The sequence below is a fragment of the Triturus cristatus genome, chromosome 8 (assembly GCF_964204655.1).
Source record: "Triturus cristatus chromosome 8, aTriCri1.1, whole genome shotgun sequence".
In the NCBI taxonomy this organism is placed as follows: Eukaryota; Metazoa; Chordata; class Amphibia; order Caudata; family Salamandridae; genus Triturus; species Triturus cristatus.
The window spans coordinates 774,893,237-775,037,415 of NC_140591.1; the positions used below are offsets into that span (position 1 = coordinate 774,893,237).

The window sequence follows — 144,179 nt, forward strand, 5'->3', positions numbered from 1 at the left end:
CCACCTCCCACTCTTTTTCCTTAAGTTTTTCATAAATGCCAGTAGGCATCAACACCTTTAATATTGTCATAATGTCGGGATAGGTATACTCTCCCATGAGTAACATGTCTTTAATTTCTCGGTGAAAACCCGCTGGATCTTTGTCATGACTGGGTACCACTTTCTTCATTTGTAACAATTCTATTTTTGATATGGGCGTATATACAAATACGCGCCTAAACTCGTTGTCCTCGCCTTTTATTGGGTGCACTTCTCGTAAAGGATTCTGTCTATCCATGTGATACGTAGTTCTTTCCTTGACAGGCAATGAAACATGCTCTGAGCATACAAAAAGAATATACTGCTTTCTTGATTCTAGAATTTCTTTAATTAATTTAGTACCTGGACCTCTCCATTTATTCATAAGCAATTCAGTCAGTATATCAGGTAAGGGACCAGGGTCCGAATGCTGACTCCGATATAGTATAATGAGTTGTTGAATCATATAGATCCCAGCTAACCTCTGTTCATCTGGGGTGAGATTCAAAAATGTGCGTACTACTGTATCATCACTATATTTTCCGGGACTGTCCACCCAATGGACAGCTGCCCTTGCTAAATCTTGTTCATCCATAGAATCGAGAAAATGATAACCCCTTCGTTCTCGGAGTAGCTTGTCGGCGGTTTGGAACGAATGCTCGTTAGACCTTATATTAATTATAGGTATTTGGAAATTCCTGTTATTATCTGGACATATCGGACGTATTAAGTCAGTATGACATCTAGTCTGATTCCTATTACAAGGTCTTCCTCTACCTACATAGGCTATGGTGTCCGACTGTCCTGCGGGCAGTCCTGACCCTTCTTCCTCGCTTTGTTCGAACTCGTCTGCCTCTAACCTCTCTTCGTGTAGGCGTTCTGTTTCTTTACGGATCTTTCGGCACATGGCTATTATACAATTTTGCTTATCGTGTCTCCCTTCTGATATATTCTGGCTCCATCTTGTAAGAATTTTCATTGCTTCCGGGTCTACCCCCGGTCGGTCTACATTTCTGATCACACAGTTTATGAGGAAACGTAACAGTTCCCCCTGTATCTCTACTTTCTGGTATTCCATGGCTCTGTAAATACATTCTGGATCTCGCCCTGTTTGGACAAAATGGTATATATTATCTAGATGCGCAGTCATTCCTGGTAACTTCGCTAAATACACTGCGGCTCGTCTGATACGCAATGATGCCAGGATCATTTCGTCATCTATACCGGGCACCGGGTCATATCTACAATCTACAAGAAGTTCTTTAAGTGCACGGGCACTTACGAATTTGGGTGTACGTGAATGCGCTGACTCTTGAAAAGTAAGTTTATTTATTCTAGGTGGCGTAGAAAAGATATTGGTAGCACCTCCCGTGGCCCCATCTGGGGTGTCGGGTGTGAAAGGATTCGTCGAACGTGACACAGCAACTATAGGTGTGGACATAGCTATAGAAGTACCTGTAGGAACAGATGCAGAAACAGATGTGCTTGCCTGAACTTGTGACTCGATTTGTTGCTGTAGGGATACGGGTGCAGGGTCTTGGCGTTGGGCCTCCCTGGTATGCGGTCTATGTGGGGCGGAATTAGCATACTCAGGAGCTGCGTCATCTAAATATGAGGAAAGAAAAACATCTTCTGCGGTTCTAGGATGCCCCTTAGGATGTACCTTGATTGGGAATAATGGGGGTGGCAAGTCTTTCGGTATCTCTGGAGTAGCCTTAGGTAATCCTTCGGCCAGAAGGGGATACATACCATTCATAAGGGCGTTTCTTTGCCTATCTACTTGTTCTGATTTCACTCGGATACCTTCCTCAATTAATAGATTTTCTCGATCTTTGTTTGAACTTTCTCTATTCTTTTCTTCCTGTCTACGTGCTTTTTCTGTGCGTCTATGAGATTCTTTACGCCATAACTCAACGGCGTCTTTCTGTGACTGTCTGACCTTCCTTTTCCATAACTCTTCCTCGACTTTCATGATGCACTCTGCATCCCAGGTTCCCGCTGTGGGCCACCTCTGACTTTCTGGTAATCCCTTGGTGTAGTCTACCCATAAATCAAGAAATAATATAGCGTCTAAGCCATGTTTGTGATACATAAAGTGCCCTGGAGTATCCCTAGGAGGAATAGGGACGGCTTCTTCGAGTACCCCTTTTCTAGTAGTGATCTGTCTTAATTTCGAAAAGAGCGGCATATTGACAACTGATCTGATACTTAATCTTGAACACACTAAATACAAAAGCACAATAATGAACAACCATTCATACCACAATATGCAGGACGTTTAACACATTAAACATTAAAACATTAAACCTTTAACTGAAACAACAATGATGATCGTCTGCATAACTAATCACCATGCTTAATTCTTGACTATAACTAGATACTTCGGAATACTTGATATACTGCTAAACAGTACAGATACACTGCTAAAACAGTGCAGACCGGATTTGTGTACCCAAACCCGTCTTGACCGGCACAACCTATGTGCACGTCAGAAATGCCTCCCCAGTAATGGTACTCACCGGGTAGCTTCGGAAACGGAAGGCCTCGGTAACTTGAACTTGAACCGGACTGGACTCGACTCGTCTCGTCGGAAACTGGGCTTGACTTCGAACTGGTGGGTCTCTGTATACCCCGGATCTTGCTCTCTCAGCTAGGCTCTGGTCGGGATACTTCGCACTTCTCACCGCCTCGTCTGGGTGTTGATCGCAGTCTCAGTCGCCCCCGCTTGACCGGAGGGAGATACAGGAAATCCTGCTGGTACGCGTAATTGTCCGTCCAGCTGTGGCAGGAGACCGGGCCTGCAACGCACCGCCGGCGCGTGAGATGAGAAAGTGTCCCTGTTCGGGCGCCATCATGTGGTAAATAATTTTTCCTTTACCGGGACTGAATTTGATACAGAAACATTATAAAATAGCTCAGTAAAATGAGAGGCTGAATCCGTGGTATTAGAGGTTCGGAATGGGCTTTATTCCAATAATCGATTATAATCGGATGCTTCAAGTTCCATCACCACGGGGGTTCAGGAAGTGAAGTACATACTTTATTGACAAGAAGTAACTTTTATAGTACATACATTATAATGAAGTGAATACAGTAGGCGTAACAATTGATAAGGAAAATGACGTGTTGTCTGCGTAACCGAAAATGGGTGGAACAAGGAGTAAAAAGGAACATAATTGGTTGTGATGTCACCTATAGGTGGATCTATAAGATAATACTTGGCATAGATGCGCGCGCAGCAGCATGACGTGTAATTGACGTGTAACTAGGGGGTGACGGGGACTTGACATTTAGCTCTACATGTGGAGACGAAAAGTCTGGGGGGTCAAGTCAACCTAATCCCAAATCATATCTAACATCCTATGTTTAAAGAACTATGTTATCCAGGAAAGAAGGATTCTCGGACAGAATCTATTCTATACTGACTGTGCGTGCGTGTACAAGCGTCTAAGTGTCTACACTGAATGCGAGGGGGTAGGAATATTCCATGGTAACCGGGCTATGAATTACTTGCATGAGGACAGAGAAGTCGGGCCTTTTGCTCGGTAACTGGAAGAATGTTTACTTAAACTACTAGGCAGGAATGCATCGGCTGAGGGGGAAGCAGATAATTCGAAGGTGAAATACAGTTCTTGGCAGAGAATAGGCTGATGTCAGGCTTCGTGAGCCGCGCAGAGAATGAGACAAAGTTTATGGTCACAGATGCAGGCTTAGACTGGAGCTTTCAGAGGCAGAAGGCAAGAGGAGTTTTTGATGACAGAATCAGGGCCTACTTGCCTGGACTGTAAAATGGCATAAGTGAACCATATAAAGCCGGTGGCCTTTCGTACTTAGGAATGGACTATCCGGCCTATTCATGGCGGATCTGACAGAGGACATGTTGACGTTGGACGCACATGTATTTGCGTCTTCATAACTGGAACTGGAGGGAACATACATGTACTTGTGACATGCACATAGAACCGTTGGGGTCCAAGATAGGGGACATAACTGACCAGAAAAATCCATATTTCCACATAATGTTAAACCCACACTAATCCCACTGTATATTAGTATGTTCCTAGCTTATAGCAACATTTAAAGTGATAATACTCACCACTTCGCCATACTAGGAGCACAAACCATCACCAAAGCAACATAAATAATGCAAATTTCTATACCACCACATTCTACAGTTAATATGCATACCACATTAAATTAATAGAATTATTAGACATGCAATTTGCATTTTATTCCCACGTATATCTTGTGTTTATTAAGGTGCAACGGTTGGTTAATCATAACACTCCAAACAATTAATACGGGTTAGTGATTAAAATGATTATGTAATTAGTATTTTCATGCAAAATAGAGAAGGTATACAAATTTTCTTTTTACCTGGTCCACCACCATCTCATTAACGATAGTTTCCGCCCTACCGACATATGCTACACTAATCTAAATTGCACAATCTGCGAGGTCAAAACTACAAAAGAAACACACATAAGTATGCTTCCTGGCCAGGCAGGAACTGAACAACGCCCAAGTCCCCGGAATAATTATTCACACCCCTACGCTGGCCTGGAGTACGCAAGCCCAGCCCACTTTGAGTACGTATAAATAGGATAACCATGACGCCACACGTCCCTCTTCTTCCACACTACCTCAAATGATTTGCCGCATCCACCTTGCATATCACAATGCGCAATAAAAAGAAATGGATCCATGAGGTGTACTCCATCCTGGCAATCAACACGGGCTCTAAATTGTGAGCCCTTCTGCCCGTCGTCTACGAAAGGGATCCATGAGGTGTACACTCTCCTGCAATCAACACTCCATCTGAATTGAGATCACTGCTGCCCGTAGCGTTTGCTCACACAGCAATGACAGCAGGTAAGCAGAGCGGCCTGGGTGCACAGGGCCTCCAATTGAACGCGCTGCGGCGAGAGGGGTGGGGTGCTTCAACCTAGCTGTGCAGGTCTGAACAAACGATATTGCCATGTGTTATGATGTGATCTTTGACCTCATTCAGTCACATCTCTGTCTCATTTTAAAGACCTGCTCGACTGTACTGTAGGCCTGAGCCAGCGGGCAGTGCTGCCCTACAGACACCTCTTCAGCGCGGTGCTGCGGGAGAGATGGGATGCATCAGCCAGACTGCGCACGTGCGAATAAACTATATTGCCATGCGTTATGATGTGATCTTTGACCTCATTCAGTCACAACTCTGTCTCATTTTAAAGACCTGCTATACCATAAGTTAGGCCTGAACCTACGGGGAGCGCTGCCCTACAGACACCTGTTGAGGGCGGTTCTGCAGGAGGGGTGGGGTGCATCACCCTGAGTGCGCACGTGCGAAAAAGCGATGCTGCCGTGCGTAATGATGTGATCTCTGACCTCATTCAGTCACATCGGTCTAATTTTAAGGACCTGCTGGACCGTACTGTAGGCCTGAGCCAGCGGGCAGCGCTGCCCTACAGACAAGCGGTGTTGGCTTTTAGGACACTGTAGTGAGCTGCACACAGGCTCCGGCCACTGCATTATTCGCGCAAATTATGCTTCCAGCATGCGCTCTGTTCCTTTGTATGTGAACGTTGACATAACATATTATTATTTAACCTTGTGTATTCTCGTGCACTCCAACTCCTCTTTGAACCACGATTACCACTAACAGTTGGTAGATCGTACTTCAAAAACAAAGGATGCACTCAACTCCTATTTTCTATCAAGTTTGAAATAAACCTTCATTTACCTCCAGACGTTTCCACCATTAAATTATTCCTCCCTTTTCAGACATTCCATTGATTGCCACAAGAAGGGCGGAGCGGGAGCTGACCCCGCAATGATGCCCTGGCATTCTGACACCTTCCATCATGGTATCAAGACACTGTCCCCGACCGGAGACCTGGGGCCAGATGTAGGTAAATGTGAAATACCGATTCCTTAATACCGAATTTTACCGATTCGGTATTAAGAAATCGGTATTTGCTATGTAGGTAAAGATTCAGTAAAAAATACCGAATCCTTAAAATTCCTTATTACCGAATCGGTAATTGAGATCCGGTAATAAGGAATACCTACCCATTCATTTCTATGGGCTTGGAGGCCCATAGGAATGAATGTGAAGACATTCACTATTAGCGATTCGGTATTAAGAAATCGGTATTTCCTATGTAGGTAAAAATTCGGTAAAAAATACCGAATCCTTAAAATTCCTTATTACCGAATCGGTAATTGAGATCCGGTAATAAGGAATACCTACCCATTCATTTCTATGGGCTTGGAGGCCCATAGGAATGAATGTGAAGACATTCACTATTAGCGATTCGGTATTACCGAATCGTTAATAGCGGGAGGGTTTCAAGGGTGCCAGGTTGTCAAAAGGACACCCTGTTGCACCCCTGAAATGTGCATGTGTGCACATGTGGCGCACATACATGCCCTAAGGGCATGGATGTGTGCCACATGGCACATTAAAACAAGCATTGGCATAGCCAATAGGTCTCGCTTTTGGGACCTTCTAAGTATTTAGTTATGCAGCTCAATATCATTGGTGCAACGACATCAACTGTTGCGTGGCTAAACACTTATAAGGTCCCAAAGGCGAGACCTATTGGCTATGCCGATGCTTGGTGTGGTTGTGTGTGGTTGTGTTTGTATGGTTGTGTGTGTGTGTGGTTGTGTGTGTGTGGTTGTGTGTGTGTGGTTGTGGTTGTGTGTGTGGTTGTGTGTGTGTGTGGTTGTGTGTGTGGGTGCGGTTGTGGGTGCGGTTGTGGGTGCGGGTATGGGTGCGGGGGTGTGTGTGGATGTGTGGTTGTGTGTGGTTGTGTGTGTGTGGCTGTGTGTGTGTGGTTGTGTGTGTGGTTGTGTGTTTGTGGTTGTATGTGTGTGTGGTTGTGTGTGGTTGTGGTTGTGTGTGTGGATGTGTGTGGTTGTGGTTGTGTGTGTGGATGTGTGTGTGTGGTTGTGTGTGTGTGGTTATGTGTGTGTGGTTGTGTGTGTGGTTGTGTGTGTGTGGTTGTGTGTGTGGTTGTGTGTGGCTGTGTGGTTGTGGTTGTGTGTGGTGTGTGTGGTTGTGTGTGTGGTTGTGTGGGTGTTTGTGTGTGGTTGTGGTTGTGTGTGTGGTTGTGTGAGTGGTTGTGTGGGTGGTTGTATGTGTGTGTGTGTAGTTTTGTGTGTGTGTGTGTGGTTGTTGTATGTGTGTGTGTGGTTGTGTGTGTGTGGTTGTGTGTGTGTTTGGGTGTGTGGTTGGGTGTGCGTGGTTGTGGTTGTGTGTGTGGTTGTGTGTGTGGTTGTGTGTGGTTATGGTTGTGTGTGTGGTTGTGTTTGTGTGTGGTTGTGTGTGAGTGTGTGGTTGTGTGTGTGGTTGTGTGTGTGTGGTTGTGTGTGTGAGTGTGTGATTGTGTGGTTGTGTGTGGTTGTGTGTGTGGTTGTGTGTGGTTGTGTGTGTGTGGTTGTGTGTGTGGTTGTGGTTGTGTGTGTGACAGTAATACTAAAAGCATCTCAAAATAAAGGAACACAAACATTGAGTTTGTGGAAAGAGAAAGCACGTTGTAAGTCAAACGGGCGCAGCAAAGCATTAACACAACAACAAAATAAACAACATCACTTAGCGAAGACTGAGTGCTGATAATGGATACACACAGCCCATCATCTTAAGAGTTCGATTGCAGCCAATGTGCACTCAAACCTGCCCCCTCCTTGTGAGTTGCACCCCATATTTCATGAGTTGTAACTGCTGCACCCACCATAGCGCTTTGAGATCTAAAGCACTTCATAGGTCTAAACGATTAACCAGTCGCCAACATGCTGTGCTTTTAAAGAGAATGTGCCAAAAGTTTCCAGCTTCCTCATCATGTCCTCATGAAAGCGCCAACGAAAGGACTCCCTGAATGGTGCAACGGACATGAAGCAGCCACTGCGATCAGAAATAAACACTGTGAACATTGTCCAGTTGCAGAGTAACATTTCCTTAATGTTCTTTAAGTCACAAACAGTAATACTAAAAGCATCTCAAAATGAAGGAACACAAACATCGACTTTGTGGAAAGAGAAAGCACATTGTAAGTCAAACGGGTGCAGCAAAGCATTAACACAACATGTTCTTTGATGTTTGATGTTCTTTGAACGAGAACATCAAAGGGGCGCCGCGAAAGTGATCGCGGGCGAAAGTGAAAGTGATCGCGGGCGCTTGATGAGCATGACGAGGTTTTCCAGCCTCTGCTCGTAAGCGCGTGCCCGCGCACATGCACTGTAGCTCTAGGCTGGCCATGGTAGCATTTTTTGAGCCCTCACAAAAAGTCTCGCCAGATCAGCGCATGCGCTGGGTCAGGCGAGATCTAAAAAGTCAAAATATGTAGGGGGCGTGATAAAGAGCGTGTAACCGAAAGAGGGAATGCTTTTCGTGCGCTGTTTGATCACGTGGTAATGCGTGCTCTTTAAACCCAGCGCGGGAAACTACAGCGCTTTACTGATTGAGACCCGAGGCGTACGTGCATTGGAATATAGCACAGGGGATGCGGGTTTGCTTCTACAGCTGCGGGACGCCAGGCGAGAACACAGGTCCTGCTACTAGCAACAGTATACTTTTCGAGTAATGCCACTCCATATTACACACGTCCAAAAAAGCGCCAACTTAAGTTTGCCCCTCCATAACCAAAGATTGACGTGGGATAAAAGAAAAGTATCATAACTAGGAATGGATAATCTGGCAATTGCAATAAAAAAATATACACAAAAAACTCCTCGCATAAGTCATTGGCTGTACACTGGGCGTTCAGAATTAAGCAGACATATGGATGTTTTAAGTTCGAACTGTGTTAAACGCAATTTCTTCGTACATAATGTACGGCAGACATGGTACCTGTGCAGTAACTACAGTGGCACACTAGTGCTTAGTGCAGTGTACATTGCCACTTGATTCATGCTGAGATTAATACGAGCGCAGTGCATTGAAGTAATTTCTTATCGGGGATATTAAAGCGAGTGCTGCAAACGAGAATCGACCCCTAAACCACGGAACTGGGTGTGCTGGCTCGGTTTTTGGAGGGCTGTAAAGTGCCATGATCATACACATTGCAAAAACATATAAAAAAGCAGCCCCAAAAACAGTTGTGTCGTGAGTAGAAATCCCCCGGATGCCGGAGGTTAGCAATGGCTGCAGAATGTTCTAGGATTTGTGCACCCTAAAAGTAGATAATCTAAAATGGGTAGAAACGTAATCCAATTGAAAGTTGCGGGAGTTGCAGATCGCTTAAATATTGCAATTCAATATGGTTCCTTTCAGTAGAGAAACTGGTGCCTACTCACCTTGAAGGGGTCCATGTTGCGTCTTATGTTGGTCTCAGAGCTGCTGCAGTTTCAAGCTTCCTCCAACTGCGACCACAGAGGACTGAAACAAGATAAAATACAGCGCGCCAAACCTTCCTCAGAGGGCGGAGCACTTTTCTCGCGTTAAAATCAGAGTAGCCCTCCCGCTCCACGAGGATGCCAGGATCAGCAGCCACGCCTCTACGGCCATTCACAACATTCCAGTATGTTGTAGCTTCCCACTGTAGGCAGAGTTGAGCCGTGGCTGGCTGACAAACAGACACAGTCCAACCCCGTCCCAGCCCGCCATCTGTGGAAAGCAATCTCTGTGTATCGAAGGCGTGTCTGACTGCTGGCGGGAAACTCTAACTATTACAAAGTGTAATCTAGAAGAGTGAAGCAGCTCTAAACCGGAGGCGTGCCTGACTGTTGGCAGGAAGCTCTATTGTAAAGAGTTACCTAGAGATTGAAGGAGGCGATGGATAAACTGCTCCAAAAGCCCGCATGGGGACACATACTTTGGCGTTCGAAAGTCCCCAAGTACTGTACCGGCGTTTTATACCTTCCCCTGCCCTCGACAAATATGAAGTTTTTAAACTTTATTTTTGTGAGCGTAGCTGTTGTCAAGTTTGCTTGTGGTTGATGTTTAAGGGGTCAGTGTCCCATCTGTAAAATTATGTTTCCGTGTGACACTATATTGCGTAAATTCCAAGCACTGGCACAGCCAACAAAACAAGCGCTCACCATGATGTTTTGCTCGGCTTTTTCTGCTGTCCCACTTGGACGGCCTCGCCTGCTAAAAGGTTTCTTGTCTTTATGAGGCCATGTGTTTGGCCCCATAAAGATAAGAAACCTTTTGCGATGCAAGGAAGGCAGACGAGCCCGTCCAAATGGGACGGCTCAGAAAGCCGAGCAAATACGTCACCAACAGCTCTTTTCCAATGGCTGGCCACCGTTTACCATAAACGGTGACGCCAGCCAATGGAAAAGAGGGGCAGGGCTTAAAGCCCCTTATAGAAAATACCCCATATCATTAAATCTCGCCAGCGAGACTGCGCATGTGCGCAGCCTACGCTAGTGAGCCCTAAAAAGCAAAAAAGTGCTTTTTGTAAGCAAATCGCTACTTACCACCAACTTGGAGTTGGTGGTAAATAGCGATTCCTTAAGGCTGAGGTGCACTTTTTCAGTGCTTCCTACATTGCATTTAAGGAATCGGTATTACCGATTCCTTAAATGCAAGAGCAATAAGGAATCGGCATTTACCGATTCCTTATTTACTGATTCCTTACCTACATCGCACATGGTTAAATACCAGTCGGTAACGCTGAAATTTACCGAATTTCGCCATTACCGATCGGTATTTAGCCACCTACATCTGGCCCTTGGTCTATCATACAAACATACCCCGGACTAGGAGCTTGTACCAACATGTCGTGGGACACACCAGTGGTGGCGGGTGAGCAGTGAAGCCTCGGTGTGCAAGACCTACAATTGAGCACAGTGCGGGGGCAGGGGTTGGGGTGCAGCACCCTGGGTGCACAGGTGCATGCAAGCGATTTTCCCGTAGCTAATAATGTAGGACTATATTATCAAACAGCGGCGATAACATTATCACCACTTTAGCGACAGGAAACTGCCACTAAAGCGACGATAAGGGGTTGATAATATGCCCTTGTAAATTCCCATAGAAGCCCAGGTTCACACCAGAACCTGGGCTTCTATGGGAATTCACAAGGGCATATTATCAACCCCTTATCGCCGCTTTAGCGGCAGTTTCCTGCCGCTAAAGCGGCGATAATGTTATCGCCCTTCCTTCATAATATGGCCCATAATCTCTGGCCTCATGTATTTAATTTTATGGACTTGCTGAACCACACTCTTTCTCGCAGACCCCAGCGTCAAATGGGTGGCGGAGGGTAAATACTAAGGGCTCCCTCTCTTCTTTTGACTCTCCCTCCCCTTCTCCCTTCCACATACTCCCCCTCCCTTCCATTCTCACTATGGTCCTTTCATTCGGACTACCTTTATTTCCCTCTTCCACATAGCACACATACTTATGTTTCATTTTTGTCTTGCAGGTTTCCTACGCTGCTTCTACTGGAGTCCAACCCACGTTTTTTTATTATACTGTTCTATTAAAGTTACATTTCTATTAATTTCTGTTTTAATAAAGGTTACTTATTTTTTCAAATAAATAACTGAGTGTATAGGTCTTCTTTTTCTGATGACACTTGTCTATTGTTTATTGTGAAAAATCATCTGTTTATAGGAGGTTTTAAGGACAACATTATTTAATATTAGAGTGCACCTACCAAACATAATCTAACTGACTATTAGACAAATGAATTCTGGGGAATTGTACAACTGCAAGAGTTCTATGAGTGTATCACTTTATAACACCATAAGTACTGCCCGTGTGATTACAGAACAAATAAGGCACTGCCTAGGACCACCGAGGCTTTAGGGACTGCCGAGGCCCACCCTGCATATTTAAATAAAGACTCGGAGTGTGGCGATCCCCAGACTTCAGTTGGCATCGAACCCCCCGAACAATTAGTAAACAATACCCGGAAAGGTGGCGCTCCCCTAGGCTGCAAAAACGTCCCTGTGCCCTTCTGCGCCTAATTTACATGTGACATTAAGATACCCAGTCCTACAGAGACCCCGCAATATAATAATTGGATTGGCCACTGAACATTACCCACCCACCAGGGGCCTCATTTAAAAGAATGGGTGAGACCCTGCTTTTTTTTGTTCTTTTCTCTCCATTTTCACTATCCGCATCCCCTCTATTACAGCGATACAAGGTTTTCCTCCTCTCGCTTCAAGTAGTTGAACAAGCATTTGCTATCACAGGGTGGAAGCCAAGCACCACCCTCTAATAGCAAACACAAATGTCCAGCGAATGCACACCCCGGGACATTGTATGAGCTGCGCCTGAGAGGTTGCCCTCCCTACTACCATGATGCAGTTGTTAGTATAAACGCATACTAACACTACTTACACACGTGTAGTACAGCGACCAGAATGTAGTGAAGAAGCAGAGGAAGCGCAAAATCAAAAAATATAAATCCTACCAGAAGTCGGATGACATAGTTCAATGAGCCGACGACCCAGGCATGAGTAGAAACAGCTACACGAACAAAACGGGTCTTCAGCACAGCGCAAGCAATTTTGAAATATTGCTGAGTGGTGCCTTCTTTTTGCCTTCTCCCACTCGTCGCCAAATTTATGTAGTGAAGAGGCAGACAGCAGTGAATCCAATAAGTAGATTTATTACAAGAAAAAAAGACACCTGAAACAACCACCAACAGGAGCAGACAGCAAAGCAACCGTCTAATCCAGCACCGTGTACAAACTCCGCAAGGTTCCCCTCATGACAGCCCTACATTCTAACATTACATACTGAGGGCCATATTATCAAGGAACGGTGTTAAAATTATCGCCGCTTTAGCTGCAGGAAACTGCCGCTAAAACGGCTATAATGGGCTTGATAATATGCCGTAGAGAATTCCAATAGAAGCCCATGTTCTCGTGTTAACATGGGCTTCTATTGGAATTCTCTACGGCATATTATCAACCCCATTATCGCCGTTTTAGCGGCAGTTTCCTGCCGTTAAAGCGGCAATAATTTTAACGCTGTTCCTTGATAATATGCCCCTTAGATTCTAGTAGGATTACATACTAACATTCTACTATGACTTACAATGGAATACTACACAGAGTACATGACTTTACAGAAATGAGCTCATAGTTTCATCCACGAGTCTTGACACCAGTAGGGGTAAGACTTTCGCTTCCCACTCCCTATATTGTATAAACGTAAACTAACACTTCTTCCACAAGTATGCTACAGCACCCAGAGCACATCACTTTACAGCAATGAACTCACAATTTAGGCTCACGGTTTAATCCCCGAGTCTTCTCACCAGTAGGGATGAGTAGTTCGCTTCCCACTCCCTATAAACTATAAACGCATACTAACACTACTTACACACTTATACTACAGCGGCTAGTATCCTACACTGCCCAGAGCCCATCACTTTACAGAAATCAGCTCGGTTTCATCCCCAAGTCTTCACACCGGTAGACGTAACTACTTTGCTTCCCGCTTCCGGTATACTATCAACACACAGTAGCGGTCAGTAGTTTGCTTCCCACTCCCTGTATGGTATAAACGCCTACTAACACTACTTGCACATGTATGCTAAAAACACCAGACCACATCACTTTACAACAATGACCTCACGGTTTAGACTCTCGGTTTCTTAACCGAGTGTAGCACCATATCATATCACCACCATGCCACTCTGAGCAACACCGCACTTTCAGACCATTAACAGTGATAACTACCTACTGGCGACCGCCAGTAGATAATCAAGAACAAATTACAATAGTTCCTTGATTCTTTTAGCTTTCAAAAATTCTCTCTATTACTGTCTTTCTACTTTTCCATATAAATAGTTTTTTTAATATTCAAGTACACATCGAAGTCAGAAATGCAACATATTCTATCAACACACTTTCTAGAACATTCTACAACACGTGGAGGTTAAAGGTTCATCAATTTTTTTTAAACCTAACAATATTTTTTTGCAACATTTTCTCGAACATATAACGGCACGTGCAGGTTAAAATTTCATGATTGTTTTAAGTTCGAACAGTGCCTTCCAAATGCAGGTAGTAGGTGTGGTTGAGTTGGACAAATTTTATCCTATAATATGTACTATAATATGTACATGCAAACTGCATTTTCTTAACCAATCACAAACATACTTTTCCACAAAACAAATGTGCACCCTACTTTTAAAAAACAATGCTTTTCATCTCCCAATCAGGTACCGTTTTGTATGCGAAAATAAACTAGTTCCCCATCTTTAAACATATCTCTTATTCTACGAAGGAACTGCATGAGCTACAGACATCTTTCCATACCTTCCAGACATACCTTCAAAATGCTAGTGTGGATCGTAGGACATAGCTATGTTTTCTGCTGCAAGAGGTATGCAGAACAGAGACGTATTGACTTAAACCTAGGTTTACAAAATGTGGACATTAAATGGTTTGGATAGTAAAAGATCTAAAAGAAAAAGAAAAAAGACTATGCTGTAATCTTTGTTAAAGTGTTTCTCTACTATGTTTATTATGTACAAACATCAGGTGTTCCATTACTTATATGGCAGAAGCAATGGCGCCTATTGTGTGTGATCAAGGTAGCAGGAACTGCCGAAACGCGGTACAGCTGAATTAAAATGATGCGAGTACCTTTCCTCGTGGTGTCGATGTATAGTTTATGAAGGGAAGACTGGAGTTGTTTGAGATATAGATATATATAGGCTTGTTTCCATTTGTAGAAATTAATTTTTCACCTTTATATGCCACCAAGAAGAGCCTTTTGTCACTTAATACTTGAAAAAATGCTTGCCATTGAATAATTGAATTCCAGAAATTCCTCCAACACGAACACTCACTGTGGTTTTGATCATATCATTGACTTCATCAGGAAAAATGGTGCTATTTATCACATAATTGTCAAATACTTGAGTTCACACACCAAACACTGTGCCCATATGCTGTGTTAAGACACTACTCACAATCTCCTTTCAAGGTTCTGGGAAAACAAAACTCTGTACTAGGCTGCAAAGGCTCTGCTACCGATGCGCGTAAAATAAACACTGACTGGAGACTCTTCTGACAGGATTATCCTGACGAACATGAGTGCTGAGGAGACGCTACTGCATCAATCAATCAATCAATCAATCAATCAATCAGGGAATTGTAAGTGCGCTACTCACCCGTGAGGGTCTAAAAGCGCTGAGGGGGGGTCCGCAGATCTATTTAGCCGAAGAGCCAGGTCTTGAGGGTCTTCCTGAAGGTGTTCAGGGAGGGGGACGCGTCCTATGTCTGCCGGTAGCTCGTTCCAGGTCTTGGCAGCAATGTGAGAGAAGGATCTTCCACCTGCTCTGGCTCTGTGGATGCGTGGGGTTTTGGCTAGTGCGAGGTTGGAAGATCGGAGGTTTCTTTTGGGTACGTGGAAGTTGAGTCTGTCGTTGAGGTATTTGGGTCCGTTGTTGTGTAGGCATTTGTAGGCGTGAGTGAGGATTTTGAAAGTGACTCTTTTCTCCATGGGGAGCCAGTGGAGACTTCGTAGGTGTTGGCTAATGTGTTTGTGTCAGGGGATGCTGAGGACGAGTCTGGTGGCGGTGTTCTGTACTGTCTGGAGTTTGTGATGCAGCGTGAAATACAAAATCCCTCTCTTCATCATAGACCATAGATCTCACAGACACACTTAGTCACTACATTCGGTGGTGGGGCCCATAACACCGACATTCATTCTCTATCGGTCTGCTTTCTAAAGAGGTGATTGTTCAAACAGCTGTAATGAAAGGAAATACCCCTTTAACCCTAATGAGCAATATATCCTCTTAACCTTCTATCACTCATTTTGCCCTAGATTCTACCTTCGGTATTCCTCTCATAAATTGGCCGTGGATCAGCTATTTGCTGGTTTAGTCGTTTCTCTAATTTTCTAATCACTTTACGTTAATACAATTCTGGAAATAAACAACCCAATGCATTTCTGTAATAAATCAAATTACATTTTATCTAAATAATGCAAATGAATTCAATGATTAGTCAAGCAGCTCGCCATCATATTTACCTATTCTGGCTAATTGTCGTCCTCTAAGTCAAATTCAGTCGTTCTGTCACTCTATGCCCATTGGAAAACAATTATTTAGTTCATCAGGAAATTGGACATCTGATCAGTCCGTCAAAGATTCAGGGAAACAGCTGTCCTGCAGTGTCACCGTCCTCTCCGTCAGCATAACGTCAGGAAATTGGAAAACGACCACACAACCTCTCTATTCTATGGGTTTTTATAGTGATTTCAATGACAAAATGTAACAAGAATGAGTTTTAAACTGTTCTGATTGGCTAGTCAGGGGTCGTCCTACAAAGTTCTCATAAGGTTTAGTTCATGGTGTCATCACACTTGCTGGTTCCGGTTATTAAAGAAAGTCTTTTGTCTGTAGTGTTGGCACTTTTCCCAGTGCGACCTTGATGGGTACAGCTTGTCTGGGGTCAGGGCGAGGCCATTGTTGCTCATCTTAGCGCAGGCGCACTTCACCCAGAGTCTCGTGGAGTGTTGTCAAAAGCGTCGATTAAGTAGGCGGCCATCTTTTAGAAGGCCCGAATGGACAACTTAAGCAAAGAAACACAAAAACGTAATTAATATATGAAAATGACTAATAAAATGTTATTCCCTCGCTAATACCCATATGTGTGTGTTTTTATCTAGCAAAAAGCAACACTCAATGCGGGTTATACTCACTTTATAAAGCACAAATCACAATTACATCATGAAAGCAACACATATCATGCAATATTCTAATAATCTATCATTAACATGCGTACACAATTTAGTTTACGTATTAATTAGGCCATGCAAATGCAATTCCCACGTGTATATATATTAATAAGGTTGGTAAATGTCCACAGCAAACCAATTAGTACAATTACCATTACTTAATTATTCTGATTAATGTAAACATGCAAAAATGGAGAGGGAATACAAATTTTCTAAAATAAACCCGCTCCAGCAATCCCCCCTTTGGTGATTTTATCACCACATCAACACAAAAAATGTTATTACTTTTTTACGGAAAATTTTGAAATGTGTTCTTGCTCTTATTCATAATTCAGTTTCTTCAAATTCTTCTCTTTTTGCCTTTTTATACATATTCTCTTTCCACTCTTCTAATGTTATCTCTTCTAAATCTCTATCTGGATCCTTTTCTCTTCTTTTTAGTTTTTCTCTTTTTATTTTATTCTTTGTTTTCTTATTTCTACAACACATACAACCTAATCTTAATACTAATAATATGAAGATCACACATGTTAATGGAAACAGTATTTTACCTACAAATGTACTACCTATTTTAACTAAGAAATTCTTAATAGCAGCTATTTTCTTCCCAATTCTTTCCCAAACACCTTCAACCTCCAGTTGTGCAATTTCGTCATGCAATGCAGTAATATTTTTTATGTAAATTTTCAGATCTTTGCTTTCATCAGGAATATAAGTACAACAATGTTGAACTTTCAGCATTCCACAGACTCCACCCTCTTAGACTCCACCCTCTTTTGCTAAAGGTATATCAAGGGCAAGTCGGTTTTGCATCACCATAGCACGCATGGCAACCATTTCGGTATTAACCAATAAGAATCCTCCAGCGGTGCTTGTTGACAAGCGATCCACTACTGTTGATAATTTTCTAATTTTGTTTGCATTCAGAGATATTCCCACTGCTGGTATCAATGCTCCAAAGATATCACCCACAATTTATGTCCAAGATTCTCTCTTACTACGCATTAAATGATTACTTAAGCTATTACACCATCTTCTCCTCTATCCATGTGAAAGATTTTTGGAAATACCAGGCCTACGTAACATGTGCCATACCAATGGTCTTGCAAACGATAATATGCCCTGTTCCCACAGATAAAATATAGTCCAGGGAAAACTGGATCTCTTCCACCTTTAAATCCCCATCCACCCATGATTCAGTATGTATCATGGCACTCACTATTACCTAAGAAATAATTATCATATGCAGTTTGATTCCTTCTAATACACAATTTCCCTTTCTGGGGCCAATCTAAAGCCAAAGTTGGATTAGTTTCACCCTTCAAATGCTTTTCCATTTCTACATCCCCGACTGTTTTCCCTTCCCTTCAGATGCCTTTCTTTGCATTTTCAGTCTCCTTTCTTCGACCATGTCTAAGAATGTCTTTTCTTCTTTCTTCAAACTACAAGTGAAATTGTTCTTGAAGATATATTCTAATGTTAGTTCCTTAGTCTCTAAGAATATTCACCCAATACCTTAGCAGGTTTCACCTTGTTTAGTCTGTTAATAGCAGGTACTTGCGCAAAAATGTTATCTGCATCTGAAAAATAATATTCTAATTTACCTGTCTGATAAAATAAACTAGCTATTACACTACATGTTATTCCATACGTTGCTGGAAGGTGATGATAAGTCACTCCCTCTGACACAGATGCAGGTAACTGCATGCATACGTAGCAGTCCCTTACGTCCATAGTCTTTACATATTCATACAACAATTTCAAAAAGACGTTATTAGAAAAATCATTAATAGACCTATCTTTATGTAAATAATTATTATCTATTCTAGTTGGAACTACCTTTTGAATCTTCCCTATGTTAGTAATGTTTCATTGTGTCCTTCTAGTGTGTCTATAGTAACCTTAAAAGAAATAAGTAGAGCAAGTATGCTCCATAGAAGCATTAATAATCCTGTACAACAACAACACATTTTACACCATCTTTTCATAAAAAATGTACATCTACCTTTACTACTATCTATGTTAGCCATCTTTATTAAAACGGACTGTGTCTTTTGACTTAGCCTCTTTTACTTCACAACTAGTTTCTAACCCAAGGCTTCTAAGCACCTACGTGGTTCTACCAGTTTCTACTTTTTACTTAATTTATTGTTTTCCACATCAACAGCTTCTTTGTTCTATTCAGTTTGGCAATTCATCATCTTTTGCCTCCTTCTCGTAATCTGGAAAAAGAATTTCCTGAACTTCCGCTTCTTCTTCTCCAATGTCGGACAAAAGAACTCTCAGGATTTCTGAATCTTCCTCTTCCTTAACCACTTTCAGTACAGTCTCCTCTGGATTTCCTTGACTATCTGCCTCTTCTCCCTGTTCAGGCAGAGCCACATACGTCCATTCTGGTGACCCATACTTCTGGTGAGGTTTCCTTGTTCTTTTTTCTTCTTTATTCTGAATCGTTTCTTCTTCTTTCGATTTTTCTTGGCTAGTCACTTCTTTCACCTCTTCTGCCCTTGGTGAATTTACTCGTGTCAGCCGATATCTCAATTTCTTTATTTTGTTTGGCCATACATCATCCTTCGCAACTCTTTTCAGTTTACCTCCTTTATTATTCTTTTCTTCTGTCCAAGCTCTCTTCCTTAGAACTCGACCTTCGGGTATTTCATTTTCACTTTCTTCAGACTCGGTCTCAACTTGCTTTTTCTTTTCAACAACTTCCTTTTCCACCGCTTGTTTTGTTTTCCCTACTTCTGTCCCTCCTCGGGTCTCCGACACGCAATCTTCCTGCTGACTACTTGTCCCTTCACCTAACTTGGTGTTGCAATTCCCTACACCTCCTCGGGGGTCTTCCGCAGAAATCTGTCCCTCTCTCTCTGTACCTGTCCCTTGTTCACTTAAATCGGTTATTTCAGGTGGAATCTCTCTCAGCCTTTCATCTGAAACTTCTTTCTCCCGAATTTCTTTAACTGCCTCTGCATTATCTTTTCCTTTCTTCTTTCTGTGTTCTTTTCTAGGACTTCGTGTTCCTTGTTCGTTTTCAGAATCTGAACTGGTATCAGAAATCTGCAATCTTCTTCTCAGAGAGATACTTCTGGGGACTAAAATTTGATTTGGTTCTGTTTCCCCCCTTTCAGAGTTTTCTTGTGTTTTTGGCTCTTCGTTATCTGATTCAGTACTTGACTCTGATTCGTCATAATACTCCTTTTCTGTGCTGTCCACTGGATTTGGTATCCTCAAAGTATGACTGGCATGGATCCAGTTTTTCAGTCCAGCACACTTCACAGCTGTTGTCGTGGTCAGAATGACTTGTCTTGGTTTTCCCCACCTTGGAACCAAACAGTTTCTTCTTCTGTGGACTTTTATCCTTACCCAGTCCCCTGGGCTTAGATCATGGGCTGGCTTCTTTTCAAGGGTGGTGGCATCCGCTCCAACCTGATGAAACACAGAATGAACTGCGTCAGCCAGGCCTTTACAGTATTCCAACACCATGTCATCAGTTATAGTCATCAGCTTGTTGACTGGAATGAACACATGCCTCATAGCGCGTCCCATGATTATTTCATGAGGACTTAACCCTGTAGTTCTGTCTGGTATCGCTCTGATTGTCATGAGTACCAGAGGCAAGACATCAGGCCATTTCATACCTGTGGCTAAACACATTTTCCCAATCCTATTTTTGATCGTACCATTCATCAGTTCAACCACACCAGAAGCCTCTGGTCGATAGGCACAATGTAGTTTCTGTTGTACATTCAATGCTTAACTAATCAAGTTTACGATCTCATTATGGAAATGTCCTCCTCTGTCTGATTCAAGGGTCACTGGGAACCCAAACCTGGGGATGAATTCTCTCAAAATTAGCTTTGCCACTGTTATCCCATCATTTCTTCTAGTTGGAAACGCTTCCACCCATCTAGAGAACAGGCAGACTATGACCAAAACATACCTCAATCTGTTACAGGGAGGCATCTCAATGAAATCCACCTGCATTCTAGTGAAAGGCCCTCCTTCTCGGCCTATGGTTCCTGGACTCACTACTGTCTTTCTCCCAGGATTGTATTGCTGACATATTAGACATCTCTGACATAGACTTTCTGCTACAAGTCTAAACTTGGGGTTGTACCAGGTCTGCTTAAAGGACCTGATCATGGCGTCTCTCCCTATGTGTCCCTGGCCATGATACATCCGTGCCATGGTAGACATCATGCTATCAGGCATAACTGGTCTTCCATCTCGATAGACCCACACATGGTCCTTTTCTCTTGGTGCACATCCTGCTTTTACCCACTGTTTAATTTCCTCATCTCCTGACTCTTCCTGCAATTGTCTCACCTCTTCCCAAGTTCCCACAATGTTAGTAAACATTACGGAGCAAGAAAACATTTCCCTTTCCTTTGCCCGATTGACAGAATTCTGATTGCGTGCGCAATATTGTGCCATGTCATTGGCGTATCGGTTTCCGGTAGTGATGTAATCACCACCTTGACTATGAGCAGCACATTTCACCACAGCCAATTGTCTATGCAGCTGTATCGCCTCAAGCAATTTTCCAACCACTTCAGCATTCTTAATAGGAGTTCCACTTGAGGTCAGGAAACCTCTTTGTAGCCATAATTGGCCAAAATCATGGATAACTCCGAAGCCGTACTGGCTGTCAGTTATCACAGTCACTCTCACACTTTTCCCAATTTTGCATGCTGTAGTTAAAGCAACAAGTTCAGCTACTTGGGCTGATCTTACTCCTTTCAGGTAGGATGCTTCCATTACTGCTGCAACCGTGCATACTGCATATGCTGCACTTAGCACTCCTTCATCTGTTCTCAAACATGACCCATCGACGAACAACACAAAATCACTTTCTGGCAAAAGTACATCTTTTATATCTGGTCGTGGTTTTGTGCAATACTCAAGCACGACCGAACAATCATGATCTGCTTCGTCTCTCACTTCCACATTCTCAGCATCAGGTAACAATTATGCAGGATTCACATTCAAACACCTCAGAAGGCTCATATTTGTTGCACCTAATATGACCTTTTCATACTTAGTCAGCCGTCTATGCGTCATATACTGAGTACGACTCCTTTTTAAAAGGATCGCCACATCATGAGGTACAAACACTTTCAATGGATATCCCATCACAATTCCTTCACTCTGCTCCAAGCTTCGAGATGTTGCAGCCACTGCCTTCAAACACCCAGGTAAAGCTGCACTGCCTTCAAACACCCAGGTAAAGCTGCAGCCACTGGGTCAAGCATTGATGAAAAGTATGCAATTGGTCTCCTCAATCTTCCATGTTTCTGTATCAACACAGAAAGTGCACATCCATTTCTCTCACTGCAATACAACTCAAACTCGTTCTCGTAATCAGGCATACCCAATGCTGGTGCTTCGCACAAACCATCTTTCAATCGTTTGAATGCTGCCAATTCTTCCTTGTTCAATTCAAGGGGATCTTTTACATCACTTCTGGTCAGACGTACCAAAGGTTTTGCAATCAGGGAAAAATTACTAATCCACTGACGGCAATACCCCACCATTCCCAGAAACATTCTCACCTCTCTTTGAGTCATGGGAGTTCTCATTCCTTTTATGATTCTGATTCTGTCTATCGTTATTTTCCTCAGTCCTTTCTCAATTTTGTGTCCCAAATACTGTACTTCCTTCTTACAATACTGCAATTTTGCTGGTGACACCTTCAGTCCTCCATCTGCCAAATGATTCAGCAATGCTATAGTGTCTACTTCACAAGCTTCACGTGTTTTCGACGCCACCAAAAGGTCGCCGATATACTGCACTAGTACTGAGCTTTCGGGCATTTGTAGACTTTCCAATGACTTCTTCAACAATTGATTAAATATTGAGGGCCTTTCTGTATACCCCTGTGGGATTCGGCACCATGCCAAAATTCCATCTTCCAAAACGTAATGCAAAAATTTGCTGACTGTCACGATGTAATGGGATAGAAAAGAAAGCATGGCATAGATCAATCACTGTATACCATTCCACATCATGGGGAATCTGGCATAAAATCACTGATGGATTTGGCACTATGGGACAACATGACACAATGATTTTGTTTACCTTTCTCAAATCCTGTACTATCCTAAATTTCCCATTAGGCTTTTTCAGTCCCATTATTGGTGAATTACATGGACTACTCATTATTTCTCTCAGAATTCCTTGCTTAATCATTTTCTCAATTATTGGAGTTACTCCTTCAATTATCTCAGGTGTCAGTTTATATTGAGGGACATTTGGATATATTACTCCTTCTTTTACAGTTATTTTTACTGGATCTATATTTCTCATTAGTCCTACATCTTCTCCGGTAAAATCCCACACTTCTGCTTTCACAGACTGCTTCAATTCTTTAGGCAATTCATCAGGGTTGAATATTGCATAGGTTCCAGTAAATTCACTCTCTCGATTAGCTATTGTCATTTTATAGAGTACATCCTCATCTGGTGTTTCAAATGCTATTCCATCTGGAGTACAGAATATAGTGCAATTCATCTTGCACAATAGATCACTACCTAACAAATTCACAGGACTGGAGTCGCACACAACAAAGCGGTGCATCTCTGAAAATTTCCCTATACTAACTTTTACTGGTTCTGTCAGATATGTCTTTATCTGTCTGTTGGATTCACCAACTACCTGGATCGTTTCGTCCGAGAGAGGAAGATTCTTAACATCAGCTGATCTAACAGTTGATCGAGTAGCGCCAGTATCCACTAGGAAAGTAATATTTTCATCATTAACCTTCCCATCTACAAATGGTCCTGTCTGGTCTACTTCTAGAGTTGCGCCAAGTACGCACTCTTCTTCCTCCCTTCGGCACCGTCAATAGCTTCCTTCTGAATCACTCTCATCGCGTTGCAGCCAATACTGCGAAACAGCGCGAGCGCGTGACAGCTTTTTCACCTGTTCTTCATTGTAGAATCCCGATTCATTACTATACTTCTGAGAATTTCTGCTCTGCGGGAAAGGCGGTTTTGGCACCTGATTCTGTGGGGTAACAACCTGCTGCTGTTGCTGCAGTTGACCACTCACCTCATTCTGCACCTGTGGATTCAATGACGGATTTTCATTATTAGTATTTGGAGGAAATTTACACTCGGATTTCCAATGCCCTAACCTACTGCAATTATGGCATGGGAACTTCTTTTTAGCTTCTTCTATATTACCTTTCTCTTTTCCTGGGCCGAATCTCGGCTTAGTTCCTGGGTTATTTGCTTGTTCAACTAACTGAGCTTCCTGCCTTTCAGTTACCTTCACCTGTGCCCACATAGCCTTTTCCTTAAATTTTCGCTGTTTTGCCTCAATTTCATCGCTGAAATATTTAGCATGTCTCAAAACTTCATCTATTTTCTTATTTTGCCAATGAACCGTATGTTGTTTTATCATATCACCAATGTCTGGACGTAAACCATATACAAATCTATATACGAAATGACTCAAATCCTTATCACTCAGGTTCTCATCTCCACTGAACTGTTTAAAAGCCAGAATTAACCTCTCATAGTATGCATGTACTGACTACTTACTTTCTTGATGTGTTCGGTCAATTTTTACCCAGTCTGTTTTTTTAGGAGGTACCTAATTTTTAAAAAATGCCATATCCTGTTCGTATTTCTTTATTACCTCTGGGTCGGGAGCTCCTGTCTTAGGATCCCTAGGATATTCCTGAGTTGGCCAGTTGATCATAAGCTTGCACTCTGTCCACAAATCTGCTGGTACAATTATGTCAAAGAGACTATTTAAATCTATCCATAGTACTTTTGACAGTTTTACAAATCTGTCTACCTGTCGGTACCACTCGACAGGCTTTTCGCGCAGTCGAGGGAAATCATTTGTAAAGGACAAAATGTCTTGTCTTGTCCATGGGACGTGTACATATCCTCCCCCTGGAATCTCCCTCATTGGGTATTCAGTTACTACCTTTTCTTTCTCTCTAACAGGGAATGCTGATACTGTCTTCTCTGAGGCATCGTCACATTTTCTATACCACCTACTTCTCCATTTATCCACATCTCCCCATTTTCTCATTAAAATGATTATGTCCTTAATCTGTCCTATCCGTCCTGTGGTGTTCAAATTTTCAATATCCTTTTCAGTGAAATCAATTCGATAAGGCTTTTGCAAAGCTTTTACCTTTTCGATATCAATTCCCATTTCATTCGCAACTTCTCCTAATCTTTCATGTAGGTTTTTCGCTCTCCATGTCACACTTTTGCACAGAAACAATAATTCTTCATCCTGATATGCCTTTAATTTTTCAGTAGGGATAGTTCCTACTATCAATTCTTCTAATACCATTCGTAATTTGGCCACATCTATTGACTGGGATTCTTTGTCTTTTTTCTGTAACCCTCTTAGCCATTCACTTAATTCTTCTACAGAGGGTCCTACTGGGTTTTCTATGCTACCTTGTTCTGGATTTCTCTGTGGTTCTAACAATGTTTCTACTGTCATTCTACTCTTTTCAGCATAATTCTGATTTATGAATGGATTATTTGAAACACTCGGTTCAAACATACTTATTGTCGGTCCCCATGGATTCTCATTTTGACTCCTTTCTGGACTCTCAACCAAATTATGGCTCCTGTAAGGTACTGTCAAGCAATGTTCGCTATCCTTTTGCTTCTCAAATATGGGCATCACTGGACCTATGGTTACTGGAACTGTTACAGCTTCTAGATTTTTGGTCAATTCTCTTATTTTCTCTGTTAATTCTAGAGTAGTTTTGGCCAATTCCGCAGAATTGTCACTATTTGCTCTATTTTCTGTGTGGTTTTCTATCTCTCTTAAGGCGTTACTTTTCCCTAACTCTGGTGACATAGTCTCGGTCTTGATAATTCGTAATGTTTCTCTCATTGGAGCACTCGGTGTCAACATTTCTGGTTCTGGTCGATACGGTGGTGGGTTTTTATAAAACATATCATTAAAAACATCATCTTCTGATTCATTTGCTTCATACCCACTCGACTCCACGTTATGCCTTTTCTCTACACACTTTCTTCCTTCATTCTCTCCTACCGTTCTTACGGGAAACACACCCTCAGTCATACTCGCATTCCGCCATCTTTTCATTCGATCATCATGTGTCTCATGTCCATATGATCTGCCAAATAGGTACCTATATCCTCTACCATTTCTTTGTCTTTCTCGTTCATGCATTTCGTCTTCCCACTCTGTCAATGCCTCAAATTGTGTTGGTCTAGGTCTTGGTTCTAGATACATCATTTTCTCCCTCAAATTTCTTAAAACAGCCAAATTAAAGGAACCATGTTCTGGAAATGCCAAGACTCCATCGTCCTTGGTATATTTTACCCAATTGTCTAACCAAATACAGGTATGATATCCATATTTTGCAATCATTAAAGATGCGGGGTTTTTCGGTGGAGGAAGTAACTGTCCTTCCCTAGTTTTGCCCTGTTTGTCCTTCTTGAACCACTTCTTGATTCTACCAAACCACGTCTTTTTCTCCTTGTCTGGTGGCTGGTAATACATTTTCTCGTATTCCGTGTATCGCTAGTCTCTCTTTACAACTGTACCGCTATTCTGTCCACTCGCAGCGCGACTCACACTAACGCACCAATCAGGAGCATCTACGTCACTGTTACAGTCCTCAAATCTTAGCGTGACTTTACACTAACGCACCAATAGGGAGCGTCTACGTCACCCTGTTTCTCTCCAATCCTAGCACGGCTTTACATTAACGCACCATTCCAGAGCGTTTTACGTTTCTGACCGACTATCCAATCCCAGCGCGGTCGTCCTGACGTCAGCAGCCACTGCGGCAGCACCTGCTCCTGTCTACTGACCCCTCCTTCACAAAAATCCGCTCAGTAAGTTTTGTTTCAATTTCTACACTTCTATTAGTAACAACATAAAAACATCTCCATTGTCCGCTTCGCTAACCAAAGAACAGCAATAGACCTTTCCCACGAGAATTCTGTCTTTCTCTAGAACAGCGCTTACCTCTGCCCTACTACGGAATCATTACTTCCGTTGATAAAGTAGCACATCCCTCTACCTTACCCTTCTATCAAGCATCAACTAACCGCTTCTCTAGAATTAGAAATAAAACTAGAGTTTCGCAATTAACCGGAATGTCTTTACATACACACACTGTCATACAGAAAAATGTAGAACATTTACACAGACTTCTGTCTTTCTCGAGAGAAGCGCTTACCTCTGCCCTACTACAGAATTATAACTCTCGCTAACAAAACAGCGCTTCCCTCTATTTTGTCCTTCTAACTATCTCAGAGAACACCTGCTACCTTTTCAGTGATAAGCGTTATCGGAATGCCATTTGGACTCCCGGTACCTAAGACCAAAATTTCACAGGTAACCCTTTGCTATCATTCACTCTTCACTCATACAAAAAATATCTCTAATGGCAACACACGACGATGCTACCGAATCAAACCCAGACAATGCGCCGTGCAACTTCAATCGCTACACGTTCCCCTGTGTACCTACAGGCTACAACAAATCCGTCTTTCCCGAGAGCAGCGCTTACCTCTGCTCTACTACGGAACTGTTACAAACTTCCGACTTCCTACATCCCAGAAATCGTGCAAACGACACAAAACTCAACACGATTCAACATAGAGTGTTAGTACATAAACCAATACCAATCAATAATCAATAAGCAATGTACAAGCAATAATCACTAAACCAAAACAATAGCTAACCATCATACTGCTACCAGAAGAACTGATGCAGCGTGGAATACAAAATCCCTCTCTTCATCACAGACCATAGATCTCACAGACACACTTAGTCACTACATTCGCTGGTGGGGCCCATAACACCAACATTCATTCTCTATCGGTCTGCTTTCTAAAGAGGTGATTGTTCCAACCGCTGTAATGAAAGGAAATACCCCTTTAACCCTAATGAGCAATATATCCTCTTAACCTTCTATCACTCATTTTGCCCTAGATTCTACCTTCGGTATTCCTCTCATAAATTGGCCGTGGATCAGTTAGTTGCTGGTTTAGTCGTTTCTCTAATTTTCTAATCACTTTACATTAATACAATTCTGGAAATAAACAACCCAACGCATTTCTGTAATAAATCAAATTAAATTTTATCTAAATAATGCAAATGAAATCAATGATTAGTCAAGCAGCTCGCCATCATATTTACCTATTCTGGCTAATTGTCGTCCTCTAAATCAAATTCAGTCGTTCTGTCACTCTATGCCCATTGGAAAACAATTATTTAGTTCATCAGGAAATTGGGCATCTGATCAGTCCGCCGTCAAAGAATCAGGGAAACAGCTGTCCTGCAGTGTCACCGTCCTCTCCGTCAGCATAACGTCAGGAAATTGGAAAACGACCACACAACCTCTCTATTCTATGAGTTTTTATAGTGATTTCAATGTAACAAGAATGAGTTTTAAACTGTTCTGATTGGCTAGTCAGGGGTCGTCCTACAAAGTTCTCATAAGGTTTAGTCCACCATGTCATCACACTTGCTGGTTCCGGTTTTTAAAGAAAGTCTTTTGTCTGTAGGGTTGGCACTTTTTCCAGTGCGACCTTGATGGGTACAGCTTGCCTGGGGTCAGGACGAGGCCATTGTTGCTCATCTTAGCGCAGGCACACTTCACCCAGAGTCTCGTGGAGTGTTGTCAAAAGCGTCGATTAAGTAGGCGGCCATCTTTAAGAAGGCCTGAATGGACAACTTAAGCAAAGAAACACAAAAACGTAATTAATATATGAAAATGACTAATAAAATGTTATTCCCTCGCTAATACCCATATGTGTGTGTTTTTATCTAGCAAAAAGCAACACTCAATGCGGGTTATACTCACTTTATAAAGCACAAATCACAATTACATCACGAAAGCAACACATATCATGCAATTTTCTAATTATCTATCATTAATATGCGTACACAATTTAGTTTACGTATGAATTAGGCCATGCAAATGCAATTCCCACGTGTATATATATTAATAAGGTTGGTAAATTTCCACAGCAAACCAATTAGTACAATTACTGTTAGTCAATTATTCTGATTAATGTAAACATGCAAAATGGAGTGGGTATACAAATTTTCTAAAATAAACCCACTCCAGCATTTGCGGAGTAGAGACTTGTTGATGCTGGTGTAGAGTGCGTTTCTATAGTCCAGTCTGCTGGTGATGAATGCGTGGGTGACTGTTTTGCACTAGAAGGTCTTGCGGAGGATGCAGAGGGTGTTGAAGTAGCTGGAGATGACGGCGTTGACCTGTCGGTTCATGGTGAGTGATGAGTCGAGTACAATGCCGAGGTTCTTGGCATGGTCTGAGGGGGTAGGTGGGCTTCCAAGGGCGGTCGGCCACCAGGTGCTGTCCCTTGCAGAAGGGGTGGTACAGAGGACGAGGACTTCTGTCTTCTCTGCGTTGAGCTTTAGGCAGCTGTTGGTCATCCAGACTGCGATGTCTTGCATTCCTTTCTGGAAGTTGAGTTTGGCAGTGGTGAGGTCTTTGGTGAGTGAGAGGATGAGCTGGGTGTCGTCGGCGTAGGATACGATGTTGAGGCTGTGTTGTTGGACGATGTCTGCGAGGCGGTCATGTAGATGCGAGGAGGGTGGTGGTGTCATAGCGATCGGTAGTGGGAGGTCCAGGGTTCCTGGTGCTGGCCGCGGTCAGGTCGCGGACGGGTGCAGACGAGCTTTCCTTTGGTGCTCCTTTGGTGCGCCCGCTGCACGACCACGCAGTGGCCGCCATTAAATAGGGGAGGTGGGAGGGAGGAGAGGCTGAGAGGCGGGAGCGGGGGAATTCCGGGGGGAGGGGCCGCAGGGGCAGCAGCGGCGAAAGGCGAAAGTAACAGGCAGGCACGAGAAAATAAAAACACTGGTGGAATTAGAGCAAGACACAGATGGGCACAATAACAGTGGCACAACAGGGAAAAATTAAGAAAGAAAAGCAAACAAAAAAACTTCAGGGAATTCAGTTGAAGCGTGCCTCATTCAGCTCACACGCTCACCAAGACATAAATCTGTTCCAACTACTAGACCGCGCAGACACCTTCTAGTTAACAATGGTGCCCTTCTTGGAATTCTCGAGATGCTGTCCTTGAAAACTCTGTAGAAGTGTGGAAAACAGCAGCTTACTGCAGGTACATAGTCTTCTCCACAAAGCGTATTGACGTGTAAAGAGGTTTTTGGCCTTTTTCAGTTTTCTTTTAGAAGCTATAACATTACAATGCATTGTATTCCTGAAAGGGGCCTGTATCCTTTTCGTGGGTAACATGCCTGGGTGTATGTGGCACTTGGACTTTGTTTATTCCTCCCAGAGAGCCACACAATAGAGGGATTAGGTTGCCTGGAAAGACTATGAAGTGGCAGGATGGGGGGGGGGGTTTCGGAGCTGGGCACAGCCCCACTTGTAACTGAATAGGCTGTGCTCTGCCTCCACACAAAGGACATGTCACCCCTGCATTGTTCATGCATTCAGATTGGGGCCAGGGTAGGGGAGTCAGGAAAATTCAAGTACTTCAAAGGGAATTCTCTAGAAACTTGTCCTCAGTCAAAGAATGCACCTGGTACAAAAATAGGACCTTCAGACCCTCTCTTCAGTTGACTTTCTAGATCAGCAGAAAGACTCTCAGAGGACTGCCTGCTGCTAAATACTCCACAGGACTGGTTTGCTAAGCCTGGAAGGATTGCTTTGCTGCGTGGAGCCTCCAAGGGCTAATTGGCTGGCCTCCTGATCACATCCACAGGGGCAGAAAAGGCTTAAACCATGTTGAACCCTCACCTAGACCCAGCCTGTGTGAGTCCTAACCCCCCCCCGTCCCCAAGTGGTTCTGCTCCAGTATTGGACCCTTCGTGGGGATGCCAAACATTTTTGGCTAAACACTGCTCTGAGACCCGAGAGAGGGCCGGGGCCAACCTGCTCATCTATCTGCCTAAGGTGCATCACCGGTCAGCTGGTGTTAAAACTTCTGTGGCACGTCCACCAAGGAGCCAAATGAATGCTGCCATATGATCTGGTGGTTTCCAGTGGTTAAAGTGATTTCTGGGAGAATGTGCCTGAAGAAATACATACGTGTTTACCACTCTTTGGCAGAGTGGTGGTCTGCAAAATGCAGAAGCGAGGGTTAATTTTGGCAATGAGAGCGCACTACATTTCCAATGAATACTAGCGGTTTTGTAAGCGCTCGGACCCGCGTTGTAATGCTGATTGTACCGGAAGAGATAAAGCGGGGTCAACCCGCATAGCGGTGCAGATTATTCATTTTGATGAAACCTGCATTACTCTGGAGAATCATCCCAGGATCATGGTGGTTCCAGTTTGTTAAGGGTGTTAGTTGACATCTATTTGATCAATGACGCTTTGTTTTACTCTGGAAGCTGGAGTTCTGTGAACAAAGTGAGTACGAACTTCCATTTATTTAGAAAGCGGTAATTCTTACAGCTGAGACGCCCGTTACACGTCTCAGGAGATCCGATTCATTTGTTCCTTGATGTGGGCGGTGTGTGATAACAAGTTTAGAGGGTTGATATTCCTCATATTTGTTATGGAAATGATACACAGAAGACTGCCGAATTGGTGCAAATTTGTTTAGTTTATTTATTTTCTTTTTTTCTGTATAACTTTGGAAATACTGGGATTTAGCATTACGTTGGTGACTAACCAATCATCCTCCATGTTCTAATATCTGGAACTATCTATTTTTTTTAAACAGGTTTTTATTGGTTTTTCAAGGTGACATCATAGGAGAAACAGCCCAGAGGGAACTACAGATGGTCAAGCGGTGCAATTAAAGATATCTGGAACTATCTATGCAACTTTACCTGGATATTCTATACGTTCATTGAGTTGTTTGCTATTTACGCTATGATGAACAATATTTTACTTATGACAGTATTTTTTGGCCATTCTTAACAGGGGCTCCTAGAGTTCCAGTTGTTGGATTCTTTCACCTGTGATGTGAGGCTGATTGTTGGTATGGGTAGGTTGCTTGTAGACCACAAATATCTCATCAGGAATATTCCCTGATTGCGTTAAGTGATCTCTTTGGTCCGGGTTTTTCTTTATAGACACATATATGAAGTAAACAAAAACTGGGAAAAATCTAGCATACATGATGTAATTAGAATCATGCATCACTTATATTATTTTGGAAGTTATCTTTTGGTTTTCAGGTACTTATGGTTATCAATATACAGAAAGAAATATCTGAATGAAAAAATTGAAGAGTAGTAATGATGATCTTACATTGTCTAGTTCTTTTACAGATCTCCTTCCCTGCTATTCCCTCCCTTACCTTCCCTTACTTGACCACCTCAATGTTTCTGTACTATAATGTTAATTAGATATTGAGGGTGTCGAGAGGTGGACCACTCTGAGCTACAAACCGATCCTGAGAGGCCTTTTTCTTTACTGATGACAGACGGACTTCACGGCAGCTACGTTCTTTTCTGCAGCAGCAAATCCTGTTCAGCGGTCCATCAGCAAAGGGATATCCGGTCTCCTGGAACTCGCATCATCTGCAGCATCCAACTTCATCCCATTGGAGATTTTTGACTTCCAAAAAAGAGACTAAGTCTGAACTTAGACATTTTCACTGCAATTTGGCCAGCAGCTCCCCGTTGATGACGCTCCCTCTTTGAACACCGCCTGCAGCCTTACCCCGCTGAACTTTGAACAATTTTCTTCAAAATTTCTTCCAAGTCCGAAGGTAAGCACTGACCGGGGCCAAGGCACTCTTTGTATGCGACCTGTGCTCTATTGTGGACTAGATGTCTGCAATTGGCACTTTGAGCTTTTAGGTGCTCGTTTTTACCAAAAACTTAAAAAAGTTAATAACTCCAGTTCTACTGACTGGATTTATGTCATTTTGGTTTCAAATAATTTATTAAAATTCACTCTGTTTTTCTAAATTGGTGTGTGATTTTTCTTGTGTTGTGTTTACACTTTATTACTGTCTGTGGGCTGCATAAACACTTTATACATTGCCCTTAAGGTCAGCCTGACTGCTTTGTGCCAAGTTACCAGAGGGTTAAGCACAGTTTTATCTAGTGACTTTTTACAGTTCACCCTGACAGGGATTGTGGCTGTTGTTTGATCAAGGGCCACCCCTCATTCAACCAATAATCCAATTTCTCACAGTGAGTATTCCTTTTTGATCCCTTTTAATGGTTCTAACTCAAGAATTGATATTTTCACTAAATCTAATAGTGGTAGCAAAATATTAGGTTCAGAAATTGGGGTAATTTTTATTTCAGATCACACTTCTATAATTACTGATTTATATTTGAATATTTTGGGGTATGAAATAACATATGAAGGTTTAATACTGCACTCCTAATTCATTTGATGTTTGTATTATACGTTTAAAACCACACTAACTCCAGGGGAGTCCTGGGGGAGGGAACTAGAGGCACAGGGCGCTAAGAGCAGGCCAGCCTCCAACCTAAAATGTTCAACACAAACAGGGCCGCTCCCAGTACAGTGACTCTCTAAGACTAAGTTGTGAGTGTGGACATCTCACGAAAAGTGAAATACTGGCCTCAGACACCACCAGGTGTCATGCTTCATCATCAACAGTCCTCGCCCTCCAGAAACTCAGTTTGGTGGAGGGTGGGCATTCACCTGACGACAGAGATGCACTTGTAAACTAAGTGGGGGCCCGTGAAAAGTGAGTGAAGTTTAAAAACCATTATAGTTACCCAATTAATTTTTAATGTGGCAGGTAGCTATATGGTATTAAAAAGAGAGTGGACGGTGAATGGGGGAATTTATTGTTCCCTCGCCGTTTTGAGTGTGGTCAACATGTTTCTGCCGTTTGGCCCAAATGGGCCCGTGGCATTCATCAGGACCTAAAACAAGGGGGCTCCGTTCTTACCAACTTTGTGGTGAGAAGATACCACTTGGTGAGATGACCTGTGTCAGGCTCCACCGCAGAGAGGAGCGCTCTCGGTAAGCCCCAGGAACAAGCCCTACATGTCCCATGGGAGGAAAAATGGAGGGGAGACCCATGTAGTCAGACTTACCTCAAGGTGCATCTCCTGTGATTGCAACTAGATGTTTCCTTCTATCCTCCAGGGGAGGATATATTCCCCCATTTACCATCCACTCTCTTTTTAATACCATATAGCTACCTGCCACATTAAAAATTACCTTAGATCCTAGCCACTATTGATCATATTACAATGGCAGATATGGGTCGTGACATTCTCACCACGCCTAGTATTCTAGAGAATGCCCCTAGTTTGAGCTCCACATCTGGAGACGACTGGGAAAATCTTCTTGTGCTAAAACGCTCCCACTCACGTACATAAATACACGGAGCAATTATGACTGAATATTTGAGAGCAAACTGTGCACCAACTGGCTTAATTGTAACAAACGCACCACGCTTGTTTTTAGAAGATAAAACATTTCTAAAAGACTGGTCCCTCATCGCCTGGCGATGTACTAGGGACTGGTTAATTTTAATCATCACCAAAGCTAAACGGATTGCTGATACCATCTTGGTCGAAATACAGACTTTGGAAGCTCACATAAAATCAGTATTGGTGACTTCAGTTTACAAGAAACAGGCTGATGAAACCAATAAAAGCAATAAGGAGTTTAAAGACTCAGGGCCCGATTCACAGAACTAACTTAAGACAAAATCCTAAACTTACTACTTTTGGTATTCACAGAAGGCATTTAGTAGTATTAGTAAAGTTAGGATTTTGTCTTAAGTTTGACTTAAGACACACTTAAGACAGACTTAAGACAGACTTAAGACAGTCTTAAGACAGACTTAAGACAGACTTAAGAAAAAACTTAGGACAGACTTAAGACAGACTTAAGACAGTCTTAAGAGAAAATCCTAACTTTACTACTACTAAATGCCTTCTGTGAATACCAAAAGTAGTACGTTTAGGATTTTGTCTTAAGTTAGTTCTGTGAATCAGGCCCCTAGTTCTCGCCACTAAAATCACTAAATTTAAAAAAGACCTTGAGAAATTCTCTTTCGAAGGAGTGTATCCATACACTAGTGACACATATGTACCTCCCCAGTTCAATCAAAGAGGTAGAAGGTATGGCTCAAACTATTCCACTTCTGCAAGTGAGGAAGGTTCTACTGATTCCGATTCCTCTCTAAACGATGGAAGAGGTTGGAAAGAACCGAATAGAAGAGGAAGAGGACAAAGGAGAGGTGGCCAATTTGGCCAGGGCCCGATGCAATGGTGGCCTCCGGCACCCTTTGGATACTCGCAACATCCTTTCCAACCACAGATGTTTCCGTTTCAGCCCTATAACAACATGGTTCCCAACCAGCCTTTTTTAGGGTATGGTCCAGGACGAACACGGGGCCGAAGAAGAAATCAACAAACCACAGTGCGTTGGAATACACCGCTGGCGTCCACAACTACATGCAGCATGACCAAACCCCCAGTACAACCGGGGAGAAGCCACGAGCCCAATTTATTGTCAACCTAAGTGCACGAATACTTACAGAAATTGAAACATCGGTCCTGGAAAAGGGTCTCGGTTTCGTGCCAACTTGCAAAGATGATGCCTTTCAAATCAGACAAGAGTTAGCTGGCTTCTTTCGTAAAATCCGCCTGAATGCCTTCTTTAAACACCAACCTATCAGCGATTCTGGAGAAGAGATGAAGAACACGGGTCTGAGACCTCGCTCTACTTTTAATCCTCCTGCGCATTTGATTCCTGCACAAGTTGTAACTTTTGAAAAGGCGGGTTTACATGATGTGAACGGACTGTTCGAACAGAACACTCAACAGTACCAAAATCTTTCCAATTCTGAAAAATCAGCATAAGGGGGGGGGCGCTACAGTTATTATGGACACCACGACATATAGAACAGAGTGTCTTCGCCAACTTGGAGACAGGAGATCGTACAGACCACTTAAGATGGACCCCACCAAACGTCTCTCTGGTGAGATCAGAAGATGGTAGACGAGGCCAAAGAAAATAGCTGGATCACGGACCATGAAGCATCCTATCTGAAGACGCTGTTTCCCATTACGCCGTACTTCTATGTATTACATAAAATACACAAAGAGAAGCAACCACCACCTGGAAGGCCCATAATTTCCAGCATAGGATCAATACTTGATCCTTTGTCGACTTTTACTGATTACTTTCTACTGCCTTTGGTATTGAGTATGCCCACTTTTCGGCAAGATACAAAGAACTTGCTACGCCTTTTGGCTGAGACTCTGTTTGATAGAGACCAGGATTATCTGGTCTCTTTTGACGTAGTCTTTGTATACGTGCATACCCCAGGATGAGACTCTTACTACTATACAGCTTCTGCTTGAATCTCACCCTGTTGACAGTATCACACCTATACAATTTATTATTTCATGTGCCCGAAAAGCCATGAAGGAGAATTTTTTCAAGTTCGAGGATGATCTATACTTGCAAACATCGGGCACTTCTATGGGCAGCTTCTATGTCCATCAGTTTGAGCAGACTGTGGTTTTACAAGAACATAATCCCTTCAACAGAGACATTCGTGTCTGGAAACGTTAACATTGATGATATTTTTGTAATATGGAGAGGTTCCTCCGAAACCATTGAGTCTTTTCATTTATGGCTTAATGAGAGAAATGACTTCCTACGATTCACTTTTGAATTTTCCAAGGATAGTTTATCCTTCCTTGATGTTCGAATCTTTCCTAAAGGTGGTGCCTAAGCACTGAACTACATAAAAAGCCAATGGCGTGTAATTCATTGCTCTCATATCAAAGTTATCACCCTAAAGCTCTCCGTGAGAATTTCCCCTTCGGACAATTTCTCAGGATTAGGAGAAACTGTTCCTTTATTGAGAAATACAAAGAGCATGCCAGCACTCTTACTAACAATCTGAAAGAAAAGAAGTATCCGGGGACCACGATACGGAAATCACGAAAAAGAGCGGCTAATAACAATAGAGAGGCATTAATTGAAATCCATCAACCGAAAGAGACAAATTCAAGGTTGACATTCATGAACACATTTTGTAGCTATTCTAACCAAATAAAAAAGAGTATCACCAACTCAGGAAAATACTGAATATTGGTAAAGAAACACTGCCTGTTCCCATGTTTTCCTTTAAGAGGAGGTCTAATATTAAAGATCAATTAGTACATACCCGTCCAAGAAAGAGAAAAATTAATGGACAAGAAGCCCTGTGGGGTTTACCCCCCGTGAAGGGGCATTTTCCTTGTGGTACGTGTACCGTCTGTCCACAAACTGAGAAAACAACAGAAATTGATATTGGCACAGATAGACCTTAGTCATTAACTAAACACACTAATTGCAACAGTGAAAGATTGATCTACCTGATCTGGTGCCCATGTGGTCTCCTCTACGTGGGGATGATGACTCGCAAGATCAGGATAAGAATATCAGAGCATAAGAGCACTATTCGATGTAAGAAGAGGTCAACAAAGTTAACAAACCACTTCCTTGATATGAATCACTCTACAGATGACCTCCGCTGGACGGTCTTGGAACAACCATGGATTCCGGCACATATTACTGATGTTTCTAAATTCCTCTTCCAGTGAGAACTTCGTTGGGTGTTTAGAATAAAGAGTGACACCGCAGGTTTAAATGACGATATCCCCTGGCTGGCTCTATATTAACACTCAGCGCTTACAGAGTACATTTCTAGAGACACTAGTTTGCCCCATTTCTTACAACCGGGACATAGTTCTGTCCTGTAAACATTTTTGAGATAACAGGTTGTGTGTTCTCTTTTGTAAAATATTCACACAAAACTACACCTGTTTTCAATCCCCCTTTTTTTGAAAAATTCAGTTTTTTTGAAAAATTTAGCTTTTCCCGTGTTTTAAATAATATTTGGCGATCCTCAATATTGATCTCTGAATATTTCCTGGGTGCTTCATCCGTTGTACATTTGAGCATCACTGTTTTGTGACTAGTGTGTTTTTTCCACTTAGTTATTTCACAACACTGTGTGGACATCATGCCAATTAGTAATATCTACAATTTAATACATTCAAAAACCTCTTGTGTATCCTGGTTCCACAGCACTACTATCTTAGTGTATTAAGTTATCTCAATTTTATACATTAAAAAACACACTTATGAATAGAATGAACATTTTTCCTTGCGCACATGCGCGAAACGTAATTGACGTAGACTGGTCACTCTGTGTAGTTTTCGGAAATCTACGCATGCGCACTATTGACTTCCTGACGGCAGTGCCCAGGCATAGCGGTCGGACACCTATGGGTCCTTCAATTCCGAGCATTGTCTGATTAACGCCATCATTATTTAAAGGCGGTCCTCCCGCCGGTCGGTACCTCCAGTAGTAGCTCTGTACCGTGACGGGGTACCGACGGAGAGGTGAGTGGGGACTGTAATTAACGAATTCCTTCTTGGCTTATGAAATGGGAGGTATTTCTAAAGTGTTTCTCTAATAAGCAGCTTCTCTAACATAATCGTTGCTTGTACAATCGCTCTGACATCCGCGGTCTGCAATTGTTTGACGGCCTACGTCAATCGATATTAACACACATTGACGGGTGTCTATGATAGTGGTATACTTTAACTTCAGTGACTCATGAGTAAATTTCCACCAAGCAGGTATGCTGCCCTTTTAGGCCCTTGTTTATTATTCACTCATGGCTCTTACCTCTATAGGATGGCCGCATTAGAGTATTTCAAGATTTAAGAAATAGATGGTATGTGGTTAAGTAGTGTTCTCACTACTGGCTAACATTGATATGTATTTACTTGAATAGAGATGAACATCTATTATGGTCAACTGCGAGCCATCATTTATTTGGAGTTAACAGTCAGCTAAATAGACATAAGACATGTCTCATAAGGTATGAACCTTCCTACACGATCTGTCCTGTATGGTTTGCTCTGCACACACACAGTAGAACTGAGATCAGTGCCCACATGTATAGATGTAAAATGTGACAACTGATTCTGTTCATTACAGAGCGGGCCCCCTTCCCTGAGCTGTCGCCAAGTAGAGGTGAGGATACTTATCCTAATTTTATGGGTAAGTGTATTTTCTCTGATATAATATACGAGATGTTGCTATTTAAGGTGATAAGCTTTACCTCATAGCACTATATGCACAACATGATAAATGAAGGATTGGTGTTTGACATATTGTATGTTGTCTCTTTTTCTCTCACCTTACAGATATTCTCAGTAATACCTGACATCCATCTATAGGATTACTGGTGTTGTATAATCTTTTCATTATTTTATCACTTGTTTCGGCAGCAGCAATTGTTGATTCATCTTGGTCCTGAAGAAAGCCCAGATACATTTTTTGATCATTAGAAGGCTGAAACATGTCGACCTATACTCATTGAGTAGTACTACTCTTTGCACTGCTTTTTAATCCTGCCAGTGAGAGCAAGTTAATAAAGATTCCTTTTTGCAATCCCTAGGCAGTTTTATCTCACCACTGTTTAGATTCACTTTCACCCCTTTTTTTGCGCTGCACTCTCACCACACCTATCATTCACATATGGGATTTTAGCATCCTAGCTAGTTAGTGACTATCTTAACAAAACACTCCTGAGCTCCTCCCTCACAGTGAGGGAGTTGTAGCCCTCAGTAGGACTAGGCTTCCTACTTGGAGGAGAAACCCATATGATGAAGCATGCCACCTATGGTGGGTAAGGGTTTTCGTCCTTAAAGGGATCATTCCCCACATTTAGAGGAGAGATTTTGAGAGACTCCAGTCCTTCCATTACTTACGTACATTGTCAGATGCAAAAATACTTTTTGTGTGCAAACATAGACCCGAGGTTGTTTTGGTGTTACTATTTATGATCAGGGGATATTCTCCTCGCTGGTCTTTAAACCTATTCCCTTGGACCCTCCCCCATCCAGTTTGTGTTGTAGGGTTTATGGTAGCCCAATGGAGCCATTATGTAGCTGCGACCAGATCCAAAATAAATCAACTGTGTAAAAAGTAGAAGATGCATACTGCTTCACATGATCCAGGTTTAGCAAGGAACACCACCCCTAAACTGACGTGACTAGTGCTGCAAAACAATTGCTGGTAGTGAGCCCACTTCCCAGTCCCAAGACACATGATTAGTTTAGCTAAGATTAGATTAGCAGCAATTGTTTTACTGGTAAGGTAGGCAATAGGTACAATGCACACACCAAGACAGCACAGATAATGAATGATTTTTGAGTACTCAGATTATTGGAGAGTGCACATATGGGACATTGTGTGACTAGTACTGCAGCATTGATGTTCTTCTACAGGCTTGAACAGCAATGACCATCAATTTAGACAGCCCTAAACCATCTCAAGTTACCATTATAACCTTCCATCTCAATCTCCAGACCTGTAGGTGGAGGTGACTAGAGGATTCGAGCACCAGAGTTGGAACTCTCAGAGGTGACTGGGATATCAGGAAAAGCTACACTTGACCCTCTATCAGAACTGAAAGAAGAAGAAGCCAGTGTTAGCGGGGTCAAAATAATTTAGATTACTCACATCCCCTCGGCTGTAATTCTCACTCTCAATTTATGAATGAGGCGGAAAAAAAGAAGTTGTTTAACATCGTGAAGGTTGGATCCTCTGGAGCAAAAGTAATAAAGAGCCACATGCTTTAGATGCATGACCTTGAGCCCACCCATTCCAAATTCAGCAAATACCGCAGACTGGAGAGAAGCCAGTCAAGATCTCCCAATGGAGGGACGTGGCCAACAGCTGAGGACGATGGCCGTACTGTAACGCGGCTCCGGCTTTGATCACCATAATCCCCTAAATATCCATACAGTAATCTGCTCTCAGCAAGCATGTCTCTACTGGAGTCGCCACGACGTAAAATGATCGTGCGGCCGGGCCCGGCCAGCACAGAAATGGAAAGACCGCGCCCTGGCGAGTCCCAAGAAGCAAAGAAGTCAGCAGTTCAGTGGCTCAGGTGAACTCGCTGCGGAGGTTTGACAAGGAAACCTGAAGTAAGAGGCTGATTGCATGTGGCATTTATGTGGTGGAGTCGTCTATCTCACGACGAGAGGAGCAGCAGGAGCAAGGAGGCACGGTGTTGCAGTTTGGAATCAGAGCTGTTCTGAGCTACTGACTTTGTTGGTGCAGCGCGCACGGGGTCAGATATATACTGGCAGAAGTGCGAGGGGTCATGGTCGTTGATCCCCAGGCCCCGCGGCGGAGTATAATCTTACCGCATCACACTGGAGCAGGATCCCACAATAATCGCACATTCATACAGTGCACGCAGGAAGTTACAGGCGATAGAGGCCGTTTGAGCCACTCTGAAGTGCCACCTGCTGCTATCTGACGGAGCCCCACCATGCTGAGAACCTTCTCCGCCTATGTTAACATACAGTGCAACATATGGCTACTCGGCCCTAAAAAATACTGATCTTCTGCAGTGCCCTTCTCAGCTGAATACCGGGGGAAGACCAGAGACGGTCCCGGCTGTGACAACCACAATATCAGCTGGAGCTACATACCGTCAGTGCGGGGGGAGTAGTGCTCCAGTGGGGTAAGCCAAAAGGCCGACAGTGTGAGTGGAACCGGGCAGGCAGTAGGGAGGCCCCCGAGACACCTGCCTTTTCCACCCCCCCATGTATCACAGCCCTAAACTCTGTGGAATCTACCATGTCCAGTAATAAGGGTCGAGGGTTGCACCAGACTAAATTAGACAGGATACCTTGGCTTAAGTCTTAAGAGAGACCCGATGGGCTGGTAGCCAAAAGACCAGGGTCCTGCGATATGCCAGTAGCGCGCACAGACCCTACGCTACAAGACATCCTAGCTGCAGTCACAGCGGTGCGCACTTCATTGGAATCACAAATAGACTCCGTTTCCATAGACATTGGCCTTATCCGGGCAGACTTCCACAAAATGAATGATCGTGTTACCGAAGTGGAGGAAGCAACTCAGGGCCTAGTCATCACTTCCAGAGGCTTAGAGAAACAGGTCCGGGACTTACAAAATACTACTCAGACACTTGCTAATCAACTTGATGACTATGAAGGAAGGGCCAGGAGGAACAATATGAGAATCATAGGAGTTCCCGAAAGGGCGGAGGGCCAGGCCATGGACCTATTTGTAGAGGAACTAATCACACAACAGTTGCAGCCCAAGACCCTCTCAAACGTTTCCTCGATTGAACATGCACATCGAGTGCCGGGAGGCAAGCCTAAGCATGGACAATTCCCCAGGCCCATACTGGCTCGAGTGTTTAATTTTTGCGATAGGGACCCAATACTGCAGACTGCACGATGTGCTCCTCCGATCAAAACTGACAACAGCACTGTCATGTTTTTCACAGATTTTACATTGAAAGTCCAAAAACAAAGCAAAAGTTTCCTGGAAGTTAAAAAGGTCCTGAGGGAAAGAGAGTTGTCATATGCAATGATGTTCTTGGCGAAACTCAGAGTGGCAGCGGAAGGTAAAACATGGTTTTTCACTGAACCAGAGGCAGTCTGGGAATGGCTGGATGGATGGCGACAGGTCGGAGGCACGAGTTACCCGGATAGGTGTCGAAGACGGACGGTGAAAGATCTTAATGGAACAGCATCTGAACAAGAAGGCGATACCACAGATGCGGAACGAACAGAGACTGGCCGTGCTGGCCCAGCCTGACGTGGTGAGGGCAGAGACAAAATTGAGACAACCGGGCTGAGGCACAGCTGTTAACAATATGCCCTTTGCGACTCCTCGCATGGTAATCCTGTGCACGAGTGCACAGGGACGTCCTTAATGTGTACTGATGAAGAGTCGGAAAGTCGATACGTTGGAACTGATCTGGCTGAGTATATGAACTAATTATTCCATAACCTGAGACTGTGTGCAAGATATTTGATTGAGCTAAGGAGGAGGGGATCTAGATTTGTTGGTCTGTTCTCCTCCACAATTGAGATGGGTGGGCGACGGGCGCTCTGCAATGTTTGGTGGCGGGTAGTTCGAAGTCCGTCAAGCAGGGAGGCAGGGAGGGTGGATGGTTTGGGCAGGTTACGGTGAGTTTGATAGTGTTTAAATGCATCATAATGATCATTATGTTATCACAAAATACAATTGTTGCGGAATCCCACCAGCTATATCTGGTGCTCATAGGCCCACAAACAAGGTATCCACTTTGTACACACAGGAGACATTTCCACATCTTTGGCGCCTCGGAAACATTATGGCAGGCGAGAACTCTTTATCACCAAAATGACAGCAGCTGACGCCCCTAACGATATGAGTTCTGGCACGACACTAACCCTGCTCTCATGGAATGTAAACGGGTTAGGAGATAGGATCAAGAGGGGAGTGGTATTTTAATATTTCAAACGTCAGGCAATATATATTCTACTGCAAGAAACCCATTTGGTGGGGAATACCTGCAAGGCATTAGGTAGATGGGGATACAAACTCGTAGTCCAATTAGGATTTACAACTGGCTCCAGAGGGGTGGGGATACTAATAAAGAAAAATCTCCCATTGATTGCAACTCAGACATATACAGATAGCTACGGGAATTTTGCTGTGGTGTCGGGGACCTGGGAGGGTAGGAGTATGAATGTACTCTTGGTGTATATACCCCCTGCTTTACATAACATAGCCCTACCGGACCTAAGTAGGATGATCCTTGCCCTACCAGAAGGTGAAATAGTGATGGGTGCAGACCTCAATCTGACGTTCTGTGACCAGACAGATAGATACCCTCCAAGAGGTACATCGAGGGCACACAGTACATTGGCCGAATTTGCGGCAACTATGGATTGGACTGATATATGGCGAACAGCGCACCCACTGTCACGACAATACACATATTACTCGGCCACTTACAAAAGCCACCGTATCGACCACATATTAACTCTGGCACATAGTGCACATCACTTTATAGAGGTGCAGCACCTTGTGAGGGGCATTTCTGATAATGCTCCAATAAAGACACTATATGGCATAAATACTGCCTCTAAACGTAGGACACTCACCATCAGTCCAATGGGCCTTCAGGTGCCCCACATAAAAGATACGTTGATTAAAGACACAGATCACTACTTCGCTGAGAATGTGTGACGGTCCAATCGTCACAGATTCTTTGGGAGGCCTATAAAGCAGTAATCAAGGGCCACGACTTATCACTCACTATAGGCCATAGGAAATAGAAAGACCGACAATTATTTGAACTGGAACAGAATATCCTAGAACGAGAACAAGCTTTGAGGGACAAACGAGATGAGTTCGAAAATCATAAGTTGGAACTCAAACGAAAAGAGTATAAAGATTTAGCAACCGAAACAGCTAAAGACAAACATTGCGCCAAAATATACAAAATATACAAGCATAGAGACAGAGCTAGTAAACTATTAGCATGGCTAGATAAGAGAGAAAGGGCAGACCAATGGATCAGAGCTATGCATGGACAAAATGTATACCTCGACAGCGAATAGCTGACGCGTTTGCAGATTATTACAGACACTTTTACAAACTGATTGCAACCGCCACTCTCGAGGAAGAGCAAGAGATAATAACCCACATAAGAATCCCCACACTGACACCATCCTTGACATAAAGTCAGGGAAAGTGGGGGGACCCAATGGTCTCCCAATTGAACTCCTCAAGGCAACGGGTTCCAAGGTGGCACCGCACCTTCTCGAAATGTACCTCGAGAATAAATCGATCGGCATATTACCCAGGGACCAGAGACTGGCGTTTATTGTTGAAATACACAAGGCTGGGAAACCAGCGGAGGAATTTACCTCATATAGGCCAATATCCTTGTTAAATGTCGAAGGTAAAATTCTCGCAAAAGTGCTAGCCAGTAGATTGCTCCCTATAATTACAAAGTTGGTCCACCCAGATCAATTGGGGTTCATGTCCGGCCGTAACATTGCCATGAACCTAGGCCAGCTAAATGGAGTGCTCGCTTGGAAACACACTGTTGGAGAGAATGCAACCATACTTTCCTTAGATGCACGTATGGCATTCGACACGGTAGAATAGCCTTATATGTTTGCGGTCCTTGAACGTATGGGCATGGGGAGGTTGTGTCTTGATTGGATCAAACTCTTATACACCAAACCACTTGCTCAGGTGGTGGTGAATGGCCATGTGTCCACCACATTTTCCCTTGGAACAAGGCATGGCTGCCCACTATCCCTTCTTATATTTGCTCTCGTCCTTGAGCCCCTTGCATGTTGGATATGGAGAGATCCAGTGATAAGGTGTATGAAGTGGGCAAATGAGTGGGAGGACAGAATCTCCCTTTACGCGGACGATATTTTACTTTATGTTGCCTCCCCTCGTGCCTCCATCAGTAGAATCCTCCAAATCTGTTCTAATCACGGCAAATATTCGGGCTACATCATAAACTGGTCTAAGTCAGTTGTATACGTACTTCATGGGCCAGCACCAGCCTTTCCAGCCAATTGGGAAGCTATAGTCATTAAGGGTGGGTTTCGATACCTAGGGGTCTACGCAACAGCTGATCCATCGCTTTTCTATGAGCGGAACCTTCTGGGCCATCTGACCCGACTGAACAGTGATGTCCACCATTGGCGAACGCTGCCTGTATAGCTATTGGGGCGTGCTGCACTCTACAAAATCATGCCTGTTCCCCGGCTCCTATACGCATTGCAGAATACTCCATAAGGCGTTCCTGACGCATATTTCAAATCCATCGACGGGAAACTCTGGAATTTGCTTTGGGATGGGAAGCCCCCACGCATCGGGGGCCTAAACTGGTTAGTGGGTGGGATGATGGGGGTATTGTCCTGCCGGATGTCCGAAGTTATTATTGGGCTGCACACCTGTCTGTCGTCAATAGATGGGTATATGGTTCACAGCAAGATCCTGCATATCAGATGGATAGATGGCTGATGGGTCAGGGAGGGTATAGAGATGCACTGTACACAAAAGAGCGTGGACAACAGCTCACCGGTCCCACTGCTCTCACAGTGGCCATATGGCATACTACCACTACAAAACTTGGTTGGGGCAGCAAATTGACGCAAATGACACCCCTATAGCATGCTGCTATACTGGGCAACTTGAGTAAGTACAAAGGATTTGATAAATGGGACATCATCGGAATTTCGCAAGTCAGCGACTTAATAAAGAAAGGTAAAATACAGACATTTTCAGAATTGCAAAAAGAATACACTCTATCTATCGGCAAAACCTTTCGATATTTACAAACACGCCATGCGTTATTGGAGGCAATTAAAGGAATTGATGAGATCCCAGAAGCTACCCCACTGAAGGACAGACTATTAGCAGACCCAATGCTGTGTGGGGCAATTTCACTCACGTACCGGAAATTAATTAATAACCTACCTGATCAGTTGATACATCTACGCGCACGCTGGCAGACTGACGTGGGTGACTTAGAGGAAGAATACTGGCAAGATGCGCTGTCCTACCCGCGCGAGGTGGCCATACCGTCGCGACTACGACTTGGTCAATTAAAAGTTCCACACCAAACATATATCACATGCACGACATTAGTCAGGATGGGCCGTGGTGGTTCAGAGGACTGTAGAAGAAAATTTGGGGAGGTGGGTACGTTCTACAACACAATCTGGGAATGTCCCTTGATACGGATTTTCTGGGAAGCAGTCAATCGAGTAGTGTGTGAGGTGTGTGGGTTCACCTTAACACGATCTCCAAAGATCTGCCTTCTTAATATCTGGGACGCCAACGACTTTAACCGTATGAACCAACTAATGGTTTTGCACTAGCGAAACGTAATATCGCCTGTAAATGGGGCATTCCAGACGTACCAACAATTGTGGAATGGGACCGGGATGTCGATTGGTGTATGCTGGCGGAACAAGCAGTCTACAAGAACAGGGGTTTCCCCAAAAAGTGGGATATGATATGGGGAAATGGAATGTGTATTGAGGCAACATCTGCACTTCCCCATCAGTACAAAGACATGGACCGACTGGGTTACATATATGATGCAATTCTGGTGGGGGGAGGGGAAAGGGGGAGGGATCGTTGTTTGGCTGTCCAGTATGGATTGAAATCTCCTGGATCTGATGTGATGCACATGGTTGTCTTGTTATGTCATAAATATGTTTTAAAATAAAAAAGATTTAAAAAAAAAAAGATCTGCCCAATGACAGACAGAGAATGTCAGGTCCAACTAAGCCCACCCCTGTCAGGTGATTGGGGCCTTTGCTGTGACAATGTACTTCTGGACCATAACTGCATCACCAGTTCCTCCTGGATGAATTCATAATAAATTCAGTATGACCATGGCCACTCACTTATATTTCAAGGACAATGTATGGTTTCTTGTGAACCACTGTCTCTGACAAATTTGGTGCCCAACAGTTGGTTCTCAGCCCCCACTAATGGACATTGCCAGGGGTCCTTGCAGAGGGAGCTTGTCCTGCACTTGTTGCCAACTCCTATTGAAGCAGGTTGACTAATATTACCTGTATCTTGACAGGGCACTGGTCCAGGAGGTAGACTAAGCTTCAGTCTGTGCAGGACCAGGTTCCAAAGAACATCTGACCTTGCAACTCAAGGCCTTTTCCACCTCTCTGCAACAGCTCTGCCTCTACCCATCTGCTGTTTGGAAAAAGTGTGAACTAGGCAGTCATGCAGGATCATACAAATGAAATTACCCCTTTAATAAAGAAGCTCCATTAATAAAGTCATAATCATTGGGAACACCAAAGAGATGATTCTAAAGACCCTGTATGTAGACTGAGGGCACATAGAATTTGACATGGCAATGGATAACCAACCCAGGACAGTGACAGCAGTACAATACATGTAAAGTAATTGGCTGGTTGATATGTTGTGCATGGACTTCCTGTCATTTTCAACTGAAATAAAAGAAGTAGAAAGTATCTTTTTTTGTTTAAATCGTTTTTATTAACTTTTTCTTTTGTTTCTTTTTTGCACATTGGTCAATAAAACATACAGTCAGAATAGCACTCATGTCACAGATGAGAAAGGAACAGTGTACAGCTGAGTTGATAGCTACATGACAATGAAACATTCAGTGCGCAGCAATTACATCAAAGCTTGCGGCAATATCTCAGGAAAGACAGATCGGTGTTGACAAGTCGCTGCATCGAGTAATGTGCGAGTAATGTAGGAACAGTGCAGTTCAAACGTAACCGGGGACATAGGGCACAACAAAATGAGGGCAACGAAAGCGAACGAAGGATAGGATAGAGTCGCGCAAGACCTGCCTCCACAGTTAAATTTGCTGGAGGACCTCAAATTCCCCTAAGGCTCAGCGGCAGCGGGATGTCACGACAGAAGGGTAATGGCAGTCTGGGTATTGGTGTCAGGCCTGAGTCTCATCGGTGGGGGGGGGGGGCACCCTGAGTGGTAGCCCTCTGTGAAGCAGGCAGGGATCCCGTGTCTGTGTCTGCCCCCGAAAGCTTAGAGACCATTGCATCCCACTGAGGCGCCAGGGGGAACATACGAATGCCAAGCAGATCTTCTCTGCGCAGCACCGCACCCTCCGCCCTCGCCCAATTGGAGAAGGAGCGGTGCAAAGCAAGAGGGTGAGGTGGTAGGGGGATTTCCAGCGCTTGGTGAGCAGGCGCTTGGCTGTTATTAGGCCTAGGTCAAGAAACCGTGTGGCAGCTCTATATTTCTTGTTCCTGCTAAAGAGGTGCAGTATCTGAGCTTCCTATGTTGGGGGATTGGCGCGGGCTGTGCAGCTTACGAGAGTGGTTGTCACGGTGTGCCAGCAGTCAGTCAGGACCGAGCATCCCCAAAGCATATGTATCAAGTCGGCATCTAATTGTCGGCAGTGGGGGCAATCTGCATCTATGCGGAAGAAGTACCTGTTTTTTGGGCTGGGGTAAGGTAGGCTTGGTGCAGTATGAAAAATTGTATCTGTCGGAATCGTTGATTCCGTGGGATGCGGGTCGGACCGCTATGGGCAGCTAGCCATTCCCTCCCAGTGAAGCCAAAGACGAGTGAGATCTGCTTCCGTATGTTGTCGAAGTGAGGATGCGAACCAGCGCGTAAGGTGTTTCCCCCTCCCCATCACGTGAAGGTACTGTAAGGTATGATGTATGGGAGGCTCCTGGGCGAGTGCACCCCATTTGGACGCTAATGAGGCTATGAGTGCTCTGTGTAATAATAACTGCCCTGGAGGTATATTTTCTCCTATTATGAGGTCCTGGAATGGAATAAGAGCGCCTTCTTGAAAGAGGTCCTCCACGTCCTGTACCCCCTCTGAGGTCCAGTGATGTAACTCTGCTGCCGTCTTGTAGGTGTCCCCCCGTGGAGTTCCCAAAAGAATGATGGGAGGTGCGTATGGAATGGTGGGTCTAGTGAGGAAAAGGCACCTGCGAAAGCATTTGTGTGCTATAGTGAGGAGGAAAATATCCGGAGGCCTAAATGAGGAGCACGGGTGGAAAATTTGAAGCAAGGTTTTTAGTAGTAGCGGGGGTCATAGAGAGGCTGTGTCTGGTAGACAACGGGAGGACATCCACCTGGCGACCCACTGCAGCTGGGAGGCCAGTTAGTAATGCTCAAAATTGGGCACCGTGAGTCCGCCCAGCTCGGCAGGTAAATAAAGCTTGCCCATGGACACTCTATGGCGTGAAGTCACCCATATGAAATCTCATACTACCCTTTCCCACTGCTTAAAGAAGTGGGGGAGATAATGAGTGGTAGTGTGGCAAAATAATAAAGGAGGCGGGGAAGGACCACCATTTTAACCAGCGCGACCCTACCAGAGATTGCCAACGGGAGATTCTCCCAGAAGCTCATCTGAAATCGGAGCGCCGTAGTAGCTCAGACCACATTCACGTCAAAGAGGTCGGCTTTGGTGCGATAAACCTGAACACCCAAGTAACGAAAAGGGTCGGTGCACCAGACCACCGGTGTTCCCCCGAGCGTGAAGCCTGGATCCGGTGTATCCCCTAGGAACGGGGAGAGTATGGACTTTGTCGGGTTGACTCTCAACCCGGAGGCTCGCGCAAAGTGGCTAAGGGCTCGATCAAGGAAGGGGGGAATATCATGAAGATCCCTGGCGTATATTAACAAGTTATCCGCGTAGAGCGAAATGGTGTGAATGCCATCGCCTAGTTCTTTTCCCATGTCAACATGCGTGCGGATAAGAGCCGCCAGCGGCTCCACCGCTAACACAAACAGTAGCGGGGATAGTGGGCATCCCTGCCGGGTCCCATGCCGCACTCGAATCGGATCGGAAATATATGCGCCTGTCCGAACCCAAACCGACGGTTCACAGTATAGCAATCGGACCAAGCTGAGGAAATAGGGGCCGACTCCAAAACGAACCAGGGCAGCAAATAGAAAGTTCCAGGCCAGCGAGTCGAAAGCCTTCTCAAGATCTAATACCATACAACCGGAACGCGGCCAGGTGGTTGAGGCATATTCCGCCACTCGAAAGTAGTGGCGCAGGTTCAGGGCCGTGTTACGCTGTAGAACAAAGCCATTCTGATCAGAGTGTACCAGATCAGGGACTAATGGAGCCAGTCTATTGGCGAGGATCTTTGCCAGGATCTTATAATCTGAATTTAATATGGCAATCGGTCGGTATGAACCAGGTGATGTGGGGTTCTTACCAGGTTTCAATAAAGACACCACATTAGCGGTACGCATGGTGGGAGGCAAGGTCCCTTCCGAGATTGCCTCCAGAAACATCGAGTGCAGCTGTGGTACCAGATGTTCCGCGTAGGCCTTAAAGAATTCCGTCGGAAGACTGTCCGGCCCTGGAGTTTTACCTGAGGACAAGGCCCGCAAGGCATCCCGGACTTCGTCTTCCACTATAGGGGAGTTCAGCTCCAGGGACTGATCCACCATTAGAGTGGGTAACTCCACTGTGTCCAAGAAGGATCCCACGTCTTGGGCATTACCTGTTAGTAGAGTGTCATACAGACGGGTGTAGTGCTCAGTCATCAGTGCGTGAATGTCTCCCTGAGTGCTGCGCTCCCGACCAAGGTCGTCTAGTAAGAAATGTATGGGGCGCTGGGGGTGTTCTTGCCTAATCAAATAGGCCAGTAGTCTCCCGGCTTTGTCCGAGGCGAGTGGGAGCGGATCGAGTGTGCTAAATAGTTATAGCAGCGCAGGCGGTCCAGAAGTACCGCGCACTCGGCGTGGGCAGCATCAAGTTGCCGCTGCCTTGTCGGGCTGGTGACAACTTGTGACTCGAGTAGGAGCAATCGTTTTTCAATGCGGGTCAACGAGGTGTCTAGTTGTCAGCGAATACTCCTAGTTCGCCCCAGACAATGGCCCCTAACCATCACCTTAAAGGCCTCCCATTCAGTGAGGACCAAGCCTGCGGAGCCGGCATTAACCGAGAAGTAGTTAGTTATTGCTGCCTCCAGTGAGCCTCGGAAGAGGGAGTCCTCTAGGGCTTCAGTCTGCAGACGCCAAGTCGGGACCGGCGGGGGTGGCGCCTCCCAGGCCAGGCGCATCAACAAGGGTTTATTATCGAAGTGCGTCCGACCAAGATAATTTGTCACTTGTATCAAGGGGAGGAGGGCTGCGGATACGAGTATTCAATCTAGGCGTACGTGTAGCTTATGGACTGGGGAATAGAAAGAGTATACCCTGGAACGAGGATGACGTTCTCACCAAACATCTGAAAGGGCCCAGTGTCCTAGCCATGTGTTTTAAAGGTGAGCGTTGGAGGAAGCTATGGTACTAGTGAGGGGAGGAAAGCAACGGTCAAGGGAAACATCAAGCACTGCATTAAAATCCCCACCCAGGAGCCATGGGATGTCCCTCCATCGGGGGGGTGGAGGGGGGCCACCACGCAGCCGCTAGAATGAAACAAACAATCCCTGGAGTAATGCGATAGTCCAACATGTATGTAAAGTTAACATCAGATAATGTCATCTGCGGTTTGTGGGGTGACACCAAAGAGCAGGGGGAAATCTGCATCCAGTGACCATTCCGGCGTGGTTTATGGGGCTCCGGACCCAGGCGGAGAGGCAACAGAGTTCGGCGGGGACGGAGATCTGGAGGGCTGGAGGGCTGCCGTCGCCCGCAAGGCCCCCTGACGTTCCAATCTGATTTGATCAGGACTGGAATGGTCACAGCATGTCTCACACTCCTGGCCTTTCCCCCTCTGTGCCTGTCCCCGCGGGGGCTCTCACGAGGTCGAGACATTTCAGACGATTTGGGCGCCGTCGCCAACCCCTGCTCCTCGAGCCATTCCCATGCCTCAGCGGGGGAGTCAAAGTATTTCATAGCACCCTCTCTGATGACTCGCAGGTGGGTCGGGAAGAGCAAGGAACAGCGGAGATCCAGATCCCGGAGCTGTTGTTTTACCGCCTCCTCTACACCTGAGCCGTGTAATCAGGAAAGAGAGAAATGGATACGTTTTGCACCTTAGGGCCTGGATGTGTAACGCCCTGAACGTCTCAGGATCGTTTAACAGACACGACAATGAGGACGCAACCACTTGTGAAGGGTTAGTTCTTTTAATGAAGGCAAATAAAATACAAAGAACAAACAAAAGTTATAGTCACTGGAATCCTCCAGGCTAAGTACGTTACCAGCCCACAGCACGGATGGTCCTAACCGTCCTCTGCATATACGCCGATCCCGGCGTATGCCAACAGAGGGCAGAAATGAAATGGCCGACAATGCCAATCGGTAGGCTGTGAGGGGCACGAAGAGTGTTGGGGAGAATCGAGGAGTCAGGGAAACACCCAGCCGGGGTCTCTACCTGAAGGGAGCAGCCGCTCAACCTCTTCCTCAGACTGCACCGGGACGCGGAGTCACCTCCTGGTGATGCGTCACCGATACCCCAATCACAAGCAAGAAGACTGAACCGAGAGCAGCCGCTCGATCGATCCTGTGGACTTCCGAGTCTGTAACGCGGCAAACACCTCCTGGTGTGCGTTACAGCTGGCAGTCCCTGTGTCTCTGGTCGGGCTGGGAGTTACGACTCCAACCAGCAAAAGCGCCACTGCGCTTGGACTCAGCCGAGTCAAAAAGCGAAGCTCAATGGTTGACCGGTAGAGCTTCCGGGTCCTTCACAGGTGACGATGGGGCAAGACACGGCCCAGGGAGTAACGACTCGACCTACCTCCGTTCTTGCCTTACTGGAGCACCACTCCGGAACACTGCTCTTCACGAAGCAGGTACGTCGGTGTAAACACAATATCCGACAGCCTTGTACCTCCCGGTTCCTCCCTTTATAGGGCGTGTTTTCCTTGAGTTATGTAACAGCTCTCCTGTTTACATAAGGGCGTGTTTCCCTTGAGTTATGTAACAGCTCTCCTGTTTACATAAGGGCGTGTTTCCCTTGAGTTATGTAACAGCTCTCCTGTTTACATAAGGGCGTGTTTCCCTTGTATGACAGGAATTCTTGACAGTACATCCTCCCTCTCAGCGGCTCCCCACGGGTCCAGCGCTGGCAGGAAAACGCCGATGGAACAAGGAGACCAAGCGCGGAGCATGAACCCCTTCAGCCGGTTCCCATGAATGCTCCTCCGGGCCATAGCCTTTCCACGCAACCAGGTACCACAGCTTCCCCCTGCGCCATTTGGACGCCCGTATGCCCGACACTTCATACTCCACCTCCGACTCCACGCATACCGGCCTAGGTGTCCCAGACGGCTTGGAGGGTGCTGGTTTGAGCAATGATACATGAAAGACAGGGTGTATCCGCAATGACTGGGGCAAGCACACCTTCACGTTCACGGGACCCATACACTTGGTAATTCGATAGGGGCCCATGTACTTGGGATGGAACACACTGTTCTTTCGAAACCTCATGTTTCTTGTGGATATCCAGACGTAGTCTCCAGTGCGGTACAGTGTCCCGGGCCTTCTCTTCCTATCTGCCGCAGCCTTGTATCTTCTCTTGGCCTCTATTAGGACAGCCCTTGAGCGCATCAACGTGTCTTTTATGTGTGCCACCCTGTCCGCTGTGGCGGGAATCCTGTCCTCTCTGAACGGATGTAGAAATGGCAAGAACCTGGGATGTTGGCCATAGTTGCTATAGAACGGAGATGACTGTGTGGAGCTGTGAGTGGCGTTGTTATAGGCTATCTCTGCAACCCATAGCAAGTCGACCCATTCTTCCCTGCCCTGGTCCACAAAACATCGCAGATACTGTTTGAGCGTTTGGTTCAGGCGCTCGGTTTGGCCGTCCATTTGAGGGTGGTAGCTGGTGGACAGGGCGGTCTTAACATGCAGCGCAGTGCACCAAGTCTTCCAGAATTGCGCAGTAAACTGCGACCCCCGGTCCGACACGATCACCCCAGGTAATCCATGCAGTCGTACCACATTCTTTAGGAGTAGTGACGCCAATTCCCCGGCCGTAGGGACTCTCTTGCAGGGGATGAAGTGCCCCATTTTCGTCAAGTAATCCACCACCACCAGTATTGCCGTCATCCCCTGGTCTACCGGTAGGCCCACCACGAAGTCCAGTGATATGCTATCCCATGGTCTATCCGGGGTCGGAAGTGGATGTAAGAGCCCTTGGGTTCGGCCATGGTCGGCCTTCATGGTAGCACACGTAGGACACTCCTGTCCCCACCTCCTGACATCCACTCTCATGGTTGGCCACCAGAAATGCCGTCCCATGCTAGCCACCGTTTTTTCAAAGCCCAAATGACCTGCGCATGGAGAGTCATGGCACCAGATGAATGCTTGTTTCCTTAGCCTAGGCGTGGGTATCAATAGGCACCTGCCCTTCAGGGGTATCCCGTCCTTCAGCTGCCATTCTCTGTGACTGAGGAGCCACCTCCGCCATGCGAATGACCTGATCCCTCTCTTTATTCCCCTCAGGAAAGTATCCGGTTGGATAACCCCCAGTACCATCCTCGGGGAAATGATGGAACGCTCGGTTGCAGGCAATGGTTCCTTAACTGCAGATTGACGGGACAGGGCGTCCGCCTTCTGGTTTTCCGTCCCCGGCCGATATGTGATGCGGAAGTTGAACCCCGCAAAGAAGATCATCCACCGCAGCTGCCTGGGAGAAAGGTGTCTAGTGGCCGTCATGAACTGTAGGTTCCGATGGTCCGTGTACACCGATACCACATGTCTTGCCCCCATCAACCAATGCCTCCATTCGGTGAAGGCGTCCTTGATTGCGAGAAGCTCCTTCTCCGCAATATGGTAGTTGCGTTCGGCGTCGTTGAGTTTGCGGGACATGTACGCAACGGGATGAAGCACCCCTGTGTCGTGGTTGCGTTGGGACAAGATAGCCCCCAGCGCCACATCCGACGCGTCCGCTTCCACCACGTAGGGGAGATCCGGATCGGGGTGAGCCAACACCGGCGCCTTACCAAAGGCGCTTTTCAGGGCCTCAAAGGCTTTGTTCGCTTCAGGGGACCAGACAAACTCCTTGGACTTCCTCAGTAGCTGTGTGATTGGGGCCACCACTCCTGAAAATCCATCTATAAACCGCCTGTAAAAGTTGGCGAAGCCAATGAAACTTTGGACGTCCTTCACGCTTTGGGGCACCGGCCATTCTTTCACCGCCTTGATCTTTCGTTCTGCCATCTCCTGTCCCTCTGGACTCAGCATCACTCCGAGGAATTCCACGGATGTGACGTGGAAGTCACACTTGCTGAGTTTACAAAACAGCATGTTTTCCCTCAGCTTTTGGAGCACAGCTTTGACGTGGTGTACGTGCTCCTCCACACTGGACGAATAGATGAGGATGTCGTCGATATATACGACCACGTAGATATCCAACTCCTCTCTGAATACCTCATTCAAAAAGTACTGAAAGGCTGCCGGGGCGTTGCACAGACCGAACGGCATGACGAGGTACTCAAAAAGGCCGAACCTGGTCTTAAAGGCGGTCTTCCACTCGTCTCCGTCCCTCATGCGCACCAGATGGTATGCCCCTTTCAAATCCAACTTGGTGTAGATACGAGCTTTCTTGACCTGTTCCAGAAGTACACTGATGAGAGGCAAGGGGTACCGATTTTTTATGGTTATCGCATTCATTGCCCTAAAGTCCACACAGGCTCTCAGCTCCCCATTAGCCTTCGGGATGAAGAAGAGTGGCGAGGCGGCCGGAGACTTGGACGGGCGGATGAATCCTAGCTTGAGGAGTGTATCCAGGTACCCCCGGAGATGCACGTTTTCAGGCTCCGTCAGGGCATACAGCCTGCCGCTGGGAACGCTGGCCCCTGGCACCAGGTCGATCTGGCAGTCAAACTGTCTATGTGGTGGTAGCACTTCCGCCTTCACCTCATCAAATACATCCTCAAAACTGTGATAAGTCTGGGGGAGAGCCACATCTTTTTCTGCCGCTGTAGCCACCGTCTGACTCCCACTCTCATCTGCGTCAAGGGATTCCGTTCTTATTCCACAATGCAGGATGCAATACGGTGACGTCATTTCGATGCGATGTGTTGGCCAATCCACAAAGGGGTTGTGTTTCTGTAGCCACGGCAATCCCAATATGACGCCATATTGGGGCGCTCGGATGATGTTAAAATCGATTTGTTCCAAATGGTTCCTCCCATATCTCATCGGAAGGACCCCTGTGTGCTGTCCGATGGGCCCCGTCACCAATCGCCTTCCGTCTACCGCATAGACGTCTTCGGGTACTGCTTTGGGAAGAAGCACTAGCCCTAGCCTGCATGCCTCGTTGTGGTCCATAAACATGCCAGTGGCCCCTGAATCCACCATGGCCACAACGGGTATCCACTGGTCATACACTCCCACGTGCACCGTGATAAACAGGTGTCGTTGTCCCTTAGTGACCGAGTTGGAAAGTGAAGGGATGGATGAGTGACTCCGAGATGCCCCTTCTCTGGTCTTGGAGTCCTCTAGTTTTCCGCCGGTATGTCCACCACGGCTGTTACCGACCGGTTGGCCCGATAACGTGACGTCTTCGGTTTGGCAGGGCATTCACGTACGTAGTGGCCTTTTTTGCCACAATATAGGCACAATCCTTGTTTACGGCGTGACTCTTTCTCCGTGGCTGTGAGGCTCGCTCGTATTGCGCTGATGTCCATGGGTTCTCCCTTGGATGCGGTGGAAGTTTCAGGACTTCCCACCGTCACATAGGATGGAAGGGATTTTCCTTTTCTCCCATGATCCCCCTTTCTTTCACTTAGCCTATGTTCCAGCCGTAATACCAGGTTGATAAGGCCCTCACATGTCTTGGGTTGAGGGTCAATATGAGCCACGGCGTCCTTGAGCTCATCGCACAGCCCTTGATGGAAGAGCGCCGTCTGTTTAGCAACAGGCCACTTGGTTTCCGCAACCAGCCTTCGGAACGCGTTGAGATACTGCACCAGGTCGTTGGATCCCTGTCTCAACTCAAGCATTTCACGGTCCGCCGTGTACGAGTCAGCCCTTCTGTCGAATACCTTCAGGAATTCCTCGCGAAAAGCACCCCAATCACATAAGAGGGGGTCGTCCCTGCTCACCAGAGGTACGGCCCATTGTGCCGCGTTTCCAGCCAAATAGGATATAAGGAAAGCCACACGAGCCTGACTCGTGGGGAACGCCTTTGGTTTGCACGATAAATGTAGCGCCACTTGTGTGAGGAATACCTGCACTGTGTTAGGATCCCCACTGTACCTCTCTGGTGTTGCCAAGGGGATGGCTACCGACATTTCCACTACTACCGCAGGGGTCTGGTTCGTAAGGGAGGTGCTGGGCGTGAGCGGGTCCAATTGGATAGCATCCAGTCTGGCTTTTACATCGGCTGTTTCTTGCCTAGAGGCAGCCACTTCAACTTGAATGGCCGCTAAAGCAGCCAGCACATCATCAAGTGTTGCCATGTCTGTTATCGACCGGGAGACAGTTAGTGTTATTAAGGTCGGATATTTTGTAACGCCCTGAACGTCTCAGGATCGTTTAACAGACACGACAATGAGGACGCAACCACTTGTGAAGGGTTAGTTCTTTTAATGAAGGCAAATAAAATACAAAGAACAAACAAAAGTTATAGTCACTGGAATCCTCCAGGCTAAGTACGTTACCAGCCCACAGCACGGATGGTCCTAACCGTCCTCTGCATATACGCCGATCCCGGCGTATGCCAACAGAGGGCAGAAATGAAATGGCCGACAATGCCAATCGGTAGGCTGTGAGGGGCACGAAGAGTGTTGGGGAGAATCGAGGAGTCAGGGAAACACCCAGCCGGGGTCTCTACCTGAAGGGAGCAGCCGCTCAACCTCTTCCTCAGACTGCACCGGGACGCGGAGTCACCTCCTGGTGATGCGTCACCGATACCCCAATCACAAGCAAGAAGACTGAACCGAGAGCAGCCGCTCGATCGATCCTGTGGACTTCCGAGTCTGTAACGCGGCAAACACCTCCTGGTGTGCGTTACAGCTGGCAGTCCCTGTGTCTCTGGTCGGGCTGGGAGTTACGACTCCAACCAGCAAAAGCGCCACTGCGCTTGGACTCAGCCGAGTCAAAAAGCGAAGCTCAATGGTTGACCGGTAGAGCTTCCGGGTCCTTCACAGGTGACGATGGGGCAAGACACGGCCCAGGGAGTAACGACTCGACCTACCTCCGTTCTTGCCTTACTGGAGCACCACTCCGGAACACTGCTCTTCACGAAGCAGGTACGTCGGTGTAAACACAATATCCGACAGCCTTGTACCTCCCGGTTCCTCCCTTTATAGGGCGTGTTTTCCTTGAGTTATGTAACAGCTCTCCTGTTTACATAAGGGCGTGTTTCCCTTGAGTTATGTAACAGCTCTCCTGTTTACATAAGGGCGTGTTTCCCTTGAGTTATGTAACAGCTCTCCTGTTTACATAAGGGCGTGTTTCCCTTGAGTTATGTAACAGCTCTCCTGTTTACATAAGGGCGTGTTTCCCTTGTATGACAGGAATTCTTGACAGGATGCTTGCCCAGCTCCCGCAGAATAGCAACTATGTCTCTGAAGTTCATGACTCTGAACAGGAAGGGGCGAGGGCGCACCCCAGGAGGAGGCCTGCGGGCAGGTATTCGGTGGGCTCGCTCCACCACGAACTGCGGGGAGAGCGATCCGGGGGGCATGAGCTCCTTCATCCAGGTCTCCGGGTCCCGCCCCTCTGCTCCTTCAGGAAGATTGACTACGCGCACGTTATTCCGGCATGATCAACCCTCCGCGCCGTCTACCTTGTCCTCCAGGGTGCAAACCCGATCCAACAGATCTTGAAGTGCGGAGGAGCAATTCTGGGATCTGGGCTGAAGGTCTGCCAGTGCGGTCTCCGCATCACGCACTCGGTCTGAGAGTTTGTGTTGGTCGGCCCAGAGAAGTGTAAAGTCTGAGGAAATAGTTTCCATACAGCCCTCCAAGGATGTGCGGGTCAGGTCCAGGGCGCTGCCGATGCGCTCCACCGCCGCCAGCACAGAATCTAGTTTGGTGGCATGGTCAGACGGGCTCATCTCTGCCGTTACCCCGGAGGTCGTGAGCGATGCCCCAGACCGGCCCCCAGGGGATGCATCGCGAGAGGGGTTGTTGCGCAAACGGCCCATGACGATCTGCTGAGCGCTCCTCATAGGCAGCAAGGTTGGGTTGGCAAGTGTCCGTGATTCCTCCCACACAGAGGCCTCGTCCGCGACAAGGAGCGGACCCTACACAGCGCAGCTGCACCTTAAAAAAACAATGCGCACCCTTGTGCGATCAGAGGGCCCAGGCCTCCTCCAGACGATTAGTCTCCCCTTCACAGCGTTCTCTGCCGAGGAGCCCGCAAGTCAGTCCAAGGTAGAGTGGGCGCGTCCGCTGGGTGATGTCCCGGTCAATAGACAGGATAGCGGGAGAAGCGTGATGGCCCCCAGCCCGCTCCCCATCCGAGAGATGGGGTCCCACCTCCCGGCATCCCACCGTTAGTTGCTGCTACCAACACTCCGTCAGCCGTCGCGCCAGAAGGCTAGGCTCCGAAGAAAGCCACTGCTGGTATAGTAGACAACGATCACAGCAGTTGGAGGGGTGACACTGTGTGCCAATTGTAGGTTCAGGGACGGCAGGGTAAAAACCCGACCACTTCTCCAGAGCCACGGCGCGCGCGGCCACTCAGTCCCAGCCCCGTGCAGACGAGGGTCCCTGGGCCTGACCGACCCCGGTGGACCCCCACCCCACAAGGGCTCTGCAACTCCAGGAACCTTGTAGGGGCCGCAGCACGTGCCCAGGTAGTGGGGTCTCCTCCCAGCAAATGGTCTCCGCAGGAGCCCTAGGCCCGACCAGCCCCCGTGGCCCTCACCGGTTACCCGGCTCGCTGGAGCAGCCACTTTGCTATCAGGCAGGGGGCCCCCCTAGGCCCGACCGACCTCCATGGTCCCCCACTGCCACCAGCAGGCACCCCCAATGTTCCCTGCAGGTCCACCTCAATGGCGCATGCTACACCCAGCAGCTCCAGCGCGGTCCGCGCCAACCGACACGCCATAAGGCCAGGTCCCGTCACAAGAAGTGCAGTCACTCAGTTCCAGCGACATGCAGGTGAGGGCCCCTAGGCCCGACCGACCCTCGTGGACCCCCACCTCACACAGGCGCCGCAATGCCAAGAGACCTGCAGGGGCCGCAGCACGCACCCTGGCAGTGGGATGTCCCCCCGCTAGGAGCCTCCACAGGAGCCCTAGGCCCGGCCGGCCCTCGTGACTCGCCCCAGCTGTCTGGCCCGCAGCAGCAGTCGCGTTGTGAGCAGGTAGGGGGCTCACTAGGCCCGACGGACCCCCGTGGTCCCCCACCGCGGCCGCCACCAGCAGGCACCCCAAGCACCCCTTGCAGGCCTACCTTTGTGGTGCAGACCGCACTCCAGCGCTGCACCGACAGTCTCCGCCGCCTCAGTCCGCCTCGCCGGGTCCGGGCCTCTCCAGTGAGCCGCCCTCCAGTCCCCGCTGCCACCGGACCGCAGAGAGCACGAGGCGCCCCCCGCAGTCCGCGGCACTACTAGAGCAGGGGCTAGCGGCGTCGGGCAGCATCAGGATTACCGCGGCAGCAGAGTCGCCCCGTACAGGCAGCAGCGCGGCCACATTACCAGGCCCAGAGTTCGTCAGCGCGGCAGGCCGCAATGCTCAAGATCGCCGCGGAGTGGGTTTAGGGCTCAGGCAGTTCTTCCCCGGCAGCACTGGTTCGGCTCGCCATGGCAGACGTGCACTGGGGCCAAGTCGAGCCCTTCAGGAGTCAGATGCCCAGGATAACCAGGGGATGCGGTACGGAGCGTTAGAAAGGCGCGTCCGCCATATTTGGCCAAGAAGTAGAAAGTATCTTTGTAACAAATTACCATTTACCCATGTGTGCACAGTTTACCCTGTGTAGATCAAAGTGCATCTGCAGTGTTTCAGGCCCTCCAGGAGAAATTATTAGTTAATTACTGGTGATCAACCAGGCTGCACTCTGGCTAGGGTGGAAACTTTGAGAGTACACTGATCACATTCACATTGGATCTAATTTTGAGTTGCTCTGGTCTCCTAGGCTTATCTCATTCTGTGGAAAATTTGTAGATGGATCATTTTATCTGAATGATACAGACACACTGGCCACCGTGTAGGCCGATAAGGAGCTAACGATGAGCCAGCATGTTGCCACCTTTGTGCATCCCTACAGCTGTCAGAAAAACAGTACAATGTAGTTTACTCCTGATGCACTGTGCACATTTATTTGGCAAACTCAATTAGTGGCTGCACTCAAGCAGATGGACCTTTCGATCTGATTCAGGCTTTCATAACAGTCAATACAATTACATAATGTGAAGCACATTCGACCCCACAAAGATAACAGACAGAATTAGATTTGTAAATCATGAATGTTTTATCAAAAGATTAGCTAAGTTACAGCTTCAAATCAGAAAATGTATTGGAAGTCAATAGCCAATATATGAATGTTTTAGTTAATATAACACAAAGCAATTCGAAATCATAAATGTAAAGACAAACTATTACAAACTTGTCTCAAAATAAACCAAAACAGACCATATCCTGTGAAGTGAAATCCCTGTTTAGCAAAGGTAGAGAAATGTTATAATGTTTGGGGAGAAGTCAAGCAGAAGAGGGAATGTCTCTGAAAAGAAACATATATAAATCAAATAAACTTAATTTAGCAAGAGGGGAAGGCATATGTCCTTAAGTCAAACAAACTCCTTCGGGCATAAGACAAATATCTGCTCTAAAGGAAAAGCACAGCTGAAAGACTTTATTCAATTAAAAAAAATCCACACATAATCTCAAAGAACAACACATTCTTCTCTGCATGAAAAATAAGAAAAATAAGTATTACACATTTTAAATGTTGCTTCAGTTTGTTGACAAAAAATAAGTCTCCATATTTTACAAGCAAGGAAATCAATTAACTTGTGCCCTTTTAAAAATGTATGCCTAAATTAGCTAGAATCAGTTTAGATGTGAAAATTGTGCAATACAATACACTTGCATGTGACATGCTTTTGTTAATATATATGTGCACAAAACCATTATTAATGAAATATATCTTTCACCTCTTATGGCAGGTTCTAGAGGAGCATCAGACTACCAGTGTGTATCAGTATTGGTGTCACTGATGACAATAGTGGACCTGAGGCATAGACTCCTAAGAGAAACAAATCAAGGTATGACCACTGAGTCATGTAACAAAACTCCAGTCAGGAAGCTGAATTCTTCTCTACAGCTTCAGACATAAGGAAATAGCAAATGATGGGATCACTTGGATTCGGATTCCCCCTACCCGCCACACACACTAGTACAATATTTATGAGACTTCCTGGTTTACAAACACTGTAGGGAGATTGGACACAGGAATATCAAACTTCTTCAGAGAAATGTCCTCTTGTTACTGGACAAGTGACTCAGTTCTTCAAGCCAAAATTCCAGGAAGAGACCAGATGATAGTTTCTGAGATCGATGTGCTCCGGCCCACAGAAGACCACATAATCTGAGTTAGACTCCATCTTTAAACAACAGGCATCTGAGTGAGACTCAGCAATGGAAGTTTGGCAAGTGTTCCATGGTGACTTATAAGCAACACCAGCAATTCCAGCTCTGGCTCTATGGAGGCAATCTGTACACTATGCTATGCTATGGGATTTGTAGAGCACATGGCGACCCACAAGCAACCCAGTGCTAATTGGAAGAGTATGCACAGCAAAACAGAGATGGGCAAGATCAAGCATATGAAAGGTCAAGGCTGAAAGAGCCATGTTTCAATATCTTTGCGAAAGTACACTAGCTAAACTGATATTACCTCATCTGCTGACGCATGAGATACAGTCAGGCATGTGATCCCCCAAATCATGTTTTGTCCCTGAGATGCCCAAACTTTGTAGTCTAAAAGCAGAAGTGTACACCTTCGAGGAATTGAGAAAGAGTGCCTAAGTCCCACATTAGCATGGTGCATAAAAGTGGACTGTACTTAAGGTGAAATAAGGCACCAACTGGCCTTACGCACTGGAGGGGGAGATGCTTTTGTCGCAAAGTAGATGGCCATCCACCTAGAAGTGTCAGACTGTTGTTTCTAGGCCGTTCTCTTTGTTCAGCTATGTGTCCAGTCTTGTACAGTATTGTCACACAGTCATTCTTCAGAGGTGATGAAGAATTTTGACAGGAAAGAGTAATGATCTCTGATGTCAGAGGTTCTTAGGGTCTGCCACAGCCAGATCCATCTTCCGTCACCTTGCTCACAATTCTCATGGCTCCTACCAGAACTTGGGAACTCCCTATATCTAGTATCTATTTTGCCTCCTAACACTGGGAAGGCCAGTGTGATGAGGACAGGGGCAGAGGCCTCCCACTAGATCTCACGCTTAGCTGTAGCCCAGGCAGTTTGGAAATCAGTCCACACATGGGAGTTTGGCCATTGCTTCAGGAGAGTTCTGGTTGCCATCAGTGCAGCATAGACTCAGTGGTTACCACAGTATCCCCAAGGCAGGCAGGATGGCTTATTTCTTGAGAGCCTGATTTGGGAGAGGTGTACGACTAGGTCAATTTTATTCCTCACCCAGGAAAAAATAGTGATCGATCAATACTGATTGTTACATCATGCCAGGTGGTCACCTTAAATTATGACCGGAACACTTCACCCAGGGAGAGGAAGCTCCCTGCAGTGGCTACCAACTTTACGGGAAGGGAAAGGCAGTCACTCAGACTAGATGATACAAAGAGCCTTGCAGCCAGAGGTCCTATCCCAATTTCTGTTCATTGAAGCAGAGGGGATAGTGTGCTACTGAGTCACTCTCCTCTATGCCTGGTGTCCTGCCTAATGCTGCAGATACAGAACCCTGAGTTGTGCAAAGGTCAAACTAGACCTTCCATCATGTGCTGTTAGATGACTGCACCACTGCAGCAAAGAAAATGAACGCCTACTAATTTCAGACATCCAGCATGCGTGGCTGTACATGCTTCCCAGCCCCTGATGCATATGATCCTAGAGTTTAAGAGACCTCCAATTTCTTTCTGCTCACCAAAATAATCTAGAGGGAACCCCTTATGCTCTCAACCATGGGAGCTAAGGCCATCTATTATAGGGGAATTTGCAGCACCAAGAGACTACTTAACTGATGGCTTCAGTGTGAACAATATTTAGAGGGTTTCTAAATAAACAGATTATTTTGCTGCATTACCCTTGCTCTTGGATTCCCACCTACTGCTGGAATCTGACGTTAAGGCCTCCATTTCAAACTTGTGATTGCCAGCTTGCCTTTTCCTCCCTCTCACACCCCCAATCCACTCCTCCATCAATAACTAGGGTGGGTCTCGGCCACTTTGCCGACTTTACCTTTCGGACTTAAGTAAACTCAATCAATCAGTACATTTGTAAAGCGCACTACTCACACATGAGGGTCTCAAGGCGCTGGGGGGGAGGGGTGCTGATACTGTTCGAATAGCCAGGTCTTAAGAAGCCTCCTGAAGGTTAGTAGGTCCTGGGTCTGCCGTAGGAGGATGGGGAGGGTGTTCCAGGTCTTGGCGGTGAGGTGGGAGAACGATCTGCTGCCGGTGGTCGCTCTTCGGATGCAGGGGACGGTGGCGAGGGTGAGGTTGGTGGAGCGGAGCTGTCGGTTCGGGTGTAGAAGGTGAGTCGCCTGTTGAGGTATGCCGGTCCGGTGTTGTGGAGTGCCTTGTGTGCATGGGTGAGGAGCTTGAAGGTGATCCTCTTGTTGACTGGAAGCCAGTGCAGGTCTCTCAGGTGTGGTGTGATGTGGCTGTGATGCGGGATGTCGAGGATCAGGCGAGCAGAGGTATTCTGTATGCGTTGTAGTCGTTTCAGGAGTTTGGCCGAGGCTCCTGCGTAGAGGGTGTTTCTGTAGTCTAGCCTGCTGCTGACGAGGACCTGGGTGACCATTCTTCTTGTTTCGGTGGGGATACAGCTGTCGATCTTGCGGACCATGTGGAGGGTGTTGAAGCAGGAAGACGAGACGGCGTTGACTTGCTTGGTCATGGAGAGTGTTGAGTCGAGGATAAACCCCTGGTTGCGTGCGTGGTTGGTGGGTGTTGGTGCTGCTCCCAGTGCGGACGGCCACCAGGAGTCGTACCAGGCTGAGGGGGTGGAGCCGTGGATGAGGACCTCTGTCTTGTCCGAGTTCAGTTTCAGACAGCTGTTCTTCATCCACTCGGTGACCGCTTTCATTCCTTCCTGGAGGTTGGTTTTGGCGGTGAGGGGGTCCTTGGTGAGGGAGAGGATCAGCTGGGTGTCATCGACGTAGGAGATGATGTTGAGGTCGTGCAGTCGGTTGACGTGAGCGAGCGGTGCCATGTAGACGTTGAACAGTGTCGGGCTGAGGGATGATCCTTGGGGTACGCCGCAGATGATCTTGGAGGTTTCAGAGCGGAAAGAGGGGAGGCGGATGCTCTAGGTTCTGCCGGAGAGGAAGGAGGTGGTCCATTCCAGGGCCTTGTCTTGGATCCCTGCATTATGGAGGCATGTGCCTAGGGTGCAGTGGCAGACAGTGTCGAAGGCGGCTGATAGGTCCAGGAGAATGAGGGCCGCGGTTTCGCCGTTGTCCAGCAGGGCCGTGATGTCATCGGTGGCGGCGATGAGGGTGGTCTCGGTACTGTGGATGCTGCGGAACCCGGACTGGGATAGGTCCAGGATGTTGTTCTCCTCGAGGTAGCAGGTCAGCTGTCTGTTGACGGTCTTCTCGATGACCTTCCCCGGGAACGGGAGCAGGGAGATGGGCCGGAAGTTCTTGAGGTCCCTCAGATCAGCCTTGGGTTTCTTCAGTAAGGCGTTGATCTCGGCATGCTTCCAGCTCTCCGGGAAGGTCGCGGTCTCGAAGGAGATGTTGATGGCCTTGCGGAGGTGGGGTGCGATGGTGGCGCTAGCTTTGTTGAAGATGTGGTGTGGGCATGGGTCTGACGGAGAGCCGGAGTGGATGGTGTTCATGATTTTGATGGTGTCGTTGTCGTTTTTGTTGGTCCAGGTGAGTAGGGGATTGATGCGGGTGGTGGCCGCGGGGTCTGAGGTGTCGGTGGTTGCGGTGGTCAGGTTGTTGATGCTGTTGTGGATGTCTGCGATCTTGCGATGGAAGAAGGTGGCGTGGGAGTCGCACAGGTCTTGTGATGGTGGGATGTCGTTGGGGTTGGAGCTGGGGTTGGAGAGTTCCTTCACGATGTTGTAGAGCTCTTTGCTGTTGTGCGCGTTGTTGTTGAGTCGGTCCTCGAAGGAGGCCCTTTTGGGGGATCTGATGAGGTAATGGTGTCTGTGGATGGTGTCTTGTGGGCTGCGTAGATGTCAGGTGTCTGTTCGCGATGCCATTTCTTCTCTAGTGTACGGCAGGTTTGCTTGGAGGCCTGGAGGTCTGCGGTGAACCAGCTGGCTTTCTTGTTGGTGTGTCTGTTGGAGGGTTTTGTGATTGGGGCGAGAGTGTTGGCGCAGTTGTCGATCCAACGTGTGAGGTTGCGGGCATTGGTGTCGGCATCGGTGGGGTCGGCGGGTGGGCTTCTGGCGAGGGTGGTGTTTAGATGGTCTTCAGTGATTTTGCTCCAGCTGCGGCGTGGGATCTGTTGAGTGTGGTGGTGCGTGGTGGGTTTCCGGAAGGTGAAGTTGATGCAGCGATGGTCGGTCCAGTGGAGTTCGGTGGTGTAGCTGAAGGTGACGTAGGGGCTTACGGAGAAGATGGGATCAAGCGTGTGGCTGGTGGAGTGGATGGGCGTTGTGACGAGCTGTGTGAGTCCGAGGTTGGCGAGGTTGTCAATCAGGGTGGTGGAGTTGGTGTCGTTGTTGTTCTCGAGGTGGAAATCAGGTCTCCGAGGAGGATGTCGTCTGTGGAGGCAAGGGTGTGTGTGCTGATGAAGTTGGCAATGGAGTCGCTGAACTGAGGTCGGGGTCCGGGGGGTCTGTAGATGAGAGTTCCTCTGAGGGTGGTGTGGGATCGGTGTGGATCTGGAAGTGCAGGTATTCGGCGGTGCTGAGGGTGTCGTTGGTGCTGGTCAAGACCCTGAGTTCTTGTGGATGATGGCGATTCCACCTCCTACTCCGTTGGTGCGGTCCCTGCGGGTGATTTTGTAGCCGTCCGGGATGGCTATGGCGATGTCGGGCGCCGAGGAGTGGTCAGGTTGTTGAAGCTGTAGTAAGGAGAAGTAAAAGAAACTTTTGTGAGTGTACCAAATCTGTCATGAACACCCAGGGCATCTGGTGTGCTCCAACAGGCCAATGCATTTAAGTATTATTATTTTTTTTTATTGTATTAGATTTTCACAAAGGTACATTGAGAGGGTGAAGAAAGGCCTTATTTTCATACATATATGTTATTATTTTCATACATATATGTTATAGTCTCAATCCAAAGTGAGAAGAGGGGAAAAAAAGAAGAAGAACGAAATGCAAAAGAGAAAAAATAAAACTAAAAGGCCAAAGAGAGGAGAAAGAGTCATCTTGAGTCGTACTTATATAAATATATATGTATAAGAGGGGTCAGACAAAGCGGTCCCATATGCAGTCTAGTTTTGGTAACGACCGTATGCCTCTGACTTTAGCCAATGCACGTTCGCTCTCATATATATCTTTCATGACGACCCATCACTCGGGGAAGGACGGGGTGTTTGGCGAGATCCATGCTCTTGCGATGCAGAGATGAGCGGCAACTAAGGCAATAGAAAAGAACGATCCCAACCCTCGGTCAGCATTCTCTTTAAGAGCTAACATAATCTCCTTATTAGTAGGGTAAAAATCCTGGCCTAGACGGCGACCAATAAATTGTATTATTTTCCCCCCAGAAAGCTTCAAGCATGGGGCAGGTGCAGAGCATATGGACAATGTTAGCTGCAACCAATCCGCATTTTGAGCACTGTGTCCTATCTTCCCCGTCCCCCCATCTCCTGTGCCATTTGTGCCCATTTCCCAATCCTTTCAGGAGTGTAATACAGCATATAAATAGTTCGAAATTTCCAGAGGAGCCACCCTTAACTGCTACATTACAGGCCCTCTTTACGTTAGCTGGGGGCCGCCGATTGGTATCCCATATATATAGGGCGTTAAGAGTGGACCTTGCCGCAGATCCGCTCCCAGTGCAGGCTAGATGGGATAGACTACTAGAAGAGCCCCTGATGGATTCGGAGTGGGGTAAAGTGCACGAATGGGTCAGACAAATTAGCTCTAATGTGAGATTCAAGCTTACCCAATTTAATATTGTTCATCAAATATACTTGACCCTGCACACATTACATAGAATCTATCCAGATCACTCCGCTCAGTGCTCCAAGTGTGGTTCCAATGATGACCAGTTCTTCCATATGACCTGGGACTGCCCGATCCTGAAATTATTCTGGGAAGCGATCTTAGAACAATTACAACAGGTGACGGGGTGGTCAATACCATATTCTATTAGACAGGTAATTTTGGGACTTATTCCATGGCCCAAGGGTAAGAAGCTTACAAGGAGGTTTTTACAGCTGGGACTGGTGCTGGCCAAAAGGAGGACTGCAATTAGCTGGATGGGCTTGCAGCCTCCCACAATAGAAAACTGGGCTAAAGACTTAAAGGAATGGGCCACAGCGGAACTGATCCGCATGAGACGTGTCCGTAGGGATGAAGCATTGGAGGATGATGCGAGGGCATGGCAGGCTATGATCTTTGACATCCCCCTTGGAGAGAATCCCCTTTCACAAGCTGCTGAGGGTATGCAGTCGGATGGAGATGGGTCAGTGGAAGGGTCAAGACTAGAGACTACTTCGAGTTTGTAAATCTACTGATAAGCCCCGGAGGGTGGTACTAACTATTCTGTAACACATGATGCAGGGAGGTGTTTCCCGTGGTGACCAAGGGAGGGAGGGGGGGTTGTTTACAGTTGCGTTACTTAGAGATGTTCTTTCACAAAGTGTTTCTATATCTGAATATTGTATGGAGTGGACAGCACTGAATATCAGCTGAACTCAGGTCCTTAACAGATGGTAATATACTATTGTTTTAATCTGTGTATCAGGATACAAAGAACATATATGATATGTAACTGCTGCGACTGCTATACTGAAATATTGTATGGAGGGAAACTCAATAAAAAAATTAATGTAAAAAAAGCTTGATTCCATTTGACAGCTAACCGTTGGCTATCATCACTCCTGTATTGACAGAGTTGTGAGTACATTGTACTAATTTGTGATTTCTGTTTCAGATTTAGCAAGCATGTCAGTACATCATGAGAGAGTGTGATATTTGTGTTGGTTGTCGTCTTAAAAAGTAGTACCTTAGTTGTAGGTATATAAAAAAGGATTGTTGCAGGAGGTTGTGGGCTGATTGTGAGGACGCAAAAGTACGAAAGCCATCAGAATCATAGAGCTGACCTAGCCGTTCAATCCCACGGTTCGCCCACTGCCGAGCAGTAGAGTCCTGAAATACTTCCGGGAGGATAGGGTTATTGTAAACCTGGAAATGAGAGTGTTGCGCTTGATCTTTAAAGGACAGTGATCAGTAATCCAGAATTTCATGCCATATACGTGCCATGTCCCTAACAGTCTTGAATCGGACTCTTTTGTAGTAGTTTGGATCATTGATCCTATAGAGAAACATATTGCTGTCCGCACATAGTGCAAGGAAATAGCAGAAGTGTGGTTTCTTGTCAGTTAGAAGACTTTAGAGGCGCCCCGTAAATGCCACCCAAAAGTATAATTTAAAATCAGGGAGTTGGAGTCCTCCTTGCTTGAAGCGGAACTTAAGAAGTCGAATCGCGCTGCTTGCTTGCTTATATCACCATATAAAGCTATTTATTGCACCTTCCAGTTTTTTAAAGAAGAAGTTGAGGGCGCGTAGAGGGATAGCTCGAAACAGGTATAGAAACTTAGGCAAAATAGTCATTTTAATGATGTTACATCTGCCAATTAAAATTATCGAAAGTTTGTTCCATTTCTTTAAGCTTTCGATGACCGGTTGCAGCAATGGCTCATAGTTAAGTTTCCATACCTGTGCAACAAGAGGAGAAATGCATAACCCCCGATAAGTTGTGGTAGTACAGCCACCCATTATAGGTGCAGCCGGATCTAAATTATGAAGCACTTGAGTTTTGTGAGGGTTCAGTTTATACCCTGAAAAACTGCCAAAATATTCAGCCTCCTGTATTGAGACTAGCGCCGTTGCCGGATCAGAAGAGTAGACTACAATGTCGCCGGTTTAGGCGATAATCTTACATTACGGCCATGTAGGAGAATAGGATCTGCACTTATGTTGCCCCCACTTTTTTTCTGATGTATACACTGGTTTCTGGCTATAGTCTGGCTGGGTCCCTGCTGATCAGGGCCCCAGCCTCTCTGTTCTCTCTAAACAACCTGAAGTGCATATTAGATGCACTAGTGATTGGATACTGTGGTACCTTATGAGCCCCTAGTATATGGTACCTTAGGTACCAAGGGCATAGGTACTTCACAGGCCTACCAGGGGCTGAAGCATGTATTATGCCACCCCTGGGAAGCAGACTAAATCTGACACCACAGGCCTGCTACTGCAGCCTGGGTGAGGTAGTGTTAGCACTCCTCACAGAGATATAGGTTCCCTATATCTCACCATAAACACACATATAAACCTATCAGTCACCCCTAAGGAAGGCCCTATCAATCCTGAGGGTAGGGTGCTTGGTTTACATGTGAGGGGGTGCCTCTACCTGAGCAAGGCCCCTCTGCAGCCCTCTGAGTCTATTCTCTGTGGCTGTTTGTGGATGCGGTTAAACCATATACTCTTAAGTGCATTATAACCTCGAGGTAAATGCTAACTCTGGGACGACTGAATCAAAACATGTCGTGTTTGGTGTCAAATGCTTTGGAATCATACCCCCACACCAGTAACTGGTGTGGGAGTATGATCCCACCCTTCTATAGGGGTAGACATGTACCGACTGTGGAAACACTGTAGATTCCTGAAAGAGCCCTGGCATCACAAAATGGATGCCACCAGCACAGACACTGGGCTTCCCTCCTGCTGCTGACCGAAACTCGCAGTGGAGGAGGCCCAACAATATGCATCCTATCACAGGGAGGTGTCACCACCTTCCAGACAGGATTTAGTGTATTGGGGCTGGGTGGGTGCACTCCTAGAGTGCTTTGAAGTCCTGCACTGGGGGAGCAGTAGGCTCCTCTGTGCATATGCCAGCTCAAACCGGTTCAGGGGCTACCTGCCCCTGCTCTGGCGCGAAACTGGACAAAGTGAAGTGGATGTAACCCCCCACTCCCCTGACCCTCCCATAGGAGTGGTCATAGAGCTAGTCCCTCCCTTTCTTTTAGTATAAGTTAGGGAACCCTTGCCATTGCAAGATAGATATCCCTGGACGACGCTGTACAAAAAGAATCCTGGACATTCGACGTTCCACTACCTTTGGAAGACTGAAGAATCTCACTTGGAATCAAAGAGTGACACCCCTGCTTGGCAGGCACCAAAACTTTGAATCAATGGTTGCAAACTTTCCCGCTCCCACTGGAGGCCGAAGTCCCTGCAGCTCTGGAAGTAGATTTCCTGACTTCTCGACGGCCATTGTGAGTCCCCAGCAGAGCTGAGATGAGTGGACCCCACGAGTGACGAGGAACAGCAATACCCAGGTACCATGCACTATTATCAAGTGCGATCCCTTCACAATGTTCTATGAACTTGTGCATTGGACCACGTATGGTCCAAGCCTCCAGCAGGATTTTCACTGAAAATCAGAGGCCTATCTTGTCCCAAGTGACCGTGGGCTCTTGTGAAGCGAATCCTCATGAAGCATCTTTGCAATCCCTTGCCAGCTGGCTTGTGAGTCCCCTGAAGACTTTCTCATCAAACCAAAGGACTCCCCTGGTTGCTCCAGGCCTACCCTGACTTACCCTTGCTGGGTGAGTCCCTCAGACCTTGCTGGTCTGCACCGCTGACTTTCTTCACTTTCCACAAGACTTGCTGTTGCCAAGGCTTGTTGGCTCCAATCCAGTTGCCAACACCTCAGTAAGCTGCAGACTTTGTGGGATAATCCGAATCCGGCTCCTGGTTGTCATCGATGCCTCCTGGACCTCGTGGCTGAAGAGTCAAGACACCCGTGAAACACCTGAAATCAACCGACTACCGTGGGCATCCATCTTCCTGGCCCCGGGTCACTGGCAAGTGACTGTGAACACTGTCCCTTCTGCTTTCAGGTCTTCCTTCTTCTGAATCCAGTCTTGGATTCCACCGGACACTTTTCCAGTCTTCACAAGCAGCAAATCTTCTTCGGCTTCCATTGAAAACGACGCCGCGACCCGACACCAAAAGACACCTATGCACCGGCTTCCCTGGGTGAGGTAACTCGTGCACTCCGGTGCTCCTGTGTGTGTTGGCCCTCGAAGTACTTACCTTGTAAGTGGCTTGCTTGCAGACTCTCCCGAAGTACCACAGAACTTTAAAAATCCAACCGCGACTTGCTCCATTGAAATCAATAGGGAACCCGCGGCTGTGTTCTCACACTGCACGCGTCTCCCGTGGGTCCTTTACTTACCTGCCTTGGGTGGCTTAGTGGGGCTCCAGCGATTCTAAAGGCCCTAGGCCTTGTCCCCTTGCAAGTCGACATTCCTAAAGCTCTTTTTTAGTATATGGTCTGGTACGCCCCTAGGGCCCCAGCCATATTTGTGCTTAACTTATTGTGAAACGTTGATGTTTGCATATGTTCCTGACTTCTAATCCCATAAAGAGATTAGTAGAGTGTGTCTAGTAATAAATACATATATATTTGATATATATACCTGTGTGGTGTCCTTTCATTTGGAAATTCAAGAGATTATAAGGTAAAAGAAGCTGCTTTACATTCCTCAGAGACTTAGCCTGAAGGCTGCTCTCCACAGCTACCACTAGGATAGCTTTCTTTACAAGGTTGTCTGAAACCTATCTACCATAAGAGTCGAATTGGACTGGTGCAAGGTGGCCACTATAACTAGTGACCAGCATATGCCAGGCCAACTTCTCACATTGGTGGGCAGCGTGTGGGATTACAGCTTGCCATTGTTTTACCAGAAAATCTCTATTTGAATTACTAACTGAAAACCACTAAAGGTACTCAAGGTACAGATAAAGTCAAGCTTAGTATCAATAACTTCTACTGAATTTAGAGCTGTTTGTGAAGGGATAGCACACCCTTGCTACAGCTCAAGCTAGGATCAGTAGGCCACAAACTAGTGTAGGTAGTACAACACTGCACAACACTAAAATGCCCTCAAAGGGTGGAGCCAGTGGGTCCACTCAGCTTCAGTATAAGAACATGACCTTCTTTGACTTGAAGGCCATGTGTGTTGCAAGGCACCTGAAGCTAGGACAGAGTCCCTCCACACTAGGCCTGATAGATCTGCTGACAGCAGATGATCTGAGCGTGGCTCTAGGAGCTAACAGATCTGAATCAGTGAGTGGGTCAATTACAGTCTCTGGATCAGATGATGAAAATCAAGATGACCTGGACTCTATGGTTGAAGGGCCAGATCCAAAAGGATCTGAACAGGACAGAGGAATTCTCCCTAAGAGGGCTGACAGGGTGAAAGAGAGGCCTAGGTCCATTTCTAGGGAAACTGACCACTCCTATCACTCTGGCAGAGAATCTGTCCAACAGAGGAGCTCATATTTTAATAGAAGAGAGACCTCCACTGAAAGAATGTACACACTGCTGCAGTATGAGGAAACAAGTGTTGCCCTTAAGGCCAAGCAGTTGGCATTAGACAAAAAAGTCTTTGAGCTCCAGAGAGCTTCTAGAAGAGAGGGTTTAGATACCCCTGGTGGCAGCAACAGTGTCCCTGGAGTCAGAGATTACATTCCAGACCATAGGAACCTGTCCAAGGTTGTTCCTCCCTACCAGAGTGGGGATGATATCAACAAATGGATAACTGCTATGGAGAGGGCCTGTAAAGTACAGCAGGTCCCCCAGAAACAGTGGGCAGCAATCTTGTGGCTCTCCTTTTCTGATAAAGGTAGAGACAGGCCCCTCACTGTTAGAGAAGAGAATGCTGATGATTATGAAGTCCTGAAGAGTGCACTGATAGATGGGTTTGGCTTAACCACTGAACAGTACAGGTTGAAGTTCAGAGACACCCAGAAAGCACAGACTCAGGACTGGACTGACTTTGTTGATTGTGCAACCAAGGCTCTGGAGGGTTGGCTGGTTGGTAGTAGAGTCACTAATTTTAAGGGATTGTATAATCTTATGATGAGAGAACAGATCCTTAATAATTGCCAAAACCAGTTGTTGCATCAATACTTGGTGGACTCTGATCTGACCTCTCCCCAAGAATTGGGAATGAAGGCAGACAAGTGGGTCAGAACCAGGGTGAGGCAGAAAACCCAGAACCAAGGGGGTAACACTAAGAAGCAGGATTCTAAGGGCTCTGAGAAAGGTGGGGATAAGTCAAAAGACCAGAAGTCTTCACAAGGGCTCCAAAAATCTGCATCTGGTGGGGATTCACAGTCCAACAAAGGGAAAGGCCAAAAGAAGCCCTGGTGCAAATTCTGTAAACAGAAAGGGCACTGGACTTCTGATTGTACCAAGTCCAAAGACCAAACCACCACCACTCCTGCCTCTAAGGTAACTGTTCCTCCTAGTCCAGCCTTAGGTGGAGGTGGTGATCAGAATAAGGGTGTAGTAGGTTTGACCCTGGGTTCTGAAGTGGACTCTGGCCTAGTCAGAGTACCCACTCAGGCATTGCTGATTTGTGATGGAGACATTGATATGTCATCTCTAGTGAGCCCCAGTAATCTGGGCAAATACAAACAGCAGCCTGTAATAAATGGCAAACAGGCTTTGGCATTCAGGGACACAGGTGCTAGTGTCACCATGGTGGCAGAGGATCTTGTGGACCCTGGGCAGATCATCCTGGGTGAAATGTACCAGGTTACCAATGCAAGCAATGTCAGGACCAACCATACTCTGGCAGTTGTGAATTTCCCCTGGGGAGGGGTAACTGGCCTCAAGAAAGTAGTAGTCGGTGCAGACCTCCCTGTCGAATGTCTATTGGGCAATGATCTAGAGACTTCAGCCTGGTCTGAAGTAGAGTTATGGACTCATACTGAGATGTTGGGCATCCCTGTAGAGGTATTTACTGTGACCAGGTCACAGGCCAAAATGCATAAAGCTGAACCAGCTCTGGATCCTGAAACTATGGACCAGATGCTACCCAAGAGGAGGAGCACTAGGGTTAAGGCAGTGCATTCCCCTCTGTCTCTGATCTCAGATTCCCCTCCTGAGGGAGGAGAAGCAGATCCTAAAGAAGGAACTGCCCCAGAGGGACTTGAGCCTGATCAGGTTGAGTTCTTGGGGGCAGGGGGACCTTCCAGGGAAGATCTGAGTAAGGAGCAACAGTGCTGCCCCTCTCTTGAACCCTTCAGACAGCAGGCTGCTGCTGAGGCTGCTGGGAGTGCTGGTGGGTCCCATAAAGTTTATTGGGATGAGGGACTCCTATATTCTGAGGGTAGAGATCCTACCCCTGGAGCCACCAGGAGGTTGGTAATACCTCAGAAGTTTAGGGGGTTCCTCTTGACCCTAGCACATGACATCCTTTAGCAGGACACTTGGGCCAAAACAAGACCTGGGACAGGCTTGTTCCACATTTTCATTGGCCACACATGTCAGAGGACACAAAGGAGTTGTGTCACTCCTGTGTCACTTGCCAAGCCAGTGGCAAGTCAGGTGGCACAACAAAGGCCCCCCTGATACCACTACCTGTGGTGGGGGTGCCCTTTGAAAGTGTAGGGATTGACATTGTTGGTCTCCTTGACCCTCCAACAGCATCTGGGCACAGGTTTATCCTGGTGGTAGTGGATCACATGCCACCAGGTACCCACAAGCAGTTCCCCTGAGGACCACCACAGCCCCTGTGGTGGCAAGAGCCCTCATTGGAGTCTTCTCCAGAGTGGGTTTCCCAAAGGAGGTTATATCTGACAGAGGTACCAACTTCATGTCAGGGTATCTAAAAGCAATGTGGAAGGAGTGTGCTGTCAACTACAAATTCACTACTCCCTATCAGCCACAATGCAATGGGTTAGTTGAAAGGTTCAACAAAACCCTATAGGGTTGGCTACAGCCCTTTTGAACTTCTGTTTGGGCATCCTGTAAGAGGTCCATTAAGTTTGGTGAAGGAGGGATGGGAGTTACCTCTCAAACCTCCCAAACAGGATGTGATGGACTATGCACTTGGTCTCCTCTCCAGGATGGCTGAATACATGAAGAAGGCAACTAAAAATCTGGAGGCAAGCCAAGAACTACAAAAAACTTGGCATGTCCAAAAGGCTGTGCTGACTGTATACCAGCCAGGACAGAAAGTGTGGGTGTTGGAGCCAGTGGCCCCAGCAGCTCTCCAAGACAAGTGGAGTGTCCCCCATATAATTGTTGAGCAAAAGGGAGAAGTCACCTACTTGGTGAAGCTGGGAACTCCCAGGAGCCCACTTAGGGTGCTCCATGTCAACAGATTGAAACCATATGTTGACAGGGCTGACATGGGCTTGATCATGGCAACTGATGAGGACCAGGAGGAGGAGAGTGACCCTCTCCCTGACCTGCTCTCACAGAACCCTGATGATGGGTCAGTAGATGGTGTTGCTTTGGCAAGCAGCCTCACTGATCATCAGCAAACTGAATACAGACAAGTTTTGCAACAGTTTAGACATATGTTTAGCCTGACCCCTAGTCAGACTTCCTGGTGCACCCATGAGGTGGACACTGGGGACAGTCTGCCTGTCAAGAGTAAAATCTACAGGCAACCTGACCCTGTCAGGGACTGTATCAGGACTGCAGTCCAGAAAATGTTGGAGTTAGGTGTAATTGAGCCTTCAGATAGCCCTTGGGCTAGCCCAGTAGTCCTAGTACCCAAGCCTCATACCCAGGGTGGTTAGAAAGAAATGAGGTTTTGTGTAGACTACAGAGGCCTCAATGCAGTCACCAGGACTGATGCCTACCCAATTCCCAGGGAAGATGAACTGATAGATACTTTGGCCTCTGCCAAGTATCTTAGTACATTTGACCTATCAGCTGGCTACTGGCAAATCAAGTTAGCTGATGATGCCAAGGCCAAAACAGCATTTTCACCCCCTGGTGGGCACTACCACTTTGTGGTGATGCCCTTTGGTTTGAAGAATGCAGCTGCCACTTTTCAGAGGTTGGTGAACAAAGTTCTGACAGGTATGGAAACATATTGCTCAGCTTATCTAGATGATATTGCTGTCTTTAGTTCCACCTGGCAGGATCACCTGGTCCACCTCGGAAATGTTTTGGAGGCCCTGCAAAAAGCAGGCCTCACTATCAAGGCCACTAAGTGCCAGATAGGGCAGAGTCAGGTTGTGTACCTGGGCCACCTTGTAGGTGGAGGCCAGGTTCAACCTTTACAGAGCAAAATCCAAAGCATCATGGAATGGGTAGCTCCATTCACCCAGACACAGGTGAGAGCCTTTTTGGGCCTGACTGGGTACTATAGGAGGTTTGTTAAGGGATATGGATCTATAGTTACCCCCTTAAATTATCTTACCTCAAAGAAAATGCCAAAAAAGGTTCAGTGGACAGCTAGCTGTCAAAAGGCATTTGAAGACCTAAAGCAGGCCATGTGCACTGCCCCATCTTACAGAGTCCAGACTACACCAAAAAAGTTCATTGTCCAAACAGATGCTTCTGAGCTGAGTGTGGGAGCTGTACTGTCTCAACTGAATGATGAAGGTCAAGACAAGCCAATAGCTTGTATAAGCAGAAGGCTGACCCCTAGAGAGAAACGTTGGTCAGCTATAGAGAGGCAGGCCTTTGTAGTGGTGTCGGCCCTGAAGAAGCTGAGGCCATACTTGTTTGGCACTCACTTCATAGTTCAGACTGACCACAAGCCCCTCCTATGGATCAAACAGATGAAAGGTGAAAACCCTAAACTTTTAAGGTGGTCCATTACCCTACAGGGGATGGACTATACAGTGGAACATAGACCTGGGACCCAACATGCCAATACAGATGGACTCTCAAGGTATTTCCACTTAGAACACGAAGACTCAACTGGTCAAGGTTAGTTTAGTGTCCCTGCGTTTGGGGGGGGGGTTGTGTAGGAGAGTAGGATCTGCACTTATGTTGCCCCAACTTTTTTTCTGATGTATACACTGGTTTCTGGCTATAGTCTGGCTGGGTCCCTGCTAATCAGGGCCCCAGCCTCTCTGTTCTCTCTAAACAACCTGAAGTGCATATTAGATGCACTAGTGATTGGATACTGCGGTACCTTATGAGCCCCTAGTATATGGTACCTTAGGTACCAAGGGCATAGGTACTTCACAGGCCTACCAGGGGCTGAAGCATGTATTATGCCATTCCTGGGAAGCAGACTAAATCTGACAACACAGGCCTGCTACTGCAGCCTGGGTGAGGTAGTGTTAGCACTCCTCACTGAGATATAGGTTTCCTATATCTCACCATACACACACATATAAACCTATCAGTCACCCCTAAGGCAGGCCCTATCAATCCTGAGGGCAGGGTGCTTGGTTTACATGTGAGGGGGTGCCTCTGCCTGAGCAGAGCCCCTCTGCAGCCCTCAGAGTCTATTCTCTGTGGCTGTTTGTGGATGCGGTTAAACCATATACTCTTAAGAGCATTATAACCTCGCGGTAAATGCTATCTCTGCATCAAAACATGTCGTGTTTGGTGTCAAATGCTTTGGAATCATACCCCTACACCAGTAACTGGTGTGGGAGTATGATCCCACTCTTCTAGAGGGGTAGACATGTACCCACTGTGGAAACACGGTAGATTCCTGAAAAAGCCCTGGCATCACAAAATGGAAGCCACCAGCACAGACACTGGGCTGCCCCCCTGCTGCTGACCTAAACTCTCAGTGGAAGAGGCCCAACAATAGGCATCCTGTCACAGGGAGGTGTCACCACCTTCCAGACAGGATTTAGTGTATTGGGGCTGGGTGGGTGCACTCCTAGAGTGCTTTGAAGTCCTGCACTGGGGGAGCAGTAGGCTCCTCTGTGCATATGCCAGCTCAAACCGGTTCAGGGGCTACCTGCCCCTGCTCTGGCGCGAAACTGAACAAAGGGAAGTGGATGTAACCACCCACTCCCCTGACCCTCCCATAGGAGTGGTCATAGAGCTAGTCCCTCCCTTTCCTTTAGTATAAGTTAGGGAACCCTTGCCATTGCAAGTTAGATATCCCTGGACGACGCTCTAAAAGAAGAATCCTGGACCTTCGATGTTCCACTACAGTTGGAAGACTGAAGAATCTCCCTTGGAGTCAAGGAGTGACTCCCCTGCTTGGCAGGCACCAAAACTTTGAATCAACAGTCGCAAACTTTCCCGCTCCCGCTAGAGTCCGAAGTCCCTGCAGCCCCGGAAGTAGATTTCCTGACTTCCCAACAGCCATTGTGAGTCCCCAGCAGAGCTGAGGTGAGTGGACCCCACGAGTGATGAGGAACAGCAATACCCTGGGACCGTGCACTATTATCAAGTGCAATCCCTTCACGACATTCTACGAACGTGTGCATTGGACCACGTGTGGTCCAAGCCTCCAGCAGGATTTTCACTCAAAAGCAGAGGCCTACCTCATCCCGAGTAACCGTGGGCTCTTGTGAAGCGAATCCTCATGAGGAGTCTTTGTGATCCCTTGCCGGCTGGCTTGTGGGTCCCCCGAAGACTTTCTCATCAAACCAAAGGGCTCCCCTTGTTGCTCCAAGCCTGCCCTGACTTACCCTTGCTGGGTGAGTCCCTCAGACCTTGCTGGTCTGCACCGCTGACTTTCTTCACTTTCCATGAGACTTGCTGTTGCCAAAGCTTGTTGGCTCCAATCTGGTTGCCGACACCTTAGTAAGATGCAAACTTCATAGGACACTCCGAATCCAGCTCCTGGTCATCGTCGACACCTCCTGGACCTCGTGGTTGAACAGTCAAGACACCCATGAAACACCTGAAATCACCCGACTACCGTGGGCATTCATCTTCCTGGCCCCAGGTCACTGGCAAGTGACTGTGAACACTGTCCCTTCTGCTTTCAGGTCTTCCTTCTTCTGAATCCAGTCTTGGATTCCACTGGACACTTCTCCAGTCTTCACAAGCAGCAAATCTTCTTCGGCTTCCATTGAAAACGACGCCGTGACCCGACACCAAAAGACACATATGCACCCGGCTTCCGTGGGTGAGGTAACTCGCGCACTCCGCTGCTCCTGTGTGTGTTGGCCCTCGAAGTACTTACCTTGTAAGTGGCTTTCTTGCAGACTCTCCCGAAGTACCCTAGAACTTTAAAAATCCAACCGCGACTTGCTCCATTGAAATCAATGGGGAACCCGCGGCTGTGTTCTCACACTGCACGCGTCTCCTGTGGGTCCTTTACTTACCTGCCTTGGGTGGATTAGTGAGGCCCCAGCGATTCTAAAGGCCCTAGGCTTTGTCCCCTTGCAAGTCGACATTCCTAAACCTCCTTTTTAGTATATGTTCTGGTACGCCCCTAGGGCCCCAGCCATATTTGTGCTTAACTTATTGTGAAATGTTGATGTTTGCATATGTTCCCGACTTCTAATCTCATAAAGAGATTAGTAGAGTGTGTCTAGTAATAAATACATATATATTTGATATATATACCTGTGTGGTGTCCTTTCATTTGGTAATTCAAGAGATTATAAGGTAAAACAAGCTGCTTTACATTCCTCAGAGACTTAGCCTGAAGGCTCCTCTCCACAGCTACCACTAGTATAGCTTTCTTTACAAGGTTGTCTTAAACCTATCTACCATAAGAGTCGAATTGGACTGGTGCAAGGTGGCCACTATAACTAGTGACCAGCATATGCCAGGCCAACTTCTCACAGGCCAGAACACTTCACCCAGGGATAGGAAGCTCTCTGCAGTGGTTACCAACTTTTTGGGAAGAGAAAGGCAGTCACTCACAGGGCCGGCTATAGCGCTGGTAACGCCCGGAGCGACAATCATTTTTGGCGCCCCCGCACCCTATGACCGCCTCCTCGGATTCTCTCACTACCACCAGACAAAAGTGCCCCTCGTCTCTCCAATCATAAGCTATTGTTAAACACAGCACCGGCCCTGAGGTTGCACTCTCCTAAAGCCGGCCCTGGTCACACAGGCAAGATGATACAGTGAATCCTGCAGCCAGACGTTCTATCCCATTTTCTGTTCATTGAAGTAGAGGGGAGAGTGTGCTACTGAGTCACTCTTCTCTATGCCTGGTGTCCTGCCTAATGCTGCAGATACAGAACCCTGAGTTGTGCAAAGGTCAAACTAGACCTTCCATCTTCTGCTGTTAGATGACTGCACCCCTGCAGCAAAGAAAATGAACGCCTGCTAATTTCAGACATCCAGCAAGCATGGCTGTACATGCTTCCCAGCCCCTGGTGCATATGATCAAAGATTTAGAGAGACTTCCAATTTCTTTCTGTTCACCAAAATAATCCAGAGGGAACCCCTTATGCTCTAAATCATGGGAGCTAAGGCCATCCATTTTAGGGGACTTTGCGGCACCAAGAGAATACTTAACTGATGGCTTTAGTGTGAACAATATTTAGAGGGTTGCTAACTATACAGATTATTTTGCTGCATTACCCCTGCTCTCGGATTCCCACCTACTGCTGGAATCTGAGGTTAAGGCCTCCATTTCAAATCTGTGATTGCCAGCTTGCCTTTTCCTTCCTCTCACCCCCCCAATCCCCTGCCGCCATAATTAGCTGGGGTGCGGCTAGGCCACTGTGTTGCCTCTACCTTTCTGACTTAAGCCAAAGAAACTTTTTGTCAGTGTTCCAAATCTGCCATCAACACCCAGAGCGGTACAAAAGGGGGGGGGGGGTGGTGATGGACGGAGCATCAGAATCAATCAAACACTCACACCCAGTCAACAGATCTGGGTTTGATCCATCACCGTTCTTTAGCCCACTCTGCCACCCCAGTTCAGACATGGCCATATGCAAATCAGTCTGACCCTGTGCCTCATGGGAACAGTCCAGCCCGAACTGCCAAGCCATGCCTTCCCTGGACCGGAAACAAGCTTCCTAGGACCAGTTTCTGGCATTTCACCCGTCTTCAGCCAGGCTTGCTTGAATCCAGTGGCAAAGTGAGCAAGGGACTCACGTTTGAGCATACCCTGCCAACTTATGGCGAACAAAGTGGTACAAAAGGGGGTGGTGATGGACGGAGCATCAGAATTAATCAATCACTCACACCCAGTCAACAGATCTGGGTTTGATCCATCACCGTTCTTTAGCCCACTCTGCCACCCCAGTTCAGACATGGCCATATGCAAATCAGTCTGACCCTGTGCCTCATGGGAACAGTCCAGCCCGAACTGCCAAGCCATGCCTTCCCTGGACCGGAAACAAGCTTCCTAGGACCGGTTTCTGGCATTTCAGCCGTCTTCAGCCAGGCTTGCTTGAATCCAGTGGCAAAGTGAGCAAGGGACTCACGTCTGAGCATACCCTGCCAACTTATGGCGAACAAAGCGGTACAAAAGGGGGTGGTGATGGACGGAGCATCAGAATCAATCAAACACTCACACCCAGTCAACAGATCTGGGTTTGATCAATCACCGTTCTTTAGCCCACTCTGCCACCCCAGTTCAGACATGGCCATATGCAAATCAGTCTGACCCTGTGCCTCATGGGAACAGTCCAGCCCGAACTGCCAAGCCATGCCTTCCCTGGACCGGAAACAAGCTTCCTAGGACCGGTTTCTGGCATTTCAGCCGTCTTCAGCCAGGCTTGCTTGAATCCAGTGGCAAAGTGAGCAAGGGACTCACGTCTGAGCATACCCTGCCAACTTATGGCGAACAAAGCGGTACAAAAGGGGGTGGTGATGGACGGAGCATCAGATTCAATCAAACACTCACACCCAGTCAACACCCAGGGCATCTGGTGTGCTCCAACAGGCCAATGCAGTTAAGGACTATTTACATTTAGGGGGTAACCAGACCTTTTTGGTCGCATTGCAACAGTGCACATAATTCATATATCTTTGCCAACTTACATTTTCCTTGCCCAAGACACATGACGTAGCGATGCTTATTTATATATGTGTGCTCAGAGTGTCTCTTTGGAGAAAAACATGAGTGTGATAAGTACTGTTTATGGTGTAGTGCGTTTATGGCCAACATTTCTCCAGTTGTTTCCCACAAGTGTCAGACCCAGAACACAATCCACCTTAAAACCACACTTTTTGGTGCCTTGAAGAGAGTCATCCTCACTTCCCACCTAGCCACTGTAACAGCGTGAAACCTTGGACATGCGCCTCTGTGGGAATGTATGTTGATCCCTGTTCCTACCCTACTCTATTATACAGGTCAACTCCGACCTGGCTGTACCAGTCACAGCCTTTGAGGGCAGCAAGCTGAGACTCCTGGCGCTCACCCGCTCTTCTGCCAAGAGCTAAAAACCATGCTTCCTTGGCAACTTTGGAACTTCAGTATGTCCACTTACATGTTCTTATTCAGAGAAAACACCTGCCAGAATGCCCCCTTCCTGGTCCTCCATAAGAACTGCTCTCTTACAGGAGACTGCCAGTACCACCAGGGCCTTTCCCTTCCTACACAGCATCCTGCTGTAGTTTTTGTGACTGGCAGTCCTTGGGGTCAAGTTCTTTTGGTCACCAGGCCTGGCTTCCTCTTACCTCTCTCCAGTGACATGCTTGCCCTCACATGGAGTGTGATTCTAAGCCGATGATATAGTCTTACCCAGCAAACCAGTCAATTCATTTGTGAACAAGGCTGAGTTGGCTCAAGATGCATGTGGAGCACTCTTTAAAACCAGGGGATGCTCAGAACAGTCTAGTGTTTACAATTTGTGGTTGACCCGTTCAGTCTCCCTCAGTAGTTTGATACATTGACTCACATGCCCCAAATGTGGCTGAGATAACTCTACACTGGCAAAGACAGTGAGTCCTTACACTGGCTTTAATGGCAAATGAATTGGGCACTTCTTGAACCCCATCCAACACTCTATACCCCACAAGCCCAAGCAAACACCAGAAAGGTACTTCATCTTTACAACACCTCCAAAATCTGCTCCTTCATATATTTACCGCAAAGGATCACCTCATGCAAGCCATAGTCTCATCCAGGTTACTCTACCGCTCCTCTATCTTCCTCAATGCTCCAGAACCATAAGAATCATCTTTCCCACGAAAAAACGTGAGCACATTTCATCCTATCGTGCTGAACTAAAATAAAGTCATTTTATTTGGTCGTCAAATCCCAGAATGCACTGTAAAACTTAAGTGACAATTTTAACATAATTGTAAATTGGACCCCAGTCATGATTGTGGTCTTCAGTAAAAAAACAGTTTTTTCAGTCCGCAGCACTAAGCATGCTGGAACATGTAGTTTTTCTTGCCTCACAAGTATCAGAACACAAGACCAAGTGCGCATAGTGCTGGTGGCTGAAAAACAAGCAGGCTGATATTCATATATAACCTGGAGCTAGTGGAGATTCCTGTTGTATTCTCAGAATATGCTATTTTCAAATAGGAAACCGAGTGATCAAGCGATCTTCAGTGGATTGTCACTTTTTGCATTTCTAGTGAGCTCTAAACATTCCTAGTTTCATTTGTGCATGGCTCATCCAGTCCAGGTGTCTTTCGTTGCATATTAGGATTTTAAGCTTTGTTTTATCAGGTATAAAACCGCAACTATCAATCCCAGAACTCAAATAAACTTACTGGGCTGCATGAGATACAAACACATGGAACTGCGAAACTTGAGAGCTCTGTACTTGGCTGACATAATTAGGGGGACACAGCTGTTCCAGTTCTGGGTTTTGATGTAGTGCATCAGTGGATTCTGGGAGTCGTAGTCTTTGTTCATTTTTATTCAGCCAAGTGTATCAACACACCTAATAAAATGTAAAAACAAATCCAGGAATGGTCAATTGGTGTCACGCACGGATCCATCTGGTCACCCTAGAAATAATTAAAACAGAAGCTACGTATCTAGACATTTGTGTTTTAAACTCTACATTTTATCAGTGGATGCTCGGTTCGGGACGATGAAATGCGCATTATAAAAAGACCTATAAGTCCCTAATATTAATACCGAATTAATAGAAAATAATTAAGCTTGGGGAACCAACGAGAGGCAGAGGGAGCACGTGGACGTAATCAACACGCAGGTGATACTAACCGGCAGTTTGGGGTCCGCAGACCAGTGGGCACGAGGCTGTGAGGGTTTAAAAGGAGCTGCTCGGGAGAGGTAGCGGTTACTAGCCTTTGGAGTTTCAAAGAAGCTGCAGCAGCGTTTAATTACAAGGTACTGTTATTTTTAATGTAACACGTTTATTAGTTTTTATTTCCCAAGACATGTGGCTAGTGTTGTTGACAAAAGTGTGCATTTCGCTGTCTTAATTTTTGTTAATAAGTGAAGGGTTTATTTGGAAGGAAATATTAATCGGTAATGCTTAAGTTGTGTTTTGGAGACAAAAAAAAGCATGCACCAGGGGGCAGATTTATGAGCCCCTTGCGCCACTTTTGCGTCACTTTTAACATGGGAAAAGTGACGCAAAAGTGGCGCAAGGGCCTCATAAATCTGCCCCCAGGTCTTTAAGAGACCATTTGCGAACACCAGGGTTGATACATCCTCGGGCTGCTTAAACCTTATTCCAACCCCGTAAGCTTCTAGTGTTTTTCTCGCTCTTGTAGGTTCTTCTTCAGCCCTTCAATTCGTCCTTCCTTTGCAGTCCTGTTTCTGTTTATTTTTAAACTGTCTTTCGCTGGGTCCACGTCTGTTGACTGGGGTGCTAACCTGCAGCCCCATCACGAATTGGGCACTAGAAAGCTGTACGACGTGGGGGTAGATGTTGCTTGCTGTCCAACTTTTGTTAGCATCCTTGGGTGGAAACTACGTGATTAAATTACTGTGAAGGAAAGTGCTGAAAACTGAGCTCTTCAAAATACTAGGCTACTATGAGGTATGGTGGTGGGTGTGGTGTGTTTTATATATTTTTTATTTCCCCCCCCTAATTCTAAACTCCCCTTTGTTTTTATTTTTCGTTATGTAGTAGTATTTTAGTGGTGTTGCTTTTCTAATCTTTCACTTGATGTGCAACACTACAATTATACAGGTCCAATTGGTACATGTCGGGTGACAATAGAGTTCAGTCGGCCAACTGAGGCCTCCATCCTTTTTGAGGGAAATTCTTGCAATGCAGCTGCTGATCCATCCATCCGTGGGGGGCTACAGAGACTAGAAAGGATGTTGAACACATGGACTCAAAGTAAGCTGGGGTACGAATAGGCAGGTGAGACCAGGTTTTCGAGGACAGTCGTGGGAGGGTCTGACTCGCATCTTCCCCTGGCTGTAAGTGTCCCAGTTGGCAGAACGGACTTCCGGTTACTCTGGCATCACTGAACTGGCTCAGACGGGGCCCATTCTGTCATATACATGACGTAATGGTATGATACTATAACACGATTGCCAATACTGAGAACCACTATTGATTATTGGATTTCAAAAAATGAGTAAGTTGTGATTTAAAAAAAGTTTTTCAATCACTTTGAGTGTCACGTGTGATTGCGACAAATAATTAATATAGTGGTTATCCGTATTTAGTGATTGGCCTAGCCTTGCTGATTAGGGCCATAACCCTCTATTGCTCACAGTAATGGTATGATGGTAGGAGGGAGCTAGGACCCTGTATGAGAAGAGTATTCAGGGAAAGGGAGGATTCTGGTGGATGGAGGTAGAAAGAGAACAGTGAAAGTTGGAGCTCCCATGAATAAATGTACCACCATAAAGTAAGTTTCAGCTCAGTATAGTGTCGTTTCTGCAGACACGATATCGCAAACAGTGCCACAGCAATAACTATCAAAGCTTCTGCTCCCTCTGTTGCAAATGAGGTGTCACCCCCCCCCCCCCCCCCCCCCATAACCCCTTGCTTTCTGAACTGTATGCAAACCGGTGCAGAAGTAAAGGAGCTGTGAACTGGTGCACGCCTCTTGGATGGGGGTCTAATGTTAACTACTCCGGTTGCAGGGGGTTCTCGTCTCCTTTTTATTAAATGCAAGGTGGGTTGTGCCTTGAGTGAAAGGTGGATTTGTCTCTAAACAGCCTGGTCTGCATATCATTACTCTGAAGAGATGCACAATTGAGGCTTTACGAGGGGAGGGCACGTTAACTGTAATGGCGTGCACTGTCCCAGTCTGCACCGGCGCACACACTTCATGGTGCAGACTGCCTACGTGCACTACATGTAATGCGCAGCCAAATTATAACAGGACTCTGTTACCACCGGGGTAACTTCTCCACGCTTTTTTATCACGTGGGGCAGTCTTGAGGGTCCTGCTGCTGTCCCCGTCTAAGCACCTGAGGGAGTTTCCCGCTTGTTTTGTGGCGGTGTTCTTTTTCTTGAGTTTGTAATTAAAACAATGGATTCTTTGCTCTGAAACCGTCCTGTAGTCTTGTTTTCGTTCAGCTCTGATGGGCGGGTGCTCAATGGATCCACTTTCTGTTAACTGGTTCTGCTGTGCCTTGCCAACCAAATGATACACCACCTACATAACTCTGTCCCAGGTCTCTTCAGACTGTCTAAAATTCCGATATGTAACACTTGCTTCTGACCATTTTTCAGCATGAGGGCCAGTAGCACCTTTAGCTGCTGTAGCTCCCTGACTGGGTATGTCCCCCATACATTTACTCTTGTGATGCTGACCCACTTTAATTCCTACAGCCTGGGATTCCTGACTTATGGCCTGTCATTACTGCAGCAGCACGGTCATGCAACATGTCTGAAACCTTTGCTGCCGCGTACTGGTTTTGTTTGCACTTGTTCCTAGCTTATGCTGGGACAATCTGCGAAGGAGAAAGGAGCAGTCCATGGACTTATGAATGAGTGGGCTACACCTATATCTGCTTCCGAAAACTATATTGCTATTCATGCACGTTCCATACACTCCACAACGCTTCTGCATAGCATTGTGACACTGCTTAGACCAGCAGTTTCGCATGATAACTGAGTCCACGCCAAGGCGAGGTGTTGACCTGTGAAACTGCGTGACATGTAAACTTGTCTTACTAAGGCACTCCAGCGTAGGCTGGCCTAATACCTTCAGTAGCGTAATGTAGGCTTATTTCCACATAAGCAACAGCCAACGACCACAGCCAGCAACGGGAGAGCGCTCGGTCTAACCACTTTTCTTGAATCCTCCTGAACCTTCTATCCCTCAGCATTCCACCCGCATGATGCCCCTCCCAGGTTCCAAGATGCCGGACATAACCAATAGCTTATGCCAGAACTGCTACTAAGGGCTGATGGCTTCCAGTATTTGCAACACTGATACTGTTAACTTGAGTTGGATAGTTTTATATAAGGTGGGATAAATAGATCCACTGTGTAGATGTTTTCTTTTCTAAATCTAATCCACGTCTCTTGGTAAAAAGGGTCTAGAAATGCCATAGGCGCTCTAACAATGTCAACGTTGCGATGGCTGGGGTGATGAAGGTCTAACATTGCCCCAAAAAGGGTTTAATTTAATGCTACTCCTCTAAACTTGGGGGCGGGTCACTGCGGCAGGCTCCAAGGTGGCAATGAGGACCAATCACTGAGGCAGGATTGGGGCTTTTCAATGTAAATTAATCTCTGCATCAAGATCTGTGTATGGGGTGTCTGTAGGGCAGTAGGTTTGCATACTTTGGCTACAGTCAACCTAGTTAGTCCAAACTTTTCCTTTGCGCTTGAAGTTGTAAATCATTTTGAGGATAGAAAAGTTTGAGGATTTCCTAATGTACTTTAACTGATCTTGACAATACAAAGGCGTGATTTCTGTTATGTTAAGCATGTTTTCTGAAGCCTGTGCAGTAGTGTTTGACTCTAGATAAGCACTCTAGACCATCTGAGGTGGGATGGAAGGTGGTCTCAATGTCCAGTGTGACTAGCAAGTGCATTCTGATAAGCAGAACGCTTGGTGACGGTTAGATAGTTGGGGGGGTTTGTCCTGGACTGTGGCAGTGCAAACTGGTAAAAGGGTTTTTTGAGCTTTTTTTTTTTTTACCCCCAATTGCTACTATTGTCGTTAAACTTGCACGTGATCGGGCATTGGCAGACTACTCATTCTGCAGCCATCCTCACTTTTAGTTGATGGGTGCACCAGTTTAGTGTTATCTGCATTGCTTTAGATATTGTGTCCTTGGACCCCTTATCTCCTGAACGCATTAATGTGCAATGGATGCTAACTTTACACTTGATGTGGGGTGTTTAGGTTATGTCTTAAGTAATGGGCTGTCTGCACGTGTGTAATTTGCTTCTTGGTCTCGCTGACCCTGTCCCACACATCCTGCGCACTAGTTGTATGGTGGCAAACCTGCTTAAAGGCAGCAGAGCACTATACAGGGACACAAGTAAAGATTCTCTAAGTAACTGTAGGGCGTATCTCAGTTCTGAGAGGGAGTGGATGGCCAATGTCATGAGGGCTTCAATTAGCGTCTTAATTATAGCTAATCTGATGTATTTTCCACAACCTGAGCTCCTAGATGGAGGGCATATTACCTATCAAATTGGTGCTTGTTGGGTAATATTGTCTTTAGTGGTGATGTTTGAGCACACAAGTACAATAGTAGGTCGATTCTGCCAGATGCCCCTTACAGCCTTCTCCAGTCACACATGCAGAGTATAGTCTACTGTGTGTGACTGTTCAGCCGTCAACTAATCACCACAACTATGGGCCTGTCTCTGTTCTGACCAGTTGTGCTAACTAAATTGATATGAGCTGAAACTAGTTTTAGTAAAAGCCTAGACTAGTTGGTTGAACGTGGCTGTTAGCTGCTTTTTAAAGTGCTAAAGCCATGCATTTGACTAAATGTAACTTATTTGTTGTTCCTCTTTAATTCTCCAGCCTCTTGTTATAAACTTTTCTGGTGTGACTCCTTGATCTTCTCCCCTGGAGTTACTAATGTTCCCACTTTAGGTTATTTATCAATGGCTTTGCGTGCATATGATGCTTGGTGTTGAGTGCATCTATCTGGAAACCCTGTGTAGGAGACTATTGTCTGAGCTTACTGGCAAATGGTCAAAGCTAGAACTGTCCTGGTCTTAAAATTGCAGTATGGCAATGATCTTGACCATCGGCTTCAGTGTATGACCACATCCATTTCAAGTTAAATTAGTTAAGTGGTCTTACTCCTGGGGTGTTAAACATCAGTCCAGGTTGATTGGATCATGCTAGATTTTTCTGAATAACTATGTAAATGAGGCTCATTTAGCTTAATTGCATGTATTTAGTATGCAGATGTTTTGAAAATTTGAGTTGTCACTAGAGTAAGATTGCTAGTTCACCTTTTTGACTTTCTAACAATCCTTCTAACTGGAGTACTTGTTTGATATTTGTAGGCCCGGGACATGTCTGGACGCGGCAAGAAAGTTGTGAAGCAGAAGACTGCTCCCAAGACTAGGTCCTCCAGGGCTGGTCTGCAGTTTCCAGTTGGCCGCATCCACAGGCTTCTGAAGAAAGGCAACTATGCAGAGCGGGTTGGCTCTGGGGCTCCAGTGTACCTGGCTGCTGTCCTGGAATACCTCACTGCAGAAGTACTGGAACTGGCAGGAAATGCTGCCCGGGACAACAAAAAATCCAGAATTGTTCCTCGACATCTACAGCTGGCGGTCAGGAATGATGAGGAATTGAACAAACTGTTTTCTGGTGTGACCATTGCTGAAGGCGGTGTGCTACCGAACATACAGGCCCAGCTTCTGCCCAAGAAGACTGCCAAGGGATCTTCAGAATCCAAAGATGGTCAGGCTCTAGAATTTTAGGACCTGGTCTATTGTTACTTGATGCACTTCAATGTATAGTAAATGTTTTTAGAACTTAATTTAATAAAATGTTTTGGTCGCTCAACTTATCTTAGTTACGTGCTATATTACAGCTTTTCTGGCATGATGCATCCCTGTAGCTAAAGAGTGAGCATTTGGTATGTGGCTTGCTATCGATATGTTGCAAAGGCTGCACTAACTCCTATATCTCTTCCCCCCCTTCCCTTCCCAATAGGAGTGCTCTAGATCACTCAATAGTGAGTCCTTCAAGGTGGCTTCTGAACACTGAGAGCCCCTTAAACTTAAGAAAAATTTCTCTCTGAAGTTCAGATCAGTAGGTGCTTAAGGCTGTGTTGGTCTGAACGATGAGTATTCAAAACTGTTGCTATGAAAGCAGCAGTCTACATACTGAACCTGAAAACACCTTGCAGGCTTCTAAACTAATTAATGTTGCACTGAGGCACTATAAAACATAGCTTTTCAAATGTATGGGTTACTTGGCCGGGTACAACAAAGTAGTAAAAGTTATCTTACACTGGAATACATCCTTTTGATGGTGTAAACGGCAAGGTTTACGTGGAGTCAGGCAGCAGCTTTGTAAGACAAGGACTGAGTTGTGTGTTGTTGGGTGGGGCGGGGCAAGGCTGAAGTGGGCAGGATCTGGAGCACAACATGCCCATACTTTAATGAAGTTACCCTTAACCTACTGCCACCTACTGGGGATATTGTGTAAAAGTCCACAAATTCCAATATCGCTGCCAGTTGCTCTGCGTCAACCGGACCTCTTCTGCAGTCTTCGGTTAACTCACTCCCCGCCACCCAATGTGGCAAATTACACTCTGGGTATCTCGAGAGTCAAACTTCCTCAAATGGCAGTAGCCTGCTCCTCTCCCCTTTTCTTTCTTTGGCCTCCCCCCCCCCCCCCCCCCCTCCCCCACACTCTAGTAAAGATCTCCTATCCCAGGCACCCCATGGTTAGCCCAGCCTGCTAAATATCTCAATCTTCCACTTGGGTTAATTGGCGTCAAACTTTCAACAGAATCCAGAGAAAATGGCGCACCGGAGCATGGGCTTGTTGGGAGCATACAACCTCTCAACTGTACAGGTATTCCCGCACAGGTCTCCTGGGGTTAAGAGGATTCTATATAGCGCATCTAAATCTGGTATAATCTCAATTTGCCTCCCCTGGAAATCTGTGGACCCACTCTACAAACCACTGCAATTGTGCTGCTCAGTAACAAGCTTCCAATTCGGGAACAGCTAATCCTCCCTTTGATGTTGGTCATTCCAATTTAGCCAAGGCCACTCTACACCTGCCTGTTCCCCATATAAGGCAGACAACAAATAAAGTTCCCGAAAGACCCTACAAGGTATCACCATAGGTAGTGCTGTGTAAGTAAAGTAATCAGCAGTGCTATTCATCCTGCCACTGAAAGCGGCATTGTCCTCAAACTCTACACATGAACATAGACCTCTGATAACCCTGCCAATATTAAACTCCAACAATTCAGATGGTGTACTGTGTAGTCAAACCCCCAAACATTTCAGGCCAGTTACTTTCCAAGTAAGCCCCCTTAAATCGTCAGATTGCAGCATATCCTTCAGTAACTGAAACGGATATGATTTGTCTTTTCCTGAAGCTTGCCCAAAACTGAGGCTAATTGCATGGGGCAAACCTACATTTGTATCTCCGGAATAACAGAATATATAACACTGAATAGTGCCGGACGCACTGTACCTCCAGTCCCCCTGTAGGCCTCAATTAGCTAGCAAGTGGTTCTACTACAATTGCAAATAGTGAAATGGGGCAGCCTTGCAGTGCCCCTTCCAACCTCATACCCTTCAGAGATCTGTCTACCTGTTTGGAAATGGGCAGTAGGTGCCACATACAGGAGCTTCACCCATTGGACAAACCAGTTACCGAACTCCATTTTAATGAGCACCTTCTAAAGGAAATCCCAACTAAGACTATCAGGAGCAGTTTCATCTATTGAATGTTTCAAAAATGATTTGTAGCAGTTTCATTTATGGCAATAACCCTTCATTAAACCTTCTTATCCCAGTCTCTATGGAAAGGCCAACCCTGCTACAGTGAAAATAGCTTTGAGGGACTAGTCACTTTAAGGGCATGTTTAACATTAAACCTTTACATGTTATACTTTTAAATACCGTGCACCTTGTAGTATGGGTAATACAGTCAACTTAACGGTGACTTCTTAATTTGTTTGAGAAGGAGATCTGCCTGCCTAAAAGAGTATTTTAATAGATCGGATTCTATACTTTAAAACTGCAGTCAAGCTATATGGTAGGCCTGGAGACCTGCTTTATAGTGCCACTGCAGTGGATGGCACAAAGAATACTCCTGTCCATTGCTGAAACTTAATATATAGGCCCTGGTACTCTTGGTAGCATATACTAGTGACATATAGACAAATTAAATAAACCAGAGAGGGGTATAACATTTTTACCCAAGTTTAGATGGAAAGCATAGGCACTTTCCCACTCGTTCGAAGGGGTAAAGTTCAGAGTTCTAAGACTAACAAACACACCCGCGATAGATATTTGGGGGAATACCATGCGGAAGATTGTCATTTCCAGTATTCCCTTCAGTTCTGCTGCTCACGTCAGAAACTCCTATCTGGGTTAAATGTACTTCTATTCTAAAGCTAAGAAATCAGAGTAGAGGGAGCCAAATGGCTGTGAAAACACAACAGTTAATCTTGCAGGTTTACTTTGTTAACCGATTTGTGTAGAAGCTGTAAAACATGCCCAGAGGATGGGTTGCTAAAGCTCCCATTAGGGACTACTAGTTCGTGAAATTATATTTCAGAGAATAGGTATGAAAAGGATGGGCAGCTAGAATCGGGGGGGGGGGGGTCACTGTCTTTAATTAGACCTTGTAAAGTATGCTACACTGTGCTGTTCCCAATGAGTCACAGCAGTTGCCCATAGTTGTAATTTTTTTTTTTTGCTAGGGTAGGATTACTCATGTTATCACTGATCGAAGTACACATTTAATGTGCCAAAACAAGTGTTGGGTCCTGCACTTTGGACCTCCATATTTCACCTGCAAATGGGTGGTCTTGGAGAGATATAATCAGACTACCAAGAACATTGCAAAGAAGGCTGGGAAACAAAGCAAAAGTTGGTCTAAACTATTATCTTTGTCCTATGTTGCCCTGCAGTACATGCAAGTTGCATACACGTTTCAGCCCATTTCAGTGCCAACTTAGGAATTTGCTAGATGTTTTATTAGAACAATGAGTAAGAACCGTGTTCAAGTGGAACGTGGCCTGCCTTTACAAGGAGGACTTCAGGATATTTAAGAGTTGGTCTGGATACATTTAGGGAAAGCCCAGGAGTATCGAGGTATAAGAACCATGGTACTTGACTTCATACATTAAAACTTAAGATAAGATCTTGGTTCTCTGACCCACTTCATGGCACTAAATAAATGTTGACTTGGTGATACAGGCCTTAGCAGGTCCTTGAGCCAATAGGACCAATCTCGTATTGGATTGCTTGGCTGGATAAATACCCTACTCATATTTGCCATAGTCCTATGATAAATATGCCATTGGTTGAACCAATAGGGGAAATGTATGCAAGAGGAGGTTGAAAGAGTAGAATAACATTTTCTTGCCTCTGATAGCTGGGAGCAATTAGATGGGTCCTATTACGGTTCAATTAAAACAAGAGCTGACTCCTGTTATGCCAATTCTTATGGGAATATTTTCAAGCCTACCAGGGAAAACTACTCTGACCGAACATGTATAGGACCTTTGAGACTGTAACAGTAGGATGGCCCACATATTGGATACCCGAGGCCTGCAGCAGGGCAGTATAGAAAGATACTGATATTACTCTAACTGCACATCATTGAACCATAACAGTGTTTGTCTGATCTAACATTTTTTTTTCTTGCTGGAGTTAGATAGGTCCATTTGTTTGTGCATTCCTTTTAGATAAGAAATAACAGATCTCCTATTGATATGTACCCCTAGTCAAGGGTTTATGATGTAATCAGACAATTGAGAAAGGTGCAGTTTAGAAGTGGAGCGCCCTCCGCATAACGTGGCACCTAGACACCCTGCCAGGGTCAATACTATTGAGTCGGGCTGGTGTTATGTATGTGCAGTGTAAGTAATTCAAGTGGAGTAGTTTAAATCGGTTGTTACAGGACACCATCTTTACCAGGGTGCAAGCATGATTCCAGTCCGAATCCTCAATGGCTTCCCCTAAATTTGTTTCCAATGCTGATTTCGTTTTGTACACGTTCTTCATCAGGTCACCCTGAAGAGCTTTGTAGAACAGGGTGATAAGGTGTCTGCCCTCCCCATCTAATCAGCCCCCACAGAACCTGGGATGGTGATGGTGCTGCCGAGTATGTGTGCCAGAGTTCCTTCGCAGTATTTTCCAATTTTGTATACTGCAGGAAATGGCTCCGCCCCACATCAAAGGTGTCCTGAGCTTCCTGAAATGTGAGAAAAACCTCCCCCGGGTATAGATCTCCAGCAAAGATGAACATAATGTTAAATATAAAAATTCTACAAACATTTCTAAACGGATAATAAAACTAACAAAATAAATGTATATTTACTAAATGTAATTTTTAAAAATCAATATCATTTACATCAATATTTTAAACCCCCGAAAAATATTCTTGCCTTAGATGGTAGGTCTAAATGTATTGACATCACAATATTCATCCCATGAAATAAACGACCAATTATAATATTTAGTCGATAGTAAGGTGGAACACTTTCTAGACAGTACTGGCTGAGTAAGTTGGATTAGTTACTCTGTGTTCTATATGTCCATCAGCTATGGGATGTATGCAGAAAACAATGAAACATCTGAATGTTGCTCAGTAAGTAAAGTCCCAGTTTAAATGAAGTTTTCTGTGTCCTACATCTAATAATGCAACATATAACCTCTATTGCACCATTAAACATGAATCACCTTTTTGTTTTGCAAGGGGGACTGGAAACTGAATGTGTTACCAAGAAAACTTAACTTTTAGGCCAAATGTTTAGTGTACACTGATTGAACTTTTGCCTTCTAGTTGCATCATGTTTGTATTCTGAAATACACATACGATTATAGATTGTCTTTACTACAACCAACCACGGTACTGCTTTAACTGCCTGGCTGATGAGGGTGACACTCCATAACTGGTCCCAGGATGCTTGTCTCCGGTCCAGGGAGGACATGGCCTAGCAGTTCGGTCTGGACTGTCCCCATGAGGAGCAGGGTCAAGACTGATTTGCATATGACTGGGTCCAAACTAGGGTGGCGAAGTGAGCAAAAGAACGATGATGGATTCAACCCAGATCACTTGACTAGGGGTGAGTAGTTGAAAAGATTCAGCATACCATCCATCATCTTGTTGTGTTTGTGGTGCTTTAACTTTTACTGTTGGGTTCGAGATTTATCCCACAGCTATGTATTTGAGTTAGGATGTAAACACAACAATTATAGAGTGACTTTACTTTAGACAATTACTTTAGCTCTCTTTGCTTCAAATTTTTCTTTTGACTAGCGTTTCTCATATGGCCTGGTACTCCCCCAAGTCCCCTCTTTACCTTTGGTACCCACAGCCCTTGTCCCGATGAGGTCTCCCTCCCTCCTACAAGGCAAATATTGAGACCACACCAATTTTTGGATTTCTTTGGATTAGGGGGGAGTACCCCCCCCGGCCGTATTTATTGCAAAATTAAACATATTTATTAAAATTATGCACAATTACGCAGAAAGGCCAAATACATTGTTAGACAGATGATGTCACATGGCTATCCTTAACTTCTAATACACACGACACTCCTATCGTAAATCTAACAATGCATATATTCACTTTCTGCGTGTCCCCTCTAGAGCCTACGGCACGGTCAATGACTGGCAGCCTCCAGATACTAGCAAACCACGTGAAATGACTTCGCCGGAGCTGGCTTGCGCAGGGGGTACAGCTTATTGGACGGATACTTTCTACCGGGCCCCCCACTGCGCCCTGTGCCTTAAACTCCATAACGGGGGCTGCAGAAATTCTGCATACTTGCGCCCTGATGCGCGTGCGGGGGTGGCCACAGGCCCACTGGAAAGAATGACGCCCCCGCACCCCGACAGCCTACCTACCGGCTGTTACTGCCCCTGGAGTTACATGGTTCTGACCGCTAAGGACTGAAGACTATGCTTACCAATCATGACCTTACCGGAGACACACACAACTAAATACATTACGTGAAATCAAATAACATGTACTGGCATCTATTTAAACGTTATATTTCAATCACATAACTCTGTATTAACCAATCCTGTACTTGACAAGCTTACTAATAATGACACTTTTATTATTATAAATTCACCAAAACTTCATATTTTTCTTAACGATCTCCTGAGATACCTGCAACAAAAGTAAACTAACAAAACAAATACATTACTGACACATTTACGATGTACCAAATCATCAAATTTTCTTTACTCCCATTTCCTGCGATACCTGCAATAAAATCAAAAGAACCCAACAAATGCATTGCTGATAAACACCATTAATGTACCCAATCCAGTATGCATTAACCCTATCTCCTGAAATACCTGAAAGAAAAAAAAAATACCGTCTTGACCAACACAATTGAATTGCCTGCCATAGGGGATGGTGGGTGGGGAAAATACATTACGTGCCGCTGGTGGCCCGGGTGCTGAGCCCATGGGGAGAGCAGAACAAGAGACTGTTCTGCTTCCCACACCCCCTTTTAAGGGGGGGGTGCACTGGCCAGGCCGGTCTAAACCCGCCGGACCCCCATGCTGGATGCCCGCGTGAACCGAAAGCACTAAAGTGCTTCCGGTTCACGCCCCTCTGAGACGCCCCTATTGGACGCATAATGGGGAGGTGGGAGTGCTCCCACCCCCTCCTTTCCCCCGGGGACTGGTCCGACCGCCATAATGGCGGCGCGTGCTAATTAGCGCTCGGCCTTTTCCATTACTGATCTTGTTTGCTCTGAGACATGGTGAGATTGTTCTTAAACTGCAGATTATCGGTGATTCTTGGTTTCATTAGCACAAGCGACCTACTGTGAGGAAACATTTTCACAATACTTGTAACGCTCTAAAATTGTCAGGGATTGTGGTTTGGTGTCATTGGATGGTGCTTAATTTGTAATTGTATAAGTGCAGTGGCCGAAAGTCGTTTCTCCGGAGCCCACTGCTAAATGTCAGGGTTGCTGAATACCAAGGCTGCCTAGTTTTGATTTCACCTCATGTCTTTTTCTTCCATCTCCAAACACATCTTGTGTCTAGCTCACCTGCGACCTGTGGTACAAATAAGGCACTGTACCATGGGATGAAATATTGCCAGCTGTGGAGTCCTTAACAAAGCACAGCCTTCTATATGCAATGATCAGGCAGGTCACTCGGGATGGCTTTGGGTTGGCTTCACGTTGTCAAAAAATGTGTTCTATCTGACCTCATGCACATTTCCACCATAAACTTTCTTGCTGTGTTCAAATGTTGCACAAAGGCAAAAATAAACGCCCCACATTTCTTTTAAAATTGAAAGCGCTACACATAATGTGAGCTGCTTTATTGTGTCATCTCTCTGAGAGTATGGATTTCATTCTGTCATTCATGATACATTTTTTTAGAGGCATTTTCTTTTTGTCACAAAGGTGTGAGCCTTGTTTTTTGCGCATTTGAAGCATATTATGCAGTTTTGCTCTCAATCAGTTTAAGAAACATAAACAATAAATACATCTCCAGTTATATACTCTTATTTCTGTCGAATGGGCAAATTTATGGGTTTCTGGTGGAGAAACTCTGACCCGGAATGGGTATGTGATCCAATGAGACAGGGCACAAGTCTGTCACTTTATGAACCTTATGGAACAAGCAGTGATACCATTTTTGGTAGCTGTGCTGAGTCTAGGTCCATGTGGCAATTGCAAAATGTAGTACAGTTATGAATGCGCACTACAGATACACCATTACCCAACCCCCGTGTTTCAAATTTTAAATATGGAAAACTAAATTGTAGTCTTGCAGGCCTGGGGCCTGACCCTGTGGTCAACCAACCCTGCAGGTAGCCAACCTCCCTGAGCCAATAGCGGTCCCAAGAACCCCATCCCCCAAGGCCTCATGGTTGTATGACGGAACAACGTAGGGAAATACTCTGCATGCCTTTACCACACATTTTATTTTTATCCAGCCTTTTTTAGATCACATATGATTATACAATGTATGCCTTTACCACGTATTATTTATATATATATATATATATATATATATATATATATATATATATATATATATATTGTATTAGTTGGGGAGACCCGCCGAACTTACCTTAAATGCTTGGTAAAGGCATACGTTGTAAAAGCAGATGGGTTCTGAAAACATGTGCTAAAGTTACAACTAGGTAAAAACCTTGTTGTAAAGGCTGTTTCCCAAGCCACATGACATTAACATTTTATTGCATTCTGGAACTCTAGTTTTCATTTTCTGTCATAAATGCAGCAGTACAAGATCCAAATGAAAGGAATACATCAAATGACCTATACGTTTGCGAACTGTAAACTCTCATTGTAAACTGCCTTTTCAGTACAGGGGTGGTCTAACCCTCCTTTGATGCAGCCTCACATGGAGGCATGCTGCTTATCTGCAATACATTCTTTACTTTGTTTCCACAGAACTCTGCTGCCTTTTTGGTTCTGACCTGTGATTTATAAAAGCTTTCTAATAAAAGTGAAAAGTAAATGTATTTGAACTCCACTTTATTTCACTATATCCGGTTACATAATTTTATGGCATGACACGGAGGCCAATATTATGCAAATCTCCTTTATTGTGCAGCTCACAGCAGCAACAATGGAGAGATCTAGAACTTCATAACATTCCAACAGGATATATAGTCCATGACAACATAGGCATCTCCCTTCTTTGTTGCTGCTGCTCACAAGATAAGTACTCAGATTTTTATTTCTCTCGATCTATACTCATTGAATCATGTTTATTAATGGTATGGGTAGTTATTGACCGGGCGAATGTCTCCCCTTCCCCTCCCCACCCTTTATTCTACTTATGAGCGTTTCTAGGCCAAGTTTTTTTCTGTCTTTCTGTGGTCACGCTTCTCTGTGGTCGTGCTTTACTGCACTTAGGCTCTTGATTCATTTCGCGTCCCCTCGCGAACGCTTTCACCCCTGTTCGAGGATTGGCTTTTGTTTTACCCCTCGTTTGAATATGTTTTCACTATAGCCTCTTTGACCACTCCTGCCACTTTAGGGTTTTGCACCGTCTCTCCGCCACCCTTTGTGGGTATGTGAAAGTCCTCGGAGGCTTTTACAGCTCCTCCGACCCCCCCCCCCCCCTCCCATCCTATTTACTTCTTTACTCGGCTCTTTCAGGCCGAGAAAAACCCCTTTCTCACACAGGACCGGCGTCTTTCAAACGCCGATCCCGTGTCAAGCGTTGCATTCCCGCTCCTGTCTCCATGACGACTCCACGACCTCTCCCGTCTCTCAGAGAGGCCGCGTGGGGTTCCTATGGAGACGGGAAGCTCCTTCTGAGATCACGGAGCCTTCAGAAATTGCTTTCGGATCACCCACGAACCGCGGCGAGTCTCCACTCAGTGAAAATAAATAACTGATACACTTTCCTACCTTCGTCTTTGACGCTACCTTCGTCTTCGGTCCTGGGCCCCCTTCCGAATTGCTTTCAAGCGGAGCCTCTGAAATAAATAAATAAAAAAAAATATAAAAGACTGAAAGAAAGGAAGGACTATACATTACCCGACTCAAGGCTAATTACTGAAAGAGAAGGACAAACGATCTCAAAATAGAGATAGGACTCTCATATCCTCCTATATATCTACATTAAAAGAAAGCCCCTTAGCACCCACTAACATCCATCTTAGATTATCAGTTCCCATTACAACCAGACACCCATTTTGTTTTCTCTCCTGATCTGACAGTTATTACCTCAACCTTCTCTATGTCCTCAGACCTTCAATCGAGCACTATGGAAGATAAATTAGAGGGACTCATCAATAAAGCCTTAGATAAGGTTATGGAGTCCCTGGATGACACTATTAACAAAAAACTTGAGAAGATAACTAAAAAAAGGATGGCCATCCACAAGCTCTCAGGAGGAGCCCACTAAGGCTGCGACAGCGCAGAGGAAAAGACAACTTAAAATGAACCATCCTGAAGGTACAAAAAAGCAGAGGAGCTCCAACCCTACTCTCCTGACTTCACGCTTTGGCGGTGACAATGACAGTGCCTCGGGCACAACAGACGGGCAGTTCAAAGGCCCTAACCTTCCTATCCCCATCAATGGTGATGACGCACTAGAGGATGAGATTGACCTCTCCTATTCCTCAGACTTCAATTCTGAAGAGGAAGGTGAAACCACAGATACTCTAGGTGAGGCTTCTGGGGCCTCAGGGTCTAAAATGGGAATCCTTGACCCCTTTGGGGAATATATGTTCGACCCCCTCCTCATCAAGCACCCTCTTTCTCCGGAATGGGTCCCGTCCCACCACATCGGAGAATATCTCCTTCTGGCTTCGCAAAGAAATACCTAAAGAAGTCAGATCTAGACTTAGATCCGAATGTCCTCGCCCTACCGGATAAGATCACCGCGACCCCTGATTTGGACAGCAAGGTAGTGGCATTCATTGCCAAAACCGGAAGAGACCAGAGAAAAGGCCTTGACAAAGGTCTTAAGTCATGTCAAGACACACTGCTTGACATTACGGGTCCACTCACCAAAATGTTTGAACTAGCCGAAGGAGCTTATTTGAATAATACTCCCATAGACCCAAAAGAGCTGCGCCAATGGGCGCAAAGGGCGATTTGCCTATTGGGCAATGCTAACACTGCCCTTTCCAACGAAAGGCGAAAGAGTGTATTAAAAATCGACCCAAAGCTAGTCGAACTAGCTAATAAGGAAGGGGGAGCCTCCTCTCAGGGCCTTCTCTTCGGAGAGGAATTTATCAAAGATATGGCAAAATATGTAGGAGTCTTCAACTCCATCCAAAAATCCCAAAAGGACATTAAAAGAGTCTTTAATAACAGAGTTTTTACCCGGGCCGGGGGGATGCGGGGTCGATTCCCCGGCCGTGGAAATTTTTCATCAAGACCCTTCACGGGACGTGGAGGAAGATTCTCTCAATCTGGCTTCACATCCCAGTCTTCCTTCGGATGTATGACGTTACAACGCATACTTTTACAACGCATGCACTTACAACGCAATTTTTACAACGCAACATCCACTACAACGCATTCCATTACATCGCATGACACTACAACGCATTTTTAAAAACTACCTTTACAACGCATTCCATTACATCGCATACTACCTTTACAACGCATACAATTACAACGCATAATATTACATTGCATTTAAGGTAAGTATTGGATAGTATAGGGGTAAAAATTACTATTCTAACTCCAGGGGGTGCAACAGTAGGGTAAGTATTGGATAGTATAGGGGTAAAAATTACTATTCTAACTCCAGGGGGTGCAACAGTAGGGTAAGTGTTGGATAGTATAGGGGTAAAAATTACTATTCTAACTCCAGGGGGTGCAACAGTAGGGTAAGTGTTGGATAGTATAGGGGTAAAAATTACTATTCTAACTCCAGGGGGTGCAACAGTAGGGTAAGTGTTGGATAGTATAGGGGTAAAAATTACTATTCTAACTCCAGGGGGTGCAACAGTAGGGTAAGTGTTGGATAGTATAGGGGTAAAAATTACTATTCTAACTCCAGGGGGTGCAACAGGGGGTGCAACAGTAGGGTAAGTGTTGGATAGTATAGGGGTAAAAATTACTATTCTAACTCCAGGGGGTGCAACAGTCGGGTAAGTGTTGGATAGTATAGGGGTAAAAATTACTATTCTAACTCCAGGGGGTGCAACAGTAGGGTAAGTGTTGGATAGTGTAATACTATGCGTTGTAATGGTATGCGTTGTAAAGGTAGTATGCGATGTAATGGAATGCGTTGTAAAGGTAGTTTTTAAAAATGCGTTGTAGTGTCATGCGATGTAATGGAATGCGTTGTAGTGGATGTTGCGTTGTAAAAGTTGCGTTGTAAAGGCTGTTCCCCCTTCCTTCTTTCCCCAGAGGCAAAGATTCCGTGGAAGAGGCTTCAGAGGGGAAAGAAAGCCCAAAGCATTCTCAACAGGTAAGTCCACCCAAAGACCTTTCAGATACCCCTATAAAGGTGGGTGGGAGACTAGCCCTTTTCTCTGGGAACTGGAGCATGGTGACTCAAGATCCATGGGTACTAGACACCGTCAAAGGGTTCAAGATAGATTTCATAGACTTTCCTATTCAAGAAAGGCCCCCACGGAAAATTCGATTCTCGGAGAGAGATTCCGCATTGGTATCCCAAGAAGTAAAAGACCTTTTTGCCAAAGGTGCTATTCGGGAAGCTCAGGAGATCGGATTTGTAAGCAATGTCTTTCTAGTAGAAAAGAAGGACCAAAAGATGAGACCTGTCATAAATCTAAAAGACCTAAACCAATGGGTGCTTTACCGCCATTTCAAAATGGAAGGAATCCACCTTCTCAGAGATATCTTAAGGAAAGGGGATTGGCTTACTCGACTAGACCTGAAGGATGCTTATTTAACCATCCCAATTTGGCCCCCGCATCAGAAGTTTCTCCAATTCTTTTGGGAAGGAAATCTGTGGCAGTTTTGCAGCCTCCCCTTCGGCCTTTCATCGGCCCCTTTGTGTTTCACCAAGGTCCTTCGTCCCATAACAGGTTGGCTGAGAAGCAAGGGAGTAAGATTAATTATATATCTGGACGACATTTTAATAATGGCTCAGTCCAAGGAGGTTGCTTCACAACATACAAACCTTGCCATAAAGCTCTTAGAACACCTAGGTTTCATTATAAACACCAACAAATCATTGACAACTCCAAGCCAAGATACACAGTTTTTGGGGTTTTCAGTAAATACAGTCCAAGCAGTCTTAAAATTACCAGGGGAAAAAGTCAGAAAACTCAGGAAGGTATTGAGGAGAATCCTAAAGATCCACTCCTTTCCTCTAAGGACTTTAGCAAGGATATTGGGCCTACTGTCCTCGACTATCCAAGCCATTTACCCGGGTCCACTATATTACCGAGCCCTCCAGAGACTCAAGGTGAAAGCCCTCAGGAGGAATACATCCTACTCCCAATTAGTTTGCCTAGACTCGGACTCAAGGAAAGAAATACTCGGGTGGTTGAGGAATGCAGAGGCTTGGAATGGCAGAGCAATCTTTGGGGAAGAACCGGACTTAGTAATAGACTCGGATGCGAGCCTACAAGGTTGGGGTGCCACATGTGGCAACTCTTCAACAGAGGGACTTTGGACTCCAAAGGAGAAGGAACTTCACATCAACTGCCTGGAACTACTGGCAGGATCCTTTGCAGTCCAGAGTTTTACCAAGGACCTGATGAAATGCTCAGTCATGCTTCGCATGGACAACATTTCTGCCGTGAGATACGTGAACAAGATGGGAGGCCCACATTCCAAAGGTCTCTCCGATCTAGCCAAGAATTGCTGGGCTTATTGCCTCAACAAGGGCATTTCAGTCATTGCCGAACATATTCCCGGTTTGAACAATGGGGTTGCAGACTGGTTCTCGAGGAATTTCAAAGACTCGAGCAACTGGACACTGAACAGGGATGTTTTTCAGGCCATCCAATTGTTATGGGGTCCCTTTGGAATAGACCTCTTTGCAGACTGAGTCAACACTCAACTCCCCAATTTTTTCAGCTGGAGGCCGGACCCGATGGCCTTGGGAATAGACGCCTTCTTTCAAAACTGGCTTGGTCTGAGACCCTATGCTTTCCCGCCCTTTGCCATGCTTCCACGCCTTCTCCTTCAAATTCGGAGAAACAAAGAAATAGTGGTAGTGATAACCCCCCTCTGGAGATCCCAGGCTTGGTTCCCCATCCTGTTGGAAATGAGTGTGGACTTTCCAAACTCTCATTCCTACCTTCGACGAAATAATCACAGACCCTCAGGGCGAGTGTCACCCCCTCGTTCTTCAGGGGCTCACGTCTCTGATGGCATGGAAGATTTCAGGAGACAATGGCAGTTCCCGGGACTTTCGGAGAGCGCTTTCAGACTCCTGTCTGAATCCTGGGCACCTGGAACAAGGAAGGCTTATAGATTGGCTTGGCGTAAATGGGTTTGTTGGTGCCTTCGACGGAATTACGATCCCGTTTCAACTGATGTAGTCCAAGTTCTCAACTTCTTGGCTGAAATCTTCACGTCAGATCTGGCCTATCGAACCGTTAACGTCTATAGATCGGCCATCGCAGCTGGCCACTGCTTAATAGATGGTATCTCAGTAGGTCAAAATTTATTAAACTAAAAAAATTATGAGAAGTATGCGGGTTTTAAACCCACCTTTGCCCAAATATTCTAGTGTAGTGAGTTCTCTCTGAATACGTACATACATTGTTAAGTTAGCATAACCACGTTAAAATGTTAGAAAGCCATCTTTTTGCTTTTGCACACGACACTGCGTTTACATGTTATTTCTTAAACAAACTGCTGACTCGAGACTTGCTTCACACAAAAGCAATCTGTTGCTACCATCCCAAGCTCTGCGCAGCGACCTTGGTCTGTACATGGTGTGACAAACAGTCTGGATTATTACACAATGCATGTTTTCCACTCTAGGTTGATCGGCCCACTATTTAGCCATAACACACGCGCAGCTGCAAATACCTGAAAGTTGGTGCTTTTAATATCACAGACATCATGTTAATTATTCAGACCGAAGACGAGCCTTCCTGCGAGAAGACTCCTGATGCTCCTGTGATGTGATTTCACTAAGCTGATCTTTGAGGTATGGGGTCCCCTATTCAAGCCTAAGAGACCTTCTATTAGCATAATAATAATATTAGCTTCTTAGTAAAGGGAAGGTGGTAGTATCCACTGTCATTATAATATGATCACCCCTTTTATATTCTATGGTATTGTAACTATGTTGCTGGTTTTGATATTAATCATTTGTCTGCTTGTATTAGCCAAAGTACTGCATCTTAGGACACGTGGTCTATAAAAATAAACCCCTTTTATTTACAACGTGTCTCTGTTGATTATTGTTGTGGACTGATGTGAGAATAATATACGAACAGGTATTTCCGATTCCCACCATTCCTGAGTACACTAAGTAGCTTGTTCTGGGTTGTCTATTCATTGGGATCTCTGAGCTAAATCTTGGATAACGAATGGGACACTTATGCTAGCCGGATACTGGGTTCTGGGTTCTGAGGTGAGTTTCTGGTACACCACAATTCACTGAGGTCCTGGGGTTCTAAGCATAGTTCTGTGTATAAGCAGAATCCCTGCAACATGGCGCACCTAACGTTTGGTCTATGAGTTGAAACGCCTTAGTAGTGCTTACATTTAGTCCACAGCACCCTCATTCTTGTTTCCGGATAACAAGTCTGACGGATTTTAAACCTACCTAGTTCTATTGATATAGGTTCCTTCAAGCTTGATCATTAAAAAGGTTATTGAACCCTTGTGCTACTGAATACTTGAAGTGTAGCTTGTCCTTATGGCAGTAGACATTGCGGCGCATAGCCGCGCGGCACTGAAACGTCATTTGACGCAGTATGGAGTGCCGGACACGGGCATGGACGTCATCTTTGTGGTAGGAGCCGATGCGGCTCACCCGTTTGAGTTATTCTATTCTTGGGTGACGATTCCGGCAGTAAGTGGGGATGACGATACCTTTCATTCTTACACTGCTACTGCCGTGCCTGCTAACTATGCGCCGTATAGGACACAGGAGATACCAATATCTGCTTGGCAACATCAGATTTGGTTTAATGGCGCCCTCCCCCATGTGGTTATACCGCCGAGAATGGGCCCTTTATCAATTGCGGGGGCCACTTGGCCGGTACTAGCCGGATTTACGCCTCATCCCCGTTACCTCGCGGTGCCGGTGGCTGAATTGCGTGTACTACACACTGCCCTTATATCAGTATATAGGGCGTTGGTGCAGTATGTGTCGCGCACTGTACAGGCGGGGGCGCCTGTTAGTGCGGGACAACCTAGTGATCGTCACGCGGTGGTCATTAGTCCTGTTATGGTTAATTCTGTTATGGGCAAGCGCCCTCTCACAAGGGATGATTATCCTTTTTGGCTTGCTGAAAAATTTGACCAAATAGAGGCGGTTTATCCGCATACAACTCCTGTGGAAAAACACAGGATCCTCACCATTAGTTTGCCTAAAGACTTAGTTCCCCATATGGATGATTGTGTATCCTGGGGTAAGATTTTTGCTGCGACGTACGCGCAGTGCTTTGGCACTCCGTCTATGTTACAGCTGCCCTCCATAATTAAACAGGTTCAAGAGGACCATGGAGCGGAGTCTGCAATAGAATTGGGGATGCGGCTCCTCGGAGATTTTGGCCTGGTGGCTACCATGATAATGGGAAACCTTAAGGGTGATGCGTTGCACTTTCAGGTTCGTAATGAACTGAAGAAAGTTGCTGAAGAGGACAAGCCGCAGGAATTTGCAAAAATAATTTCAGAAGCATATCGTGATTTGGGTCGTAGCTCTTTAGGAGTTAAGCCTGTGATCAAAAATCCCGATTCTAGGCAGCAGGGTAAGGCAGAAACTTCTGGTAAGGATGGTCGGCCAATTTTTCCAAAACAACCTTGGCGGACTAAACAACAGGGAAAGCAGCAGCAGAAACAGGGCTCTCGGCCTGCCTCTCCCGTACAGTCAAGTAGTGAACGCACTTATGATCTGCGAGATCGTGCTACTATTAAGTCTCCTGATAGATTTCAGGTTTCTGAACCGCGTTCTCCTCGTTCTTCACAGGAAACATCGGCTACACAGTCTGGTGGCGGAGGCGGTGGCAAAGGTCGGGGTGCTCCACAACAGCGTGACCAACCACGACAGACTGAGGGTAAAGGCAAGCAGGACGAGTTTGCTCGACAAAGACCCCCGTTTCAGAAGAAGAAAGTGGCGGCTCTGACGGCAAAATATGCCTCAGATAGTGCGGACACAGCTTCAGAACCGGACATGGGCGCTGACGCTACTGGACAGCGCGGCGGAAATTACCATAGTCCGTCAAGCTCTGCGTCCATTTCTGGCGGCGACAGCAACTGATGTATTGGTTACTGTTGAAACTGCTGACACCAGAGTGGCTCCCCCTGATAGACTTTATGAAATAGTCTTATTAATTGAGGGTGACATACAACGTACTATAAAAGGGATTTTTTGGGATAATCTGACCACCACCTATGATATCCTCCTAGCGGAGGCAGATTGGCCCCCAGCCTTCATTTTGGAAGCTCCTAGAGGGGAGGAGAAAATCCTCCCGTCCTTTGCGCACACGGTGCCTAAGGACCAGGCTGAAATGTACGCTGGTGAGTGGGCGCTGGCACTTGCGCCAGCGGTATATCGTACTCAGGTGGGTTGGGACCGGTTGTCCCCCTGCCATGAGATTCCATTACGGTCTATGCCCCAGCCTCAGCCCCAGTATCCCATGCGTCGTGAGGCTAGACCCCACGTCGCGGCGATCCTTGAACAATTGGAATATCAGGGTGTAATTGAAACTTGTGTGTCCCCTATGAATAACCCTTTATTCACTGTAACGAAGCCTGACGGCTCGTACCGTTTAGTTTTGGATTACCGGCACCTAAACTCCCATTGCCGGACCTGCGCGGTACAAAATACACATAGCTCGGCTCTAGTCGACAGTCTCGTGCGTAAGAGGTTTAAAACGACACTTGACATTTCCAATGGCTTCTTTAGCCATAACCTGTCCACACTGAGTAGCCAGTGGACAGCGTTTACTTCGGGCGGAAAACAAAAACAGTTTACGAGATTAGCCATGGGCTACAAAAATAGCCCTGGCGTCTTTTCCGCTCGCGTGGTTTCTCTCTTAGAGAGAATAGACCCCGAGGCATACTCCTATGTTGACGATATCTACCTCACGGATGATGAGCTGTTGCCGCATCTGTCTCGAGTCGACAATATTGTAGTGAGTTTTGCTGACTATGGCTACAAATTCAATTTTGCGAAGTCTCACATCGCGGAATATACAGTGTTGTTTTTGGGCTACGAGCTCAATAATGAAGGAAAGGGGTTAGCTCCCCACTTTCTGGAGAAGTGTGCATGCTTGAGTGCGCCGACGACACTAAAGAAATTACAATCTCTGCTGGGCTTTCTGAATTTCGGCCGTACGTACATTCCTGATTATGCCCAGCGTATCAAGCCGCTTTACGCCTTGGTACAACCCACATTTTCGAAGTCTAGCTGGCAGCTGGAACATTCTGAAATTTTACAGTCTTTACAGGCTGATCTTCTTGCTTCACAATATTTGCTGACACGTGATAACCGCACTAACCTGGTAATAAGAATAGTGCCAGGCGCCGTGGGTTTCACGTATTTGACGTTTAATGAGGGCGATACAGTCCCCATTGCGTACAAATCCCACTTGTACACCTCTGCTGAATTACGTTTTTCCGCGGTCGAAAAAGTTCTGACTGCTGTACAGATGGCGATCCTTAAAGAACACGCACTGTCACATGGGAAACAGATTCTGGTTGTAACACCCTATCCTGCCTTAGAAGCAGTGACAAAGGCAAGTGTACCAAATTCTAAAGCTTTGCATCCTCGGTGGATACAATGGGCCACAACACTGACGTCGCCAGACGTCACCTACATCTTTGATGCCTCATTACAGACTCAAGAGTTCTTGCAGTATGAATTCGTTCATCCGGCACCTCTGTCTTTGCGCCCGCTCGAAGAATACCATTGTGTCATATACACTGACGGGTCTGCGCAGCCTGCAATTGGATCAAAGCACGCTTACTCAGCGGCTTGCGCAATTGTCGTGGGTACTTTCGTAAATGGTGAATTCCAATCTGATGCAGTGCATACGCAGTCATTGGGCGATTGTACCGCGCAATTAGCGGAGCTTCGGGCTCTAGTGCTTGCACTGGAGTTTGCTGATCCCCGGGTCACTACTCTTATAGTGAGTGATTCCTTCTACTGTGTCCAGTCCTACAATGACAATTTACACTTCTTGTCTCAGAATGACTATCGAGACACAAAAGGTGGCACAATTAAGCATAAAACGCTTTGGGTTCGAGTGGCAGACTTTAAAGAACGTCTCCCTCTCGTGAATGTTATTCACACTCTTGGTCACCAGCGACTTGGTGTCCATGCTGTCGGCAACAGCTTGGCTGACGAGGCAGCAAAAACAGCAGTGGCTACATACTTAGTGGCAGCAGTTACACGATCCAAAAGTAAGATTGATGATGACATCTTGGCAGCTATTGCTGCTTCAGAGAAGGGAAGTGATTACCCGAAGGGTTTTCCTTCTCGTTACGTTTATCGTTTAAGTCCTGATAACGTCCCATTAGTGAGGATTAACGACGTTGGTGACAGAATTATTCCCAACGCGGACTGCAGACCAGCACTGATCTTGGCTGCCCATGAGGGGTTGGCGTCTGCCCACGCCGGAGTGTCAGCCACAATATCTCTGCTACAACAACGTTACTGGTGGTTTGGTTTATATAAACAAGCGCGCGCTTATGTTCTTGATTGTGACATTTGCCAACAGATTAAACCTTCTACTGTTGCGCGCCCATCACAAACACAGTTGTACATATCCAATAAACCATTTGGTTGTGTTTATTTGGATCACTGCGGTCCTTTTTCTTCTGATACTGCGTACAAGTACATCTTGGTTGCAGTGGATTCGTGCACACGTTTTCTATGGGTATGGCCACAAAGGAGTGCTGACTCGCGGACTGTCATCAGGGATTTGCGTGTCTTTGTGGGAACTTTTGCGTGTGGTACCTTCCATTCTGATCAGGGCCCTGCGTTCGCCTCTAAGGCTTACAAGGAGGCTATGAGAAATTTGGGGGTCCTAGTCAAATTTTCGTCCCCCTACCGACCTGAGGGTAATAGTGTGGTGGAGCGAATGAACCGTGACTTAAAGCAATCATTGACAGCACGTGTTTTAGGCACAGGCCGGAACTGGCTAGCCCATTTGTATCACGTCCAACGTGCACTTAATAATCTCCCTAGAAGGTCTCTGGGTGGGCGGACCCCGTACATGATGCTCTTCGGCATCAGAATGTTTGTACCAGACCTTGATGGTCTAGACATGGCGGCGTCGACCGCACCCTTTGACGTAGATGATCACTGTGCTGTTTTACAGACTCTACAAGAAGCCAGAGACACTCTATCGAAGGAACACTTGCCCTCCACATCTGAAGCTGAAGTTCAGGTTCCGGTAGTCGGCTGGCTACCCCGAGTTGGAGACCTGGTCCGTGAGAAGGTGGACAACAAGAAGGAGTTTGGCCCCTCTTATCGTGCACCAGTTCCAGTGCTCGGAGTGCAGGGTACAAGAACAGTCATTTTACCTCCACTTCCTGGTCGCAAAGAAAACAGGTACATCTCTATTGACAATGTCAAACTTCAGCGAGTGGCCGATACTTCTTAGTATGACTCCTGCAGTTTCATGCCAGACGATGCAAAGCAATTCAATGTTGACTCTTGCTTCTAACACCTTGCCTGATGTTGCCATCGAGATGCAATCGGTTACTGATCCCTTGTTGATACCATCGGCTGGTGGTTTGCCCGAAGAGACTGAGTATGCTTATCCTACACGTGGTCCCTCGCCTGTTTTACAATCTACAGCACTTGGCCAGTCCCGTTTCTCCTTTGACACTAACACATTGCCCTCAAGCCCCCCATCGAACATTGCTGTTTTTTTCAGCTGGTTTAAGAGACATTTTTTGATTGCCCCTTGGACATACATCTGGTTGATGCTTTTTACTATTTTTTTGTTTATGTCAATTGGATTTGTAATCGTTTTTTTCCGTCTTGTGGATGGCCACTATCTGAGTGAGAGATCGACAATTAGACTTATCAATGGAACTTTGGCCCCCCACTCCTCGTCCCACATCATGAAGAGGGACCAGACTTTTGTGAATATTACTGCCTGGCCCGTCTTGGATGGAATCGCATGGGATGCTGTTAAATTCCAAATTCATGGGCCTACAGAGGTCATTAATGTACCTAATGTATTTCGTGTTTCTATGGGTGATGTGGTTAGGCAGAACATACGTTCTGATGATTGGGATATACACGCCATTGAATCACTGTTTTCTGATTTGAAATACTATGCCGCTTTTGATGCTGAAGATTTATATGAAAATGCGGCTAATTATGCGGAACAGTATTGTTTTCAACATTATGGCAATCACTTCCTGCATAAAGCAAATACATTTAGAAATTTTGTAAATTTTACCCAATGGGAACACTGTCCTACTCCCGAATTCGGAAGTTCACACACCCTAGTTAATAAGTATTCTTATTTCACCGATTTCAGTGTTTCCAACCCGGCAGCGTTTTATTTTAAGGTGCTGCCTGAGTCTGCCGCAAAGGTTAGACTGACGCACACAAAGTTACTTTATTCCAAGTCCTTTATGGACGAGTTGTCAATCAAAGGTTATGATGTATGGAAGGCTACTATTGATCTGAAGTCGGTTTGGGGTTCCAGGCCGTGGCAGGTTCAGGGTACAGAGGCTTTACATCGTGCCTGTCTTATACCAAATCATATACTGTTTTTAAATTCATCCATCTTCCAAACCACCTGTTTCGGATTGGCCACTTCTAAACAATTAAAGTCACCTTCTGTGCCGGATCTGGGCGCTTACCCCAATTGGGATAACCACACAGATCTGTCCCTTACTGCTTTGCAATCGTTAGTTTCAAATGCATCTTTTAATATTTCGAAATTTGATACTGAGGGATGGTTGGTATGGCAAAGCAGTTCTGACATCTGTCAACGTCGTTTTCTGGGACTGAAACCAGGGTATACTCAGGAACGCGTAGACCCTCGGTTTGAGTCGTCATACTGTAACTACATACTCTGTGGGAAAGCTATGTCAATCCTGGCTGCGTCACTCCACCTTGGCTTCTGTCAAAGTTCATTTATCGAAGTTACACGACAAAATAGATTTGAATGATTTTGTTAAGGGTCCTGTGGGTGGCAGAACCAAAAGGTGGGCGTATGCTATTTACAACGAAGTGTGGAAGTTGTCGCAGATTGAGGCGGCTTCCAGATTGAGCTATTGACCAAGCAAACATGGAGAAGGTTTTAGCCGTCATAGATAATAGCATTAGCACTCTCTCTTCTAGAATTTATACATTAGATAATATTGTTTCTTCTGTTGTTGATATTGTGCATGATGATATGTCTGTGTTATATCATGGTCAAAACCAGTTGCGTTCTGTTATGCAGTTTGCATGGACGTTGCAGACGTTAAAGGCAGGGAAGGTCCCTTGGGACTATCTGAACGCTACATCGTTATTCCTTCCCTTTAACCTTACTGACAAGCAGCGTTTTATGTCCATGAAAGATGCTACATATTCGTTGTTGCATATTGAAAAGTTAGAACCGTTGCCTTTCTCTGTGGCGGAGATCAATTCGGCTACGTGGTTAGCACACGGATTGATAACTCTGCCTTTTGCGCTTTTTAAGTTTACGTCTTGTATGAAACATTATGCTTTAGGTAGATATGAACCGCTGGGCACCGCTTTCATACATGAGGTTTGGTCCCTCCCCTTTACGTATAGATGTACTAGGGACGGAACTGAGGTTTATTTGAAAGGCGAGGAATGTACCACGACTCCAGACCATTCCTTGGTATGTAGGCACATTCAATTACACGGCGCATGCAATGTACAAGCCCCGAATTTGGCCTGCGTCCTACGAGGTGTTCCAGTACCTGTGATTACGCCCTCTTTCACGCTGCTTGCAAATGGTAGTTATTTGATTTTGAATAATGAAGCTTGCTGCGGGATGTTAGTGGGAATCCCGTACATAGTCACTGTCTCGCAGAAAGTTGTCTGCTGCAATAATGTTCTTTTTCCACCCCCGCATGGGCGGCTGGATGTTTCCATCTGGCCTTCGATTCCAACCTTGAAAGCAGAGTTCAACAAGTTGAGCAGAATAAGAGCTCTATTGTCCCAAAAAGAGGTGCCATTGACTTCCTCTCGTGAAACATTTGTCCTTCACGTTGCTAATATGCGCACTGAGGTACAGGCGCTTCTGAATACTGACCTCCCCCTGCATTTCGGCACTTTGATCCGAACTATTTTCAATGCCTCGTCTACGACCGGCCTGGCTCATTTTTTTAAACTTGTGGGCTCAGGCCTCGTGACCTCTTTCCAAACTATTTTTGGTGTGATTCCGGCATTTTTCCATTCACTTTTCTCGAGCATCTTTGGAGGTGTTCCGCTGCTTCTGGCGCTGGTGGCAGGTGTGCTGCTTTTACTTTTCATACTACGGAATGACTGCTCCTTCTGTGCCACACGGGCACCTGTCCCGCCTGCATCTTCTTCGTGATAGGATGCTTGACTTTTATGGAACTCTGCCATTGGCGACTTTGAGCCTGGCATATGGATTATCCTTCAGGTATTCCTACTTCACCTGCGTGCAACCTGTATTTCACTGCCTGGATTGTCCCTTTGAATGGCCTTTGGATTTGTGCTTGACCAACCTGGTGTCTCCGGTGCCGGATTTCGATCGACTAATGAGGCCCTTAGTGTCTCACGAGTTGGCCTGTTCTGGTGTCCGGATTATGGCCTGTGGTGCGGCGCATGGTATCCTGGGTAATTGGGACATCTCAACGGCTGCCTACGACTTCTTGGCTATGAGCTATTTGGAGGAACATTCCGGGTGCCCTCTGATCGTGCTGGAGGCTCCGATGATTGAAGAACACGTATGTTCCTTTTCGTTGATGGATTGGATGGCTGAGACTTTCAGTGGCCCTGCAAATGATTTTTTGTTGGAAGCAGTTGCCACATATGCTGCCTATACATTCATGGATTGACTGCACTGTCGTCCTTTGCGCCTGTGCTCCTGGACAGCAGCCTGCCGCAGCATTTACTTTTTTCTTTCTCTGTTTTTTTCTCCCTGATGGTTGTTTTGAGTTTTTTTTTACTTACATTTTTTTTACGGACACCACTGTTCCCCCCCTTTTTTTTTTTTTTTTTTTTTGAATTTTTTCGTTTCAGACTTTAGCGCATTCTGACCCTTTGGATTGGTTACGCCTTGTTCTGCTCTGTCGAACCTGAACTCTGCGTTCTCTCTTTTCTTGCCTACTAAATAGTGCTTCGATCAAGGGGGCGTGTAGTGAGTTCTCTCTGAATACGTACATACATTGTTAAGTTAGCATAACCACGTTAAAATGTTAGAAAGCCATCTTTTTGCTTTTGCACACGACACTGCGTTTACATGTTATTTCTTAAACAAACTGCTGACTCGAGACTTGCTTCACACAAAAGCAATCTGTTGTTACCATCCCAAGCTCTGCGCAGCGACCTTGGTCTGTACATGGTGTGACAAACAGTCTGGATTATTACACAATGCATGTTTTCCACTCTAGGTTGATCGGCCCACTATTTAGCCATAACACACGCGCAGCTGCAAATACCTGAAAGTTGGTGCTTTTAATATCACAGACATCATGTTAATTATTCAGACCGAAGACGAGCCTTCCTGCGAGAAGACTCCTGATGCTCCTGTGATGTGATTTCACTAAGCTGATCTTTGAGGTATGGGGTCCCCTATTCAAGCCTAAGAGACCTTCTATTAGCATAATAATAATATTAGCTTCTTAGTAAAGGGAAGGTGGTAGTATCCACTGTCATTATAATATGATCACCCCTTTTATATTCTATGGTATTGTAACTATGTTGCTGGTTTTGATATTAATCATTTGTCTGCTTGTATTAGCCAAAGTACTGCATCTTAGGACACGTGGTCTATAAAAATAAACCCCTTTTATTTACAACGTGTCTCTGTTGATTATTGTTGTGGACTGATGTGAGAATAATATACGAACAGGTATTTCCGATTCCCACCATTCCTGAGAGTACACTAAGTAGCTTGTTCTGGGTTGTCTATTCATTGGGATCTCTGAGCTAAATCTTGGATAACGAATGGGACACTTATGCTAGCCGGATACTGGGTTCTGGGTTCTGAGGTGAGTTTCTGGTACACCACAATTCACTGAGGTCCTGGGGTTCTAAGCATAGTTCTGTGTATAAGCAGAATCCCTGCAACACTAGTTTCTGGGATGTTAGGGTCGTCCTTAGATTAATCATTGATTGGGGTGAAAACTCATCTCTCTCACTTAAAAAACTATCCTATAAACTAACCGTCTTACTGTGCCTTGTTTCATTCAGGCGTACGTCTGATGTTAAAGCATTAGATATCTCTTCCAGGGCTTTCCAACCTGAGGGAGTTTGTATTTTCCTTAAAAGACAAACTAAGACTGTCATCTTCTGTGTTCTATCCCTTTTTTCCTGAGAATGAATCTTTGTGTGTGGTTAAGTGTTTGTTAGAATATGAAAAAAGAACATCAAGCTTAAGAGGCATTACCGATCAATTATTAATATCCCACAAGTTTCCTCATAAAGCAGTCTCCTCCCCCACTTTAGCTTGATGGGTTAAGGATGTTATGAAAGAAGCAGGGATTAACATCTCTTTTTTTGGGGCCCACTCTCTTAGAGGAGCTTCAGCTTCAAAAGCCTTTATGCTGGGTGGTAGCCTTCAAGATATCCTTAAAGCTGCGGACTGGTCAAATGAGTCCATTTTCAAAAAATGTTACTTTAAACCTGTTTCAAATGTTATTGATAATGTCTTGAACACACTTTAAACTTGCATAATATTGGCCTCCGTGTCATGCCATAAAATTTAGATTTTTCACAGCCTGCTGGGCAGAAAATCTGGATTTTATTAAGGACACGGAGGCTAAGATTATCCCTCCTCTACTGTTCCCTCCCTGGGAATTTAATTTATTTGTTCTTTTGTCTTTTCAGATTAGATTGTTCAAGAGAATTTCCAGTTGTCTTCATTAAGTTATTTCAAGGAGATTATAAAGTTTGATTGTTCGAAGCTATCTTGTTCGCTGCACAAAGAAGGGAGATGCCTACGTTGTCATGGACTATATATCCTGTTGGAATGTTTTGAAGTTCTAGATCTCTCCATTGTTGCTGCTGTGAGCTGCGCAATAAAGAAGATTTGCATAATCTTAGCCTCCGTGTCCTTAATAAAATCCAGATTTTCTGCCCAGCAGGCTGTGAAAAATCTAAATTGTTACCACAGTGATGCCCCGCTGGGGGTGGATTTCGAGAGTCGACCACAGGGGCAAATTAAATAATTAATTTTCCCTTGTGGTCGTCTCTCGAATCCCCCCCCCCGCCTCCCTCCCCCCAGCCGGCCCACCGCTCTTACCTGCAGCGGCCGTTCTGCTGGAAGGTATACAGTCCCTCTGGTGTGAGTTCTCAGCCACCAGCTTTTTGGCTACCTACATGCAGCTTTATCAAGACTTAAGGGCCCCAAAGGTCGACTGTGCTTCAAACAGTCAATAGACTTCACCCTGTAATTCCCATCTGCACTCAATGTGGTCTGTCTAGTTAGGGATGTTTTAGGACTTTATCAGATCGTAATACAATTTTTAAATAAAAGGTTTAGAATTTGAATTACATTTTGAAGAGAATTAGTGTAAACAAATTATTTTTAAATAATTAATAAAGGTCCTCCGATTTCCTTTTTTTCCATATAAATTGAATTGGCCAGGGGTGTCAGCGAAATAATATTTGAACACTAACGGGTCAAGGAAAAGATGGAAACCTGATGCCCTTCCCCCATTTGTCTTTTTTATGCCAGGGTATGTTTAATTACGCCAGGTATGGCTTTTTTAAGGCTGTTGTCTGAAACACTCCTATGTGTCTTGTCCCTTCCGTGAATGCAAACTGTGAATCACAGATTTGGCATCAGAGAACAAAGAATCCCAATGTTCACAATGTACAGCTGGCAAGAATGAAGGGGCACCATTGACCAAAATACGGAAGACCCACTTCTCATTGCAACTGACTGGAGTCACGTGTATCTCAAAACAGAAACTTTCCTCAAAGAAACGCAGCTGCCTTTCAGACTGATTCCTTGTCAGGTTAAGTTGGATGAAAAAACTGCCATATAGGAAGCTCCACTGGGTATTCCAAACCTATTACAACCAGGGTCCTTTCGGGTCTCAGACCTGGTAGAAATTAAAACCAGACATTGAACAGGTCCCAATGTGGCCCTAAATTCATGTCCTTAACAATGCTGGCAAAAAGACTGATCGATTTCTGAACGTTAAGGTAATCCATGCAACAGTGACTGTTGCAAGGAACATACTCAGGCTGTACTGGGGCAGTAGGAATGGGCATCTTAGAGAGCCATAGATGGGCATCAAATACCCTGACTTGCCATGTGTCTTTGCTCAACATCTGGGGCAGGTAACTGAACCCCCTATTGTCCTTTTTTCCATTCTTTGTTCTCCTTCTTGGATGTATGGAAACTCAATAAAAATTGTTTAAAGAAAAAAAAGTTAAGGTAATCCATGCAAGTGATTCAATACCTGTTTCTATTTCACATTTTACTTAATCTTGCATTCCTTAAGAGTGTTAGCTATGTCAGGATGTTGTGTTTCTATATTTTCCATTTAGCATATTACTTTTTCAGAGTGCATTCTTTGAAATGAGTGCCCTCAAGTGTTTATAAGGCATTCGATTGAGAGCTCAGGCTGAAAGCAGGGTGAGTTTCTCAGTGCATGTCAGTGGGTTAAAACGCTGTTCAGAATACATGGTGTTAGGACTGGGGGGGGGGGGGGGGTCTCTAGTTGGCAGAGGTAGGTAACTTTGACCAAATAGGGACCCTTGCTTCTAAGTCAGGGAAAGGGGATTACACTACTGGATAAACCCTGCTCACCCCCTTGGTAGCTTGGCACGAGCAGACAGGCTTCTCTGAGGCAGTGTGTTAAGCATTTGTGAATACATAGAGTAATACAGTGAAAACACTACAGATGGACACCACACAGGTTTTATAAAAATAAGTATTCTTTATATAGACTTAACACAAGACCACATACGACAAAAATCTGGATGCGTAACGCAAAACAAACAAAAGGTTCGCAGTGATGGAGATGCATCGGTTCTTTGCTTCGGGGGAGACGATGCATCGCTCCTCAATGCTTGCACAGAGTAGGGGATGTGTCTTGGTCCTTACCGAAGAGTAAGTGATGCGTTGATTCTCGTTCTGCATTCCGGTTACGATGCGACAAGATGGCACCTCGATGCGATGTGACAATCCGATGCGATAAGATGGCGCCCTTGATGCGACAACATGAAGACCCTGCATGCACGCCTGTTGGCTGTGCAGCGAACTCTGTAACTTTGGAGCCGCAACAGGCCCTGCATCACGCTTCTCCGGTGGTGCGATGGCGACATGCTTCTCCGGTGATGTCGGGTAACAGCTTTGATGAAGGCACACTTCTCTGGTGATGCGGCGGCAACCTCTGGTGCGGCGATGCGCTTCTCCAGCGACGCGATGGCAACAGCTGTGACTGCGACACGATTCTTCTCGTTGAGTCGCACTTCTAGCTCCCAGCAACACGCAGGCTTCTGCAGACAGAATTCCCAGCAAGGAAATTCAGAGGGGAGCTGGTGGTGAAATCTTTTGTCCCTGAGACTTCAGCAGGAGGCAAGCACAAGTTCAAGCCCTTGGAGTAATATTCTGCAAGATGGTGAAAGTTCTTTGAAAGTTCCTTCTTCTCTCCTTGGCACTGAAGGCACCACTGTAGGCCAACACAGCACACTGGCAGGGGGGCCGTCCAACTCCTACAGCTTCCTTGGTTCTTCTCCTTGGCAGAGGTTCGTCTTGTTGTTTCACAAGTGATCTAAAGTCTTGGGGTCTGGGTCCCCATATGTATACTACTAACTCCTTTGTCCTCTGAAGGCAGAGGGGCCTGTACCTTGTCCAAACCAGTTCTGTGCAGTCCTGGAGCACTTTGTTTACAGGACTCCTTCTTTCCTTTGGCAGGGTGGGCCTGGGACATCAGACGTACCACAGGAGGTGGAGCCAGCATTGTGGAAGGCAGGCGCAGCCCTCTTCAGACCCACGTGCTTCTCCTCCCACCATTCTACATGCAGATAAGTCTATTCAGCCCTGTGCCGACTCACCCTGTATCCTGGAATCCCCCAGCCCCTGTCGCTCACAAAACCAGACACACAATACACAAGCTAGCAGAGGCAGGCTGGATGGTTAGATAAGAAAATACCTACTTTCTAAATGTGGTATTTTCAAACACAGAATGTTAAAAGCAACTTTACTAAAATATGTATCTTATCATTCTGAGTTCAGGCATACTAAACTCGAATTTATAACATCTTCCCTGGGTCAGTTAGGATTATAAGATGTTATAATCAAACTGCCCGTTCTGGCCTATGGGGACTGGTAGCCTTGCAATAGTGAAAAATGAACATGGCTGTAATTATCTATTAGGACATGCCACACACACCAGGGCATGTCCTACCTTATACTTACAATGCACCCTGCCCTTGGGCCTACCTTAGGGGTGTCTGATATGAAAAAAAGGGGAGGTTTAGGGACTGGTAAGTTGGTGCACTTACCCAGTCAGCATGGCAGTACTAGACTGCACGCAGGCTCTGCAATAGCAGGCCTGAGACACACTTTACAAGCTGCTTCTGTGGGTGGCACAACCAGTGCTGCAAGCTCACCAGCAGCATTTGGTTTACAAGCCCTGGGCACACATGGTGCACTGTACTAGTGTCTGACAAGTAAATCAAATACCCAATCATGGAATCGCTAATCAATACATCAATTTAACATAGGGAGCACTTGCACTGTGGTACTGAATAGCAGTGGCCCAATGCCCAAAGCATCTAAACCAGCAAAACATAGCAAAAACAGAGGAGGCAATCAGAAAAAATGGAAGGGAGACTCACGCCAATGGTACCAGGTTTAACACATGGCTATCCAATCCTTGGCCATTCTGCAGAGCGCAAGGAGCTATGATCATGTATGCATGTTGCAAATGTAATTCAGTGCAAATGTGTGTGCAGGTGGTACATCGTTGTTAAAATATTGAAAAGGTGTAAGTAAAAGAAAATGTAGTACTTGCAGGTGTTTGGGGCCAGTGAAGTGAAAGATGTGAGGAAGTGCATTCAACAGAAAACCTAAAGAGGGAGCTGAAGAGGAAAGAGATGAGGTTTAAGATATGCAGATTGACTGGACATGGAGAGAAAAAGGGAGTTGATGTCTAACATAGAGTGAACATAACAGAAGTGAATGAGAAACTCTAAGGACCACTACTCCTTCCACGGTTCTTTGTTATATTTAATTCACAGTCTCATAATTTCAGAATTTACACCTTTTCAATATTACTTAAAAGAAAGTCATTATTGTTACATCTTTATGTGAACAGCTAAAAGCCATAGACAAAGCCAATTGTCTTGACTGGCTTTGGGTGTTTGTTAGTTGTGTTATATACCTGGATGCAATAACAAAGCTCAGAGAGGAACCAAAATACTGGTTGGGTGGTACATTATGGGAATCATAGGCAAAATTGTTCCCATGCTTAAGCCATGCCCCAAATTACTTTGGTCACGCCTCTTTTAGAGACGCACTGAGAAACGGGCTAGTGGAGCCCACCTGCCTGCGCCCACCTTCCTCTTGGCCTCTGGCTGCTGGGGTGGGACTCTGTCCCCCAGCAATCCTGGTGATTGTTTTGGCGGCCTTTGGTGCTGGAAATGTGGCCAGTCCTCCGGGTGCTACAAACAGTCCTGGGGGCTCCCGCAGCGCGGGCCGTGTCAAAAAATGGGCTAGTGGAGCCCGCACTCACCTTCCTCCTGGCCTCTGGTTGCTGGGGTAGGACTCGGTCCCCCAGTGTTCCTGGCGATTGTTGTTGGTGACATTTGGTGTGGGAGGCGTGGCCAGTCCTCCGGGCGCTGTCAACACTGCTGGGGGTTCCCGCAGAGCGGGATGCACCAAGAAATAGGCTAGTAGAGCCCTCCTGCCCGCACCCACCTTCCTCCTGGCCTCTGGCTGCTGGGGTGGGACTCGGTCCCCCAGCGTTCCTGGTGACTGTTGGTGGCAATTGGCATGGGAGGCGTGGCCAGTCCTCCCGGCGCTACAAACACTCCTGGGGGCTCCCACAGTGTGGAACGCACACGGGCATGCGGCCCAAGGGCGATACCGTCTACATCCGTCAGAGCCCGGAAGAGGCTGGGCTGGGCCAGCCCCCTAACTTCCTGGAACTGAGGAGATCCCAAGGTTCTCTTAATTCCTGTTCACGTTGTATACCGCACTCACAGTGGCATTTGTCTCATCTGCATGGGACTAGGCACTCGGTTGTACCTCTTGGGCTGCCCCCACGGAATCTCTTTGTTTACAAGACAAGATCTTATAGCTGTGTCTCCTTTGTAACAACCACTTCTGCCTCCTCCAGCTATTTACTCAGGAGCTTTAAATCCTATGATGGGGAAACACATTGGCCAACAACCCGCTTGCCCTATCACCTTGGATATATGTTGGAGAGGGTGGTCAGCATAGTGTCCTCAGAAATAGAACTAACAGAGCGCAGATTGTCCCTGGGGAAGGAGGCAACACACATCGGTCTCGCACCTGGGGGGAACTCGGGGGGGGGGTGGGGAGGGGGGGGTGGATACCAGCTGACCAAGCAGGTGATCCAGCACCTGCTGTCACACACTGTGATCCTACGCACCAGACAGCTGGTTCTAACATCATCCCACTTGTCTGTGGACACACCCTTGGTGCTCAAGGGTCTGCCTCCCCCAGGACACTACAAGTTACGGGCAATCCAAATGCAGTAGCCAGAGTTGCTGTAACCACCAAACACAAGGGCGCATGCGGAAAGCCAGTTTGCACTAAAAGGAACCAGCCCCCATGCACCAGCTCCTCCCGCAGCTGTTTGTCATCATGGATGCAATCATCATCATCATCTGGCGCTAGTACTAGTACTTCGGGCCTGTGCCAAGCAGGAACTCTAGTTACTCCATTTGCCCCCAAACAGAAGTGGGTTCAAGCGCGCCAGACCTTGGGGAAGTTCTTATTAATTCTGTCTGCCTGCAGATTATTGACTCAATAGACTTGAAATGTACATCCTTATGTGAGAGTTTGGATCGATTGGACATTGTAATGAATAAACTTTCTCAACGAGGGAGACACCCCTAACTAAAGTTGTCGCTCTGTGGAGGGGCACCCATTCTTCCTTCACCGAATGCTTTAATAAAAGTTAATCCTTCCATCGATGTTCAATGCCCGTCTGTCGGCCTCCATCCATGTCCTCTTGGAACACATGCACCCAATTAAGGGAATACCTCCTCCCGAAGTCTAACATAGTGTCAAAACCTCACCCTCCTGATAACGGTCGCCCTGGCTGGGACCGATTCATCTGTGCCCCTCCTCCCTTTATTCGAACCCATCAATGATTCTATTGGTGATCGACCAAACCCAAGTATATCCAGTAGCACCACGCCTGGTCCTTCGAATAGGACCCATCCCAGGGCCAATATAGACGTTCTGGGTATGTCGCCAGCAGCATGCCCCTATGTCCTGGTACTGGCAGGGGTACCACCCAGAGAAGCTTGGGATCAATTGTGTACAAATGCGTGGATTGGTTGTCCAAGAACAAGAGGTTCAGTCCGTTAAACATGCAAGAGATCATTTTGGTATGAAGAGTGGTTTGGGTCGGCGACTCACTCAAGAATATTGAAGGGGACTCTATTGTCATTAATTTTCGTAGACTGTCCATTGTTAAGACACTGCTGAGATGTAAGGAGATCACAACCTCCAATTCGCCAATAATCTGGTCTCTACCACTGGGTTACTTCTACAAACCAACCCCCAGAAGCCTCTTAAATGGGTCCCTCTTCCAGTTGCCCAAAATAAATTTTCTGTCCGATATGGACTCCCAGGATTGACCACTACCATCCCCCGTAACTGATGAGGCTAATCATAACTCACACACGCTTCAAATATACTTGAGTGACACAATCATGACGCCACACTCATCCCTAAGGCTCATGCCAACCCAGACCTGAACATACTCAGCTGGAATGTCGCTGGCCTACAATCAAAAATAGATCTAGCTGATTGGTTGGAATTGGTTAGACAGCAGGACAGTTTGATGTTCCAAGAAAACTGGGCTACCAAAGACATACCTCGAAGGGTTTCAATGCTTTAACATCCTAGCCCCAATTCCTAAATCTGGCTGACCATCTGGTGGTCTCCATCTGGGTGAACATTGCCGCAGAGGGCAGCATCAAGGCCTTACATACCAACAGTGACAAATTCCAAGCTTGTTATATAAAAGGGGGGTATCCATTTATTTACTCAATTTTTACAATGATTTCTTTAACTCCCCCAAAATACATTTGCCCAACCTATTTGACTTTGTTGCCACTTTAGAAAACAGTAATGGTTTCAATACAAAAGCCAGTATTTGTCTATGCAGAGATTTTAATGCTAAGCTCCCCAGTGAAAATACCGTAGCTCCATGGCTAAAGGAGGAGCAGAGGACAAATCTGTCACAGGGGCATGGAGCTAAAGGAACACTTGCAGAACCACGCTTTGAGCAATTTTTATGGCCATTGCCACTGCAACTAATGATAATAAGCCAACAGATAAAACATTCTGAGAAAGGAGCTGTGCAAGCACCATTGATTATATCTTTATCTCCTCTGCCCTCGAAGACTTCTTAGTGAAAGCCGCGGTCGCTTCCACACACCACGGCGATCATAACCCGATCCAAGTATTGTTTAAACTGTCCTCAAGGCCGATGCACAAAATAGAATGTGGTGCTAGGGATTTGGTACCCTCAACCGACAAATTAAGATTAGTGTGGCGAGGGGTTAATAGTACTGACTTGTTCCACAAGATAGCTGGGGACAACTTGGAACTTCTCGACTCTTGTTTGTCTGGACACGAACCCAACCCCAGTGTTATCACTGCATTTGCCAAACTTTGTGTGGTTATTAAATCTGTGCTATCAAAACCGGTGCTGTTTTGCAGCAGGGTCCTAGATGGTTTAATAGTGAGTGGTCAGCAATCAATAGACGACTGCGGAAGGCCCTATTAACTAACCCAAGGTGCCTTCCTTTAATTAAGTCACTCAGATAGAAGTACAAGCTGGCTACATCACATAGGAAGGACAAATTATTATCTGAGCAATGGGCTGCTCTCGCCAATGCTGCCAGCCTAAGGAATGGGAAATCTTTTTGGTCTGCTGTTAAAGATATGAGAGCAATGGGACAACCAATAACACAGATTAGCTGTAACATAACCTGTAAGGCTCGAGAAGCTCATTTTTCGAAGATCTATACAGCCACCCTACATGAAGAAGATCTGTCTGGGCTTCAAGCCCCCATTGGGGCATCAATATCCCTATCCGAAGTTGAGGAAGCCATTTATCAGACACCGGGCAATAAAGCCTCTGGCACCTGACGGGTTGCCTACTGATCTTATTAAGTGTAAACCCGACTTTTGGAATCCACTCTTGCTGAATGTTTTTAACAATTTAATTCATGCCCCATTACCTGCCACTTGGTCAACCAGCATCATCGTCTCTATTTTTAAGAAGGGTAATCGCTCCCAACCCAGCTTTCATAGACCCATTTCCCTGATTGACAACACCCTGAAAATCCTAGGGAGGGTTTTATACAATAAGATTAAAATGTTGTCCAAAGACAATCTTATTTTACAACCATGGCAACTAGGTTTAAGGAGCATAGTAGGTAACATCGAGCAATGTTTAAACCTCAACCTAATAATTGGAAAATACACAATTACACAGAGGTCACCTATTTATTTGGCTTTCATGGACCTGACCTCAGCTTTCGACTATGTAAACTGGTCACGGCTGTGGTCAATCTTATTAGAATATGAGTTGGACGAGGCCTTAGTACATTTCTTAGCATATTTGCACAAGGATTTGAGAGCTCGAGTTAGGATCAATACTGGGGGCGAGGTCTCCAATGACATAAGGGTTGGCAGATGGGTCAGGCAGGGGTGTGTTCTGGCCCCCCTACTCTGTATCATATATATCAATAACTTACATAAAACACTGATTGAGCTAACCAATGATGTCCCCAGAGTTAATGGCAATATACTTCCCGCCCTACTATACGCAATAATATCCTGTTCTATGCACACGCTATAGTGTTCAATTAAAGTTCATCATAAAGTTGGAGCACACAACAAAGATGAGTAATGTCTCATAAGGTCCTTTCTTTGTCTTTTTATTCAAACAAACGTCCAGCCAACACATGTTTTGTCGTATGAGGAATACCCCTCGACTTCTTCAGGGCTAGAAATGACATAACAGGTATCGTATCAACATGAATGCTGAACAACATAGGAACAATAATGTTGAGCACATATCACCTCATTGCTGAAAGGTGAGCACATATCACCTTTAAGTGGAAACCCTAAACAAAACTTGATATGATTTGAAAGTGACTGTGGAATGCACAGTTCAATAGAGTGATAACAAATATATATTACTGCCAGTTCTATATATAAAGGTGAGGCGTGAAGTGTGTCATGTATTCTGGAATAAAAGTGCAACCTACATGAAAGAATACTATATGTCAGTGAATCATGCACGAACGTACAAGTCTAAAGTTCAGTAAACCAAAAACTTTCTTGGGGCGGGGTGGGGTCCTACCTGTTCAGTTCCCTGTGTTTAGTATTCAGTCATCTAAAATTAAGTATTTGGGCAGTATAGTAAAAATCAGGGCAGACAAATAGAAAATCTTTTTTGTCAATAAATCTACACAAAATCAAAGGTGTCTCTCACCACTCTGCTGGTTGTAATTCCGACACGGCTGGTCAATTATTCAACTTTCCCATGAAATTCTTTTAAAATCTCTAAAGGTTAAATCTGACACCTAAAGGAGTAATGACTATCGTTAGTGAAAGTCACTATATGTCCAAAATTGCTCATCCATAATGACCCTTCCACCCAAAAGGGCCCTTCGCCCCCTTACCCTAGTATCATGATTTGGTTGTATGTCCCTTTTGTTCATGCCGATTAATAAAACCACAGAGTTTGGTGGGCCAAAGTAAGTAAACGATCTGTAGGTGTAACAAAGTGTCTAATTAGAGTTTTAACATGACAAGAACAGGAGTGCTATAAAGATAACTAAGATTCCTTAGTATGCATCTCTCGTACCTAAAGCGAGTCCGCGTTCTGTACCGGATGCGGTCAGAAAAGCGACACAGAAGTTAATACAGGCAATTGGGGTCAAAAAAGATTAGCACGTATATCTTTGTAGTTGTGTCTGTGGTGTATGGAAGTGAGCACCCTCTGGAATGAAGACCCGAGACAGGAGGGTGAACTTCCAACGTTTCTTTATTCGTTTCTTCTTCTGCTCGAGGGGAGAGCCGGCTGCTCGCGTTCGCGCCACGATGGTAATCGCCGTCTGCGTCATGTCACTCCCACAATAAATGCAGTGAGTCACGTGACATCGGGAGGCTAGACCGTGAAGCTACACATCTTCCCCCTTAACAACAATGACAAGGAACTGGGGCGGGGGGAGAGGAAGGGAGGGGAGAGAGAGAGAGAGATATCACAATTGGAATTCACTGAATCATTTTGGAAGCTTCACTGCACGGCCCTTGCGGGTGTGCGTGACGGATGCACGGATCCCTTGCTCTATTCCTCCATTGGATCTGGCCTCCCTCGTGCTCTCCTCCGGGTCTCTATCTTGTGTATCGGAAGTCTCTTGTGGGATACCCGCATCGTCTGTGTCCTGGCTGGGCAGGCGTGGTGTTTGTCGCTTGGCTGTCTGTCCTTCCGCATTTGCTGTGGTGCCGGCCTCACACCTGTTAGTAACTTCCATGTCCTCTCTCGCTGGTTCTGGGGTCTGTGCTTCTATCCCAGTGGCGCCGTTACTTTCTTCCAGGTCACGGTTGCTACTGTCCATGCCCCACTGAAGGATTTTGTTGCATTTGGCCATTCTGGATTGTGACCACACCTTGCCGTCGCTCAACAAAGCCGAACGTGTGTATAGTTCCTCTACTCGCAGGGGCTCACTGAATTTGCTGTCTCCTTTTTGCCATGGGTGGCCTTTTTTGACTCGGACCCAGTCGCCCTCCACCGGCTGGGCTTCCCGTATGTTATGCCTTTTATCGTAATGTGCTTTGTAGGTGCGTTGGGCTTTCTCTATGTTGCTCCGGACGATGGCTGGGGACCACTTACTCTGGAGTTGCATGGTCATCCAGGCTGCATTGTCTTTGGTAAAAGGTTCCCTGCCTCGCAGGATCTTAAATGGGCTGTAGCCTGTAAGGGTGGGCGTGATGCGATACGCCCACACTGTGCTTTTGACTTCGGTCACCCAGTTCTTTCCGGCACTGATGGCTGCTTGGACTGAGCCCATGATCACCCGGTTAAAACGTTCCACTTGGCCATTGCCCGCCGGGTGGTAGACAGGTGTGTGTTTCATCTGGATGCCATTGCGGTTGGGGAAGGTTGTCCATTTGGCTGATGTAAACTGGGGTCCGTTGTCGCTTGTGATGGTTTTGGGGATGCCTTTCCTCATGAAGATGTTGGGGAGGAAGGCGATGACGGTGTCGGTATCCACCGATTCGCTGATTTCGACCTCTGGCCACTTCGAGTATCGAACCACCAAGATGATGAGGTGTCTGGGAGTGCCCCATGAATCCAGAAATGGACCTACAATGTCAATGGATAATGCCTCCCACGGGTTGTTGGGGGTGTTGAACTCCCCCATGGGGGTCTCATGGTGGTGAGTGTTTTGTCCGCTCTGGCGCAGTGTTCGCATGCTCTCACAAATCTTTCTACGTGGATGTCCATGGCCGGCCACCAGTACAATAGTTTAATTCTTCTTTTCGCTTTCATGATGCCCAAGTGGCCTTCGTGGTTGATGTGGAGTATGCGATCGAACAGCTCCTTAGGGGGCATCACTCTGTCGCCTCGCAGGAGGAAAATAGAGTTGTCGCTAATGGAGAGTTCGTCGCGGACCTCCCAGTATTTTTTGAAGTTGTACTTGGTGTGTTTCTTCTCTGGCCAGCCGTGTGTGATGTACAGTTTGACCTGCGAGAGTTCGGTATCCTGCGCATAGGCGTCTGCCCAGTCCTGGGTGCTGATTGTGTGTTCGTGCTCCATCATAAATGCAACGCTGTACTCGTCCCAGTCCGATTGCGTTACTGCTCCTTCTATGGCAGCTGCCCTGCTGAGGAAGTCTGCGACCCTGTTCTGTGGGCTGGGAATGTACTCCATATCGTATACAAAGTCCAAGAGGCATGGTGTCATCTTCGCGATGCGTGGAGTGGCCGTCGCGTTGCCGCTGGATGTGACCAGGGGTTTGTGGTCGGTGCGGAGCGTGAATCACAGATATTGTCGAAATTTTTTCCATCGCCCAGATGGATGCCAGCATTTCCTTTCCGATCACGCTGTACTTCTCTTCACTGGGCGTGAGGGATCGTGAGGCAAATCCCACGGTGGTCTCCGTTCCATCCTTTGCTTTCTGGGAGAGAAGCGCACCCAATCCTTTGTCGCTGGCATCCGTGGTCAGGATGCTGGGGACGGCGCCGTCAAAGCCTTGTAAGGGAATCGCCTCGCAAATGTCCCGTTTAGTGGCCAAGAATTCCGATTCCGACTCGTCGGACCAGGCAAAGGCGTTCTTTTCTTTCAGCAGGTGACGTAAGCTGTGCGTTTTGGTAGCAAAGTTCCTGACGAATTTGCTATAAAATTCCGCCAGCCCTAGGAATGAGCAGACATTATCTTTGCTTTTTGGGGAGGGCGCGGACATGATGACTTCCATATTGGCTGTTTTAGGGGAGATGCCTGTGTCGCTGATCTCGTGTCCCAGATAGGTCACCTTGCGTAAGCCGATTTTGCACTTCTCAAGTTCCGCCGTGGTCTTCCCCATGACGAGGATGTCGTCCTGTAAGTAGAGGACTCCGTGGACGTCCTTGAAGAGTGAGTGCATGAGTTTTTGGAAGACGGCCGCCACGGATGCGAGACCAAAGGGCAACCGTCTGAATCTGTAGCAGCCGAAAGGCGTGATGGAAGAGGTGAGTTTCTGGCACGATGGATGGAGCGACACCTGGTGGTAAGCGGCTTTGAGGTCAATGGCGGAGAACCATTTGACCCCCTTGGTCTGGGCTAGTAGTTAGTTTATTATGGGCAGCGGGAACTTTTCAACAATGATGTTTTTGATGAGTTCGCGGAGGTCAATGCAAAGGCATATCTTCCTGCTCTGCTTGTGCGCCACCACCAAGGGCGCGAGCCATTCGGCGCATTCTATTGGTTCGATTATGTCGTTGTCTTCCAACCGTTTCAGTTCTAGCTGTACTGCCTCTCTGCAGTTGAATGAGATATTCCTGACTTTGTGGAAGAGACGGGCACAGCTCCTTCTTAAAGCATGATTTTGTGGGTGAACTTTGACATCTTCCTGATGTGGTCACTAAAGACTGCTGGAAATGCTGCTTTCAACGAGGCTGGCGTGGATGGGTCATCCATCAGAAGCACTTGCGTGTCACCGCCTGGGTTGAGTTGTATGCCCCGCTCTCCCTGGTCCGCCCACCCCAGGACTGAGGGGCCTTTCTGCGCGATGTACAATTTCGCTGTCGTGTGCCTGCTTTTGAACTCGAACAGGAGCTGCCGGTACCCCACCATGGGGATTTGTTCCCCCGTGTATGTGACTGGGTGGACGTCGGTGGGACGAAGGTAGTTCCCCACCACGTGGGCAAAGTCTTTGTCCCATATCTGTTTTTGGATAATGGTGTATGACGAACCGGAGTCCACCACCATGACTATATGGATGCCCCCAATCAATAACATGCAGAATGGTTTCTTCTTTGCGACGCCACGAATGCCCAGGATTTGGTCCTCGATGCAGAGTCTGCAATTTTGGTCGGATTGGTCTGCTCCATCTTGGTCGTCGGAGTCGTCTTGGACTTATTTTACTGCAGTGCTTCTGGGCCTCTGTCTGCAGACTTTGCTGAAGTGTTATGTGATGCCGCAGAAGGAGCACTTCCTATCATTTGCCATGTGGGAATGGCTGCCACATCTGTAGCAGGTTCCTTGCTTGTCCATGGGAGCGCGGCTGGGCCCCTTGGATCTGGACGTAGATTGATGGTTGGAGGCAGAGCCAGAATTGGTCATAGGTTTTGCGGTCGGGGACCTCCGGTCAGTCACCTTGCACACAGTGGGCTGTTGGACAGGTTCCTTCTTGACGGCACACCGTCTGGACAGCTCGGCTCTCTTGACTATTGTGATGATCTCCGGGAGAGACGCTTCACCATTAACCCATTGCTTCTCCTGGACGCTTGAGTAGGTAGTGTGCATTAAGATCTGGTCTCTTATGAGGTCATCGTGCAGGGTGCCAAACTTGCAGGTGATGCCCAGCTTCTTGAGGGCCGCTATGTAGTCCTCCACTGTTTCCGAATCGGTCTATTTGCGCTGGAAGAAATTGTACCGTTCAATGGCTGTGCAAATTACTGGCTGGTAATGGTTATCTAGGTCTAGGGCATGTTGGAAAACATTGTCGTCTGTGGATGTCCTGGGCTTCTTCACCATGTTTTCGTAAACGCGCAGGCCTTCTGGACCCAGATTATGTAGGAGGATCTTCTTCCAGCGTTTACTGAAGAACTCCTCCTCACCTTCATCTTCCAGCGCGGATAGGTAGTTCAAGAAGTACCCCTTCCGGTCAGCCCATTTCATGGCAGGTTCCCCAGATTTCGGCAGGAAGGGTACCGGGTTGGTTAGGTAGAAGGTCTGTGCGCACATGGTGCGGGCGGCGTGGAAGGCGGTGCACCTTGCTGGAGGGCGTAAGTCACGTGGAGACATTTGGGGCCTCGTAGTGGGACAAACCCTGTAATGAGTAGGGTGCCCCTCGTGCTATCTCGCCGCTGCTGCGTGCTCCCTGAAGTGCCTGCTACGTGGTAGGACCACGCGTTCCAGTGGACTGGGTGCCCCATGTGGTGGTTGGCTGGCTGTGGGATTGCTGCGCCTGATGTGTGGCTGTGAAAGGCCCTCGTAAACTGCTCAAGCGAGGGGGTTGTCTGGTGGACGACACAGCCCCCTGGTGCAAGTAGAGAAGGCAGGTGATGAAGACAGGTGTGGGGGGTGTGGGGCACATGCTGAAATGTGCGCCGAGCCCTCACGCGATGGAACTGGTTGCCCCCCCTTCACTCAGGCCTCACTGGATGCAGTGAACAGGCAGCGCCCACCGCAGCAGTTTCGCTGACTCTCCCCTACCGTGATGGCAGCCGGAATGGCTCCTGGGTTCTGCCGCCTTGTCGCCACTGTGGTGTATGTAAGTGAGCACCCTCCGGAATGAAGACCCGAGACAGGAGGGTGAAGTTCCCACGTTTCTTCATTAGTTTTTTCTTCTGCTCGAGGGGAGAGCCGGCTGCTCGACTTTGCGCCGCGATCGTAATCGCCGTCCACGTCATGTCACTCCCACAATGCATTGCGGTGAGTCACATGACATCGGGAGGCTAGATCGCGATGCTACAGTGTCCATGTATTCCCGAAAGGAAACTACTCCATTAAAAGTTGTAGCCAATTAAACCAAAGAGTTACTGTAAATTGATACTGCTGCAGCATCGAAGTATGGACATTTGTTATAATTGTGAGAACACGTCAATGGCCATTTGAGTGTCACGCAGTGCTTTGTGTAGTTGGATTCTGCCCGTGTCATCCCTTTCAGTCATTTGTGTGAGCATGACGGCAATTGGCAAATTGTATCGGCAGTTCGTGTGTGCATCTAAATTGCTCTTGTACTCAACGTTACGTCACTTTATATAAAAGTTGTTCATGCACTAGATGTGCAACCATGTGCTTAATCAATTATCATGCAACATTCCATGTACAGCGAGACAAGCCCAATGGCTAGTGTTAAACCTGAAGTACAGATCTAACAGGTAGGTTTCTCCCACCTCATCCCTTGTATCATCATGTAAGGTGACTTCTTTAGAGACATGTGAATAAAAATGACACAAGCAAGTGCATACCAAACAAAATAAAAAATAATAAAATTGGAGAAATTGGTTCCTTGACATTTTCGGTCAACATATGTGGTTGTCAACCCATTAGAAACTCATTAATGTACTGTGAGTCCAGACAGAAATAATCACATAGTGGACGAGATAATAATATATTGCCAAGATTTGACGTGTACTTAATCTTTTTTGCCTTTGCACTAGATGTAAAATCATGTACTTGAGCAAATACCACATTATATTCCATGTACAACGTGACAAACAACTAGCTAGTGTGAAATCTGAAGGGCAAATCCAACACCTAGGTATCCCTCACCTCATCTCTTGCATCATCATAAAAAGTGACTTCTGTAGAGACACATGAACAATGATAACACAAGTGTGTATCAAACAATTAAAATTTGGAGTATATATGCGGTTGTCAAACCATTACATACTTATTAGTACACTGTATGTCCAGATAGAAAAACTCCCATTACAAACAAGCTAATAACATATTACCTAGATTTGGAGTGATCTTCTCCTTTTTCAATCACCCAGAAAGAATTACATCTCATGGTCACTGTTCAAACCCAGTTCCACCGCTGTCAGATGCATAATCCATGTTGCCTGGGTACGTCTGAGTCTCCACTCTCTGTTGCCTCCTCTGGGGTTTTGTTCTACTACGTCAATCCCATAGAAAGTGAAACGCTTGTGTGGCCCCTGAGAAGGACAATCCACGGCGTGTAGTGCCATCGGATATCTTATATCCTGTTGCTTGAGAGCCCTAGTGCATTCCTCAATTCTCTCTTTTAGGGTTCTGATGGTACTACCCACATATTGTCGCATGGATTCGCATTCAATGATATACACTACAAATCTAGTGTTGCAGTTAATGTTAAATCTGCACCGTATGATTCATTGGACAAGCATAATATGCGGTAACTGTACAGGCACCAAAATTTCCTGTACAACTAACACCCCCACACCATTAGTACTATACGCCAGTGATGCGGTTTTAATGGGCCGTACACCTAATTGTCTACGCCTTTTAGTACGGGGTTTTGTCAATTACATGGCCACTTTAGATCTATGCACCAATTCAAAAAAATCTTTTATAATGGCTTGTGGACATAGGACGCGTCTTTTAAACTCCATCTCCGTGGGCAATCAAAGTTTACAATGCACTAGCACTTTCCCCTATCTGGGGCTGGTTTTCGCTGCTAATGGTTCCTGGTCTGACCACATGGCATATTGTAGGAACAAGTTCACTAAAGCCTTTAACTCGGTTCTTAGCCCACCACAAACGAGGATGACGGGGGCCCTTCTTAGCTATCGTAAAAGTTTTTAAACTCCAGTGCATCCATGCGGCAACCTACAGCGCAGAGTTCTGGGGCTTCTCAAGGAGCTGCAGCATCCAGCGTGAAGAAAATAGGTTCTGCCGGAAACTTTTGGGCACCCCAAAATCTACGCCTCAATACGCCTGCCATAGTGAATTGAATTTACATTTTATTGGAGACTACATAAAGGTAGGCCCCCTACTATTCTGGCTGGCCATTTGGAAAAACCCAGGGCCGACCCTCATACGAGAGATTATTGGAGATTGCCTCAAGTGTGAAAAGGGAATGGACATCCCGTGGCTAGCAGAGGTGCGCTCAAGCCTAAGCAGAGCTAATTATGAACACATTTTTGCAAGCCCAAATGAGACATATATTGTTAGCAAAAAAGAAGTTTGAACGGCACTCTACACATATTATAGTAAAACAAGACTAAAAAGGTAGTCCAAGAAACCAACTGCAGGTGCTTTTATGTCAATTGAGAACACTACTTACCAGCTGGCTAGCTACCTTACAAAACCCATAGGCCTCTTTCACCTAAGAGCAGGCACCATGACATTTTTACTGTGTTTTCCCCTCGGCTTTCATGCTGACCTTGATCATCTGCCTTGCCCATGCGATGGCCAGAGAGGACAGACCACATTACACTCCTTTTGTTTTGTAAGTTTTACATACAGTATGCTAAATGGTTTTTAATGCCTTTTTTAAAAATAAATCACCTGTCCACCTTGAAATTGCATATAGATATCTTCTCCTCCTGGAAGATGATGAATGGATCTTCCGAGTAGGCGTTTTTAAAAAATCTGCTGTGCGAGCCCGTGATACGATGACGATGTGCACTTTATGAATAATGTTTTAATGTTTTTGATTTTATATTTGATATTACAATGCAATTGTGTATTTTGTATGTTGAAATGTGACTTGTCCTTTTATGGATATATTGAATCTTAGAGACCATCCCTCACTTTCCCACTTTTTTCATCCTATTAAGCCTTGATTAGAGCAACGTGACTGTGCCGCACTTTCATGTGGTCCTGACCATGACGAAATTATATCCTAAATAATAACAGTGTTCAATGCGATATTTCTAATAACTTGCTTTTTAACAGCGAAAGTTCCCTGTTTCTAAGTGCTGTAAAAAAATTACAAAAATTATCCAATTGCTACTCAGTTTAACGACCTCGGAACGACGGAATGTTAGGTGGGCCTTGACTGGATTCGAAACACTTCAAACTTCATTGGCAAGCAATTAACTCATCACAAATTATGGTTATGGTTTACATCTTTTTATTGATTTTAAGGATGCAGAGGTGAACAATAGCCGCCACCTACATCCAATGGCCGGTGGGGAACAATAAAGAAAGTGGGCATCATAGAGAGGATTAGAGAAAGGAAAGTTGAAGTATAGAAGAAGAAAGGTCAAGGATTATGGTGCCTGAAGGTGGTCCCTATCTCAGTATTGCTGGCGGTTGACCACAGGGGGGAATTTATTCTTCCGGGGGGAGGGGGATGCGGGGGGGGGGAGGTCTTCCTGGTTGAAGTTTGCCGTAGGGTGTCGAAGTACTCAGAGGTATCTTGGACAGGTAAGTTCCTTGAATTCTGAGGAGAACTACTCAATGGTGGTGCCGTGATCTTCTCCATGCCCATATTTCTCCCAGATCTTGTATTGCCAGACCAGTTTGGTTGGAACTTCTTCTGTTCCCTATCGGGACAGCAGCACCTGCTTAGCAGCCCTAATGTTAGAGTGATTGCCCATCCCCAGCATGGTTTGAGAGGATGAGTGAGGGGATTTGGAAGTCTCAACAACTCATTACAAATTAAATGTGTTTGTATGGTAGACACGCCGTATTTCTTTCATTTCCACGCTATGTAGAAACAAGGCAATCGCCGACTGGATGAGGAGCAGCCGTCTGAAACTGAACTCGGAGAAGACGGAGGTCCTCATCCTCGGACCCACCCCCTCAGCCTGGGACGACTCCTGGTGGCCGACCGCTCTGGGGACAGCACCGACACCCACCGACCACGCACGCAACCTAGGATTCATCCTCGACTCCTCCCACTCCATGTCCAAGCAGGTCAACGCCGTCTCCTCCTCCTGCTACAACACCCTACGCACGCTCCGCCGGATCTACAAGTGGATCCCGACCGAAACAAGAAGAACAGTGACTCAGGCCCTCGTCAGCAGCAGACTGGACTACGGCAACGCACTCTACGCAGGAATCCCAGCCAAACACCAACGGCGGCTACAACGCATCCAAAATGACTCCGCCCGACTGGTCGTCAACGCCCCCCGCTGCAGCCACATCACCCCCCTCCTGAGAGACCTGCACTGGCTCCCCATCGACAAGAGGATCACCTTCAAGCTCCTCACCCACGCACACAAAGCACTCCACAACGCCGGACCAGCCTACCTGAACAGCAGACTCAGCTTCTACACCCCCACCCGCCAGCTCCGCTCCGCCAGCCTCGCCCTCGCAGCTGTCCCCCGCATCCAACGTACGACCGCCGGCGGCAGATCCTTCTCCTACCTCGCCGCCAAGACCTGGAACACCCTCCCAAACCACCTACGACAGACCCAAGACCTACTCGCCTTCAGAAGACTCCTCAAGACCTGGCTCTTCGAGCAGTAGCGGCGCCACCCCCCCCCCCCCCCCCCCCCTCCCCTCCCCCTCAGCGCCTTGAGACCCTCAAGGGTAAGTGCGCGCTTTACAAGTACCCTGATTGATTGATTGATTGATTTACAAAAAACAGAAAGGCGGGCTTATTAGTATCCTAAAAAGGCTCGGTTATCCGCGCTGTGACTGGAGTTCTAGAAAGGTCACAGGAGATGTCGTCAGTAAGGCGCCCTCAGCTAGCGAAGACATTTTGCCAGTTCCGCTTCTCTGTGACTCATAGCACCGGAGTGTACCAACTGAATTATTTTAAATAAGCACATTATCGGTCATGCTGACGAGCCTATTATAAGACCATTACTCTTCCAGACAGGATGGACTCTTTCTGTAAACGCTTTTTTTTTATTTACACGAAAACATTAACCTGATGTCATGTTTACGGTCAACCCTTGTCCTCGTGGCTTCATTTCCGCCGGGCTTCCTGGGTTTCATTGTTTTCAGAGGGAACATCGATTCTGTCTCGGCTATTATGCAAGGGAGCCACACAACTGCTACAAGCTGCTGGTGCCGTATACACACTGCAAGCAGTCTGCTTGAGCTACAAGGACAGCATAATGCACCTGGAAGACATCCAATGACAAGCAGACATTTACATTTGGGTGCATTAATAATAACTACACTTATATAGCGCTCTATCAGTTGTAAAGACGCGAGGCGCTGACAACGGGTGTCTTTAGCCACAGTTTCCCCTTCAACTTTCTGATAATGTCAGGACAGGCAATGTAAAGCTGCTAGTAGCCGTTGCAGCCCTTACACAAAATGTACATTTTTATTTTTTTGAGTTCCTAAACCTTGGTTACCCAATTTTGAGATTTGGAGCCTAGATTTATGACGTGTCTGAAGTTTATGTATTGGAAACTGCATTTGCCCGCTAATTGGTGCTGGCCCTACATTTAAATAGGAAAGGGGTAGGCTCTCACACTCGATGGATCCTTTGAAAATATTAATAATAATTTCATTATGCTTTGTGACCATAGATTCATACATGTTTTGTCCTTTGTTTATGTTTAGTGATATTTAAAGGAAGGGGCTTGCAGTAGTAAAGTTAATTTCGTGATTTAAAAAAGGCAGTCTAGGGTCTCAAAATGAGTGGTCCATGAAATTCCGGTTTGTGAGGTAACTCCTGTTGATGCACATATCACAATTCCGTGTTTTGTGGAAAAAACGAAAGCCACACTATTTTCCCCCACCCTGCCGAAGTTTCCTAAAGGAAAAAAAATGGCCGAAAAACCACAGGCCTTGGAGATTTTGGTGCAGTAAGCAATAAAGCCTGCATTTTGTGCCCCATTTTGCAGGGGTAAACTCAGAATAGATCTTATCACAGAATTTAAATTCTTAAATTCTGATCCCCACAGTATCAGGTTTTAACAGATGGGATTAATAGCAAATCAATGCCTGGACACTCGAAATGGAGTCCTAGTATTCTGAGAACAGCCTTGGGGTTACAATCTGTTCCTTGAGCAAACTCCTGTTTACGGAGGAATCAGAATTCTGGATTTGTTTGAATTCTACATCCCTGCAATTTTACTTTAATACATTTCAGCCGATTAAAGCTTCCCCCCGCCCCGAAATGTACTAGTGGAAAGCATGCAATAACACTGATTCATGGGGGTTATTGTTTGAAAACACCAATATTTCATGTTTTTCCAGAGGAAAACTCAGATATAATTAAAATGCCTGGTAAATTCTGCATGCCACATACCGGGTGCAGTAAATCCCCACCCTTTCTTAGATCGCATGTAATCAAGACCTAAGAGGTTCTGTTTGGCCAGAATTGTTCAACTACCTGGGATTACTAAAAACAAAACTTGCGGCATCCTGAAATGGGACTATTGTCAGGGCCCATGGAATTATGTCATTTTGCGACCAAACCATTTTCCACATAATTATAGATTTGCTGCATTTGCCACATAATCAATGTACTGCATAAACTGCAGATTTCAGCCAAAACAAAATTGTTTCTACTCAAACCGATCAAGAGGTACTAAAACATGGCTATAGGTGTTGCCACACAGTGGAAGGCCCTTAGCAAAGGTTGACTTCTCACCTTTCTATTGCTTATTTCAATATTTGGGTGTCAAAGTGGTACTAATGAGGTAAACGCTTTGTGCAAATAGTGTTAACGTGTGTAAAAAAACAAAACAATGAGGTTATACTAACAAAGAATGTGTTATGCTGTATATTTTGCCTTTTCTTTCTCCATCATTTGGACAATCCAGCCACATAATTCGGTCCTCCCCTGCCGCATAATTCCAGTAACCTTAACAACAGTGAGAAGGCAGTGTCCTTTACCAATAATTAATGAATACACAACTGTCTAACGGTCAACTACCCTGTGACCTCACCAAGACTTTGTGAAGTCACCAATATAAGGCCTCTTCTCTCTGATGGTAAAATGTTGTACCATTGGACGTCAATGGCCATTAAAACAGCGTAGTTCTGTTATTTGCTCATTTGGAATGGCCTTGTTCGTTAGGCTTGTACAAGCTGGGAATTCTCCCAGATCGCAAGAAATAGAGAAAACGCAATCTTTCTAGTCTGAGCAGACAAGGAAACAAATGGAAAACACAAACAGCTCCTCTCTTAAAATTGAATTTTATGAATTGTATTGAGCATTCTGTCACTTGGACATTTTCATTAAAAGATAACAGGTACATAAAAGTGGAAACTGATTGAACAGCCCTTAAAAAAATTTAACAATTCAACAATTTGACTGCTAACTCTCTTTCACAAATGCCAATTGACCAACAGGCTCACACAGTTCCTATACCTGACTGGCCTAACATGATTCACTGGGTCTTGTGAAGTCATCAGTGGTCACTAATCATGGTGAATACATCCTTGCAGCTCGAATGTGGTCTGCACATTTTACGGCTGCCGCCGCCTTCTGCAACAGTTTGTTCTCTTTTAAACAGCTTGCACATGCTTCGCCCAACCATTGGACGGTGCTTAGGGGTAGAGGCCTAACGCAACATTATGCCCCCCTCCCTCAAAATATCATAGGACCTGTGTCTTCTATATTATATCTGATAGTTATACATTGGCCTTGGGCTAGATGGGGGCCCTGCAAGAGTTTGAGGCCTCCTTGTCCCACAGGATCAAAAAGAATCAAGGCTCCTGGTGATGGCAAATAATAAACATTTGCTCAAACCCACCTTCCACATATTATAATTTGTGTGCTCTATAGTTTTATCAGTTAAACTCTTTGTGCAAATTTGATGGATATTTCAATGGAAAATGTGCTGCCCGTAAATGACAATGCATTACCACACCTTACTTTAAAAATATATTTGCGCCAGTGTCCTCCAAAATGCACCACTGGACATCTGCTACACCCTTACCACTCCATTGCTGAATAGCTCATTTGCTAAATTGTTCTTTTTGTGAGGCTCGGATACTTCACAATCCCTCTTTAACAAACACAGCATCCCTGGAACTATAGTGTCTGGGGCAAGGCTTGCGCCCACAATCAAGATTTTGTCCCTTGTCTTCACATGCTGGAACCTAGATAGGGATCTTGAATGTTCTAGTTGGCACACTAACCAAAGGCACAAAAAATAGGTACAGGCACACGGATATATCGTCAGGTCTAGGGCCATACGTGCTACAATGGCGGGAAACAGCCTTTACAATGAAATCTTTACCACACAATGCTTTTAGCACGCAATCCTTACCATGCAGGTAAGTACAACACAGGTGAGTATCTATGCCTTTACCAGACATGCTTATACAGTGCTGGTAATAAAAAACATAATTATTATGCAAATATTAAAAAAGAGTTTAGGTGTAGACATTGGTAAAGGATAGTATAGGCAATTGTAGGGTTTAGGGTTGGGTAGTGGTAAAGGGAGGTGAGAGTAATTTTGTTGTTTAGGAGTGGACAGGGGTAAAGGGGGTAAGGGTCATTTTAAGGTTTAGGAGTGGATAGTGGTAAAGGGGGACAAGGGTAATTTTAGGGTTTTGGGGTGGGTGGTGGTAAAGGGAGATAAAGTTAATTTTAGGGTTTATGAGGATATTGGTAGGGTTTAGGAGTGGGAATATATAGATGTACACACAAAACCACCTCTGGATAGTTCCCAAGTTAAAGTGGAGAGCAGATCCTGTAAAGAGCACCCTACAGCACCAACGACACTCTGAATCTGCACACCTCAAATGTCTGTTTTTCTAGCAAAGTTTTCAAGCATAGGATTAGCACAGTGCCATCCACGCTGCGCTAGAAAAGGACAAAAGCCTTTTGCCACTCCAGGCCCAGTACTACAGCTTTGGATTGGTATGAGTACCATCCAAGCCAACCTGGAATTAATAAAATCAATCCCTAGCGTGTTTAACTATCAATACAGCTCTGAAGAGGGTCCCTTGTATTCATTACAGGATGGCTTGGATGGTATTACTGTGCCTGGAGGGGTAAAAGGCTTTTGTCATCTTACAGATCGGCGTAGGTGGCACTGTGCTAATCACATGCTTAAAACCTTTGCTAGAAAAACAGACATTTGAGGTGAACAGATCCAGAGTCTTGCTGGTGCTGTTGGGTGCTCTATACAGAAGCTGCTCTCTACTTAAACTTGGGAATTACCCAGAGTTCTGTGTGTGTGTATATATATATATATATATATTCACTGAAAAAACCAAAGGTTTCAGGGGCGTTATAGTTAGGAATTGGCATTTAAAAAACCTTAGAAATTCACTGAAAAAACCATAGGTTTCAGGGGTGTTATAGTTAGCTGGACATTTCACTCGTACAAAACCCTAGAAATTCCCCTGTTATAGTTAGTTCAGCTAACTATAACTCGCGCCCCCGCAATGCAATGCTGATGACGTAACATATTACATCACTCATGACATGGTCAGTGACATCACTGATGACATTACTGATGACATCTCAAATGACATCACTGATGACATCACTGATGACATCATCCAGTGAGTATGTGTTTCTGTACAGTTTTAATATGTTTAATATATATAGGGAAAGGTCTGTTGAAGAATGAGTGGGTGTACAAGTGTGTGAATGGATGATTTTGTAGGTGCGTAACTGACTCTATAAGTGAGTCATTAAATGTATCTTACTGCAGACTAGTGACTAAACTGTGTGAATGTCTGTATGTGTCTGTGTGTAGGTGTATAAGTGGCTGCATGGTTTTGTGAATAGCTATATGAGTGTCTATATGGGTTATTGATTGGTTGTCTGAGTATCTGTATGGGTGCCTGAGTGTTTGTGTGGGTAGGGTGTGTGTGACTCTATGCATAGATGTGTGAGTGGGTGATTCTATGGGTGCATGGTTTTAAGAGTGCCTCTGTGATGAACTGTATGGTTGAGTGAGTGTATGTATGGGTGTGTTAGGGATTGAATGTATATCTCAGTGGTACATTTGTGACTAACTACATATGTGAAGGGCAATATATATGCGTGTAAGAGTATATAAGTGGGTATATGTGAGAGTGTGTGATTGTGAGAGTGGCTGTATGGATGAGTGTGTGCTTATATCAATGATTGTATAAGAGCGTAAGAATATGGTACTATTTTTATGAGTAAGTGAACTTGAGTGTGTATAACTGCATAGGTGAGTAAATGGGAGTGTAATTAATTATTTCCATGACTGACTAGGTGTGAGAGTACCTCTATGGATGATTGGTGGTGTGTGAGTGTCTATGTAGGTGTATAAATGCATATGATAGTCTTGTACGGAGTGACTGTAAGTATGAGTGACTGTACAGGTGAATGAGTGGGGGTGTATGTAGACCTAAGAGTTAATAAGTGGGTATGTAGTTATTGGTATTGGAGTATCTATGGTTTTGAGAATTGACGTCTGAAATTTTGAGTTGGTGTATCAACGGTTAAATTAGGGTGTGAGAAGATGCAGTAATTTATCACATGGATGACGTCATCAGTGATGTCATCAGTGATGTCATTTGAGATATCATCAGTGATGTCATCAGTGATGTCATTGACCATATCATGAGTGATGTAATATGTGACGTCTTCAGCAGTGCATTGCGGGGGCGCGAGTTATAGTTAGCTGAACTGACTATAACGGGAATTTCTATGGTTTTGTACGAGGGAAATGTCCAGCTAACTATAACACCCCTGAAACCTATGGTTTTTTCAGTGAATTTCTAAGGTTTTTTAAATGCTAATTCCTAACTATAACGCCCCTGAAACCTTTGGTTTTTTCAGTGAATTTCAAAGGTTTTTTAAATGCCTATTCCTAACTATAACGTGCATGAAACCTATGGTTTTTTCAGTGAATTTCAAAGGTTTTTTAAATGCTAATTCCTATCTATAACTTATCTCTGAAGATATCATGTTTAATGATTTAGATTGGATTTGTATATTTTTCAAATTCAGTGTGTCAATTTCATTAATTAATTTTTTTTTAAAATACTTTTTAAACACCATTTTTTAAACTTGTTTTTTCAATTAATTCTTTTAAAAATTAAAAAATATTATTTGAACTTAATGGGTTTTTTAAACATATTTTTTTATATTTTTAAAAATATTTTTTTAACTATATGTGCAAAACTTTATTTTATATATATTTTTCAATGTTTTTGGATCCGCGCACCCTAAGCGCACCGTTCCCGAACCCTACGCGATAGCATCCGCACATGGTATGCGTTGGGTACGTCTTTAGTGCGCAATCGCAATGCGACCGGTACACGACTCCCAGCATATAGGCGACACGTTCGAAGTACGTAACGCGACGTTTACGCGCTTCCGCGTTGCGTCATCTGCGTCTATGACGTGGTAGGTGCGCGGATCCCGCGAAATATTTAACATTTAAAAAAACATATATATATCTATTTCATGTGAATATTAATTGAAGACAAACTCTAAACTAGTCTTAAAACGAATATATTTTTACATCTAATCCTATATTTTTTTTTTATTCAATTTCGCGGATGCGCGCTGGGTGCGCGGATCCCATATGACCTGCAAAAAAAGAGATTTGATTGGTTCATTACACTTCCTCTTCTAACTATTGAAAGACCCCACCCATTTCAATCATTCTTCTTTGACCTTCTTTAGAGCACCATCTCTTTGGAGAGAAGAAGATTTTTAAGTTTACACTTAGCTCTTAGCTTTTCAACCAAAAATGGCTTCAGGGCAGCAGGCATCACCTGCATCACCTCATGCTTCTGAGGATGAATTTTTGGCGGAGGCACCACCCTGTCCTGTCGCGAGGGGATCCTAACAAGAAATACTCGTGCGGCACGGCAAGTATGATGAAGCACCTGAGGAGCCTTCATCCAAACAATCTTGCGCGACAAGAGTGCAAATGGATGAGAAACACTCCTGCACCATCCACCTCATCGCAGCCGAGCACATCAAGAGTGCATCCATCAGCCCAAACCTTGGACATCCGTCCTCAATTTCAATATTTAAAAGTGCTCTGCACTAAGTGCAATAAGACTTTGTGCTATGGTGAACAGCCGACCGATCTGATCTGCCGCCGGCAAGAAAGTCACATTTGCTAGTTTCTTTTTTTATTGTTCCCTGAAGTTCATTGTTTGGTTTCTCCTGTTTTTTTTTTTTTTAGTTTTTTTTGCAGAAAAAACAAAAAAAATAAAAAATTGTTCAGAAAACCCCAAAAAAATTATAAAAGAAAAAAGAAGAAAACAAAAAGTTCTTGTAAGAACTAACTTTCCTGGTTTAAAAAAAGAGCTACATTTCTTTGTTAGTGTTAGTTTAGATGAATGTATGTGTAGAACG

At 45.9% G+C, this 144,179-nt stretch overlaps 1 protein-coding gene across 3 annotated transcripts; it reads left to right on the forward strand.

Annotated features, from left to right (window-relative positions):
* Positions 1-38,646: 38,646 nt before the first annotated feature.
* LOC146805080 (histone H2A, embryonic-like) lies at positions 38,647-116,603 on the forward strand. Of its 3 annotated transcripts, XM_085620468.1 has the most exons (3): positions 84,956-85,105; positions 90,177-90,576; positions 116,463-116,603. In XM_085620468.1, the coding sequence occupies exons 2-3, from the start codon at positions 90,186-90,188 to the stop codon at positions 116,465-116,467; spliced, it is 396 nt and encodes a 131-aa protein (XP_085476594.1). In that variant the 5' UTR covers positions 84,956-85,105; positions 90,177-90,185; the 3' UTR covers positions 116,468-116,603. The 3 variants fall into 3 exon arrangements, with proteins under 3 accessions (XP_085476593.1, XP_085476594.1, XP_085476592.1); XM_085620467.1 differs by lacking the exons at positions 84,956-85,105; positions 116,463-116,603 and adding an exon at positions 38,647-38,667 and having other exon boundaries at positions 90,177-90,681; XM_085620466.1 differs by lacking the exon at positions 116,463-116,603 and having other exon boundaries at positions 90,177-90,681.
* Positions 116,604-144,179: the final 27,576 nt, after the last annotated feature.

What these genes read in the sequence shown, in the direction of transcription:
- LOC146805080 (XM_085620467.1), top strand. Translation starts at nt 90,186, where the DNA reads ATGTCTGGACGCGGCAAGAAAGTTGTGAAGCAGAAGACTGCTCCCAAG.